Source organism: Dermacentor andersoni, chromosome 8, assembly GCF_023375885.2.
Source record: "Dermacentor andersoni chromosome 8, qqDerAnde1_hic_scaffold, whole genome shotgun sequence".
NCBI classification, from domain to species: domain Eukaryota; kingdom Metazoa; phylum Arthropoda; class Arachnida; order Ixodida; family Ixodidae; genus Dermacentor; species Dermacentor andersoni.
In genome coordinates, this window is record NC_092821.1 from 143,766,029 (window position 1) to 143,910,207 (window position 144,179).

Consider the following 144,179-nt stretch of genomic DNA (forward strand, 5'->3'; position numbering starts at 1 on the left):
TTTTATTGTTTAAAAGAATTTTCGTGGAATCGTCGGAGCCCCTTTAGTTCAGCGCCCCGCTGGTCACGGCCGCCCGCTTGACCTGTTTTATGAAGGGCTGTTGTCCCGCCAGGTCAGCTGGTTAGCTGTGCCTTTCGTTGCTCCATTGTGTGGCGGGTTTTATCAAGCGGGTGCGATTCACAATGCCGTGCATTGCGTTGTAGTGTGGGTATGCCGCCGCACCACTAGCAGTCGGGCTTGTAGCGAGTAGGGAACGTAGCATTTTGTAAGTTAAGTTGAAGGAATACCTCGGTCTGAATTTCGTGCCAGCTGACGACTTCAAATGAGTTGTGGGTAAGTAAGAGGGTATGTTTTTTTTCTTTTGGTTGTACGCCTTATGCGTTTTCCTCGGACTCCTCCAGCGAATGTCCGAGTGATTCTCGCTCATCAAAGGAGTCCGAAGAAGAAACATAAGGTAGCGGAGTAGGCAATGACGTTCGAAATGTCAGGATCGCCAGGGGGCGCCGAGAAGTGCGGACGCGCAAACATCGGCTCCCGTTTCCTCAAATGTTTTCGGTGGTACAGTCCGCGAAAACGCTTGAACATTGTGCATCATTCGACGCAGTTTGTGGCGGGGATCAAGCCGATACCAGATTTATATCAGTAGGTGCTTTTCTCGAACATTTAAACGACCTTGAACTTTTCGCGACGCCGGGCGGTTCTAACCCTAACGGGTTAACGCTGGTGAGGAGTACGGGCTAGGCCTTGGCCTAACTCCGGCTGGTGGGGCATCATGCCCGAAGTCAAGATGGTGGAGGGGGTAGAAATCACCCCCGAAGAAGCAAGGTGCCCCGGCTGGACCACGGCAATGGGCAAGACTAAGAAGGCTAGGCAAGAAACTTCCAAGTCGACGCCGAGCCCGGTAAAGCAGGGAGGCGGCAGGGGCGGCCGCCGCACGGCAGCCCCGCGGAACGCGCTGAAGAAGCTGGCCGCAGCCTCAAGGCTCCCGAGACTGCCACGGGACCATATTCGAGTCATCGTTAGGCCAAGGGGTGGCCTCGACGTGAAGAAGATCAGCACTATTAGGGTGGCACAAGCGCTGGCTATGGCGGCGGCGCTTTCACCCGACGAGGTTGGCGAAGACATCGTCTGCCCAAATAATGTGCAAAACATCTACGTCGTCTCAACACCAGAAGAAAGGAACGCGCGTGCTTACGCGATGGTTCGACAGATCCACCTGCGTGAAGGGGTCTTTGAAGTGGCCGCGTACATGGCCGCCTCGGACAATACATGCAAGGGTGTTGTGAGGGGAGTCGACATCGAGTTCAACGACGCTCAGCTCCGCGCAATGATCGTACACCAGCGGAACCCCACCGCGTTGGAGGTGCGTCGCATCAAGACCACCACCACGGTTATCGTCCTATTCGACGGACTGAGGGTGCCGAACTTTGTCATGTGTGGAGCGGGCATGCTGCCCTGCTCACTATACAGAAGGCAAGTTGATGTGTGCTACGGTTGTGGGGGAACTGGGCCACAGGGCCGATGTATGTCCGACCCCGAGTGTGAAGAAGTGCAGGGGATGCGGAGCCGCGTCCCCCACTGAAGACCACCAGTGTGAGGCGAAATGCGGCATATGCGGAGGCCCTCACCCAACAGCTGATCGTAAGTGCGAGCAACGCTTCCAAACGCCGTATGTCGTCAGGCAGAGACGCCGAAGGCGCCGGCGTAAGAAAACTGGCGACGCCAAGAAGGGCGCCAACGCGGCACGTGAGGTGAGCCAGGCACTGACGTCAGCGCTACGGAAGAGGAGTTCTTCGAGGGGGCGTTCCCGCTCGCGCAGTCTTTCCCGCTCTAGAACGCGCTCCCGCTCACGTGGGCGCTCCGTGCAACGAGGGCGCTCTCAATCTAGGGGCCGCTCCAAGTCCAAGGTGCGCATCGCAGGAGGTCCCACCTGGGCCGACAAAGTGAAACGGACAAATCAGACGGGCCGGACGCAACACGCCACCGCACAGGAGAGCGAGCGGGCGCACGATCCCAGGATCGCGCAGTTGATGAGCGAAAACGCCAGTCTCAAGGAGGAAATTGAGAGAATGAAGGCCGATTTTGAGGCCTTCCGAAACGCCAGCGCCGTCCAAGCGGCCGCGGCAAGACAAACGTCTACGGAAGAAGGGGCCACAGCAAGGGCGGTCAAGCGCAGAGCCACCTCCTCCCAGGGTACGGTTGAGGATGTGAGCACGGCGGAGGCTGCCATACAGAGGTCCTTGGACCGCATGCAAAAATCCTTTGCCGAGCTGGTACAGAGTAACCAGACCCTTCTACTCAGAGTGCAACTGCTTGAGAACGAGCTTGCCAAGCGATGTGACCTACACTACGGCGAAGCCGCCAGGCCGGAGGCGGTGTCCAGTGAAATGCTACAGGACAGTCAGCAGTCGTGGGCTGACGAGCAAGATGGCACCCCAGCCCACCTCCGGTCCAACATGCCCAACCATGGCCAGACCGGATAGTAAGCTCATCGTGTGGCAGTGGAACTGCGCCAGCTTCCGGAGGCGCAGGCCTCAACTGGTGCAGTTCATCAAGGCCTGGGAGCCGCAAGAGAGGCCCCACGTCATTTTGCTACAGGAAACAGGAATGGAAACTTTCCCTCCAGGGATACCGAGCTGTCTCCTCGTTAGCGGAGAACGGGCTCGGCATCGCTATACTTATTGCAAAGAAGTGCGCCTTCCAGGAGCACGATCTCCGTCTTGGCAACACCAAACTGGAAGCGTTGCTTGTCGAGATCATACCCAACAGTTGGCTGAAGAACAGCGTCTACGTTACCAATGTGTACTGCTCTCCTAGGGACAACCGGCAGACCTTCTACAGCCTAACAACCAAGGCATCGTCCAAGGCGAGGGAGACGCCGCTTGTTATGGCTGGAGATTTCAACGCGCCGCACGAAGCCTGGGGCTATGTGAGAAGCATTCCCAAAGGCTGCAGACTCCTGCAGGCAGCGACTGACAGCTCCCTGGAACTGATAACCGACCCCCATTACCCCACGCGCATGGGAAACTCTGTCTCGAGAGACACCACCCCTGACCTGGCCTTCGTCAAGAACGCGCCGGGAGCGGAGTGGCACAACTTACAAGAGAACCTGGGCAGTGACCACTACATCGTGGAAATCTCCCTACCGGTCAGCGCGGCCCCGCAGAGGGCTTTCGAAATAGTCGACTGGGACGCCTTCCGAAAGAGAAGGAAGGACGACCACGAGAAATACGAGTCGTTTGCGGACCTCGTGGCACAGCTCAAGAAGGACGTAGCTGCGGTCACCAGGACCGTTGAAACGGACCTCAAGGTCGACCGCATGGACGCTCGATTGGCGCACCTGCTCGAAGCCGAAAATTCCCTCACGGCTAGATGGAAGACGCAGAAGCTGAATCGCAACCTTCGGAGGAGGATCGCGGCCCTCAACCGCGATATCGAATCGCACTGCAAAGAGCTCGGCCAGCAGCAGTGGAACGAAGTTTGCGCGTCGGTCGACGGCCAGATGCGTGCGGGAGGCAAGTGGAACCTCCTCAAGCAGTTATTGGACGACACGCAGTCCAAGAGAAACCACACTCTCGCCATCGATAGGCTGGTCCACAAGCTGAATAGCGAAGGCGCATCTAAGAACGAAGTGATGGACGAAGTCGCACGTCGCTACCTCCCCATCGGACAGTCCGGACCAGAAGATTACCCGGCCTATGGCGGCAAGGTGGACGAGGAGCTCGACTCCCCCTTCTCCGTCTCGGAGGTCAGAGCGGCCCTTCAAGGCCTCAACGGAAGATCGGCGCCCGGGCCGGATGGAATCTCGAACAGACTCCTTCGAAATCTGGACGACGGCTCGATCGAACTGCTCACTAAAGAAATCAACGATGTCTGGGAGGCTGGCATCGTACCGGATGCCTGGAAGGAAGCCACGGTGATCCTAATTCCGAAGCCGGGCAAGACACCAGCCATAGACAGTCTGCGACCCATTTCGCTCACGTCTTGCGTGGGCAAGGTGGCGGAGCATGTCATCCACAACATAATATCGAGACATGTCGAGGAACGACACCTCCTCCCGCCGAATATGGTCGGCTTCAGACCCTCGCTGTCCACTCAAGAGGTCATGCTGCTGATCAAGAGGCAGATAGTCGACGTGGTCACGAGAGATGTCCGAGGCATCTTGGCGCTGGACATCGCCAAGGCCTTCGACACGGTCAAACACAAGCACCTCCTTGACTCTGTGACGAGCCTGAACCTTGGCGAACGCTTTCACGCGTACGTGAGCTCTTTCCTAAGAGATCGCAAGGCCACGATCAAGCTGGGCCAGATCAAGTCGGACGGATACGCGCTGGGAGCCTGCGGCACGCCGCAGGGTGCGGTGTTATCTCCACTGCTCTTCAACATCGCCATGAGAGACCTATCAGTCCGACTCGACCGAATCGGGGCCGCCAATCTCAATCACGCTCTCTACGCGGACGACATCACCGTCTGGTGCGGCGGTGGGTCGGACGCAGCGGTGGAGCGGGCACTGCAAGAGGCCTTGCACGTCACGGAAGAATTCCTCGAGGGCACGGGACTGGTCCTCTCGCCGACCAAGTCGGAACTCTTGCTGTATCGGCCCGACAGAAAAGGCCGTAAGTTCGACACGACGCTGGACCAAGTACCGATCGAACTCAGAACGAAGACGGGTCAGCGCATCCAGAGGGTGGATTCTCTCAGGGTGCTGGGACTGGTCCTCAATGCAAAGGGCAGCAACGCGCAAACGATCGCGCGCCTGAGCGCGAAGACGGAGAACATGCTCAGACTCGTTTCGCGAGTGACGAGCAGGAAGGGGGGCATCAGCGAAGCCAACCTCCTAAGGATCTACCACGCCTTCCTCATGAGCCATATCAACTACGTGGCTTCTGCGCTAAGCTGGTCGCGGTCGGAGGAGAACAAGATCGACGCACTCATGAGGAAGAGCATTAAACGAGTCCTCGGCATCCCCATGGCGACCAGCACGGAGAAGTTGATGCAACTCGGGGTCCACAACACCCTGAGCGAAGTCGTCGAAGCGCAGAAAACGGCACAGATCGTTCGCCTCTCTACCACCAAGGCCGGCCGCCGAATACTCGAGATGGCGGGTCTGGCAGCCATGGCCGAGGAGTCGTTCGCCGTCCCGCTTTGCCAGAGTGAAAGGGAAACCTTTCGAGTCTCCCCCTTCCCGAGGAATGTCCATCCACAACACAACGAGGCCCGGCGCACAGCCAGAGCCCGAGCACTCATCAAGACTGCCCTGCAAACCCCAGAGCTCGCGTCCTTTGTCGACGCGGCGCGGTATGCCGGATCAAACTCGTACGTGGCCACGGTGGTTGACCCCCAGGGCAAGATCCTGAATGCGGCGTCTATACAACGCTCGACGGCGTCCGTCGCAGAGCAAGTCGCAGTGGCGCTGGCTCTGTGCGAACCCGGGCGCACGCATATCTTCACGGACTCCAGGTCGGCGGCGATGGCCTTTCTCGCCGGCTCTGTCTCGGCCGAGTCTGCGGCAGTGCTGAGGACCCGCAAGACAGGCACGGCCCGTCATGTCATCACTTGGTTCCCGGCTCACATGGGCCGGAACGTCTCCCCCGGCTCCATCAACCCGAATGAGCTGGCCCACGACCAGGCGCGAGGTCTCATCAACCGCGCCGGTCCGAGGGGCCCGGCTTCGCAGGGGATCGACCGAACCACGGACCCGCTGTTAACTTTCCACGAGATAACTGCACTACCAGCTGGGACGCAGGCAGTTTCCGGCTCCTCACCCGAAGCTAGGCAGACCCCAGGCCTCGGTGCTGAGAATGCTGCAGACGGGCTCCTTTCCGTCTCGCTCAAGGCTGAGCCACTACACTCCGGGTGTGGATCCCCGCTGCCCAGACTGCGGCGAGGCACGATCCACTTTGAACCACATGCTGTGGGACTGTTCTGTGTTGCGCCACTCGCCTTTCAACAGGCAAGAAGATTGGGATGAAGCCGTCAAGAGCGACAACCTTCAAGTCCAACTTCGGGCTGTCCAAAGGGCCTGCGCCAGGGCTGAAGATCACGGTCTTCCGCCCCCGGCGCGGGTGCGGCCCGCGACTACGACAACGTAGTCCCTTAGGACCAATTAAAGTTTCTTGTCTGTCTGTCTGTCTGTTCGAAATGTCATAACTTGATTTTTTGTAAATGATATAATTTCCTTTATTGGTTTTAGATGATGCACTCGTTCTTTTGTATCATCCACAAAGTAACGAAGACGACCTCAAGAACAATTATTAAATTCAATAACAACAAAGAGAACGAGAGATAAAGCAACGACAATGCCAGCAGCAACAGCAGCAAACAAGACAACGGCTCTCTTGTTACGCATGTGTTGCTGAGGATCAATTCAGGCAAACATTTCTTGCCTACCCCACTTCTCTTATGCAGCAAAAAACAAAGGAATGAATGAGAACACCAAACAACGACAACGAGGGTATGAATAACTGACTATAATACTAGAGAATTTGCACGTCCATTCGCACATGTCGGTTGTCAGTGTGAAGCGAAGCTTTGTAAAGCGCTCGAATAAATGCTTTACAACCAAACGTGATGCATTCAATTTAGCTTACTTCCAACGTGTGCAACGTGCACTATCTTGGAACGTTTGTTTCATCACTGCAAAGGTTTCAACTTTATGGCCACGCAATTTATGCTTTGCAAAGGACAAACAGAGCGTGGCACAAAAATGATCTATCGTTTAATCGGTGTGACACAGACAAAACAAGATGAAGTGTTAGCTGTTTTGCGCTATAAAAAGTGGGGGAAAACGAACAACAAACATCAAATTGCTAGTCCAGCGTCCGTCGTTGTCTTTTTCTATCCTTGTCGGTGGGTCCTGTGGGAAACTACTTGCGAAATAATTTCCCCCCCATGCTTTCCTCGTCTCATTGTTTATTGGCTTCTGATCATCTAATAAAAAACGCGCCCTTTGGTTTCCCTTCCTCTCGTCGTTCATATGTACATACGTCTTGTGATAAAACGCCCGTGGACGAATTTTTATTAAACCGGAGAGACTGCGAAGCGCCCCAGGCAAAGTACACACTGACATTGGGCCCACAGGCGCGATGAAAAACTATGACACGTATGAGGATGATAATTATACAGATGAGGAAGAAGTGCATAATAAGTACGCACAATAATTCTACCCGCTAGAGAGCGGCCGTTTCAGCAGAGGTCTACCGCTGAAAACTTGCTCGACTGCGAGTAGCGTCTTATGTCCTCTCATGTTATCGAGAACTTAAAGCTTCCTGGTACCATTTGAACTTGGAGTGATGTGTACACTGATGTATCAAAAATATTAGTACCTGGCACATACAAAATTCTTTGCATCGTTTCAGTGGCCTTAAAGTAGTTTTGCTCACAAAGTGGTGCTACACTCAACGGCTGTGTGTAATATATAAATTTTGTCTGCTTCAGATGTGCTTTATATGAAGTGTACATATATATAATATCACTATTTATTACGCAGTGACCGAGCTGAAAACTGGGTAGTTTTTTTTTTACATTTTCAGTAATGTTAGCGAAAAAGCGGAGCTTTCAATAAGAAACAAAAATATTGCCGATTTAGCTCAAAGGGAAAATCATTGAATTTTACGGCAGGGTTAAGCGTTGCGCTCAAACAATTTGGATAGTGTTCAACCATGCGCGATTGCGACATTTGGGCACGCGAGGCAAATACTGTTTTGCAAACTTATTGGTGTCCCCCCGCCCCACCTACATAGCCAACCTATATAGATATTATCACAACGTTGGCGAGACCAGGGGTGCACGAGATGAAGCCCGCGCGGTCGGTAACGTTAGTGGGTAGCGAACAGTGAAATTTCAGGTAACGCTATGGCTTGGCCTTTGCTTTCCGTTCCGATAATAGCAGCGCATTCATGCGGCAGCACGTGCTGGAATCCTGCAGTGTGCTTCAAGTACGCCCGCGGGCACACAGCGTTCGTGCCAGCATGCCAGGCCAGCAAAAACGCCAAACTTTCTCCACCGCTCAGCTGAATGAATGGAGTGCTAGCGGTGCGTTCAGCTAGCTGGCTTAGTCGTTCTTGCAGCCAAACCCTCTCCGTGTGTCTGGAGGCTCTCTAACCTTTCGCACGCGAGGAAAGCCAAAGCAAGCAAAACCGCGCTATCGCTCGGTAAACTTCGTTTAACCGCGCTTATCTGCTGTCTATAAAATAGTTTGTACTTTTGTTTAAATATGGCGGCAAAAAAAATTTGAATGTATAGTATGCATATTCAGGTGTTGCTTCGCATCCGCACTTATCCATTAACGCCAATAGCTTAATAAAGCCCCTGAACCACCTGCACTCTCTTGGGTTACATAAACATAAAACATTTAAGCGATTACACTAGTGCTAAATCATGCAGTGCAAGCATGAAAACAAGTGCACCGATGTCGAGTTTTTTGGATGAGACGACCATCGGTATACTGTCGCTGCAGTGGTTGCCGAGAAAACAGATTTCACCAATTTGACGTATTTGAAGACGGGAGCTTTTACAGCTCGAACGCCTCTTTGGAGAGAGCTCTACCTCACAAAAATTAAGCAAATACACGTTTGTGCCGTTTTATAAAAAGGCCGACGTAACTTATACGAAAAATTTTATGTATTAGTCTCGAGGCGTAATGTGTACGTCCTTTATATGAAAACTTAGAGGTAGACTTTGCGCACAGTGAAACAACCTAAAAATGCGCTTGTTTTCAGGCGCAGTAAACTGATAAGGCCCGTGACCGGAACTTTACTGGGGCCGCATCCGCGCTGCTGTGATCGCGCGAGCGAAACCGTTTATACAAGTGGCGTTATGACTGCAACGTGTTCAGGCAAAGTTTATTTCAACAAAAGACGATACGAACACTCAAACACAATGAAGGCTAAATTCCAGCTGGACGATAAGATATACAAAGGTGTTTAGGAAAAGTCCATTTCAACATAAGACGATACCAACACTGCGTCAAACAGCGGTGGACAGATATGCAGTTTCCAACGGAGCCGAAACTATAAGTGCACTCATAAACCTAAATCTCGCAGAACCACGTGATTTGCCCTAAGTATTCATGGATTTCTGCATTAATATTCAGTGAAATAATAAAAATAGCTTGAATTTCCCCTACAATGGCAGAGTATATCAAGCCCAGTTCATATCTTTTAACTCAAAGCACCTGGATCTGTAATATTTATAGTATGTGTCAAACAATGCCGTTGAAAATTTTGTCGCTAAAGGGTGCGAACACGGAGTCGTGTGTGATGTGCCTAAATTGAACTTAGCCCTAAGTAATGCTTAGTCTTCGTCTCACGGGCTTTAGTATTGAGAAATTGCGGGATATAAATTTTAATTGTCCTGTATTGAGAAAGACGAGCCAAACCGCGTCGTACTGACGTAACCGCTCCAATAGCTACTGCAATAATAGAAGCGTAATTCTTCAACTTTCTTTGAACGAATTCAGGCACGAAGGTCCAAACTTAACCTCAGATTTGCCATTCTCAATAGCGCATAAATGTTCCGTGTATCAAAGCCCGCATGAGGACAGCAGACGGCAAAATTGAGCGTATTCGCCGAAGCTACGCTGCATTAGTTTACGATCGCTGGTGGTGAAAAATACAAAGGGCCTTTGCGGTCATTTCCGATCGAATGAAAATCTTTTCTTTTTGTGTCTCCAAATATGCACATTTTGTACGCTTCTGATATGGTCCGGGACAACCGCCTTTCTGGAGCAGCCGCTCTATCATCTGAGCTAAGCAGGCGGCTAGCAGATGGCAGGGCGAAGTCGATCCGGGTTTGAGTCCCGGACCAGGACGATTTCTTCTTCAGCTGCGAGGCTTTTTTTTTCGAGGAACCCGTATAGGTTTCCTTTGTAGCATTTGCTACGAACGGGTGGATGTCTGATTTTCCCTTCATTACTTCTCTCCACCTTGCTGGTTTCCGAGGAACTATTACGTCATATATCCAACATAATACAGAAAGTAGCCATGATGACACGAAGCATTATGAATTATTTCATACGGAGTTGGCATCTTCTAACCTACAACATTTCCATATATAAAACAATTATGCGTCAACCAACGCTATTCAAACATTTGTCGCTAGAGCCTGTTGGTAGGGAGTCGTAGGTTTGTGGTCTGACCCATGCCGGTATCGAAACGCTAAACGCCGCGTGTTCGCTGGACATGAGTGAACATTTTGCAACATTGTGTCTTAAAAAGGAATCGGTTACATTAAACTACACCCATACGTCAAACGAGAAATTTGATACCGCAGGAATTTATCACGTCATCTGCTACAAAGCAGGGAAACACGGTTACAATAGTTCCATGCACATTGAAGGTCAGTCGATTTCTATGCTGTTGGCAAACGACTAGCTAGAGCATGAAAAAAGTGCAGGCGCCAGACCCATCCAGTGCGCAAATGTTGAGCCCACGTCAGCCAATCACGGCAACTGTTGGCATGGTCACGATCTCCAAGACCAATGTCCTCCACTGCTGTAGGAAGGACAAATGAGCTGACAAGTAGGATCCTGGACGATCAGCCTGTTGGTCGTGAGTTCAAATTCTCACGGCACAGTGAGAATCTTGGTATCTTTGTAATTTCCTGGCAACAGCCTTTGAAGGTGGCACTACACCTGTAATGGGACTCGAGCTTGGAACTACGGCACATTCTCGCTCCATGTCAAAGCACCACCTGTGGGTTACTCACCACGGAAGCGATTCTGATGTTCTTGCGGGTCACAAGCCTTAACGAAACTGTGTAACTATCACTATATAGTGCGTGTGTGCGTGTGTGCATGTGTGCGTGTGTGCGTGTGTGTGTGTGTGCGTGCGTGCGTGTGTGTGTGTGTGCGTGTGCGTGTGTGTGTGTACAGGCTGTTTAAGTGTTTATCAATTTGTATATCACAATCATCACCCAGCACAGGGAATATCATGCCAGACGATCAACCAGGCCAACATATCCAAGATATTATTAAGGCTTCTCTCTCTTTCTCTCTCTCCAGTAATATCAAACACTAAGGAAGAGTGATGGTATGTTTGACTTGGAACGACGAGCACTTTACCCCGCAAAGAATGCGGTGAGAATTTTGAGAAACTGATTAACACACGCCATCGTGCAAGATGGCGAGGAAATGAATAATTGTAGTGGGAGAATTAGTTGTTATGTCTGCGAGAAGATACGGCTGGGAACCCTGTTTAAGCCATCCAGAATTTAAAGGAGTAGGTAGCGCCTCCGTTGCGCCTTACATGATGCGATAAAACAAATAATAAACTTTGGGGTTTTAGGTGCGAGAGAGAGAGAGAGAGAGAGAATAAAAAGGAAAGAGGGAGGTTAACCAGATATGAGTCTCCGGTTTGCTACCATACACTGGGGATGGGGGATAGGGGTTAGAAAGATGACAGAGAGAAAAACGAAAAAAAAATAAGAAAAAAATAAAATAAAAAAAAGAGGAACGGGCACACATGGAGACACACACACAAAAGGCGTTCCAGTTAAAGTCGTTCACACAGGCCGGTAGATCGCAAGAAGCGCAAAAGCACTTGCACGGCCTTCTTCTGTGAAGGTAGGTCCTTTCGATGTATTAGAATTATTTTTTCGGATAGCGGTTGGTCGTCCAGTTGGTCAAGTTCGTGGCTAAGGCATGCCCTCTGTGTACTGTGCTGCGGGCAGGCGCACAAAATATGGCCAATTGATTCTTCATGGCCGCAGTGAAAACGACGATATGATTATGGGGCACGCTGTAGTGGGGTAGTCCAGATTTTTTCGGCTACCTGGAAGAATAAAGCAATGTTCTAAGGCTGCGATGAAAAGCAATATGAAATTGCTCGTCTGGAATATTTGCTCAAATAATATAAATTAAACTCAGCGCTGTTAGAATTATTTTTGTGCCTTATACCACGAAGCCAATATTGTTATATTGTATTGTAGGCGTCACAGGAAGGCAAATATGATAATTTGTCCACCAGTTGTGCACAGCGAGAATTATAATGCGTTCATTCATGCGAGTCTGAGTATCGGTGCTTGTCTCCTCGGTGAGTGCGCGTATTTAGATCCTATAACCAGACCGCTAGTATCTGGAGAAACGGCTAAAGGAAGCATTTTTTTAGGTATTTCCTTGATGCGTTTCAGAGCTAAGACTTCGGAATCGCATTTGTAGGTGCCGTAAGTTTTCCCCGAGACAGCTGAGCGTCACTGAAGAATGGTCAGTATTTTGTAGATATAAGAGATCTTCTGTAAATGTTTATATTTTCTTTTACATTTACAATGTTTCAACGTTCACGGCTGAAGTGATCTGTCAGTTTAGGGGAACCGGTAAGGTCTTCTCTTTACTGGTAGAGTGGTTTAGTGAAACATTTTAGTGAGAAAGTTGCTCGCTGAAAGTTGATGGCTTTACAGACGGCCTAACTCTTGAAGCGCGTTTCGTTTCACTTCTCTTGGGTGAACATCTGCCTCAGGTCTCATTCATTGCCCTCTGGCGCCATATTTTATTCAGATAATGGTAATATGTATGTTTTGTACTTATGTGCTTAACGAACAACCAATTTGGGCTCCCTAGTCACAGCGAGGTGACGAGGTACAAAATGTAGTTTGGACCAGCGTTGTTCCTCTGGAAGTGGATTCAGGCCGCGAGGATGCCGTCTTCACTCACATTGCGTTAGCCTTTTAGGGCCTTCTCGCTACTACCCGAACCGCTACTGACCACACCAACAGTTGGGATATTCAAGTAACAGGAACTTCAATGGACTTGCTGTAAGCATTGATTATGTGTGTAAGCGCTTATCACTTGCTTGCTACCGTCATGATCTCTGACCCTAGCAAAAGTTCGGGTAGCGAATTAAGCGAAACTGATTATAGCATACAGTAGGAAATTAGAAGCCGATAGTAGGAAATGTACGCATACTGTAAGAAATGTTCGTTTTATACAAGCTCTTGTTCACGAGGGTTGCAATGTGGGCTTGTTGGTAATGCATCTTCAAGGGGCGTACGGCTATAGCGCGAATAAAAGACGGGACAAAAGAAGACACACAGGGACACAAACAGCGCTGTGTGTGTCCGTGTGTGTCTTCTTTTGTCCCGTCTTTTAATCGCGCTACCGTACACCCCTTGAAAAATCTTATCTGTTCAATAGGTTTATAACGAAGTCAACTAAATTTCATACACATATGGACAAGATCTCGAAAGGGAACCTCGTTGTGGTTAAATGACAACTTTCATGCAGCAAAGCCTCTTCGTTTTGATTGCTCATACTCATTATTGTATCTAGGTAAATAAAATTTTGTTTTTCTTAACACTATCATATGATTCTTATTCCCAATGTTTCAGTTGGTTTGCTCGTGTTCGTAGAATAAATCTTCGATGATTATCCCCCCAAAGAAATTTTATTGCGAAGGATTCTTTGCCTCATTTTTGACACTTTGGGGTAGGAATTAGGTAGGTTGGTACATTCTCAGAAAAATTGCATCCTTAGGGGCGATTACTCTGTCTAGAACTCATCCCCTTACACCCATAGAAGAGACGGTTTAGTCGAAGTGACATACCGATTTTCAGGGGTGATCTTACGGAATTGCACCATTTGGGTGCAATATAGGTAGGTTGCTGTCTCGCCTTAATAAAAAGACAATAATCTGTGACAGATAGTGGAATCGAACCTCTGCGGTCGAGCAGAGTAGCCGAGCACCATAGCCATTAGGCCCCGATGAGTTCCTTTTTTGTCTTTATTACAATGTTCACAGTTACACAGTACATCATACAGAAATAAAAAAATATGTAGAGTAATAGGCCAGAGCAAGCTCAGGCTGACCTCCCTGCCTTGTAAATAAGTTTATCTTTCTCTCTCTCAAAGCGTTATCCCTCTTTAGGTAGTGTTACCGCAGAAGACTAAACTTTTCTCGAGTATACTAGCATGTCCTAAATTGCCACTCAGTTTTGTTCCTGTTCGTCTCTATTTCTTTCTGTCTCCGCCTTCCACTCACTTTCTCTTTTAATCCCCCTTAACCCTTCCCCCCGTGCAGGGTAGTCAATCCGAACTACCTCTGGTTAACCTCTCTGGCTTGCTATGCATCCTTTTTTCTCTCTCTCTCCACTCAGATTCGGCATGCATACTTCTCGCGTTCCAAAGCCCGCCGGTTCTTTGAAACAGAGCGTGCGCCTCGTGCAACTTTCTCGTCGTCTATCCTTGTGACAGCTCGCGCTTTCAGGCGGTGTGTGAGACTGCGCTGTCTCTGGGATGTCGCACTTGAATGCATGAATGAATGAACTTTTATTTCTATAGAAAAGGAGGGATGCCGCACTATTCCCAGTACTTTCCTCGTACTGCAACGTACTGCTGACGCCCACCGGCTCCTTCCTCTTCACTGGTGACTTCAATGTGCATCACCAGCTGTGGGGAAACACCAAGATTAACTCCATACAGCAGAACGACGGCAGCCTAACGTATCGGTGGAGCACTTGCTTTGACCTGACTGATTTCAAGGCGCTTTGCTGCGTGCGCACACAGCGTTCCCTCTATCCCGCTTTCCTTTTTCTGTTCCCCCTTTTTTCCTTTCGCCAGTGTAGGGTTGCAAACCGGACGCGCGTCTGGGTGACCTCCCTGTCTTTCCTCTCTTTGCTATCTTTCTCTCTCTCGTCGTAGCAGCTTACGCAGCGTAATAACTGTCCGACGTTGTACGGACTTCACGATCACCCAAGTTAATCATGTTTCTTTAACATCTCTCTTCGCCGGAATACAAATGCCCATTGCCCGCGTCAACTTACACCGCGTCACACAGCCACATTTGCGCACGACTTGCCTGACACGTCGTGGCCGATGACGCCACAATCCGTATTTATCACGCTGGCGTTCGTCCAATACCTATGTTGTGTGCAACGTTCGCCGAGACGTAAGCTCCCGTCGGACGGCCCCCGTAGAAATCGGGCCGTTGCTGCCATGCGATTATCTGAAACGAGGTCGTGGTCATGCCGTCGTCGACACAAACACGCACGCTACCTACGCACGTGCAACTACTCAATTTACGCAAGCCCGTTGGTTCTCCTGATATCGCATTGCGATACCGCAAGCAACGCATGGTAGCCCGGTACCAGCAAAATGATTCATTCACATCGATTCCCACAGCGCGTAGGGTCTGAGCAATATTTTTTTTATAAAGCTTGTTCTCTGCATTTACGCTGTGTACAATCCTATAGCTCAAGGTTTACACCAAGATGGGCAATTCGCTTCTATAGACAAGATTGGCTTGAAGTTCAAAGGCCTCGGGTTCCGAAGTGCGCGTTCTATTAGACTCAGTATTAACGCGAGAAAGCGCTTAGGCTATATATTCAGAACAAACACCCTCCATGTACGCGCGTACATAGCTGGAACTCGAAAACTGCATTTTCGAGGCCTCAGTGTGTGATTCTGCTCACCTGCATTTTCTCTTTGCTCGGTCATGCAAGTGCTTTCCAACTATCAAGCAATACACAAACAAAATATTTCTTGTTGTATACCAAGAAACTTTGGGCAACTAAATACAGCGGGGAAAAGAAAGGTAAAAACATGAACACTTGACTAAGATTCCTACTTTACGCAATGTTTGGGTCTGAGTTAAACCCTAATTAGGCCGATTCGCAGTGTCACGCTTGCCCTACTAGCGCGTCGAGGAGCTTCCTCTCCTGTAGGATGCAGTGGGGCTCTCGGTCCCGCTGCATGTGGCCGTGAATGCGTATACATAAACCGTATAAAGCGGGGATGCGTATAAACCGGCGAGCCCGACGCACGAATCACCCGCGAAACGTCCCCTTCTTTTCCTCGACGAAAACATTCAGTTTAAGGTGTACGCTGGGCGCACGCCTCTATTTGCTCAGAAAGCGCGACAAGTAGTTGGGTGCGAACGAACTGTTGAACCACGGCCACACTAGCTTGTAAAATGGTCTCACCCGCACGTGGGCTTGTTCTGAATAAAGGAGCGCTTGACTTGAGCGCCTTAGCTGCGAGAGAGGTTTTAACTAAAGTGCGCCGAGCCGATTCAGGACATTCTCCGAGCTTTCCGTTCCGACTCTTTGCACTCACTTAGCCGCACAATATACAACTGGCGCTAAGCACAGCACTTCGTAAAGCCTACTGCACATTTATTATTAGATAATCTCAGTTGTTTCGGGATGCGCGATGCGTTACCGTGATACGTGATGCGTTCGGCCCTCTGCTCATGCACCACCTCTCCATGAAACCGCGGATGGCCCTTCCGAGAGATCAACGTTTAGCAAGTCGTAACGGCGTGTACCATGCTGGAGAGTACATTCACATTACTGATACAGGGAAGAATGACGCTATTAGAGCACTCCTTGTGGCGGAAGCATTACGAACAGTAGTTCCGTCTCGTCATCTATGGGCTAGATGGAAATAAAATCGCTTTTCACAGCCAGCGGTGCCGTCTCTCTAGTTCTATCAATGTCAGAGCAGGCAGCTGATCTCAATTATAGCAACAAACATGCCTAATTGGTTGTCCTCAGCATTAGACGTGATTAAACAATGCACGAATTGGTTGCCGTCGTTACGTATAAAGGAGAAGAAAGAGTTGCGATTGTAGAGAGCAGTCCGGACTGCTGCGGCGCCTTCATGTTATTACGCAATCGTGATAATTTGCGCACTAATCAGCGGTATAAGACTAACATGTGCTGTTGAGCTAACGCATCGCGCATCACACAAACCTAAATCTCGCCTACGATGGCGCGAGCACCGACAACACGACGTGTGCAACGGCGGGTATGCGGCGAGATCGGCTAAGGAATGCGCCGACGAACCGGTTAATCTCCAGTGCGACCATCGTGTGCGTCAACAGGCCGAAATCGTCTCATGACTCTGACGTCATCGCCTACTGGTAATTCCTGACCGATGCTCTTGCTCCCTCTTACAGCTTTTTTGATGGCAAGGTGTTTCTTCGCGACTTCACACGGGTTTCGCGTAAGTAGGATGTGGGGCTTCTATCGGGCCACTTAATAAAGCAACCAAGGCGCCCGCCAAGTCTTGGTCGGCCGTGGGAAGTAGTGTCATAGCACAGTGGGTGGATCCAAGAGGTAGTGCACGCCGCATTCTGCCACAGCAACGGAAATCTAAGAATTACCACAACAGATGGATAATAAAGGGGCCTTTCTTGTCTGTTCAGTAATGCGGTATGCCGCTACATTACGCGAGAGCGATTGAAACATCAAAGTGACCATGCAGAATGTAAGGAAGGGTGCCTTTTACAACACGGTGTGTCACTGCAATGCTTCAATGCTAATCGCATTAACGTTGACAGTTATCTCGAGATGAATTATCTCAAAAGCTTGCGGTGTCACCGCCGTTAAAATCCATCGAGTTTCTATGGTTTAAATTTTGATGCAAGGTAAAATATCATTCCTTTCCTTTTCTATTATAGGTGCCCTCACTAAACATGTAAAACCATCAAGCAGTAGCCCCGTGGAATGCTTAGGGCTTCACTGTTGGCTAGCTTCTGGTGAATGTTGCTGAAAAAAAAAAAATGTCGAGGCCCTTGGCTCACCTAACAATTTTGCTTTAGGCAAACTCGTTGACATGCCAAGAAAAGGTGCCTGTCATAACCACATTGCCCGTTTTTTTTATCTAACATGTGGCACCAGTTCTCCCTGTTTGCGCAGCTTCCTTACATAACTTTGTTGCCCGAGTTCAGAGTGGGAAATCTGTTTGCTTCCCAACGATTCAGGGATGCCTGGCAGCGCTTCTCAAAGGTGATTTTTCTCTCACTATTGTTTTCTTCTTCCTACAAAGAAGAGAAAACAATAGTTTGTACTACGTTCGTTTCCTCTGCTTTTTCCATTGGTTATATTAGGAAGTGTAATGAGGAGGGAAGATAACCGATGGTCATTAAGGGTTATGGATTGGATTCCAAAGGTAGGGAAGTGTAGCAGGGGACGGCAGAAAGTTAGGTGGGCGGATGAGATTAAGAAGTTTGCAGGGACAACATGGACACAATTAGTAAATGACCGGGGTAGTTGAAGAAGTATGGGAGAGGCCTTTCCCCTGCAGTGGGCGTAACCAGACTGATGATGATGATGATGATGATATTAGGAACTTATGTCAGCCGCTTTCCATTTGTTCTTTCTGTGTCCTCTTGCCCTTCCAACAATACAAGACAGGAAACCGTATGTTCCTCTTCCTGTTAACCTTCCTGCGTTTCCATTATTACCTCTCTCTGTCCCTTTCTCTAGTCACTGCAGCGTTTGTAAAGAAAAAGAAAACTCAAGTTGATAGTCCTACACCATTGTTCTTTTTTACTTTCCTGCCTTTCGTGCCTACTCTTTTCTCGTTTCAGAGTGTGTTCAGTTCACCTTGCGCGAAAGAAAAACAATAATCTATTCTGTCCGATAAATTAATTATAGGCGACCGAAGGCATTTCTCTGCATTCTGCGACCATTTTCCCGCTAAGAGGAGGGAAGGACACCTAACATGTGTACTTAACATGGGCACCTATATTCGCACCTAACATTAGGCACACGTGAACGAACTCCACGCTATAAAAGAGATGAATGACACCCTCCCACTACAGCGTGTCTCATAATATCAGGCATTTAACACGTGAAAGCTCAAAACTCTTTGATGTATATGTGTGCATTAAAATGACGTTTTGACGCTATGTATATACTGTGAAGTTTATTTCTTTTAAATGAATCGACTGTGCCACTCCTGAGTTCCTTCATGTGTGTGTTTTTGTTTGTTTGTTTTGCATTTTTCTTTAAGCTCCCTCTCTTTCTGTGTGTGTGCATTGTTCTTTATCTTTCTATCTCCCCTTACCCCTTCCCCAGTACAGGGTAGCAAACTGCATATCTATCTTCCGGTTAACCTCCTTGCCTTTCGTACCTCATTTGTTTCTCTTAAATGGCTCGGTATAGCCATTTTTGCGTATGACTTTACACGGGCAAGACTCCTGAAACGTTAAACTGACAATATACTTCGATGTGTGACAATTGTCCTTATTGTTGGCCATCATGGGAACGAAGCGATGTCAGATGCACGAGATTCAAATTACGGAGATTCACGGAAATGGGAACTACATCACAATGTTCGGTACTCGGTCAAGGTTTCGCGCAAAATTTGAGCGAAAAACTTGATAACAGACTTAAGGAGATATTGACATAGGGGTGACGGTATGCCTAAATGCGCTTTTCAGAGCGAACGCCTAATTATGCAGCGGATGAGGCATAAGTAGTGAAACGAACTAAGAATTTTTTTGTTGAGGACTACAGCTCAGGCGTAATCACTATAGATGTGGGTGCGGCAGAACACTTTCCTTAAAGATTAAAATCTCTGTTTTGTGCAATAAAAGAGGCCCGCTGTTTAAAGGTGCGCGCCTTCTATCACATATCTCTAGATTCTATTCTATATAAAGAAATTATGCATCTTTATCTATCCTCTGAACCCGTTTATTTATCTGTTTTTTTCTGGATGAGATACTTGCTCCTGCGGAAGCTTATTATATGAGCCAACAGCAGTGCGCTCCTTAATGATTTGCTCGATTAGTCAGCACAGGCTGAGGGCTCAAGTAAACAGGTTTGCAAACACAAGCCTGAGTAATTGTGTGGTTATGGCGCTAGCTAAGTGGTACCGTATATATAAGTGAAGCAAGCTCAGTACAATACGAACTCTTAACCTAACTGAAAATTTACAATGCGTATTAAAAAGTCATGAGCCATTCCACTCTGTGAAGGTGGTTGACCAGCGAAGCTGTTTAGCAGACGACACGAAGGGGACAAATACCTTTAAACAACAGTACGAACTCATTTACTGTCTTGGTGTGTGGTCATCGTAACGAAAGCTACGCACACCCATTTAATGTCTGGATCGGTGGTCATTATTTTTCTCGCACTGCAATCACATTCTTTGATAATGTCAAATCGATGCACGTATGCCACTGAGTGGTCGCTTGGGCCGGATCGGTGTGGCATCGCAAGCGATATGTCTGCAACACGGAACGCGTAAACCACTCCCTTTCCGGTGCCGCCACATCCACAATGATGTGACCGGCAACAATAACAGGGATAGTGTCATCGCAGCTAATTCACGCAAACTGAGTATCCATGGTCCTTACTGGAGTATGATTCATCGCATATTTTGCTTGCTTACGTAGGTATGAGCCATTGCTTACGGGGGTATGAGCCATTGTTTACGGGGGTATGAACCATTGATTACGGGGGTATGAGCCATCGAATACGGGGAAATGAGGCATTGCTCACTGGGTTATTAGCATTTGCTCACGGGGTGGTATGATCGATTGGTGATGGGGGTATAAGGCATTGCTCGCGGGGGTATGAGTCATTGACGAGGACAGTTTCCGGCATGCTGTTCTGTACGTTGTATGCGTGTTACAAAGAATTTAAGCATAGTTTAATTCGCTTTGTTGAGGGCTTGGAGTCTCTGCTTTACGCGTCTATGAGCCATCGCATTTTTTGCTTGCTTACGGGAGCATGAATGCTTGCGGGGTATGATCCATTGAAGATGTTAGTTTTTTTCACGGAGAGCAAATTACATGGAACCCTATCCATATACAGCTCCACTGTAAAAGCGACATGCCTTAATACATAGAGCGCTAGTTAAGAATCAGACAAAAGCATTGAAACAGAAGAACACCTGGGCGCAGTTGTTCTTCGTTATTGTCTTTTCGGAAGTGTTGATTTATGGCGTCGTTCGGTTTTATGTTACCTTCACAGCAAGCTTACTATGCAACTGTAATTTTCTGTTCACCTTTTTCTTTCAGTCTTCGAGAATTTTTCTTCGCCTGTTACCTCCTAATAAATATTAAAACATGAATCTGAAATGATGATGATAATACGACTACCACGTGACTGTGACGTAATGAGAACAATGGTATGACGACTAGTGCAGGACAACGACGATGACAATGCGCAGACTGTATAACAATGACTGTATGACAACGTCTGCATCACGACGACAGCATGAAGATGATGGTATGATGAGGAAACGATGAAGACGATGGAGGGGCGTCAAGATATAGAAATCCTAAGACAGAAGAGGACAGAGAGATAATCTATTTGAATACAGCACTGAATTTGGTTTAAATCTACCTGCCTTAGCCTATCACACTGCATTGGTATAAGAAAAGGGGAAAGCTAAATAAATTACAACAAATTGGCTCAAGTTTGTTGTTCACGCGTTGGTCGATTTTTATTCTTCATTTCATCGTGGTAGCGAAGATTAAAGAGCATGAATTGAAGTCAAGGACATGATCTGAAACTAGTAAAGACGACACAACTCGCTTTAACCAAACACATGTAAATCAGCTTACTCAACAGCAAGTAATCCTGCGCCATCATAATCCTGACTCCTCCACCCTACAGCAAAGCGATTCCTGACATTCTGAATAGCACTCCAAGGTGGCACAGAAAGCAGTAGCAAAGCGTATCAACGAATTGGCCACCGCAAATGCCATCACCAGTTCTGCGTGCGTTCCCGGCAGTAGTAATGATCTGCCAGCACTCCTGTTCTTGAGCCCCATACCCCGTCATATGTGAGCTACGTAAGCCAGCTGCGAAGTTGGGCCGAGCTAGCACTGGGAGAAATTTCGCTGCCCTCAGATGTGGCTGCTTGCGTTCTTTTCCCGTCTCTTGCTTCGCGGTCGTAAACGGGGAAAAAGAACTGGCTCTCACTTCGCCGTGTATCTTCAACGTGGCCAATTCAGGCTCGGCTTCTTGGTGCAGAACGGAAAGAGGTCAACAGCTGCCTCATCGAGCCGGATCTCGGCGCATATTTCACCTTTGTGGCACATGCGAGCAGATTCCCTTCTGATCACTTCTCCATTTGCAGCCAGCCACCAGCTGCGTTCCTCCAAGCTGCGACCAAAGTCAGGGAGTAGAAGCCCCAACAATTCAGTTCCCCCGATTCCATCTTCTTCATCTAAAGCCATTTTCGTCCCAACATATTGCTGGATATTGTTTTGCTAAAGGAACAATTCTCATCTTTTCTTTTCTTCTTTTGGGATATTTGTGAGTTCCTTTTTCTTGCAACTTTCTCCATAACCTACAAGAAACATTAATTTCCTGCTTCCTCTATCTTACAGATTGCTTTTTTTCTTCCTTTCGAGCCCTCTCAGAGAATAGTTACTGCTGACCTGTCATATAAAGCAGTGCTGGGATGATATGATAGAGTGATTATATTGCAATACTATTCCTTTCCGCGCTTTGTCGGTTGTCCGTGTGACGCTCCGCCTACGTTATCACCGGCCTTGTACGGCGGATGATAAGAGAGAAATAAATCTGAGTGAAAGAAATCTATGCTAATGGCAGCCCTGGGCCTCGTATTCACAAAGCGAAATTCGTACGCTACAGTTGTACGTAAGAGAAAGTGCCAACCCATCATGATACTGGACGCATTACAGCGAACCTGTTTACCTCTAGCCCCTATATGCATCCTCCGCATGCGTATCCAGGTGGGGTACCCTGGGCGGCTTACGTCCGTATTGGGTACATGGCGCGTGGACAAGAATGGAGACGGGTAGGGGACAAGGGAAAAATGTGGCGAAAGCGCTTGCACACGTGACCTGTGCTCCTGTCGTCACACGCGTCGGAGGTGCCGTCGGGGCTGCGGCAGCGGTTGCGGCATATGTGCATGGTGAGGTGCGCTGACCTTGGCGGCGGTTGGGTCGGCGTAGTGTTGTGCCGTATGAAAAAAAATGTATGATTTCCTAATGTATGTTGCCCCTGTATTCAGCCTAAATAGCTTCACTGGTAATCTGTTCCCATGTGAATATTGCGGCCTGCCAAATTTTATCCAAGGCGATAAGCCAATGGCTGCGAGCGCTTGCGAAATTCAAGCTATATGAATTCGGCCTCCTTTTCCCATCGTCGGCTTCTATTAAAGTGAATAATCTACTTTGCCTCGTTCGCCCGGGTTCCTGATCGAGGATTTGCGGGCGGTGGTCAGGTTTGCGATACAAAGGCGCCGATGCCAAGGGCATCGTAAAAGGTTCGCATGAGTTCGTAAAAAATTGAGAATTTCATGTAAGAGCAAAATTTTGAAATTTAGTTGAAAGCCGGCCATGCGAAGATCACGATCAGGTGGAACAATTTCACGGCGACGTGATAGCCGATGCAAGCGAAATAAAGAGCACGGAATTTGTGGCTTCAACTAAGCCTTTGTGTCTTCACGATGAGGAAGTTTCTTCTTCATTGTTTGTTTTTCATTCTGTATGTTTTCTTTTTCAAAGTGGAAACCATTGCAAAAAAAAAAAAAAGAAAGCACTTTCATGCACTACCTGCCGCCCTTGGTGGCATATTTATTTTTTTTCTCGCTATTCATCTAGAAACACAAACACAGACTTAATAAAGTTAGAAAAATTTCAGCATCGGACACAGCCAGTAATTGTCGAGTCCCTAATACACTTCCCCAAGCGCAAGTGACACGGTAAAGGTGCTTTGCGAAATAGTAGGAGCGATATTTCAGGAAAGCGGAAAAGCAGAATCAGAAGTCGCACTTGTGGTGACGTCCGTAGTGTGGTAAACGGATGCAGTAGCGAATGGGCCATCATTGTAGTCGTCAGTATCCGGTTTGCTACCCTACAGTGGGGGAAGGGAGTTAAGAGGAGCAAATAGATGAATTGCGTAAAAGGGTGACAGGCACTAGCAGTGCGGAAACGTGAGGTTTCCCAGCACACCTGTAGCATCCGCCGTTCAGGCATGTGGTCACTGCTTCGGTTGTGTTCGAGTTGAGTAAGTTACGTAGCTTACTAGAGTAATAGAGTGGGCTTCCCAGGAAGTGTAATGTATTCAGAGAATGCAGATGATTTGAAGGGTTACGGACTTTACGAGAGAGAGAGAGAGAGAGACAGAGAAAGCAAGAGAGAGAGAAGGAAAAGTCAAACACAAGGAGGCTATTCGGGGCGTAACACGCTTCGCTCCCTGCAACGGATTCGCCCCCTAACCCTGCAATGGGAGAAGGGGAAGAGAGAGGGGAAATAATTATGTGTAGGACAGAAAGTACAGGGCTATAGTGATGATCTGAAACCAATGTGATGCCGTCTGAGCAAAAACCTGCACACATTACTTGGAATTAGATAGTTATCGCAGATTGTGTGGAACCATCTGAGTGAAAACAGTGTTTAATTTTGTATAGAAAAAAAACTGTGGGATGAGTTCCTGTGAATTTTCTACTTACCTACTTAATCCTATGCATTAATCACGGGCAACACTAATTGCTGGCAATATAAGAAAAGCTGGAAAGGCAACTGAAGGATTTTTTTAGTCAACGTATTCCATACATTCCATTTCTCGTTATACGAAGGTGTTATGAATTTTGGGTTTTTAGTGCCAGGTTTTCTTCTTTATTTTTCTGGTAGCTTCGATGTGTGTAAATAAGGAAAGATGCAATGTAGGTAGCACAGATCTCTGCCGTGCCGCTCTTCTGCAGCTCTCTTTTTTTTTTGTCTGTGCCCCTGGCATCATGTGACATGATGACAAATAGAAATGAATTGGATTGAAAAATTAAAGATTGCTGAGAGAGATTTTGGACTTCTCCTCGACAAAAATTAGAATTTCTTGTTACAGTTACGTCAAGGATGACTATTTTATTCTGTACGTTCTTATCACCGAACACAAACCACGGTACTTCACATTTACTCCCATAAAACGTGTGTCTTCGGTAATTTCTCCCATTAAAGCACTGACTCCACTGCGTTTTGATGATAACGGCCACCGGCACTAGCGGTTGCCTGATTCTGCATTTCTGCTATTGAGGAATATTTCTTATATGCTAATTCCGAAGTGGCTATCCCTTGTCGTGTGCCGTTTTGGGAACGTACATTAGTGGCTGAGTAATGGTTAGCTCCGCAGAACACTGAATAATTTACCAGTATTTTAAATCTGAATTTGCTAACTACTTCAGCAGCAAACCAAAAGATAACGCAATAATTATGGCCGACAGTGCGCCAAGGAGTCGTACCTCTTTCACGAAAGCTTTCACCCTGAAAAATCGACAACACATAAAACTGGCGACGAAACAAAAAAAAGTTTGTTATCGTGAGGACATCAGAGACTTCGTTTGCGTGACAAACTTTGAGCTCGTTTCTGACTGGTGTTTTTGGTTCTGGCATTGTCGTCCATAGGTTTCGCCTTATCGCGATTGCCACATTGTCGGCTTTCAATTCTGGGCACGTGATAAAAATAAAAGAAAAGCGGTAGCTCGATTCTCTTCGGTGATATCTCCGCTGTATGCCTTATTGCTACCTAGTTGCCGATAATGCAGCTGTGTTTTGATAGGAAAACTTTTTATAAGGGTATTGTGAATACAATAAGTGCAGAATCCATTAGAAACAGCACAGAAAAAAACGAAAGAAGTTAATGAAATGCTTTTCATTAGTGTCAGTTTGGTGCAGTCTTTGCGCCATGACAGATCAGACTCGCAATATGTTTTTAAAGATCTTGCTGCAGATTTTCATTCCTTGTCCTTTGAAAGTAGTTCGAAATATAAATATTTTAGTTAAATTTTTTAGTAATGCATGACGTAAGTTTTGCAGTAACGTCATTCAACTTAGGACAAAAATTAAAAAAAAAAGGCAAATTAGCGCTAACTTTAAAATTAATAATAATAAGAGCAACTATTTCGCAAATTGCATTGGAAGCCAGCAATATAAACCTAAGGTCAACATTGAAAGCCATCACTTTGCCTCTGATGACCGGGTATTTGATCTTATAGTGCCCCCTCAGAAACGCGCGATATAAAAGAGGATGCGAAATAACAATGTAAGAGGAATGTCACAGCGAAAGGACATTAAAATTCCTCCCTGTGCATGTTGCGGTCAGGTGAACTGATCTATGTTAGCGAAATATAAAAACATAGGATATCCAGAACAGGTCAAGGCGGGCGCTTCCCTTTTCCGGTTTATATGCCTGGTCTATCGCATTTGGCAAACGTATATCAAGTTAGATAACAGGCACGCGGAACTTGGGGTGGGGGCCTAAAGTAGACTACAATAAGTTCGCTGGAATAGCCATCCAGTTGCTCGGACAACAAAAACTTGGGCAGACATGGGAAAGGAAGCCACATTGCCGTATAGCGGGTAAGCAGTAGGTCTTAGAAGAGGTAATATAAGAGAACAATGGCTGAAATACAATAAACAGCAGTCCACAGCTTCTGATGGATGATCGAGAAAAATAAAAATACTGACTACAAATATTTGGGAAAACAACAAAAATGATTACGATTGTTGCTCTAGCCGAAAAGCTATCGAACATTGCGTCGGGAAGGAACCGGGGTAAGATGGAGAAAATGCGATTCGGGAGCCGAATTGTCGCGATCCTTCTTCCTACCTCTTCTTCACCGCTTGGGGGAAACACAGCTTGTTTGCGGCTGCAAGTAGAAAGGCGATGAGAGTGAATCTGCATGCGTCGGCTGCAATAGTAAATTACTGCCGGAGCTCAGGCTCGATAAGGAGTCTCGTGATTTCTTTCAGGATTGAGGTCGAGTTGGCCGCGTTGAGATATACGGAAGGGCGAGAGCCTCTTTTTTACCGTTAACGACCGCGAAGGTAAACGACAAGAAAAAATAAGAATGTAAGCAGCCCCATATGAGGGCAGTAGTATTCCTCTCAATGCTTGCTAGGCACTTCTAGGCCATTAGCTTTCATTGCAAACGTACTATATGGTACAGGAGGGAAGAGTAGTAGCGTGCTGGCCATCTATTGTGACTGCCGGGAAGGCGCGGGAAAATGGCGCTGACATTTACGGTGCCCATTTGGTTCATGGGGGAGGGGGGGTCATCCCCTTTTTCTCCAGCTTGAAATGTTTATGAGAACGTTGGGGCTTTACTTGTAAAGAAATTGCGCTGTGGTCGGATGGGAAGGAAAATTGGTACGTAAGATTGCTTGTTGTGGGGCTACCGGATTTAGTTGGCTTGGGTTATGATGAGCTGGGTCGCGTTTACTCGCTTCAGCCTGTGACCTCGTTTTCCAATTTGCACGGCTTAATCTTGGTTGCTCCGCATGACAATGACGAAGAAAAAATGAAGGAAGGATTTAAGACTGGCGAACATCAGTGCGCCATTCCATTTTGCCTCCTTTTTAGAGCTGCTCTCTTCTTGAATAATATAGCAGGGTGACCGGCTAAGGCAGGCTGGCTTGAACAAAATAATTTCCTTTAATCCGAAAAACCTATGTCTCTTTCTTTCAACTACGAATACTACGACCACGGTGGTGAATACAATAGAACTAAGCGTATGCTTTCTTATTCGATGAAAGACGTGCCTGCATGCCTTTGTTTATTCTTCTGTATTGAATGTGAGAATTGGGAATTATGGTCATAGGTTGAGCCGGCTTTTCGAAATTTCTGGTTAAAGAAAACAAGAAAAACAGCAAAGATAGTGTGAATAGAAAGCGCTGTTCAAAGTGTTCAAAAAGAAAAACAAAAGAGTATTACAAAACTCCAACGCCACAAATATTCAGGTCGCGGAAAAAAATAATGGTCATTTGACAGCAAGAATAACACAAGTATGTACACGTAATGTATGCACTGAGGAAAATAAAAAAAATTCGCATTATTTACCATTCAGGAGAAATTTATCAATTGTTTTCTGCCAGAAAATTTCTTACAACGGTGATGGTGTTGGTGGTAGTATTGCAACAGAAGGGCTTAGCCAGACATGTTCGGCCGGTAATTTTGCCAGCTGACCAGTAACTCGCTGTGTGGAAAGGGTTGATACTAGAGGTCGATAAACTCCGTGTCTTGAAGTGAGAGGAACATACGTAAGATTGCCTCTATGATAACTGCAGACCCCTACTGAAACATTGTTCTTAAAGGTCGTGTAAGGAACACTTCAGTAGGTTGTGAAGCAATGCATATTTGCCCGCATCAAACTGTAGACATTACCGCACGATGTGTTTTTACCTCGGCGATCTTGCTACATAGAGAACGAAGTGGTGAAGTGGCTATCATCCAGTCATAAATGTTTTCGAACGGATAGGTCTCGTAAACCTACCGGCTTACAATTGGTAGATCTCAGTAAAGGTCGCACAGTAACTATTGAATAACTAAATTAGCGAACTTATGCTAATTAGTCGAAAAAAATGTGTTCTGATTTCTCGTTCTAGTAGTGATCGGCATCTTCGAATAATACGCTTCACCGACAAGAACTATGCTGTCTGCCACAGGCGATCTAAAAAACAAAATTCCGTAATACTTCAAATGATCACCCTGGATATGTTTAGCTTGATGTTTACTGTCCATGCCACAACGTCCAGTCTTGAGCGCACGTCCGGGGTCAAGGGTGCGTGCTCCAGACTGACCGATGTTCGGCCGGTTCGGCTAGGACCACTTTAAACGCCAGGGTAAGGTATGCACACATCAGCTCGTGCAGTAGCGCTGCCTAATGTGTGTCCACACAACGCCCACGCGAGCAGCCAAAGCCACAAAACACTCCCCTGTCTCCGGCCAACGCTTGCGCCGAGCATAAGCCTGCGGCTCACATGGGTTTCGTCTCTTTGGCAGCCAAACTCGCTCCGCGTCTCGATACCCTCGATGGCCTTGGATGTTGCAACGCTTTCCGTATACACTTCCGGAGACCAGATATCCGGTGCATCTGTCTCCAAACAAATGAAGGGATCGTTAGCTAGCTCCTCAAGGTGCGGTTGTCTTGAGCAAGTAACCTCGTTATCGCGGCAATGCTAGGCCAAATATTTTGATAGCGCACACTTTCTTGCGGCCCAAAAAAGAAAAAGAAGGACGATGCAAAATACTGAAATTTCTCGCGTAACCGGTTCCTGCTTCATGCCACTGCAAGGTGTACGAACGCCGTGCTTTGCATTAATGCGAAAAGTCGTCTCGCAATAAGGGATAATAAGAACCAAGTAACTTCAATATACTGGCAACCACAAACACGTCTCGACACCCAAGCGCTTCATCGATGACTTCGCGTTGCCATAACAAGAGCCACTTCTTACTTGAAGTGGGCACTGCTTGCGCTTCAAGGACACCCTTCGGCAATTCTTCAATCTGCGTCGTGTCTACAGATCTGTAGTACCTTTAGAGATCCGCGGTCACTCGACGGTCACTTTATTTCACATGGTTGCCATACGGACGTCCACGCATGCGCATACTTAGATGTCGGCGACATTGCTCTCGGTAGATATCAAGGCAGTGCTGCGCGCGACACGGCCCGAGCATGTTCTAGCTCGAAATTTAGCGATAATATTTAGAAACAAAATGACCGCGAATAACGTAAGGATCTTAGAAGCGAGAAAAGAAAAAGCGACTGCCTGTGATCTGCCGTTTGTTAGAGGCTTGTATATTCTGACGTTGCATTCTCACAAGTTCTACAGCTTCATGGTTAATGTTTCGATCCTATAGCCTAATTTGTTGGAGCATTCGACGAGCCATAATAGGAGTAGCAGAAACTGCGAAAGGTGTTATAGAAAACCTGCTTCTCTTTCTTCTGAAGGAAAAAAGAAAAGCGGTGGGGAAGGAATGAACCCGACTGAAACACGTACGTAATTTATAGGGCTTTTTCGGACATGGCGGCTTCTGACGTTTCATTTGTCGCGTAAGGAGTTTCCTACTAAATTAAAGTGGCTTCTTTACCGTCGACAATTTCACAATTGCAGCACCTGAAGTCAACAAAATATATTAACAGTTAATAAAACACTGTCAATCGCACAAGCGAGTATTCTTAATTGCTATGCACAAAATATCAGCCTGATGTAAGTGCGTACTTACTGAGGTAAAATTAGGCGAGAAACTACAGAGGACTCAAGTAAAAAAATAAAATGTCCGACGATTGCGGTGCTTCCTAATGCGACATTTGAGCGCAGCTTGATACGTGTTTTCCTGTCGGGATATATTGAAGCGAAAAGTTCGAGGCCTAAATAACCAGCCCGGCTGGGAGTAGGCCAGTGCCGCCAGCACCTTCACAGAAGGGAGGGGCAGTATGGCAACGCCGGCATAATCAGCGGTGTCGGAGTCAGCTGTGGAAGAAGACGATGACGAAGGAGCGAGCACTGGCACGAGCCGTATGTTCGCGTGGTTACGCCCACGCCGACGCCCACGCTCAAACCAGGAACGGGCGCCTAAGAGCTGATCTCTAAGAAAGTTATGTAGTAGACCGATTATAGAAAATAGATGTAGGCAGAGTGGCGGCAGTGCTATTTCAACGCAAAAGCCTTTTTCTTTTATTATGTACAGCGAAGTGCACCAATATTACTTGCTCAGTCACGAGAAAACGTTCCTCATGCGTTCAGGCATGTCTGATTCGTGTCCAAGTAACAAGGATGATCAACTTACAATCACACGCACCCAATCTTTCGAGAGCACTTATGAGTCCCACAGCAGAAGTAAAGGAATGTCAGCCGAAGTGGTGCTAGTCGTGCAGGTAATTTGCGAAACGTCTTCACTGCGAGGCGCATGAGTGCTTTTTATTGCGCTGGAAATCCCAAGCTGATTTTTGCGAAGGAAAAGAGAATGAATGTCGTGCGAATCCAATCCATTCGACGCGAAGCAAGAGACAATGTGCAAAAGTTCCGGCAAAATGCACGCGTGGCCACAATTTCGCAATGACCTCACGTTCCCGCCTGCATGTCCTTGTTAGAGTCGGTATGTCTGTTGATGCCAAAGCAGACCGTTGATCAAAGGTTATCTACTACCAGCGGCAGCTCGTTGGATGTGTCATGGCGCTCCTCTCTAAAGTCACGAGGGCAGACTGCGATTGCCTGTTTAGAAGATTGTCTCGGTACTCAGTTGAGTAACAAAAAGTAGTAGGAAAGAGAATCTGGCGAATAGAGTACTTTTGATTATGATACTTAAAGAAAAAAAGAAAGTGTTATGCAAGAGGGCTCTGCCGCATCACGTACCAGTTCTACAGTAAGAGCACGCTCTACAGGCACGAAAAGGCATTTGAAAGTGACAGGATTGAGTGGCATTGTTAAGCTGACAATTTTTCTTGCTAATGCGCCACATTGCGACCTCGTGTAGTAAGACTGAGTATTTTAGGAAGCAAGACATGTAGGCAACGTCCACCTCCCAGAAGCGGTGATATTATAAACGGATGCAACTATAAACTGCTAAGCAGTCGAGATAACGTATTTCGAACTTGACATTTTAGCGATAATGTACCAACAGGCCAACTCAACGATTCCCTTCACTACGGTTTTCTTGGCACTGTAAAATCTCACGAGTTTCGCTTCACTAGAAGAAGCCGCATAGGCAGTTCTAGCTTACAGATTGTTAGGACTAGTACAACGACAGGTACCATATCGCGCAGACGATGCGTGTCGTTGAGGCAACTTCCTTTGAGATCTACGCTGATCGCAGTGAAGTGGTTACCTCGTTGGTAATAGGCTATATACATCGTCCAGCGGGTTCCGCGTGGTCGATACTGCAGCCACCAGCAACGATGATCGGCTTTGGGAATCCCATTTCGAGGCAGCGTTGCAACGACTGTTTCGCTAGAGCAACTCGGATTGCGGGGCTTACTCGAGCCCTGTGTAGCGTTTTGGAATCACCGTGATTAAGATCTTCCACGAGAAACGTAGTGACGCAGACATGTCTAGATACTACATACTTGCATACATATACGCTGCTGTTGTTGAAGGCCATCGCGAATAGCGCTCGCTTTTGCAACGTCTCGGTGTCGTTGCACTTGTAAAAAAAAAGTATATTCCGGGCGTGACAGCATGAACTGTATTTGGCTTGGACGAGATTGTCGTAAAATGGTTCATGTCAGCTCTCTAATCTTGATTGAAAACAACCTAGGCTAGTTGTAACGCTCTGCTCCCTCGTAAACTGGTTAGAATGTTTTTCTTTTATAGACGATGTCGAGAATATCTGGAGGCTGCACGTTGAAGGAAAAGCTTTCGGGTCGGTGCTTCCAGGACGTCGGTGCTCACAAATGACATTAAAAAGAAGTAAGATTCCGTAAGGCAAAGGAAAAGCCGCTCCGCAGTTTGCATTCAAGAGGTCCTATTTGGTTAAGAAATATGCAGTTTATTACAGTGCGTAAACCTGAACATCAGCACTCATCTCGGAAGGTCGCATAGTGCGCATTTTATTGTCATTTTCCAATTCACAAAAGCAGAGAGATGACGTTGCTTCAAAGTGGATTCGGCGTTTCATTTCATTTCGCACAAGTATCCACCGGCGGGCCCGCTTTTGTCACGTGACTTGATTGCGCGAAAGGTCCTCGTTAGAAGGGATCGATTGTAGTTTTCGTTCCCTTCTGATATATGTACTTTTCTTCAGAAATACGCTTTGACGCCGTCAATGGGAAGTCGTCCGAGTAGGGCATATACGAGTAGCTTTCACTGGAAACGTGTTATTTGTAGATATGTTTTACCGGCATACACGAAATGTTTGCTGCGTGAGAGCTGTGCAAGTCATCCACATGTTTTCAATACACAGAACAAGAACAACGAATGCCTGCTGGAATACCACCGAGGGTCAATGTTTCGTGCTGCTAAAATTTTATTGCTAGCTTCTAGTTCATTTCACGACCAAGTTGCACGTTGTTAGAAGTTATAGCTGCGGCTTACTGCCGTAGGTGGCTAATGGCTGCCAAGTTCCAACCCAGCAACACAGCGCAGGTAATGTGGCGCGCAGCCATTTCGCATCAGCGACTTTCATAAATGTCTTAGAAATATGTACCGCGTGCTTTATTTTCATGTTAGTATAACTTTATATATCACATGCGACATCTGAAACAGATCTATTTAGTGAACTGGGATACGGGAAGAGGTATACATTAATTCCACAGGAAATCAATGCGCATAATTTACATAATAACAAAACTTCACTAATCAAATTTTCAACTAATAATTGTAGCGCACATATTGCAATACACGAATTGAAGAGAGTGGTTTTACAAGGCACATCGAACGACTTTTGAAACTAGCGCCAGTTTCGAGATAAGCGCAATAAAGCTTGCCTCGAAAATGCACTGTTGCTCTGTTTAATTTTTCTTTAACAAAATGTATTTTTATGCATTGAAGCTCCAAAGCTATTGAAACGACAATGCACTTTCTAGCAAACATCCGGAACGCATGTTTCAAAACTGGTGCCATACTCGGAGTTCGTTCTAAGTGAATGTGACTCTAAGAGTCACCGTCTACAATTTGAAAATTGCAACATGTGACGTAAAGTAATTAGTTTAAAGGTTAATTAGCGAGAACTTGCTAATTAGTGGAATGTTCAGTTTAATATCTTTTTCTGTAAATAATGTCTGCCACTGAGAGTAAACTTGCTCAAGAAGTAGAATCGTGCTACATGCCACGGCTAATTTAAAGGCAAGGCAAGGGAAAGCAAGTCAAGTTAAGATATGCAAGCTTGCATGCTATCAGGCGGGTCAGCAGGAAAGGCTTTCCAGTGGTTGCTTTTGTGCGTATTCGCGAACTTGTCTGGCCATGCACAATTTGTTGCAGTGATGAGGCAAAATAGGCTCCATTTCTTTAAAAAAGTAGGTCAATTACGGAGCTTTTACGAAGTCGCTTGCAAGTGGTGATACATGACCGCCCACTCAAGAAAACTGTTTAAGCACTGAAGGGAAGCCCATAGAGAAGCGCCAGCGCGCTTTGTGTGTCTTGCAAGGATAATTAATTTCCTCGTGAAGCTGGGCAGACAAGGCTTGCTTGCTCCCATTTCGCGCGTGGCCAGTTATCGGGGCCATGTATCGTTTCAAAGATGCAAATTAAGTTATCATCTCGGAGATGTCTGTTTTATGCAGGAGCGTAAAATGCGAGCAGATGGTCTCGAGCGCACAGCTGTGCGACGAAGTGGCACAAACTGGCTTTGGATGTGCACTGGACTAAGGTAGTCAGATTAAGAAGGTCAGGGGAGCAAGCCAAGCCTGGACTGGCAGAGATGCAGCGCGAGGCGTTGTGTTTTAAATTTGTTTCAGTTCACCACGATAACCGATAAGTAGAGGCTTAATAATCATATAAGCGCAACAGTTTTTCGGCGAAGCTTATGAGGAACGTGACGAAACAAAAACAAAAATTTCATTGGATAAGAGAGGAATTGGTGACGTCACTCATAAGTATCGTGTCCTTGTCTCGGGTGCGGGAAGCAGTTAGTACGAAATATAGAAGACGGGAAATGCAGAATTGGCAAGCGGGACAATGAATCAATCTGCAACGATGTAATGGTCGCTCAGCATTATGGTTTCAGTATTGAAAATATAAGGCGAATGTGAGAGGGCAGCGTTTTTCACTCTGCATTCCGGCGCTAGCGTAAAAATGCGCTATTTTTTTGCGCAGTCAAATAAAAGGAAAACGTGTGTCACGTTATCAGGAACAGGAACAATTGACGTATTCGCAACGTAGATATTTCAGGGTTTTGATTATCTTTATAAAGCAATGCGACAGGTTACTAATTGGGGCCAACTATACAGCATTAGTATATGGCAGAAGTTACTTGCTTCTTGTTATAGAAGTATTAAAAGTTGTTCTTTATTTATATGAGGTCATAACGTGCACATTGCGCTTGTGTGTATCTTTCTTTTTTTTGTTTGATAAGGAGACATCTGTTTGAGGTTTGAAAGTTCATGTTCGAGCGTCCACGCATCCGCCTGCAAAACGTGCTTAACGGCACTTGTACGTGTCCTAAGCAAAATTAGTTTCAAGGACAGCATGAAATATGAACGTAGGTATAAGTAGGGTTCAGCTCAGTGTGTTGGAAACAGAACGCAGAGGGCTTCTTCATCCTACATATATGGAAAATATAATTTACTGAAAAAATAAAACTAATGAATACATTCTAAGAAAATCGTTTGCAAGTTCATTCAACAGTCCATTGCAATTTTTTTTATTTTGCGGAACACTGACCAAGAGTGAAGAAGCCCACATTAGGCAGCCGTTTTTACTGACATACGCCGACAATACCATTAGGAAGGTCATCTAGGCTTCGGCTATAAACAGGGCAGGGATATTGAAATGCTTTTGTGAATCGACCAGTCATGTGGTAGAATGAACAAACGTCAATCGCCGCGCACCACGTCTAACATTCAACTCCGTTCTTACGCAAATGCGCATACTTCAAGGGGCGCTTGAATGGGTCTCGTGTGGGAGTACCAGCTCAGTGGGGCGCCGTCTGCTCTCATTTCAAGAGATAGGTTTTTTTCATCACACAAATCTAGCTGCTGTCAGAGCTCTTACGTATTGTTTTGACGGTATGAAATGGAGTGCATGGTAAAACGGAAGAGGGCACACGTGACTGACAAGCGAGTGCGGCGTATACACTGCGCTTCCGTATAGCGTGTTGGCCAAGCCAGGCTCGGGGTTGAACTTTCCAACTGTTTAGTGTGGTCCAGCAGTATAACTTATTTCAGAAACGTTTTGGGCTTTTTTATTCTGTGCCTCGAGAGAACGTACACCTGCTGCATCATGACTGCGCTTGTATTCCTGTTTCTTCATTCCTTTATGCACGTGCCCCTAGTGTCGTTCCTATAATGCATAAAATAACGCTGCACGCGTGCCCCCTCACAATGCGTATCGGTAGCACCAATGCCGCCATGTTTCGGGTGCATTACTCTAATTAGATCGTTCGTGTGAAACTTGCGTAATCAAGTTACTCCCTAACTTAAACAAGAGGCCTGCTACGCCTACTGCATCTTCGCTCGTGGGACTCACGCGTATTCGAAATGTTTCTCAGTGGCCTCTGAACGACAATAATTTAGTGGCACTCTCGAGGCACCGTGCGTCGGCATGGGAATAAGCGAGTGATTTCATTAGCCGAAGATGGCGCTCTCCGGAGGCCCAGGCAGATTGCTACTCCCGTTAGGCTCAATTACGAAGGTGCCGATGGCGGGAACAAATTCTCACTGCAGAGGTTGGAGGCGGTGGGCGTTTTTATGGTAAAGCAACCCTCCTTGACATTCTATCCCCAATGCATCACTGCAACCCTTTTCCATACGCGTTACGCCGGGAACTTCCGGAAGGAGAATCGATTGCGACTTGAATCCAATTTGGAAATATGTGAAGCAGTCGAACGTACGAGTCGTCTTGGGGCATGATCCCATTGAAGCCTTGTTAAGTATTCAACCTCGTTAGGCTAGTCGCGAATGCATTGCGGATATTGCGTGTTTCTTTTTAAACACATTAACGAACTAGATTCATAGCGTAAGACGTCGATGAAAATACTGTAGTTAACGAATAGCTCAGCATAGCATTGGCAGCTGCAAGCTAACGACAACAATGACAAAGAAGGCTTTGTTTATTTGAGCAACCAGGAGTTAGAGCGAAGACTGCAACTCCTTTCTTGTCACACGCACTTTCAGTATCGCGATGCTCTTGGTCATACACGCGTCTTAGTACTTTTAGACCAAGATCAATCTCGCGAAATATATTTTAAAATTTCACGCAAGCAGGCTTCTTTGCATTAATGCGATCACCGTGGAGAAGACAGATTCGACGAAAGTCTCCGAGTCTCGTTTCTGTCGTGCTATCAGACCCCTTCTTATGGTTCCCAAATTTTCGATGCAACTCAAAAAAGGTTGCTCAAGTATACTCGTGCCGACTGCTATGCATAGCTTGACTGTCAAAGCGAAACAAATGGTATATTGAGTATGGCTTAACAGCGCAAGCAATGGGACCAGTGAAAGCGGACAGGAGAGGGTGCTGTAATTTCCGTTTTCGACCACCCTGCCGTCTGCGCTCTTTCGTCATAACGTACCTTAGAACAAGTTGCCCTGCTCAAAATATACCTTGCGGGTATATTGATAACACCGATGAATCAGCGAAATTTCATAATCTCGTCAATGGAAGACGGATAATTTGTTTGGCGACATCCTCTTCATTTTTGTAAGTGGGCTTCGCGGCACGACGTTTCGTGTTACACTCCTGTGATCACGTCAGGAGCAACAGTTAAAAAAGAAAGAGCTGATTGATACTTATGAAAACACGCGAAGTTGCAAATTTTTGAGGACGAGAGAAAGAGTGGAGGCGCTGGTGAAAACTGTGTTACGTTCCATCGGGTGGTGCAGAAGAAACAGCCGATGACACAATAAACTAACTAACGGCATCAAGGTCTTCCGTTGCAGCAAAATTGGATTTCCACTACGAGCGCCGAAATTCACGCGCCCCCATTATGTAACCGAAGGTGAGACGATAAGGTGAGTTGTCTTTCTTCTCAACATGCGATTCAGCGTTTCTATACTGTTGGCTTCTTTGCAGCCTGCCCCACTTTCTTGATTTATCTCTTCGTGAAATCGTGTTTCCGTACGCTACAGTGTGTGTTCCATTCGCTCGTCTTCAATCCGTTTACGCCACTGAATCCCGTGAAAGCGTTACGAAACTCTTGGTGTCGGTATTCAGCTTTACGCCGCGACAGTGAACGATGTAGTGGTGCTATGGTATCACATGGTGTTCTCAGCGCAGACGCTGCCGACAGGGGCCCCATGTTTTGTAACAACGACACCTTGTGCCCCGCTCTTCTCTCCTTGTGATACGCGGCAAGGAGCAGCCGGTCTCAGTAATGGGGTCATCGCTGTATAGTGGCTCTATCAATGACGGGAAGGCGGACAGAATGGGTACAGGAATAGGTCGAACGTTAATAGACAAAATTTACAACGTGGCGTGGTGAGATGATTATGCAGTAAAGATTTGGGGTTCGAGGATCGCTGAGTACTACTGGCAGTCATATCTGTAGTAGAAAGTTAACGCAGAAGACGAGAATGAGCTATGAACCGCGCAACGAACAATGGGACGAGGACCTGTTCGTGTTACTTTTAGAGGCAAGAAGTAAGCGGTGTGGATTGTAAAGCAAACTGGGTCAGCTGATATTCTAGATAAGAGGAAGAAGTGGAGTTTGGCAGGCCGTGTAATGCGTTGAGCAGACAACTGGTTATTCATTACATTTAGAGAATGGGCACCAAGAGAAGGAAAGCGCGCTCAGGTACTGCAAATGAGATTAGGCAATTTTCTGGCATATGGTGGAGTCAGCTGTCGCAAGACAGGGACAATCACAGGTGGCTGAGAGATGTGTTAGACCTGCAATTCACACAAATGAGACAATTGATTGAGATTATGATCTGGTAATGAATGACGGTTGAGGCACAGCCTAGAACTCGAAGATGATCTACTGAGGTTTACAATGTTCTACGAAATTCAGCGTTTCACTGGAGCAGTATTCGCCCTTGTTTACGTTGGGCGCGACAAGGGAATAAATCCCTATAAAAAGTCAGGGCAGCTGTCCCCGTTTGAGGATTTAAAAACTCAATATTCCTCTTTGTGTTGGGAGGGACTGATCTTGAGCAGCCTCTCGTAGGCATTGCATTAGGGGGGGGGGGGGGGGCATTCATGACAACCTGCCATGTAATAACTTCAGAGGCTATATATATCGGCACTCTCGAATTACGAAATAGCGGCTTGTGGTGTAATCACTGTTCATTTGCTGTTCACTCAGCAATAAACTTCGTTTTCACCAAAGTCAGTCTTTATTGTTGGGATTAAACGTCTTTCTTCCTAGGCAAATTCAAGGAGGCCCAACACTTCCTCATGTCTGAACGATTGGTGAAATATCAACAGCCTGCTGTGAAATTTTGTAGGTTTGCTCGCTCGCGAAGGTGAAGAACTTAGTTTAAAGGTCTTGTGTTTTGTTTGCTCATTGCAATGCACAAGGATATCTTTCGCGATCGGCATCGGTGTCTCACGTCAGTGCTCCGTGGTTTCAGTTAGGCAAGGAGAATGGTCGGACGCCAAACACAAAGCTTTCGTAAGAGCTCCACCGAGCGCTGTCTTGTCAGTTATTGTACGCTTTAGATAAGAAATACTGTCACCCTCGACGTGTTTTCGGTGAGAAAGCATCCCCTACATTTGCATTCAATGCAGAGTTCGAATTATGAGGTTTAATCTTCCATAACAATTCACGGGCTGTAAGATAGGTGAATTAAAACAAATCAAATAATTCCCCATTCACACTGCCCGATTCAATTTGGCTACATCGTCGTTCTTAATTTGTGAAATGTAGTTTGGACTTTCTGAAAGCACCTACCTTTATTAGGTTCCACACTTGTTATTGCAATCTAACTAATCCTATCATGATTCTAGAGTTCTAAGGATAACCATACTTGCTATCAAAGAGCTCGCCTTCACTCCTGCGTATAACCCTAAATGACGAGTCCAAACCAACTGTGCTCTCTACGGACAGAGCCGTTCTTCCCTGAACAGCGCTAGGCCACGTCGCAGTTGAATGTTGACACTAAGTTCATTGTTAGCGTCTTCGAAAACGATAACGCTGACTTTCACCATGGTTTGCAGTCTGCTCCTCTTCGAATTGTTTGAAAAAGAAAACCCACACAGTGAATTCTTTTCACGACCTTCGGCGTTAGAAACGGACGGCAGCCTTCAGTGATCTTATCCGCTCAAACTCGTTTACTGCGGCAGCAGCCATCGTCTCACAGTTGAGACCACCATCTTATATTCGGTCAGTTGGTTTTTTGTGGTTGTGCTTATCGATGCCGTCAGGCTCACCGCACCCTGCTTACTTTCCTCCAAGAGATTGAATTGCTTTCCCATGTGCAGAGCGTATTTCTTGTTGGTGAGGAACGAAGCCGTTTTGCTGTCATTTTGTTTTGTATTTTTTCGCATTCTTTTGTAGTTAGTGCGACCTGTACGCTTATTTATTTGATGTTCCTACGTGTCTATTATGTTCTTACTGGCTTCTTCTATTATTTTTCGTTGTTTTATTTCGTTATTTGTGGCCGCCCATCTTGCTGTATCTTTTCCCTTTACTTCCCATCTCCCTAACTTCCACCTCTTTTCCATTCTCTCCGTCCTAAACTCTAGGCAGGCATTGTGCCGCTTTCGATCACAGTTGCCAGCCGGATGTCTGCCTGTTTCCCTCGCTATTCGTTGTATATGTTTGGTTTCATATAGAACAATAATAATAATAACCTTACTCAAATGATTTTATTTACCACTATGGATTACTGGACATGAACAAAGCGGTTTTATGGCTGTTAACTAGGGTGGAGGCCTGTGGTGAAACAGGTGGTAGTTCGGTAGAGTCATAAGCATTACTCGACATGTTTATTTCGATAAGCATCAGGCCCGTCGCCAAGTTAGAGGTAATTTTTTTTCTTCCAGTGGCGGGCTCTCAAAGAAGAGAAGAAAGAACTTGAGGAGCCTTTGAACTCCTCGCTGAAGCGAGAACGCGCGAACAATATGGGGCGAACACGGTTGTTGCAAACCGTATCACAAAGGTACTAAACTTTGCGCGAGAACCAGGAAGCTGGCGAACTTCACTATCACACCCTATCACTGATTCGCAAGGCAGTAACAAGTAAAACTACTGCTGGATTCCGTTGAGAGTCCTTAGGGGTTATTGCTGTCTGTTCCCTAACCTAGGTTTGATTTATTGCTGCGGCAGAAATACGCTAGTTGGGGTGGCATTTAAGAATGTCATTGTAATTCAAGTTACCGTGCCCATCAATTAGCTTTTGGCGGTCAGAATCAAGTCTCTTTCTTTACACTAGTGCCTCCCCAAGCGTCATTCTTGCTTAGGAGAGTTAAACGCCACGAATGAAAAATATAATTATTAATACATAATTATGCATCAGTAAATGATTCCTGGCATGCAAGCAGCGGATTTTTAACATATAAAGCATGTTTAAAATAAATTGCTGGCTTTAGAGTCCTGGAACAGCGAGGTGGGTTGTGACGTCATGGTCGAGGGCACCGGAATATTGTAGCGCTCCCTGATAATCGTAAGCGTGAATTTGAAGCAAAAGCGGACGAGCATTACCGCGTGCCAACTTCAGAAGAAAGCGGCCGCTGCTTCTGTGAATTGAACCCACCACGTGGTGTCGAGCGTCAGAACGCCATATATTTTGACACGACGCCGCGAATCTGAAGCGCGTTTAACACACTGAAGACAAGGATTACGGCCTCAGAGATCTTCAGTCCGAACACGCTGTCCGATCTCGAAGACCGTGCGCACGCCGCTGGTGTCGCAGTGTCCAGTAGCGAAAAACATCTAGTTATTTATTTATTGTACCTTCAAGGCTCGAAGATGTTACATAAGGGAGTGGAACGAAATACAGAGCATGTACAAATGGTAGGGTATAATAAAAAAATAATTAAAAAGTGCGTATTAACAAAGGTATTATGCAATAGTAGTTCCAAAAGTGGATGTATCGGTTATGTTAACAATTGATGCAGGCAGATGATTTCATTCATTTGTAGATTTAGGAATAAATGAATAAAAGAATGTGTTCGTGCGACGATGCGGAACGCTCAATTTAGGGTGGTCGTCAGTGAGAGATTATATGTATGCAGGTTCGGACAAAAGTTCACTTTTTAATTCCGGATTGCAGTAATAAATTTTGTGCAGCAGTGATAAGCGCACTAACTTCCTACGGCATGAGAGGAGAGGGAGGTTTAAAGTAGTCTTCATAGATGTTACGCTTGATGTCCGAGAATAGTTAGTAAGAATGCAACGTGCGCTATGATTTTGCATAGATTCTATTGCATTTGTTAAGTAATCAAAGCCAGGGTCCCAGACAGAAGAGGCATATTCAAGCTTAGGACGTATTAGCGCTTCGCACAGAAGCAGCTTTAAGTTCATCAATTGAGTACGTGCTTTCCTGTTCGTGGGTTCTCGTGCGGTGAACTTCCACTTCCTTCTGAAAGGAATATTCTATACACGTGTAAAAGCTCCCAGAACCAATTTTCTTGAAAATGAGGCCCCCACACGCGATCGCTTTCGCTGAAACAGCAATGTTGTGCTTTGACACCCTTTAATTTATATTCGGCGCTAAGGAAGGCTGCACACAGACTTGCCTATGCTGTAAGGTATTTTTTCAAATGAATTATCAAATGATCCCTTCCAGTAGATTGCACAATGTGACACATAGTCGTTCTTTTGCAGACCCAAGATAGGCCCAAAGGAGCCTAGGAACTTCAAATTACTGATGTTTATATGAAAACCTTGACCAAGCATTTATTTGAGGTGCTTCTCTTTCTTCGATTTTTTTTTCTCCGCAAATACGCACGTGTATCTGCGGCGTGCTAGCGTGTTAGCGTGAAATGGCAAAGCGCATGCTGTATTTTCTTGTGTATCGTAAGACGTAAAATGTCAGCCCCAACCTTGCTTCCAGAGTTCGTAAATTGTTCGCTCGACAAGTGTTAATTGCACGTAGATGTATATCTTCCTTATACGAGTTGTACGCCACATCGGACGTTTACTGTAGCGCTTTTTAAGGTTACCTCGGTCGCGATTACGTGTCAATGAATAGACCAGTCCTCCACACGCATACATGCCCGCGTACATGTTTGCCTCTGGATTTACAAAAAGACTACTGGTTTTTTACTGTAACAAATCTAAGAAAACAGTTACTTTGTCCACGTACATATATGCAGATGGTTTCAGCGCCTCCCTGTTGCTTTAAAAAATGAGTTTATCACGCTCGTAATTCCCCAGGGCGTGCTGAAAACTGATTTAAAGTATATGTCCCTAAGCTACTACATTCTGGTCTCAAGGAAACACAGAAATTTATGATCACCCATACGACTAATATTGTCATATGGCTCACAACACGCGGTTTATGCGGCTGAGTAAACAATCCCATTAAATTAAAAGTATGGTATAGCCTCCCAAATGAGTGGCATCGCCATTGGAAAGTGCTGATTTGAAGTCATTGAAACAATGACCGGCCCAGTGTGTACTTCAAAAATGCCGCGAAGAGTCGTTTGAACAACCTTGCTCGAGAGGTTGACACAATTATTTCCTTATGCGAGAGTTCTTTTCTCACGTCCTACAAACACCAAAGAAGCAGAATACTCTGGGAACATGGCAGATGCCCCAAGAATTCTGTTCTTGGTATACATGTGACACATCTCATTCATTCATTCATTCATTCATTCATTCATTCATTCATTCATTCATCGAGTTTAACATTTTAAACCAACGTGGTGGCTATCAAACACCCCTAAGTGGAGGGTTTGGAATTAACTGACTGGTTTATTTAACCTGCAACCAAAAGCTCGGTACACGACTCTCTCTTCTTGCCGTCCTCCCTAATCAGTTGGGAATCAAAGCCGCAATTGCCTGCTCAGCAAAAGCGCTCCATACGCACTGCGCCTCCTCGACGGCTTCTCACAAGCAGTGCTCAGGCTTAGAAGAAAACGTGACGCACTTCAACAATGAAAGCGGCCAGAATTGTACAATTATACGCCTAGTTGTAACATTGGAGACATCAGCGTGTGAAATTGTGAAGACACGACGCTGTGAATAAAACACGTCTCCCATTGACTGCAGTTTCATCCCCCTAACCAAAGGAACCGTCGATGCATCTCGAGCTACAGTCGGCAGCCCGCACGGATACGTCTGTGCGGATGACACTGCTTCCCAGACGTGATATACGTCGCGGGGTACAGAAGCAAGACATGGCAGGGGACACTTGGCTTCTCGGCTTTGCCTGCTGTATTGAGGAAATTGTGTTTCGCTGCAAGGGAAACATTACTTTTACTGCGCAGATTGTTGTCCGTCGGCCCAGCGGAAAAGAAGAAGAAAACATTGCCTGTGAACTGCTCGTTTGGCAAGTGTCCTAATATTCCCTGTGAGCTGGGTTCCTGGTGATGTCACGTTGGAACCACACCAAACTCGATCGATGCTGTCGAAATGTTATCCGCAACCGCATTGGAAGAGACGTGACGATGAACAGCAATGCCATAGCTGCGCAAACAAGGTCAGAACGTCGAACTCAGAACATAATGGCGAAAGCGACAGAACTGCTCCAGGCAACAGTGTCTAGTGCCTCGTACATCGAGTGGGGAAGCAATATTTTTAAACTCCAAGCAACACAGGCAAGCAACAGCAAGCAACAACAAGCAACAACACACAACACGCTGCAGCAACATGCAACCGGCGTTGCATGTTGTTGCGTTACGTGCAACTTGCATGCTAATTTTGCACGCATTCATGTTTATGTTTGATAGGCAACAAAAAGCCGTGGATTGAGTAGTTATTTATTTCTTGGTCGAGACTCGTTCTTCTGCCTGTAATATGTGTTTTATCTTTCTTATATGCCGGTTCTTGGTTATGCGTTCATGCACCTAATTTGAAATAGTACACTGCCGTACTTTTCTGTTTATTACCATGTGAAAATAAAAAGAAAATAATATTGATCCGTCAAGCGCTTTCTATCGAATTTGTTATCGGTGCCCCTGCCACCATCTCACATGATACCTACCAATTAATTAATTAGTCCATGCTTATCACACTTCCCGGGCGATTTCGCCCGCCGCGAGGAAATTACGTTAAAAAGGATGCGCATGGGTGCTGCTTTGACGCTCACTGCAACCTGTCTATGGGATCCCGACCGGCGGCCAGCCTTTGATTCTTCACTGCTACGTTCCCCCAGGTCATCTCGTAGAAGTGCCGCATCTTATGTGGAGTTATCCCTGACTTGGCTCATCGAGACTACACTACCTGCCGAAAGGACAGCTACACCCAAGCCATCCTCCTGACCACAAAATGTGGATCCAGTGCAAAACAAAGAACTCTGCTGGACGTTTTTCAAGATCAGAAAAAATATATGCCGCCCATATAACATGTTCCATAAGTTTTACGCCGCAGGCCGTACTTGCGTAATAAATAAACACGAAACACCACGCAGCTAAAATAGCCCATAACGGAAGACCCGTACTCTGCAGCCCCGAATAAATGACTGCGGTAACCGACTCCTATGATGGCAACCAAATAACGACCGAAAGTAAACAATATCTCAAGATGTGGTTTAATGACGGAGGTTCCACAATTTATCAAAGCCTGCTCGCAAATAACACCACAGATTTGATATTAGGTCTGAAGGTGTAAGAAGATTGCAAGTGAAAATGAAACTTAAAATGACTCGAGAGCAGTCGCAAATATTGTTCGAAAAGTGGCAAATTTGTGATGACAACTAAGCGTGACCCGGAAATATTGCAGACTAAAACACAATACGCCTGAAATACAATATACAGATGAAACAAACACCAGAAAGAATGCAGGGGCAGCGCACAGAATATATATGCGATGATTACTGGTGCCTATGTCAATGAAAATGGGTAAACGATCGACTAACTCGAGGGGGAGATGTGGGAACGCATACTGAGGGCGGAAAGCAAAATAAAAGCCTGCTAAATGATGCGGAAAAAGTGCGTGTTTCAGCAGGAATTGCGCGGATATGCTAAAATAATCTCTCTGCCACTTTCTTGTCTGCGAAAGTGTGCTATTGTGTTTGAGGAAAAGAGACGTTGCGGTGTGCAGCTGGTTATGTAAGATCTCTTGTTATTACTTCAACAGTTTTAGGAGAATTACGCAGCTGCATTCACTAGCGTTGTTGTTGTGGTGAACCTCTCAAGTTGTAGCTCACACTCACTATGCGGGAACGAGGCTTGGGCGGATAAAGCTAATCATTATAGAAATTAAACTTCGATTGCCAATTAGTAAAAAAAAAAGCTTTAAGCGCAATTGTGCCGATGAAAGAAAATAAACGACCTAGCCTGAATTGAAATACGCTAAGAAATAAGTTGAATGGTCTCTCGACGTTTGTTCTCGCCGACTTCCTCTTCCTTTTCTTCGTAAACATTACTTTCTTGTCGGGCCGCTTGCGACCAGTATTGCATTCTTCACGGAATTTTGTTTAAAAGAAGACGATGGTAAGCAGGCGATCTTCTTTGCACCTCTTGGAATAATAACTGATGCCACTGCATAATTCGGAGCATTCAGTTCTCCTTTGACTTGGCCGTGAGCAGTGTTTGCTGACACTCTCAGAAGTAATATTGTACATGTACACAAATGCCCAATAAAGTGGACAGAGGGATCGCCGCCACGGTAGCCTATTTGGTAAATCAACCTTGCTTACTGATGTTCCACCCAGCGCCAAGCTATGTTTTCGACAACTTTTTCTTTAACCTTAATTTTTCGAAAGGATTTTTTACTGCGCCCTTTCTGGCTTCGTTGTCCGTTTCTTTGTATGGTTGTGACTGACAGGTGATCTAGCACTTCGGATATCTTGAATCTTCACCAGCGATTCTCCGGAGGTCTTTAATTGTGCCTCTACGCATTCACCGATAAAACAAAATATTGCTCGACACGCTTTTTTTTTCGTCAATCAACGTTTATTTAGCAGCGTCCAAGCTGGGATGTGTCGCCTTCCCCAGTGCTGCAGAAGCTGCTGGCTTAGTCCAGCATTGCGTTCGAATCACGTAAACGCAGCAAATCCTGGGCGACGGTACATCGCCTCTCTAATCGACCTCGCTGGCATCGACGTGCAGTGGGACGATCATGAAAGGGACGAACATCTCGGGATGTTCATCAATTACAGAGACGTGCATGGCTATGAATGGAAGCAGCAGTTGCGTTCCTGCGATGGGCGAGGTCGTCTTCCCTCTGTACGACACTAGGGTCCGTCCAAGGTTGACTCTCGCTGGAACGGCACGAAGAGTCCAGCGTGCCGCCCCGTTCGTCAATGGAAGTTGCGTACGGGAGTCGTCGGACCGGGCAGCTCGCTGGACTGTGTGCAGGCCACGGACAGTGGTGGCAGAAGGGCGCTGCCACTGCTGACGCTGGTTCCGCAGCTGTAGTCGCGAACGACGGCCAGCGGTGTTGGTGTTTACGAAGCAGCTCGCGTCCGGGTGGCTTCCCGTGTTCGGTGCGTCGACGTCGAGTCCGCCGGCGACGCCCTCGCGGCAAGCGTCCAGCAGGATGGCCTTTGGTGATGATCTTGCACTCGAACGTCGTCCCCCTGCGTTCCTGACGCGTTTCCATTCCTTCGAGTGACCGGCGCCGTTCCGCGTAGCCGCCGGAGCCCTTTGGAACACAGACGCGGCTGAATATCGTGTTGACGTCCATTCCTTGCGAGAGACACGCGCTGCTCTTCTTCGCCTTTCAATTTGTGTATGCACGTGAATTGCACTAGGTGGGCGATCGGTCGGAAAATCGATGAACTCATTGCACATAAATATGGTTTAATATATATTTGGAATACGGCTAACAGAGTACGGCGACGCGTACTTGCGAGGCAATTATTTTACCTGCTGCTTTTGAGTTGACTCACTTTCCGATGCAAAAAAGATAAAGTTTTTCGCCGTTATACAAAAGATGGCGCCACGTACAAGTCACAATTTTTTACGGAATGCACTACTTCACCCAAACGCTATAAAAAAGAAACACTGAAACAAAAGAAAAGAAAAAGACAAAGCGAACCACATATATTCTGTCTTCTTTTAAGTTTAGTTGTCGCGTACCTTCTGTTAGATCTTACAAAGCAGACGTACGTGTCGTCTGGAATCCAGAAAAAAGTGTCGTCACCTGCAGTATAAGCAGTTGCGTTAGGAACGCTTGCACGTATTGTGCCACAATGACCATATATACTCGCATCTGTACGTGGAGTGCTACTCAGGACGTAGCCAAATTCTGTCACATTGTCATAGTTGCCATCTAATCAGCTATAGCAGGTTGGCGGGCTGGTTGGTTGGTACTCATGGAAACACAGTGCACCGCGACTGTACGAGGACAGAAGAATTTGACATACAGGGCGCTATGGGTCTGTCAAAGTGTTTTTATGCCCTCGTCCAGTCACACGGCACACTGTTTTCATTATTACCCATCATTGGTCGAGAGAGCAGCTACGTATCACTCTCTGATTGGCTCCATACGGAAAACATGGCTGAATATGACAGCGTACATTTTTCTAGAGCCTCGTTTTTGTCGCTTTGAGTGCCCCGTCTACCTCTTGTTTTGAGCCGCCTTCCAGAGAGTTTGCCTTTGGCATTTTTTTAAAAACTACTCATAAATAAATTAGCATCAAGTCTCTATACGAATCAGCCGTTTTTGAAACATTTGAAGTTTCAAATTTTGGGGTGGGCCAACTGAAATCTGGGGGTATGCTTACGAATAGTTATTTGAAACATTTGAAGTTTCAAATTTGGGGGTGGGCCAACTGAAATCTGGGGGTATGCTTACGAATAGTTATACAACTCCTGTGGAGTTTCTGCGGACTTTTTATTAACAGTTGCCTTTTCTTGTTGCTTAGCGTGCGAGCTCGTTAAACTGTATCCTGGAAGTCATTTACCCTTCGTCTTACGTAAACAACTATTTTTTCACAGAACTCGATTGAATGTGGGGTGTCCTTCTCTCGTGGGCTCGCAACCGCACTCCACACCCACAAGCGCGCAATAGACTTCAAATTCCAACCACATTTGTTTGGCTGCGAAGCGCCGTGCTTCAAACTTTAATCCGCTCGCGCTACAGCTGCCCGATAAAGCGTACATACCCATCCTTCGATAGATATATAGGTATACCGCACTAATTAATTGAATGACAATGGTTTTCGGCGCACAAAAAAATTTAGCGAGCTTCCATTGCGTCTTGTGCACGCTTACCTGGGCTCCTTGCTGTGACATCTAGGGAGAGGGTAATTCACGCGAGAAGGCTTCAGGTAATCCAATATGTCTAATGAAGGAAACACCACCGCCTCTTTCTTCCTTCCTTTTATTCATTTATTCATTTTATAGCGACATCATTATATACCCCATGCAGCGGGAAATTTGACGTCCATTTTTGTCATTCGATTGTACCAAAACCCACGTGACCAAGTGTTGACGTCAGGTTGCCCGCGCTGGACCTTCTGCGGGTCTCACAGCGAAGTCCCACGGTGAACTGCCACGGCGTCGGACGGACGCCTTGGCCCACTCCCAAAATTGGATTAAGGTGAATTAAAGTAGATTAAGGGTGGCATAAGTTAGACCAAGGTGGATTAAGGTAGAGTTTTCATTCAAGGAATGCTTTCGCATTCAAATCTCGCAAGGATACTTAAGCAACTGTCTGTTTATTTTACTTCCTTCCTTTGTTTTACTTCTGCTTCGGTCTTTCCGTCCTTTCGTCTACCCTTCCGTTCAAACATTGCTATCTTTCTTTCATTCTTTCTTCTTTCTTTTAATTTATTCGTTTATTCTTGTCTCCTTGCTTCCTTTTTCGTTCGTTCCTTTTTCTCGTATCGTCATGACCGATGGACGGGTTTATGCTACCGCCGAAGTAAGTTGCTACTTCGTGAGAGATTAATGAAAGTTTTGTCTTGCTCAACCTGGACAACGTGTTCTCAGTTACGGTGATTTGATTAAGAGAGATGGTGGACTGTGACCGAAGCACACGGTGATGGGGCTACACGTGCTTACGTCCAAAGTTACTTTCCTCTTGCATTTATTTTTCTCCTAACGTATGCCATGATCACGCATTGACTGCTGTTCGCTGACCTTTGCGGAAGAATTTGCTACCCATTTCACAGCGTTACATTTCCGAGCACTGTGAAGAGTATGCCACTGTGTTTTCAGTTGAAATTTTCTCTTTGCGTATTCCCAATTTACAGAAAAGGCTCACACGCGTTTTCTCAACTGGAAGTTTCTGTAATTTGTTTTTTTTTTTTATTGATAAGGCGCTTTTACAGCGAAGGAAACTGCAGAATTGCCACGAAGAAAGCTTTACTGCATCGTACGTTTACTTTTTCTGCTGGGTGAATACGAGTAAAATATCTAGAAACGGTTGCTAAAACGCTACAAAATCCAATCGCCACAAGGTACACATGCACGCGCAAACGCGTAGACAAAATTACGCCTCGTAGTTATACGCACAAAACTGATTGCGCACGACAGTACCATCTTCCCTATCGGCAAACAAGTAATCGGAATAACATCTCTGTTAGGTGAGATAATGCACTTTTGTCGCTGGACAGACACAATGACACTGTGTTACACCGCTACGAAGACGGATAACCTTCAAAGGCTTCCCGAAGTTGGTGATTGAGAAGCGCGCCTAGAATAACCATTATCGTTCCTATGGGTGACTTCGTCAACCCATCTTTGCCATGGGGTTTCATCTCGAGATGAGTACATATTCCGCTGAAGTTTGTGGCTTTTTTTTTTTTTCGTGCGCATTGCCGAGGACGCATCTTACGGGATCACCAGTGTTACGTTCTTTGATCAGTGTCGATCAGAGTCGATCAGTGTCGGGTCGATCTGTGTTACGTTCTTCTGCAGCAACGACGATCTCTCGGCAAGCGTTCGCAGCAGTGAGTTTAAAGGTAGCGATAGACTGACTCTGTACATTCGGGTGACTCAAGTCTCTTAAGGACAAACTTGCCGGACGAAAAAAAAAACCTTCCCAGACATGCGAAGAAAGTCGCACAAAAAAAGAAAATCGATGCATTCTGAAGGAAAGCGTAGCCGGCATAGTGTAACGATTCGAATACAACGCTATTGCTCTTCGCGCTTCGCACACGTGGTTCGAGTGGCGCTGCATTCCCGATCTCACAGTCACAATCAGTAGTACTCGTCATGATCAACCATTCGTGAACTGTGGATGAAAAAAGAAAGGAATAGATTTGAGTGAAATTAATTTTTACGTTTTACCGGCCTAACGTTCGCTGCTTGATAACAGCTCCTTTCGACTGATGGGCTCAAACGACTTTTCGCATTTCTGTCTTTTTCTGTCTTGACTGGTCCAGCCGATTGCTTTGAACTGCCTAAATGCATCTTCTGGTATGCGTGTCTTTACCAGATAAAAGCCTGCAGCGCATTTTCGCCTAAATTTCGCACAAATATGCCAATTTTTAAGTGGGATTAATCTAACAGCTCGTTTGCTGACATTACTCGCCCCTTCTGTTACAATAAAGCCCAAGTGCGCGTAACTTACCGTTCGACGCAGCTCAAAACATGCTGATATTGCTGCAGAAGATTGGTGGCGACCTCTTTCGCCGCATGATCTAAAAAGCGTTTCAACATACGTACAAGACACGTCGCCACCGTTAAGCTGCAGTAAAATCAACTTTCTTTCTCTTTTAGTTGCTTACCCGCGGACTGCATGCGCTTGGCTGTAATTCTGAACAAGACATGCAGGTTATGGCCACAAACGTAGCATTGAGCTGAACAACGTTTTTCTCTCTGAGAAACTTAATTGGATATCACCAAGTCTTTAGTCGGGAGTGTGATGAGTTTCTGCCTCTCTTTTCTTAGTCAGTGCACATAGGCAAGCGAATCTGCGCCCGTGTCTATTGTGCCGCGTTGGACGAGGAATTGTTCGACGAATTAAAAGGTGCGTGGCAGTTCTACCTCACTGCCGAGCAATGCGGGCGCACGTACCACGAGCAAATCGATCCGGCAATAACCTTGCGCAAATAAGGGCAGCTCAAATATCCCTACCATTAGGAAAAAAAGACTGTATCATCGTCTGGTACCAACTCTATCGTTATCCTTTAAGCAGCCGCAGAGATTAGCCAGTTGTTCTCTACAGCATGATATTGGGCAGCTATGAAATGTGTGTTACCGTGTATTGTTTACACTTAACATGATAAAGGCGCTTAAAAGAAAACGTTCACAGCCTGTGGTCGTTCAATTCGTTTGCCTGTAGGGCCGAGAAACCTCAGAGTACTTTCTTTTTTCTTTTTTTACTGCACTAGGCCCGAGTGACAGTCTCTATAGCTGTGTTCTGCACTTTCTCGTCATGCGCGCGCAGTTTTCATTCTTGGTATTGCTTTTTTTTCTCGCCAACCCCCTTTTCCAATATGGCGCAGTAGAACGAACGTAGAAGCGCAACGGACGCTTGTGTGGTTAACCTTCTAGCTTTTATATATTCCTCTGTCTCCCAGAAGGTGCAAAATAAAACATTCCTTTCTTCGCATCCGCAAAAACGCAGACTGAAACAATTACTATACTTCGTTCTAAGCCAACTTTCATCGCGTCAGCAAAACAAGCTTTGGTGCAGTTTGTCACTTCCGCTGTCACGCTCCCGCTACCGCACTTATCTCACAATATACGCGGAAATGCGGTCCGTGTTCGTGTTCTGCTTGAATAACAGCAAAAGCTCATATGCGCAAGCACTCGCCACCTACTCGCGGTTACTGGTTTGCTGTCGCGTAACAACTGGCAACATTGTATTTTTTTTTCTTCTCTGAACCCTACGGATCTTCACAAGGGGCGTACCACAAAAAGCCTCGCACTTTTACGCGAATTATCTGTTAACGAAGAATATAAGTAGCGGGAACTTCATGTCTGGTAAGGACAGAATGCGAATCAGTGGGCGACAAGCAGACGACGAGCAGACGACGGTGACAGCGTGTCACGCCGTGTAGGCTTTGTTCTGACAGAAGGCAGGCGCCGTATTAATTTTATGCTAAAAATCGCAGCGAGCGTTGAGTTCTCGCTCACGTCGTTTGCTTCCTCTTTCACGACTGTTCATTCCCGTCCGGCCCAAGAGTGCGTAAAAAAAGCATCGCGGAATCTGCACGCTTTCAGGAAAGAGCATTCGTTGTTACCACATTGCAAAAGGTACAGCAAGTGCCAGGAATGCGGGCAGGCGAAAATGGAAATCTCTCGCGTTTCCGGTGACATATATAAGCGAAAATTTGTTAGATGTGTGAAAAACTGGAAAACGGGGAAAGAGTACAAAATTTCGCAAAAAGTTTGCAAGAAACGTTTCATTGAGATTCTTGTGTAGCATCATATTTGGATGGCAGTCTAGCAGCATGCAGTGAGATGTCGGTTACGAGGACACATTTGTCCGGCAGGCTAGACACGTTCGGTTACACATTCAACAATGAAACATACAGAAATGGTACACGTCATACAAACGCGATTACCCTTTCGTGCCGCAAAACTAAAAATAAAGAACAAAACAAACGACACTTACGCACACGACAAAACGAACAAAGTAACTTATACGGCAGTCTTTTTACTATAGGATAGATTGTCGTCTATAGAAACGGTACAAGGACCGCAACGAATGTGTGTTGTTTGCTCATTAAATTAGCTTTCTTCATATCATGAATATCTTACTCAGTTATTATTTTATTATTTTTGCTCAGTGCTACCGAACGCTGTTCCACTTATCAATATTTTGGTGTTGCACCGAATAACAAATTTATTACTTACTGCACAGCCCGATGTCTATATATGGAAAAAAAATGATCACGGACAACATCTACACGTACGAAAATATTTAACACCGGCTAGAGATTTTCGTAATTTGTGCAGTTTCTTTAAGTAGATGCTAATGAATGTTAAATGAATATCATCAATGTACATGCCTGTTCTTCCGAGCGAGTGATCATATGGCGGCCGTCCCTTTGTCATCTTCTTCGCTTAGCTGCACTTTGGGGCTGAGACTAAACAGTAAAAGCCCGCTCCTTTGACAGCATAACTTTTTATTAGTATGTTTGGCTAACAGTATCCGCTAGCGAGTGCTATGCAATATTTGTTGGGTTTACAGTGACTCCAGCAGACGTCAAATAAACGGCGCCGCATTACTATTGGCTTTCATTGCACTGTTTATTGACTCTGCATAACCCCCGGTAACTTAAGAAGGGCGCCCGAAATGTTTCGGATGGGTCTGTGGCTGTGCATGGGGTTAAACACATGAGAAATAATTATAATAATAGCCACCTTTACTGCCTGTGTACGAGCAAAATACAGTTTCGGACTTGACGAGTCAACAATAGATTTAGGGTGCAGTGCCGGGCAGGTGCGAGCCACAACATGTAAAAATAAAACAGAGATAAAACATAGGAAGGTAGTTCACCCAGTGAACATAAGAAAAGAACGAATGATAATCATATATTTATTTCACATTATCAATTGTGCTACCTACCAGCTACCTATCGCACTTGCTGAAGATATTACCATTGCACAATCAATCAATCAATCAATCAATGTCATCAGCACAGCTCGTCCAAACTTCCTTTGAAGGGCATGCGAATCGCGGATTGTTTAGCATTTCTACCGGTAAAAAACAATGATTTTTGTTGCCACTTATTACCGCGTTACACGAAACCATGGTTTTTGTATGTTATTAGTGAACATGAGATTTAGAGACACGAACGTTACAATATTGTACAACTAAGAGATAAATTACCGTGCAGAAGTTCAAACAGTAGCACAAACAATTCGTCTTGAAAAGCCAGCTTAAGACGGTTCTCCGTTGATTCAGAGTGCAATGCTTCTACAGCGAAGCTGTATGTGACTAGCCGATTCGTCCGTTCGTCCGTCCTTTCGTCTGTCGGTCGCCTGTACGCCGGAAACTCCTCCGGCGTAACCCTATGCGCATGTGCGAAAAAAGAAAGAAAGAGAGGCGCACGATTAGCCAACACCACCTTGACAACACGAGGCCTGTTTACCCCGATCCATGACGTCTGGCTACCTGGCCCGAAATTTAAATTGACGAGGCTGGATTGATGAAAGCGATGACGTCAAGATCACTGTTGCCTACACGGGAGCATCAGCATTAGATTCTATGGCAGTAGCGCTAGGTAGCATGACGTCATGAATCGGAGTGAAACGGCCTTGTGCTCTTCGTCACAGTCGAGCGCGCGCGCAGCAGTTTCTCTCCGGCTCCGAAATTGGTAGGCCACGCGTCATATGTACTCCTTAGGAGCAGGCAGATCTCGATCAGCAACGCCGCAAGAAGAACCGAGAACGAGCTCGTCTACGCCGTGCCGATGCTCCTGCCTGGGCACGAGAACAGACTCATGCGGCCGATTGCAAGCAGCAACTGTGTACCGAGGATCAGGCAGCCTACCAGGCCATGGTTTACTGAACCGTCGGGATTAATCTAGCGATAAACACCGGGGCTACACGCTTCAGCTTTGCTGGTTAACCATCTGTATGGAGTGCTTGGGCGGTGATTTTTCTGAGTGAGTGGCTCTGGAGCAACGCGCTCTTCTGACTTAGCTTGAGAACTATGATCACACACCAAAAGAAATTTCTCCGTGTCGTAGGCTGTGACACCCTTTCATTCGTAAGTGATGGTTGGCTATTTAGTACCTTAGTCCTTGTCTAACATACCGCACCGACAAAATGGTTATATTCAGCACCACCAAGTTGCAGCCAATAGAACATTATTTACTGCCCCGTCTTTAAATCGTTCAGGTGCATCGCAAAAACAACAAGACAGAAACTCTCTCTAGCTTTCGCAGATAAACTTGTGATTCTCTGAACAGTCTGCCGGACCGCGAAAACCCGAGAAAAGTAACTAAGGCATGGATGCCTAATTAGTATTTCAACACGGAGACGTACATCTGTGTTCACTACGAAACAAGAAGCTAAGGATACATCACATATGAAATGAAAAGCGCCCACGTAAACCAATGCAAATCCGCCTCTTTCTCGTCCCGGCGGTTTTCCACGTCAGCTCGCAGTTGCAAAACGAGATGGACGTTGACGGAATCTGACTTACTTATTTTGAAAGAGAGTAAAAGTAGTCAAGCTCCACTGCAGAGCCTTCGTAAATATTTCTCTAGTAAAATAGTTTCTATTTTCTTTCGTTCGCCTGTTGCTGTCGGACGCCTTGACGTTTGTTTTTCTATTTTCTTTCCTTATTTCCTTTTTCGTATTCAAACAATGTATGCGAACCGAAAATTCCGTCAGCCCACCAAAGCAATAATGATTTTGAATGCGACTGCGCAGTTCATTGTTCTGAGTGACAGTTTTATGTTCTACGAACAGAAGAAACAATAGGGAAGATAGGCACAACATAGTTGTTTTTGAGGTGAATTTACCCTAATGGAACCGGTAGTTTGACAACGCATATTAGACCCCTGCCTGGTGCGCAGTCTTCAGCGCGTATCACGTCTAAAGCAAATCGAGTTAGGCGCACTCTGGCTACAAAAAATAATTTGGATTTAAATTCTGCTTCGGCCAGCCACCTAGCACGTTCTTTTTTTATTTTTTGTTATTTTGTTGTTTTTAAGTTTGGTTGCGGCACATTTTCGTGTGGGTAGAATGGGAAAGATTGGTCTGGATTCGGGAATCTTCCGGACCAGTTGGGAGAATCGGCAGGTATGGTATCAGAATAAAAGAATGGGCGAAACATGAAGAAAAAATGGGAGCGAGAGGTTTACGTTAGAAAACCGGGGCATATTCAGTGCATTTGTGGCGCAGCCTGGCAATGGGTCCGGTTGGTTTCCTTGAGGAACACTTGCGACGTGGGCTCGATTCCGCTCAGCATCGAAGCAATTTAAGGGACCACATTCGTTACTTCAGAGCGGCACATTATCACTGGCATGTGCCTAGTTACCCAAGTGGACGTCAAAGTCATTTCGTGGACATTCATTCATAAAGCTCTAAGCGCATAGAGTTTCAGCACAGAGGCACCGAAACGGTTACGACACAGGGGAGGAGTTGCATAGATCTCGTCTTCCATAAATTGCTAATCTCGTCGGAGTCATCAAGTCCGTGACCAATTACTATACAGACCACAAAAACGGCCTTTACGCAAGTCTGTAATTCTCCTCCTCCTCATGTTGCCACCAAGTAACCCTGTTGTAGATTATGCAACCCAGTGGGCGTGCCTATGCGTATCACGTGTGCAATAAAACATCAGCTTAACAACCACATCGCGACGGCAAAGGATTAAATTAGCTACCGGTCAAACAACTGCCTAACAATGACTAACTTTGTGTTACGAAATGGATGATTTCGTCGAGGAAAATGTGCTTTCGCACGATATTCCTTGGTCGGCGCATCGAAACCGTCTGCTATTTCTTTTCTACGTTGTGAATGGCCTCCCTCGGAGAGAAGGAGAGTAAGGCAATAGCTTTATTAAAATTACAGAGATGGGATACGATGCCTTTCACTTACTTTTAGCACCTGAAGGCTGAAGTAAATCTTTAGAGAGAGGGAGAGTGCAGGGTTCAATGCTAGACGCATTACCGTCGATAGACTTTGTAAGATGGATTCTGTCAAAATTTTTTAGAAATGCTGCTGCTGGTGCTACTGTCAAAATACTCTGTACGCACGAGTTCCGTGCGTTTGAATGACTTGACACTATGCGCATGTGACACCAATTCATCATTTGATATGAATGAGAGCTAAGGATGCGAAAAAGGATGCAGAAGGCGTGGTATGACTAAGGAGACTATATATAAGAGTCTACAAGACTGCATGCCTTGTGGCACCATCTCCATGAGTTTGGAGAGCGGGGCGTTTTCAAGTCAGTGTTAACCTGCTCAGTCAATAGTTGTACAGATTTCACATACTTCTAAAATGCAGGATATGGCTAAGAAAGGTTTTCATTTGACGCTCACCAGCCGGCTTTTGCTCTGCAGTAGCGCGCATCTGCATTGAAGCCATTGCACGACTCCTTGTAGTAAACGTTGGTCTGCAGACAGAAAGGCGCCATGGGTATTGGGCTTCAATGTTCAGATGAGAAAAAGCAAACAGGCACAAACTTGGCTGACAATAACAGTCCCAGTATACACGTAATCAAAATAAGACAAACACGCGCTACACAAAAAATGCAGTCAACCAACAGCAAAGCTCAGCAAACAAGAAACAGATACGCATAGTCCCTACACCAACACACAAACACACACAAATAAGTGCAAGACTACGCCTGTCAAGCTATAATAGAAGGTACAGTAAAGCCAGATAATGATTTGTAAAGATGGAAGATTGTCATTACATTATTGATTGCCTAGTACAACATGCGACCACGTGAGCGGCTCTTTCGACCTCTTTATTGCTTCATTCTTGGGCAACCCTATAGAGTGAGTTATACGTCGAGACACGAGCACAGTATCATACGCAGTGTTGCAAGCGAACCGGGCGTAGACGGCTCGACGCGTAAATATGGTCCTCTGGGTTCTCCATTACGAGGCCGTTGACTCTGGTGCGTCTCATGTTATTGTTGTCTCTGTTCGTGTCTTGCCCCACAGGCGCGAAAGAAAGAAAGACCAGAACGCATCACGATTTCTTGGGCAGAAGCATCATGCGCTACTATCGTGGTAGTTTTTGGATATTTGTGTACGCTGAGCACCGAAAATTTATGCACGCTGGAATATATGGAAGATTTGTTGCTCGAGCGAGGTCATTTGTTAGGAAAAGTGCTTGAATTGTGGTAATAGTGGAGGAAAAGTGGGTGATAAAGCGGTATCTCACTGTTCTCAGATAGTGACACGCGCAAGAGAGAAAGAGAATCTGGCTGGCAATTGTCTCCTGAAAGGGACACCACGCACACCTGCTTGAAGAAGAGAAAAAAAAAAGACTGAAATAAATAAAGATAGATTGAAGAGAAAGAAAGACAGAAAGAAAGAAAGAAAGAAAGAAAGAAAGAAAGAAAGAAAGAAAGAAAGAAAGAAAGAAAGAAAGAAAGAAAGGAAGAAAGAAAGGGAAGGTCACAGCACAAGACACCCCATCACATCTAATCATAAAAAGTGGCCGAACAATGCATGTCTCAAGCCGGAGCCAGTGTTTCGACATGGCGATTTGTCGCTGTCAGAGCGAGAACAAGTCCCGACATCGAAACATTGGCTCCTGCTTGAGACATGTATTGCCAAACCATTCCCGATCACGTCAAGTCTTCACCTTCCAGAGAAAGAGAGAGAGAGAGAGAGAGAGAGAGAGAGAGAGAGAGAGAGGCAAAGTAAAGACAGGGAGCTTAACCAGAGATTATCTCCGGTTCTCTACCCTGTACTGGGGGAAGGGCAAAGTGATGCGACAGGTGAAAGAGAGAGAAAAGGATAAATAAAAAATGAAAAAAAAAACACGCACACATGATAAACACGTACTGTTTCGGTGGGCGCTGTCACGCAGTCTGCGAAGGCATACTGCGTGACAGCGCCCACCGAAACAGTACGTGTTTATCATGTGTGCGTGTTTTTTTTTTCATTTTTTATTTATCCTTTTCTCTCTCTTTCACCTGTCGCTCTTCAGTGTCTGATGTCCCCTTTCAACCATGGACCAAATGAGCAACTAGTCGCAGACATCCGACTACTCCACCATCACGCAATCAACAAGGGACACAACATCATCTACCAGTGGATACCGGGTCACTGTGGAATTTCAGGAAATGACAGTGCGGATGACGCTGCCCGGTCGGCTCATGATGGTGCCCAGATTACACCCATACCGCTGTCAAGAACAGATGCAGCCACAAGTCTTCGCTCCCTCGCCCGCGAGCTTACACAGAATCTGTGGAACACCAGTGAATTCACGAACGCACGTCTCCACAAATTGGATCCACGTCTGCAACTCCGCCTACCACCAGGGTTGCCACGAGCGGAAGCAACACTTCTGTGCCGCCTGTGGCTCGGCGTGGCATTCACAAACTCCTATTCATTCCGCATTGGAATGGCCGACAGCCCTACTTGTGACACCTGCGGCTGCGAGGAGACGATTGAACACCTCCTTTGTGACTGTCCCCGTTACGCAGTGCGAAGAAAAGTGCTCGTGACCGCTCTCGCAAAACTGGACAATCGCCCCTTTACTGAGGAAAAAGCTCTAGGACACTGGTCCAGACGGGCTTCGGCACTCAAGGCCTTAAGGGCTTTGTTGAAGTTTTCAAGGACATGTGAATTGTGCGACCGCCTCTGAACGTTGTAGCGCGTAGTTTCGCGTTACTGTGTCAATTTTCTTTTTTCTTTTTTTCCTCTTCTTCTTCTTTCTCCTCTTATTCCCTTTACCCCTTTCCCCAGCACAGGGTAGCCAGCCGGTACCTACACTGGCTAACCTCCCTGTCTTTCCTCTCCTTTGTCTCCTCCTCTCCTGCGAAGGCATTCCTAGTGTTACGCAGTGTCACCGTCCAATCCTGGGTAAGCCTATCCATTGTTAACACAAAACAGACAGTCAGAAGTTGGGTAATGGAGACGAAAGTTGGCTGGTTGCGAATAAAATAATTTTGAGAACGTCAAGATTATGTAGCGTAGGAGCGCTACCTTCACCACTCATGCGGTAAAAAAGACGAAGCTTGGATCACTTAACATTTTGCACAGCTTTTAACTTCAAAAAGTGAGGCGAATAAAGATAAAGTGGTTGCTAAAAATTGAGTTCCCGTGGGGGGCAGAAGAGAACCCAACGCACACCCTTGGGGGCTAACTCGACCCGCCTGTGAAACAACAGCGGACGGGTTTTATGTTGGCGAGAAAGCAAAATAGAAAAGGGCCGGTTCGCGGGGGGGAGGGGGGGGGGGGCGCTCACTAGAGACCGAGTTTTCTTAACCGAAACTCTTCTTTGAATGGAAATTGGCGCACTCAGTTGAGATGCCGCGCTTTTGTCAGACGCAGTTGCGCGCACCTCTGTGTTTTAACGTAACCTCGGAAGCTGGCTATTTTTAACGAGCCCAGGGAATTATTCCGAAATTTGAAGAGCCTTTAGGACCTGAGCTGCAAACTTTTTTTTAATAAAAAAAGGGAAATCAAGATTCGGATAAGTGCGTCACACTCGTGACAGGATTTTTGTTTGAGCTGAGACTCCAGAAGCGCGTTGATGAGCGCCGCAGGATGTGTCCCGTGGATAGCTTGATGCTAGTTACCATGAAGGCTAGCGACGAACTTTGTAGTTGTTTTTACAGCTTTCTTTTCTGCGATGCCCACTCGAGCAGTGCCCTTACAGAGCTTCACATAAAGGACCCTTTGATCGCGCAAGGAATTCGCGGATTACTATACCGACATTTTGAGAAACTTAAAATGGCCTTTTTCTTATCTGTTACACATTGCGTGAAGGAGACTACCGAGTATAGCTGCTAATCAAAGCAACGCAGCTAGGCATCAGTGAACGGGAATTGTTCCTTGAAAAGCTAATTTCTCGCTTGAAGGAAAACAATTGTGGTCGTTCTCACACTCTATTATTCAAGGTATTGATGTAAAATGTCTTTTTATTTTTCGTCCGCTTTCGCATTAATCCGACATGGCGTATCGCGTATCTTGGCGCATCAGGATATACGATGTGCGATGGCGTTTCCTTGCTGTGTAGCCCGTTCCTCTCGATACAAGTTGGACCCTGTACCCCTTGAATGTGTTTCAGCGGAGAGTAGGCAGGAGCACAAACTGGTAGCCATTTCCATTTTCCTGATTCTCCCTCCCTCGATGCGATACGCCAGCGTTTACGTGATTGCTTTAGTCGGATTACCCGTGTCGAAAAACCAAGCATATTACGATGCTTCAAAGCGATTATCCTTTCTAGCGCATTTACCACCAATTTTATGCGCTAGAAATTGCGATGCGGTGCGCCACTGTCGCGTCAACGCAAACGCGGTTTTAGATCGATAGCTTGTGACTCAAAAAAAGAAAAATCTGCCATGGAACTTTAATTCTTCGAGACCTTTGCGAATGCTCAGGTTGCCTTCTAACGCAACCACTTAAGGATGTGTGCTGAGTGCCGCTTTTTGACGTTGCATTAATTGAAGGGCAAACGTACTGTCCAATGCGACCGAATGATGGATTGAACAATTTGTGCTCTCGGAATCACATCCCTGAAGGCTGCCTCCAAGAGCGGCCCCGCCCGCCAGTCCCTAAGAGCACGTCGCGATTGTCGATGTTCCAACGAGTGTTTCAAGGATTTGTGGCGCAACTTTTGAACAACAGTAATAAACTGGTAAAGTGTCTAGCCCTCGTGTGTTTATCGAATCATAGCGGGTGCAACTAAAATCTACCGGGAATCGCACCTGGTGACGAGAGAAAAAAGAAAGCGCGCTTATCTCACATCGTTTGGCATGAGCTCTAATGATTTTCGCACGGGTTGTCATCTACTATTGAAGTGCACGTAAATGTAATTTAGTATTTAGGACGCATTGGAGATGCTATTTTGTTTCAACGACGTTCGACTACTAGCGTTCGCCGGAGGGCTTTTACACCATGTGTGCCGCACCCCTGGCGTCAAAGGTTGTCACACGGCGTGTCAAAGCTCCAGCCCCACCGTTATCGTTCCAAGAACACGCCGGAAATTCCTGTACTTTTCGCGACCCATTCAGTCGATCATTCTTAGCCCGGAGGAAGTGAAACAAACGTTCTCTCATATAGATAAAGCGAAGCCTGCACTGTTTACCAAGATTCACGTGATATAATTACAAATTTGTTTCTTAATAAAATAAAAACGAGCAAAATTTTTTTTGTGATGGTTTTGTGCCTTCTTAGCGAAAGCTTGGAGCAGCAGATGCGCCAGTTCATAGTCGACGTGACTAGTGCTCTATATCTTGGCGGCAGGCACGCACCAAATCGCTTTCATATTTCTTTCGTAAGCTTCATCTATTGCAGGAACAAAGTTCATGAAATCGAAAGCTACGCGCTCAATGATCCTTCTCTTGTCACTTTGGGATATTTTAAATCTCTCGTAGTACAGGAACTCGAGACTTCAAATTACCAATTTTCTTGACTCATGCATGAAAGGAAGCAGCTGCGAAACACAGGCAAACGAGCCGACAGCTTCGAAATACAAAGCATCTTTCCCAAGAAAACTGGGAAAACCTTAAGGGTATAAGGAACGGCTTCAACTTGTCGAAATCGGCGATTTAAAGCATCGATCACCGGTGATCGATTTGAATAGGCATGGTAACGAAAGAGGTTAAAGTAGACACAACGTTAACGGGCAGTGAGCACAATCGCACAGTTACACCGTAGGGCCCCTGCTAGCTGTGTCATAAGTTATGATAAGCGATGTTTTGCGATAAGCGATGTTTTTTTGATAAGCGATGTTTACTGCTCGCAACCATGAACCAATAAACCCAAATGCGTACGCTTCTGCAGTGTTAGAAGGACTGTTGCACTCTGGCCAACGAAGGCAATTCAATGCTGGGCCTTTCGCTGTTTTTATTTTCTTCCTCTTGGTTGAACGACACTGGTGGCAACGAAAAGAGCAGCACATTTGGGGTCGTTGATATTCCGTTCTCGTTGCAGAGGTGCTTCAAAGGTGCAGAAGTGCATCCTAGCAACGGGACAACAAAAAGCAAACGCGAGCCCTCTTGTCGTCCCCGCTTTCCTGCTTCGCAATGCAAAACACCGCAACAAGATTGACTCCACGGTTTACTCGCAGAAGGTACGCGGTCGCCACGAAAAAGAGGAGCTTTACGTATCCGATTTGTTAGGCAACAAATAAGCTGCGTTCGGCTCAAGTCCCCTCTGCGTCAACCCTGCCCCCCCCCCCCCCTCCCTTATTTTTGGTCCGCCAGTGTCTCGCCAAAGTAACTGTTGTCCCGACGGCCACAGGCCAGAAAATATGCTGATCAATGCTTGCATCGGCCCCTCTAACACTCTGAAACTAGCTGGCACACAAAAAACAATAAACAATTCAAACGTTCTTTTTTGATATCGTAGCATTTCTGGCACGTGTCGTCCAGAGAAGCCACACACTCTCGTTTCGCGCTATGCGAGGCTTCGTTCAGCGAAGATGCCGTCGAAGTGTTGTTATGCACCGAAGGTGGAGGTCACGTAGAACTCGCGTAAGCGAACGGTGAGGGTGAGTGGACAAGTAAAGGTAAACAGTAAGTATAGCGCAGTAGCTGAGGCGAGCTGTTGCCGAGCGAGATTCAAGACTGCTGAAAGCGCACGTGGCAACTTATTGAAAGGAAACGGATTAGCTCGGTCATAAGCGCGTCCGAGGTAAGCGGAAAATACCAGCTGGAATTTTGGGCCCTGTTTATTGACGCACTTCAAGAGCAATAACGAAGCGTAACAACCAGAGCCCCCCCCCCCCCCCTCCTCCTCCCACCTCTTTTGTTTTCTTTCGCGGCCAGCGAGATGCGCATGTGTACCCAGGCTATTGCGTTTACGGCCACTCGCTTCTTTCATTATCTTTTTTTTTGTTTGCAGCCGGAGTGGTGCAGAAGAGAGTGAGGTTTTACAGCAGTAACAACAGGCAAAATATCGCAGAAGGTGTCCTAGATGAAATGAACTATTTATGAAAAAAAAAAACAAGAAACTATGCCTGTCGAGCCAATGGAACAAACTGTATGTCGTAAGCAAGCTGCTCTTCTTGTTGTGCTTAGTGAGCCCTCGTAATGTCGTGCATCATACCCTTATCATTCGCGAAATTCTCGAATACTAGCTTTAAGACCTGAATGCAGGTGTCAAGTTACCAGCGAACACCGAAATAGATTTCAAGTCGCACAGATCTGCGAAGGAGTTGTCACAAGCGGCTGTCTTAGCTACTAGGCCACCTTACAGAGTTGCCCTGGTCTGCGCCCTCTTGGTGTGCACGTCTCAATATTTACTGAACGGCAAGCAATCTCGAAGGCCATGTTTCGCCGAACGACAGATGCCGGAAGCAAGCCGCTTATGCTACAGCCGCGACGTTTGGTACATCACGGCCAAGGGCACAAACAAACACAACAATGCATTTTGCCCCTTGGCAAATCGAACAAGTTACAAAGCGAATTCTGATATTAAACAATCTGGACCACAAAATGAAATGTTGCTGCGATATTCGAGCACGAACAAAAGCGACTGTTACCACAATTCGTATTTTTAATGCGAAAGCCTTAAGATGAAGCTTTAGCTCCGGCCCAACTCCGACGCGGCGTATTCGAAGACATGAAAAACGCAGAAACCCTTTTCTGACATAGACCATGAACCAATTTTCATGAAATTTGTTGCATTTGAAAGAGAAAGGTAAACTCTAGTGACAGATGCAAGCGGAATTTTCATTTAGAGCCAGAATTTTGTTGAAAACGTTCTCAAAACATTTGAGCAGGAAGTTTACAAATTAATACCTGGGCATCAAGAGCAGACATCGCGGTTCTGTAAACGGCATCCACTAGATCTTTCAAAGTGGACAAATATGATATGTCAACTTATATCTTACCTGAATTGGTTACGTTGTGTACAAGTGTTTTTCTAAAGTTGTATTTTCATAACACTTAATTTTGGGAAATCATGCGTAACGTTTCAGTTTTGGTCCGCTTTAGATGTACTATCATAAGCAATTCATACAATGCGGGTATCATTTTTCATTGCTGAGTTAGAGTTGTAAACTAGATAGCTTCGTTTTCAGAAATACGGGATTTTTGCCAATTTGTAATAAAACATTCCTAACCTAAATCAAAAATTACAAACCAACACTCACGAGATCTTAAGTTTTTTTTTTTTTTTTCTAAATGCGACGAGCTTCGTCAAATTTGGTGCAGTGGTTGCCGAAATAAACGAGTTCTCCTTTTACATGTATTGGGATAGGAGCACCCGCGCTAAAGCTTAAGCGGCTCGTTGCGACGGCTCATACGCGAAAAAAAAGCGATGTCTAGTCGAGTGATGCAAAAAATCACTGAGGCAAGAAACGTCATCAGCAATTGCTCACACCACCGTAAGCATGCAAGCAATGATGCAATGGCTGATTCTGAAAGAAAAAGCGAAAGAAAGAAAGAAAGAAAGAAAGGAAGCAGAGACGAAACGAAGAATGCAAGAACGAAATAAGAAAGAAAGAAGAGAAAGAAAGAAAGAAAGAAAGAAAGAGAGAAAGAAAGAAAGAAAGAAAGAAAGAAAGAAAGAACCTTTAGGTAGAACATTATGTTTCTCGCATGTGACGTTGAGGAAGTTGAGCTACAGCGCCATGCGTTTACTTCCCACGATGGCTCGTTATGGTGTTCAAGAAGTCTGACCCATCCAATCCTATAACTTAATGCATAACCACGTGTGCAGCAGGCTTTCGTTTTCCCGTGGTATAGTAGCGTAACATGCTGCCGAATATTCTTTAGTTGTTCAAGAAAAAAACGTCGGTCGCTGTATTGCATCGATCATTCATTTGCGGCCTTACCGCCACACTTTCAGCTCTCGTAGATATCGCAACACTCCCCTCTTGTAAATTATCTAGGAAACTATACGAAATTCTGCGGTTGGACTATGGCCTCGGAAATTGTTGCTACTCGATGTCGGAGGCTGGACCGTCTAACGCAGCCAATCGGCAGCTTTTCAACGTGATTACACCGTACCTAACTTCCAGGCTTTAAACAGTGCAAAAGCGAACGAGGCTATGCAAATTCTGCTCGTGTTTCTCATCTTCATAGACACTGAAGTAGATAACCTTCACATGTATTCTCAGTAACAACGCTGCTTATGCATCAGCTTTCTAACCGGTTGATTTCATTCCTTATTACAGCTCATGATTACAGTCCAGTGGCTCCAGGCTACACGAAGCAATTAAACCCGAATAGTACTTCGATTTCTTTCCTTGTGCATAGCATATCAAGTTATGAGGCGGCAGCAGTATTTGATGACGCTGCTGATACACTCGCAAAACTAGTTTCGGAAACAATATTAAAGCTGGACGCGATATCCCCAACTATAAACGAGTGTGCTTGTACTTTTCGAGGAACCGCACCGCAAGCAACAACACCACCCTCCGCGCCCATCGGAGAAAAAGTAAACATTCCTCTATGAATGCATCATGTTTATGCTAAACGTGTTACTACACGTCCTATAACACTGTGCTATTGGTGGTAAAAAATTGAAAATCTAAGACTTGAGCAACAACGCTATATTTCAGCAGTTTGATACGAATCTACCGTTTGCTTGCACTCGCAAATAAACTTTATCGCGCCAGCAATTATAGGGAAAATCCAGATGAACATCCGCCGTCGCCGTCGCCATGATGCTCCGTATGTAGTTCAAGTGCTATAATATCCTATAGCCTTCAACTGCGTCGTAGGCTGTAAGTGAAAAGGCAAGCGTGAGAGCCTTGAGGGATTGTCACATGATGAACGCCGTCTGCCCGCTCGCGCTGAGGCAGGAAAGGTTGGGTGCGCGTCTCCTCTTCTAGCGGGGCCGGTGCTGCACGTGGCACTGCACATGGTACCAAGATGGGGCCCTGCGCGTCCTATCTTGGTGGCAACATGCCGGTACACAATTCTAGCGAACAAGATGGCATATCGGTTTCGTGCGCGCTGTATTCTCGTGTGACTCATGTTAGAGATAGCGCAATCTCAAAATTTTGGAGGCGGAGATAGAGGCAGCACGTGGCACTCGCTTGCCACTGCGGACTCTATTCAAAAATGAAGCGTTCTTACAGCGAGCGTCCACGGTCATCGAGTGAGACCTGTTTATATTTAAGTGCGAGTGGATGACACCGTGTTTTTTTTTTTTTTACGTAATTGGTAAGATAATGTTTTACTGCGACTTACGCGACCAAAAAAAACAACAAAACGAGAAAAGCTCGACCCTAACTTTATGTAGTTTTCTAATTATTTGCTATTGCAATCAATGCTTCATCTTTAGTGCGGAACTGCGAATTATTTTCTCCTTGAATTGGATGTGTGATAATATGATATGGGAATTAACTACAATGTGAGACACAACGGTAAAGAAGCCGTAGGGATTTAAATTGTTGACATCAAAATATGCCAAAGGAGAATTTAACAAAGCCTGAATCAAGTGCAAGAATATTCTCCGGCATACTTATTGATGAACTCTACACAGACGCTACTTATTGCAGCTTAATTTCGCTGTTTAATTTTCAAATCACTCTTCACTAAAATACTGAAGCGTAAACCTAAGTTCCCTTCATCTGGATCAACAAGGTTGTATTTTCTACACGTCGATTGTTACGTGTCCATGCCTAGCCAGCTTTGCAGTTGAGTAACGTTTTGAAACTTTCTAAGAGTATACCCAGCGCAACCAAAACTACCCGCCTGGCAAGAAATTCAAGGACGACTCAATCTTCCTTTTCTTGGTTGTGTTTACCTCCTTGGCGTAAGTTGTGTTCTAGAGGGCGCTGCGCCCAGACTTTTCGAGACACACGAGACGAATTGTTCTTCCGCCTCCCTCTGCAAGCAAAGCGAAGAACAATGGGCCCAAATGAATGGATCCGAGAATAAAAAGCGTACCTTTCCAGACTTTCTTAATCCATACAGTTTGCAAGGCCAAGTTTCTTTTCTGGTTGCTTATTTTGTCCTGCTTATCCCAGTTCCCTTAGCGTCCTCCTCTGAGATAGCGTACGGAGCACAACGGCTGCCCTTTGCTCAGCCGGCGGCCACCAAACTCACCCTCACCCCCCCCCCCCCCCCCCCCCCCGCACATTTCTTATCTCCTCAGCGTCCATCTATTCTTTTTCCTTCCGAGGTGCTCCAAGTCTCATTTGTTTCGACAGATAGATGCGCGGCCCTCTGAAAGGTGTTGGAGAAGACATACGGTGTGATTGCTGCCCGAGCCGGAAGTTTTTATGAGCACATTCGCAATGGCCCCGCACGTGATAGATATCGTTTCGTGACCTTGATCTATTGACGCCATGTGTTTTCGTTCCCTATAGTCACGATTTTATCACTCTCAAGAATTTTCTTTTTGTACTAAACGCTCAAGAGAATGGTCGTGTGGATTGTTCGGCTTGCGGAAAAGAACCCAAAGACTTGCAGCTATCGTTTTCAAACTCAACTCCCTTTACAATCAACTTCAGTATAGTGGCTAGCCGGGCTTGTTGGCACGAACACACACCTTAGCAAACAGCGCAAATAACGGGACAAAGAAAAGGGGCACATGACACAGGCGCTGTTTTCAGTTATCGCTGTTATCAATTATAGCTTTAGAGTGAGATGAAAGTAACCCTCAATGATTCCGTAGGAACTTCGTGAAAATGTTGTCAGGATACTGTATTTACTAGGAGGTGCTTACCCGATACAGGTGACACTAATCAATTTGCTTCATGCGTCGAGTTGCTACGTGATTTATGATAGACCAATACCCTTGGCTTACACTTTGTCTTGACCACTAAACTCGTCCGGCGTTGGCACCAGATGACAAAGACGACGATGGCATGTATACCAAAACAAAAATTTCTCATAGTTTTAACCATGCTACATATTTAGCGGTAAACTGCCCCAGCTATCATCCGCCTGCCTTAAAGCGTCCGCAAGACAATTTTAGCCGTCCATGTGTATAATCTTTTTGATATTGCGTTGGGGCAGTACTTCTTCAATCATAAATTTCTTTTGTTCATTTGCCTAATTAATGACACCCAAACAGTAATTGCTTGATTCCGTGGGACGCTGAGCCGTTTTAGTCATTACAGTTAATTATTCATGTCTTTACGGAGACGGTCTGTATGCAATGTGCAACTGGACAGAATCGCCGATGATTTGCTTTGTGAAATGCAATGAACGTTAAAAATTATGATAGTTTTCTGGCCAAGGATGCCTCCTTTATATTTACATCTTTGTTATTACAACATTGTGGTATACAGAGTGCTTAATAACGATATGGCATCATTACATTACGCAAGTCCATTTTTTTTATTCGTCACAAAAATCTTTCAAAGACGCAACTCGCGATATTTGACCTACGTGACGTAGGTCGCAATAAGGCAAGCGTATAATCCTAAGAAAAACGAACACCGTCATGGTCAAGATAAGCTGTTTTGAAAGGGTAATAACGATGTGATGTTCTCCTGCCTTTTTGTTTTTACTTTTGTCGTCAGTGGCCTTTTCTTTTACACAATTTCTCCGGCAGTTGGTCCCTTGTCCAAGCAAAGGCTAGACAACAGCTTTGTAACTGCAGTACTTCTGTGTAGAATAGACACGACTTGAAAAATGGCAGCAGCTTTGGCTTCAATTTCATTAATTACAAGTCATATTGCGCAAGAAACGGAACAATAGAGTCAGTGAAGTATTTTGTGGGTAAAATTGTCAAAGTAAGCCACACATTCAACGAAGTATTTCTTCTTCTCATCGTGTCATTATTACAGTCAGAAATGTTTCATAATGAAAAGCATCTGACAGAATATAACGAAAAAAGAACAAAAACAGTAGTGGCAGCGCACAATTCCCGAATGTCTGCGCTCAAAAGTCAAATGTCTTCTGCAGGCGACCTCAGCTGTGCAATAAACTGCAATGTCCACTATCACCAATGCAGGTCTACCCAATCTTTATTAGCAACGATATATGTGAGCGAGTTGCCTGGCGTCATCATCAACATCATCATCATCAGCAGCAGCAGCAGCAGCCGCAGTAGCTTTTTTGATGCCCACTGGAAGACAAAGCTCTCTTCCCAGCGACTTCCAATTAACGCTGCCTTGCGTTACCTGATTCCAACTTACACTACAAGTTTCCTAATTTCATCACCTTACCTAATTCTGCCATCCTGGACTGCATTTCCCTTCTCTTGGTACCCATTTTAATGCGAAAGCATTATGTGGCCCATGAAGCGGGAAGTCCGGCGTTCGTTGTTATTATCCGATGGTACAAGAACACACGTGACCAAGTGATGATACCACGTTTCCGGCGTTAGAAATGCTGCGGCTCGCACTGCGAAATTTCACGGTGAAAAGTCGTGGCGTCGGACCTGGCACACTCCCAAAATTGAAATAAGGTGGGTTAAAGTCTCTTAGGGTGAATTAAAGTGGACGAAGGTGGATAAAGGTGCATTTAGGTGAATAAAAGTGTGTTAAAGTAGCAAGGGGAACTGACGATCGCGGCTCAATGTCGCGTGCGAAACGGAGGAAAGTGGGGAGGCAGTGGGTGAGCGGCAGAGGAGGGGGGGGGGGAGGGTTGGCTTTTAATCCGCCAGCAGTTGTGCGTGCTCTGGAGAGTACGATCTGGAGCGATCTGGAGCTATTTGGAGAAAGCTATCTGGTCTGGAGACGGCTTATACCTTTGTGCGTGTTGTTTTCTCGCTTCGTTTTCTCGTTTGTGTTTTCTCGTTTATCGCGTCAACGCTGTTTTGCGTTGACGCGATAGGCAGCACGAAGGTAACTAAGCTCCCTGCTACTGCTGTGTTTGCTCACGCCATCGTTTTGACAGCGAGTGTCCGCGGTCATCCAGTGTGATGTGCTCATCTTAGCCTGTGCGTGCTGACGCTATGCCTGATAATTCAGTTAGTACGCGAATGTTTCCAAGCTTATCCGGTCTGTAAAACTATTATGCTTACTTCGTATAACTGTCCACTAATTGGCTATCGCAATGGATGCTTCGCCTTTCGAGCGAAACTGCGACTTTTTTTTTTTTTTTCATCGCTCTTTGCGAGGTCCCCAGCTTGTTCCGCATCTTCGTTATCCTCCATGTTTAGGGCCCTTAGGTTAGCACCGGTACAGTACAATAACTGCACACTTCTAATTTCCACGACAGTGGTAAGCTTCCAGTCAGGATTTGGTAATGCCTGCTTTAAGCACTCCAACCCATTTTGATTCTTCTGTGAGTTTCCTTCTGATGATCAGGGCCCCCTGTATGTAATTGACTTGGTTAACTGTAATCCTGCACAGCCTTTAGAGGTTGGCTGGCAACGACGAATTCTTGTTCGCTTGCCCGGAGCTTTGTCTTCTTTGTCTTTGTCTTCTGCATACTAATCTTCCACCCTCCTGCTGCACTTTCTCGGTTAAGGCCCTCAATCGTGTTTTGCACTTAATTCCCAGTGTTGCTGAACGTGACAATGTGACCGGTAGACCGAAGGTCGTTGAGATATTGCCCATTAATCCTGACTTCCAAGGCTTCCCAACCTAATAGCTTTGCCAAATGAGGTGACCCTCTTTAAACAAATATAGAATTAGGGGCCTTTCAGCCGTCTGGCTGTACTGAAAGAGCAACGGGGACGCTAAAGTGAAGCGTAGTACACAAGGGTTTTCTTTCGCAGAAACGCTCCCTCTGTCGCCTACAGCTTCGCCTAATTGTTCTTATGTCTCCGTCATCGCGATTGGCCTGTATGCGACATCACGAACTTTTCTAGTGTGAGACACTCTCGTGAATGCGAAGCCTGTATTACTCGTGAAAGAAGAATGTATACATTGAGGAACTTCAGCAGCCCTTTCTTCCGAGTAAATTCATACTTGCGTGTGCGCGTGCATTTGGTTCTCTAAGGCCCGTTTCGACACGGATATGTAATAAGAACGCATCTAAATCTACATGCGTAAGCTCGTCATCGTAAAAATATTCTCTCAGGAGACGCGTGCGGCAATGAACAACACTAAAATACATCGCAAGAGTGGCGCCGTAGGAACCGTTTCTTCCACGCGAGGATTTACTCGGCTCACAATTCACCACATGTTTCTTTTTTTTTTTCGTCACGTGGCAGACTCATACAACACATAGTACGACCTCCGTTAAAACCGCTTATTGTTCGCAGACATCAGCGTCAGAACGACATACAGCACGCTGGTCCGTTGCGCCGGGAAAGCTTTTTTATGCCCCTCATAAGGAAGAGTCGTAAAAAGACACTTCACCACCATGAAACGACCGCGACATGTACCTCACTTTCTGTAATAATTTCGGCCGCAGATAAGGTTTGCCGCGCGTGTGGGGGGTTAAGTGGCGCCAGTACAGCGGTGACTGCGTCCACTTTGAAGCTTCAGCTATGCATGCGCATGACAAAGTATCAAATAACAGCGTTTAGCACGGCTGCTAAGGTCAACATTGTGGCATTGCTTTTAGATTTGCAGCTATCTTCGCGGGCTGCAAGAAAACTTTCTATGCGAATTTCGAACACAAGCAAGACAAGTGTACAATACTCGAACACGGAACTTAGTCTCTTCCAGTCACAATACTGTAGCGAAATAAGTTGAGAAATGAACCGGGGACAACATGGTACCGGTGAAATGCAGTTGAACACCCGACACAGCGAAGTCCCAGGGATAGAGTCACAGAAGTAATCGGTGATTAATCTATCTGTTTCAGAATCTATTGAGTGCTGAATGAGCGGTGCTATTGAAATTAAACAAAGTGTTGTGCATTGCGGATTCAGCAACATACTGCTGGTTCCCGTGTGAAGAAAAAGAGGAGAGCATCCAAACATGTGATTCTTCTAGATGAAACAGCACTTTGATGCTTGCTTTCGGTGGAACGTCGCGGAGGAATTGAAGGTGTAGATCTTATGTTAGAAATTTCGAAAGCGGATATTGAAGTTTCTTTCACCTGACCTGTACGCACAACAAATGAACTCTGGTTTGAAAGTTCAATGAAATTGCAGGCTAAAGCAGGAACTAGAGCTGAGATTCACGGAAGTTATCAAAAGTATTCTCTGCACACGGCGCCTCATGTTCAACAGACAATGGAACGGATATGCGCGACAAGGTGACGTTTGGTGGCCTCATCGTGGAGTCACAGTGCAACCTTAAAGAAAAGAGGTGGCGTGGTGAAGGGAACAAAGTAAGCATAATGCAGTATTTTCGCAGGGAATAATGGGGAGTGAGTAACTTGTGTCGGTGCCCCTTCAGCTAACAAGAGAAGCGCCTAACTGTTCAACTGCAGGCGCTGCAGCCGACGTTATTGTAGTCGAACGTCCTATTTATTTAGTGTCATTATAAGAGATAAAATGACTAAGATGAAAAACTAGCTACACGCAAACGCCAATAAGGCAATGTAGCGCCCTACAGATTTCATACGTTCAGAAATCGTATGCCTGGAAAACGAGAGATGGTTTGATTTCTCGTGCAGAATTAGTCCCTTTGCTTTTACAGTAAAATGAAAGTTCACTTTGCGAACATTTGCGTAGTTCTCAGGGGGATTCACGTAAGGGTAAACACGTGTTAAACGTAGCGTAAAACCAAAGCACCAAACTATTCAGCCTGGCAGAAAAACTGAGAGAAGGAAAGAAGAAGTTAGGCGCCTGCCCATCGTACATGTTCCTCTTGTAGTCCGCGTCTTTGTAGCACTCTTTTCTTTTCTTCAAGGATATATACGTAATAAAATGTGGATCAATGGTGCAAGTAACATAAGCCCATCTCACACACATGCGTTGCATTTGAAAAGCAATATTCAGATAGGCACAATATAGTTACATATAAGCAGCACTATTCACACATTTGGATGGACACATAGAAATACATTTCAGTGCAATACAAAAAAGAAATACATACCTGGAGATGGAAGACCTTGCTATAAGTTTAGCAAGCATATATACACAAGCCGCATGTTTTAAGCAAGAGGAAACTTATCTTGAAATTACCTCTCTTCTTCGTGGTTAGTGAAGCAATTATCTTTGCTAGGTAACTTGCGGCAATTTCGGCCGTATCATTCCTAAACCTCACCGTATTAAAAACATAACTCACACATTCTGAGTATACAAATTTTTTTTCCACCCCGTGTAGGAATTCGAAGGTAGGGCTAAACGTCGTAAAACCCTGCTCTGCAATTGATATTGATCCAGCCAGGGCAACGTCGACGAGGAAATGCTTCGTTTACTTGTCTCTTAGCTTGTTTACTAGTGCAGGGTGTAATGGCACGAGAACGTTTGGCATACTGTGGAACCTCTGCGCAAGAAAATGTTCCCACGTAGGAACGTGCGAAGCCTCATCGCTTGCTTCCGCCTTGACGAGGCGTGCAAAATTATGCGCGTAATGTTGGCCCTTCCTTCGAAGTTGATGGGCTTCAGGAAAAAGACAACCGATGCCGTGGCACCAGACGCAAAATAAGATATTTAGACAGCTATTCCTACGTATCGCACGCATGTCGCGTCTTCCCAAGCCCTCCAAGCGAAAGCCAGATGCAAATGCATTCCGAGGTGTCATGAGGAAGTGGGTGAGGGCACCAGACGGTCCCTCTTTTCCTTGAAGTGTATAAGAGGAGAAAGCTGTGACTGGAGCGAAGAGAGAGGCCGTTTGGAGACATTATTACGCAGTTTTTTTTTTGCCACGACTTGCAAAAAGTGCAAACACAAACGGCCGTAATGACGAGCGAGTATCTATATGCAACTACCGCGAAAAAGGGCAAAAACGCGTGCCGAAAATAGCGCGGCACATATTCATTCAGTTTTTTTTGTTGTTGTTGTTGTTGCTAATTGTGTAATCACGCGAAATACCCACCCACATAATGATGAGCTGTGATAGGCAAGGTCGGATGGATTTTTTTTTTATCAGTCGGGCATATAAAATCTAGGGAAACAGCAGCAGTCATAATATAGAGAGACTGTGTGGGCGTTTCGTTTCCCTAAATGGGAGAATATGGGATAGTTTCACGGACGCACCTTCAATATAGGGTATATAAGTAAATTACCAGCAGTTTTTCTGCTTCATTAGGGCATGCTGCTAGAAAGCTCCTCTCCCCACATGACGCAGCTCATGCATTTTTAATGCATCCAAATACACTGTTATGTCACTTGTAGCATCGGCACAAGCGCAATACGCGTACTATGTGCGTGCTCTGATTCCTTTAGAATCAGTGACACCAACACTCGATTTACCTGTGTGTTTCGCGGGAGCAGGGGGGTGCTAATCTGAATTTGCGCATTCACGAAGGAATTCAATGACTTTGACTGGGAAATTACTGCGTAGCTGAGGACGTTTCGCGCTGTTAAGCATGCAGAAGAAATCATCGAAAGCGAACTTCAACTTTCTTCTCCACAACGCTTCCTCATATATCCAACAAGACCCTTGTCCCCCCCCCCCCCTCCCCCATGACCTTCCATTTAAGCAAGGAAAGAATTTCAATCAATAAATGTTTGTACCTTTCTTGCTTGTGCCAGAAAACGTGTGCCGAACGTTGCCACTCATACAGAAGCTCACCGACTGCAGCATGAGACCTGCTATGTTGTTGCATAATTATATTATTGATGCTTCGCGACATCGAGCTCTTGCGTTTCACAAATAACTCGAGAACAAGTTGCGCTGGTAACCCTACAGTGCCAGATCCACAGTGCACATGTGGTTTTTTTTTTTTCATTTGCCTGCACGTTTTGCCCTAGTTTACTGTGAAGTTCCAAGCTCGTGCACCTCTAGTTCAGAAGTGCGCCCATAGCGTAATACTAGGGCCTTCCATAAACGAATGCAACGGTGCGGCTGCGGTGTAGGCCTTCTGCTTCTCCGTCTGCATCTCGCGCCTTTTTGTTGCTGGGGTTGTCCCGAGTGTGCTCTGATTGCATCGCAAATGCCCCCCCCCCCTTTTTTTTTTGTCAGATTCTAGCGTGCTGTGCCCTGAGAAAAATAATCAACAGCGACTTTGTTTGCTGGCACTCCGGTAGCGAAATTCAGCCGCATATTCGTACAGTGGCAAAGCCGATGCGTAAGCTGATGAGACAGAAAAAAAAAAGAGTCGGGTACCTCGATGGTGTTAAAAAGTTGTAACAAAGTACTCTGAATTCCAATTGAAGCGCATGTTTCGCTTGTATCTGGGGCCACGTTCGAGGGCCGCTTACAAGTACACTTGCTTGTCTCGTGAACATGGGCGTCGTCGTTGTTAATAAAGGGCGCAATTGTCTGTAAGTACGCCATTGAGCAACGTGGCAATACTTCTTGTCGTCGTCTGCTCTTTCGTCGCTGCACCGTATCGGCACTGAAAGCTCAAGCGGTCCAGATAGCGGTACGCGAATTTGCCTGCACTTCTTGTAAGGACACACGCGCCGTGCAGAGCAATTAAGTGCAGCACTAGCCTCAACTAGTTCATCCAGTGCAGGCGAATCGAAGAGACATTAACACCAATACCCCCGAGTGAACGGCAGGAGAACTGCCGCCATTGGTAAATCGGCAGAGCAACGAAAGCGTAATGGAAGGAAATGGGTACGGCTTTCATGGCCGGCAAGTTGTCCTTTCGTCTGTTTTAATTTTCATTTTCAGCATCGTTTCTGCATTTCGCATAGAAACAACAGTAAGTTCCCCGTATACTCACCTGGTTACATGTTTCTTTTTTATTGGCGCATTAGAAAAAGATGATGGCACGCAAATGCGGCGCCAGCTACTTCATGACTCTTTAACAAGTGGTACATCACATCACTTTATTTTCCTTAAAGACCTCTTTTAGGGTGTTACGTGGGGTTTACAAAATGAAGGCGTTAACAGCGGTCGAAAATGTTGATGGGCAAGTTATGGCAGCGACGCGATGGGGAAGGCCGTTCCAGTCAGTTACGGTTGGTTACGTTTACAGATATGTGCAGTTTTTCTTATTGGTTTGAGCAGAAAGAGCAGAAAAACAAATGGTGACCACAACGCTTCATTTACGGCTTTATTCTCAGTTCAGAATTACTAAAAATCGGGAACCTCGGTTCCTCTTCTCCTAGTTCACTTCTAAGAAAAGTTCCACATTGATAGCTAATGTTGGGGAGAGGCGGAGAGGGAAATCTAATGCTAAAAATGCACAGGTTGAGGGAACGACAGGAATTGCATTCTTTGATCAGAGGTACGACACTCGATAGATGCACATGATTTATAGATTGATTGAAGTATTTTTGCTGCGTTTTGTTCACCTCAACTTAAAAAAAAACTAATTATGTTAGCTGTTGCTACAACAACAACGACAACAACAACGACGACGACGACAAACCTGGTGCCACAGCAACTTTGTGCTACCATGTCATCCCTGTCGCGTGAGAAATGCCTCCGCTAAGGCAAATGTCCATTGCAGGCCAAAATGTTGGGCAGAACGTGGTTACGAGCCGACGGACCATACGCTTGTTGGCCAATATACCTATTGCGCAAATGCAAAGTGAAGCGCTGTTTGTCTCAACGTGACGTTCTCGCTTCCATCTGAACTGGGCCAACTTCGAGGACAGCACGGAACACACTACTCGGGACAGCTAGAAGCAATAAGCACGCGCTTCGATGATTTTTTTTTCTTCTTTTTTGTATTTTTTTTTAGCGAAATGGGAAAGTAAATATCAGGGGTGCAAATAACGGGACCTTATGTTCGTATGTGCGCTTCTCCATTTGATTTATGGCATCGCTAATATGTTCAGCGTCCGGATTGGCCGGAATTTTCTCCAGTTAACAATTGTAGTGCAAGATCATTTTTGTCAACGTGCAGCCCACGCTGGCGCAGCTTTTAATTTCGTTAGTGTAGCTTGCCATAGGTCAGCCGCTTTACTAATATAAAATAATTAAAAACGTGATTACCTTAAGAAAGATATTTATTCTTTAAATAATCTAGGCATTTAGGTTTCTCGTAGAAGTCATGGCTGCTTCATCGATCAATTTAGAGGAAGGACAAAATTGTGCTATCTCCGACAGGAAATATATAAAAATTGGGGGCAGGCAAAAAGAGCGCCCTATAGAGTGCTTTGCACTGTTGTCCTGTAGTGAAACTTAGGGAACATGTTCGCGTGCTTTAACTTTACTTCTACCCTTTCCGTAAACGTATAGTTACGCAAAATCCGCATTGCACTGACTGCCTTCGAGAAAACAAGTTCTGCAAGGCATCTAGGGCTCCCCGGAAGGGCCCCATGCATAATATCTACTGCATGAAAGCGAGCAAGGTAAAATAAGAGGTTCAGGAGAATTTAAATCCTGTGGGCCGAAATCACTGTTGTTTCTCTTTTTTTTTAACAGTGACAAGAAAATGAAGGCAGTAACTTCTAGATCTCTGGCAGGGACAAAAGGCAGCGCTTGAGCTGGTTTGCTCTTTTGCAACGGTTTGCACTAAATTATTACTTTCTTCTTATTATTTTTTCTTTCTTTCTCACTGCTCTTTTCCCGTTATTTTTTTTCTGTTCATTCTTAAACAGAAAGCAAGAAGAGACTGTTGGCGGTCCTCCTAGCCACAGTCGCGGTAAAGGTAATTGAAACAACCAGGTGGGTGTTTTGACAGCAAGCGTCCCTTAAGTACGCTATTCCTCGGCAACGCTAAAAGTTAGAGCGCCAGCAAAGCCGACGCCGTAGCGCTAGCTTTCACGACGTAATGCCTCCCTGATTTGCTGCTTTAATTTTCTCAAAGTCGTAACCCTCAGTGAAGTGAACATCTTGTAGAGCGTGAACTTTAGTCAGGAAAGCGAAATCTGCTCCGTTTTTCTAACTACCGGCATGACGTCCTGCTAAGTGACAGAGAAAAGCTCCCGATCAATGACAAGCTGATCTTTCTAACTAACGCACTTGCAATTTTGATTGTATCTTTAACGCGCCCGATCATTTACCTGCAAGTACATGGGTTATGATTTTGACGGGAGCCCCGAAAGGACTGGCCAGGCTTCATTGGAAGCACATTGTTAGATATTACACATGTCGTAGGCAGCAGGGGATCAGATGAAACCAGGCGTGTTCAGGCATGAATATTCAAGTGGTTTAACTCTTAGTTCACGTGTATGTTGCTTGATAAATGATATTTTTACGTATGTACCAAATGTCGGGGAACAACTAACGGGAAAAAAGTCCTCGTAGTAATCCAAATCATTCCAGTTTCCCTTTATTCTTGCTTCGAGTAACAAGTTAAGTTTCACACTGAAATAACAAATAAATAGAGGAGCTGTTGCCCTTCACTGGTGATGGCTGCCCTTTTTGACTAAGTCTAACAAGGCGATCCTTAACACGATGCTTCCTTTATACGTGTGTTTTATGCGATGATAATGCAATATTTGTAAAAAATATTGCCTTGAGCAGACGGCACAACTTAAGTTGGCTTGATCGAAGATGCAGACGTTATTTCACGTGAAATCTAAATGCATAACCACCATTTAAGAATGTTTACTTGATCAGTTCTACCTAATTTATTTATGGCATATATTGCAATTTACAAGTTGCAATCCGTGACATTGAATTGCACAGCTACATAGAAAAAATTCTGCGCCAGAACTCAGTTTTGACGTATGCGTTCCGAACTGCATTGATGTTCCACTTAAATTTGCGCTGCGATACATATAAAAATGTTTTGTTAAAAAGTACGAAGACCAAAAGGACGTTTTAGTGCAAATAAAATGGCGCTCATCTCAAAACAGGTGATACTTTCGAAATTCGTTCCAAATATATCTACCTTAATAAGTGACTGGCTTCCATTGTTATATTGCGACGTTCGCCGTGAACCAACGTTTATTTAAAAAGCTTTAGTCGCGAAATGTTGGTGTTAGTCCGTTACGCAGCTTGGTTTCCTGTGCAAGTAATCCAGCTCAAGGATTAGAATTTCGGGATCCGCTGCAGGCAGTGCTAGAATATTCCAGTAATTGCAATAATAAACACTAGTTATAGTTTTGTGTGTTAGGAAAATACAAATTCAGGATTGCACTCGCTCCGCCCATACCCTGTCTTTCTGTGTGCCCGTATTTCTTGCCAAATCCAACAGCGCGTTCTCTTTTCGGAATGACCTTCAGCATGACGTCCAGCGTTAGCTGATTTCCTGCATGACCTGATCTTGAGCTCACGCTGAAGAAAACAGAGACAAAACATGCAATGAAACGGCATTTAAAACGTACAGGCGACAATGACTCGCCTGGCGCATCTGCTTGTCTTTACGTTCCTCTCTCTCTCTCTCTCTCTCTGGAGAGAGAGAAAGAGAGATCAGTACACAACATAACGGCTTTCGGCGTTCGTGCCTGCCTAATGGGGTTCAGGGGACGTGAACCAAGCTGCTTTGTATACGTACCGGGTACTTTGACAAAAGTTTCTCTGAAACACGCTGTGCATAATGGCACGCTTGAACCCCCCCCCCCCCCCCCCCATAATAATAAAAAAGACAAAGGGATTAACTGCATTTACAAGCGGCTCTTTGAGCTGTGGCCGCTGGTACCGCGTAGGATTTTGATTCTTTCCCGCTGGGAAACTTTCGGTCTCTGCTGATATGCGCGCTGGCAGTTAGACACTGCAAACAAAAGCGACTCGGCTGAAGCTTCGAAATAAGGCAACAATTAACAAGAGTAACTTTTGTGCATGGTGTTGGAAAAACAGTGCTTTCAACTCACCTGCCTTGGAGTCAAAATAGTCTGTTTCAGTAACACTTTGCCCCCAAAAGTACTTCAACGCGTTCTGCGGAAGCAGAGTTATTGGCAATCAAAAACAGCCTCCGCTGTGCTCCCGTTCCTTCTTCGATGCCTTGCACTGCGAAGGCTGCGGCAGAGTGGGGCGCGCCCACAACCTTCTAAATGTCACAGTGGCACGCAGTTCAAATTTCATTTCACACTTTAACGCAGGTGTCACGACTTTCGATTTTGGTGCCTAAGACGTGCTAAACGTGAGCCAAACGCGGTTGTTCTCAGCGAGCCGCAGTGCGCTGAGCCCGTGGACACGTGGCGGCAACCCGCGGCGGCCGCTGCATCTACGCTACGTAGCCGACCGCAGCTACCAATAGCAGCCGCTTATGGGAATCCGCTTTATTACGAAATAAAGCATCCAGAAGAGAATGAGGAGCAGGCTTTCTGTTCAAAAATACAGCGTTTGAGAGAAAGATGACGTCACGCTCCACTCGCGAGCTGAACGCGCGGCGTACGACAGCAACACTTGGCCGAGATGTTCACAGCAGTGTATGCTACCCGCGGACTATGTTATTTCATCAAGCCCGAGAGTGGTCCAGCGGCCCTTTACGAACCTTATCCTGTTGCGCGGATGTTATCGAAGAAGGTAAAAAGAAAGGGAAATTGACCTAAACGGTAATGACTGTCTCTGCCATCGCGTTTGCGTTAACGGGTATTGAGAACACGTACGTCTGAAATGTAGGTTCCTTGCGCCCTGGCTTATGTCAGTGCCACAAAGTGGCGCCACCAGCAAAGCTATTTCCTGTGTTTCCATACTTCCTAAAGTGCGATACGAGAGACAAAAGTAAGTTTACAACTAGTGTTCGCAAACACTTCACAGAGTAAAGACTATAAAACATCGTAAAATGCATAAAACAACGTAGAGTACCTTTACGCCTACGCTGAAACTCCTAACCTTTACAGAACAGCGCATTAGTTCTGATTCTTTCCTTGCCACACAACGGTCGTTTGTACCATTTGTACGACACAAACGGCTTCGCGTGAATGGTTGATACCGCAAGGATTGTTTGGTTCAGTCGTGAACGACAACTTCCCCCGTTGCGATGTTTCAAGGCAGGAAGTAAACGATTCCAGAAACGGAACGGCTAGACAGGGTCGTTTGTTCTGACCAAACTCGACACGAGTCAGTTTATCAACACTGATAAAAAGAGAGAGAAGGCAGGAAAAGCTCATGGTTGATTGACTGCAGTGCCAGTCGTGGAGATACGAAGCCATTGGGATTGAGCCCAAAGAATATATTGCTGTGTCGGTTAGAATTATATTACAGGGCTACGTGGTGGCGAAAGACTCTCAAGTGCAATATTTGTTTCCTGAAAAGACCTTGCAGACGATCCACCAAGTCTTACTGGTTTCCGTGCAACCGTGACAGCTGACTTCCGCAGCACAGATTGAGAAATATCACTTTTTTGGTCACACGATGTTTTCCTTCAGGGAAGCTTAGCCCGATGAGTTCCCTTTTTCCCTAGTTTTTGAGCCAGAACATTACGAGACGTATCGTAGGAAAGCTGTCGAGCAGTAGGGTGTATACAGTGTTGATTCAACTATCACGCACCAACATTTCAAAATACGCAAATGCCACGTAGCTGGAAGGGACCAAGGTAATGTTATTTGCCGTCGCTTGGAGATACTAATATTACTTGTGCATTCCACCTAATTACAAAATTAGCATTATATATTTAATTAAGTTGTCAAATAATAAAATTAGATTAACACTTTCAATGAGAAAACTGTAGAGCAACATGAGAAACTACCGATACAGGTTTCTATTGCTCAATACATGCTACACAAGTGAAAGAAGCCCGCGAATACATGCAAGTGCCTCGAGCGGCCAGTTCCGCGGCCATTCCGAACTGGAGAAAATGTCTGTGTTATGCAACAGTTTAAAATATATTGGTATTATGGGCATTACGCTTCCGCAAAATGCTCGCAAGCCTTGTAACACCCGGCCTGGTTGCTTAGTGGCTATGGTGTTGGGCTGCTAAGCACGAGGTCGCGGGATCGAATACCGTCCACGGCGGCCGCACTTCGAATGGGCGAAATGCAAAAACACCCCTGTACTTATATTTAGGTGCACGTTACAGAACCACAAGTGGTCCAAATTTCCCGAGTCCCCCACTACGGCGTGCCTCATAATCAGATCGTGGTTTTGGCACGTAAAATCCCATAATTAGTTTTTTTTAACATTAAGTCTTGTAAGAACTTCACGCAAGGTTTGCCTTTATATATACCACACTTATCCATTTAAGATGGTCGTTACAGGTAGAGTTTAGAAAACTGCCATATCTGTTTTGGAACAAATGTTAGCGAATTGCGAACTGCGTGCTTTGACTACGTTTTCTGTGCACTGGCTTTTGGCAATTTAGGAGAAATAAATTGTGACATAATATGTGGGCTTGTTAAAGTTGCTTTCTCTTTCAAACGAAGCGAATTTGTTGAAAATTGGTCAAGTATTTGTCTTATGAAACCATTTCTACGTTTTGCGTGTATTTGTAATGGGAAATCAGTTTTTGCCCCGAGCTAAAGCTTTCTCAGTTGTATTTTTATATTTTATACCCATTCTTTTTCTTTCTTTTCGGCTAAGCTTCTCATTTGGCTACTCGTGGCTTTGGAACAAAGGCACAAATCCACAGGAGGTAAGCACGTCGCCAGTATGACTTCTTCACGCCAGCGATTTCGTCGCCCTAAAATCTTGCTCTTGTATAATTTTAAATGATCAGCTTGCTGCTAAAAAAAATGACTAGAGAGAACTTTGGCGCTTCAATTGTTCACCTGCAATCGGAATGACAGGTGGTACACAGACTTGTCTAACCTTCGAACTTGCCGCTTCAGACATGCGTCTGGTCTTATTTATTACGCTTTACCATTTAGAACTTCTGAGCAAGCAGAGCTTTAAACGTAGTTATATCAATATGTTGTTTCGCACTATGCATATTATTTGCGAGCTCTTGAACATACAACCGAACATTTTGTCGAATTACACCAATTTGCAAAATCAGAAAGCCGTTTGAAGCCATAGCAATGACGCGTAAGTGAATTCCTCTACTATCCGTAATTACCATGCTGGTCTAGCTGTCGCACTTACAGCTCCCGTAGACACTACCACCGGAGTTTGTCCCCTAGTAATTTTTGTATGAAATTTCGACCTTTCCGTCTTCGAGCAGCCACTCCAGTGGAGTATGGGTCCTTCTGATGTTTGCCATATCCACCCGCATTGCATACTGGTATTGCGCTATCAACTACCTGCCTAGGCGTGAGATCATCGAACTGTTCATTAGGACCGTGAACGCATTCTCGTTCAGTACACTTAGTTTTCTCTTTTCTGGCCTAAGCAGCTGCCCATTTTTTTCTCCGGTAGGAAGGCTGAGAAGGAAAACCTGAGTGTCTGGCTTCCGTATTCTGTCTTCACGCTGTGCGGTGTCTCGGACCTTCTTTGGTCCCATAACATTGCTTCACAAGCCTTTGGTTCAACAAGCGACCACCCTGCATCTTTCGGAATGTTTCTTCCAACACTTTCTCAGCCTACGACGGGTGCCCAGCATTGATTAGCTGCCTGCCCTCACTTGGTGTTCCTCTTGCGCTTTTTTTATATAAGCTTCTATTGCACCACCTACCGTTATTGCCTCATTACGTACAGCCCCTCAAATTTCTTTTTCGTCTCAACCCCCGTCCAATGCTTCCAACGATTTCTTTTTGTTTTGTTTTTTTTCCCGTGAGTAGCAGCACTCAAATTATTTCGCTCCCTTTTTTCGTCTTGCGCTTTTTTTTTACTGTCATCGTAATCTGTAACTGTAATACTGTTGTTGTTATTACTACTCGCGCGTCTGCACCTGGATATGGTTCTTTCTAAACCCACTTCCATTCTCTCGTGCGCTTCTTATGAATTCGGGCGTCTACTTCGCTCAAAAAACGTTCTTATTTCCTTGAAAGACCCGCTCAGGTAACAAGAACAAAATGATAGCTACAGCGGCGTGAAGTACATTGCCACTTCTCCTACCCCCTCCTCCCATCCGGTCAATAACGTGGCCATTGACCACTCATCTTACAGTTCTCTGTCGTCTGTGTCAAGCTTAGGGTTTTTTTCCGTTGCGCTATAGGGAGTGTGTCTGCATAAATGTGTTCTCTTTGCTGTTGAATGATCGCGGCAAGTCCTCAACTCTCCGTCAACCTAGCCGTTGATGCGTAACGCTTAGTTGCCTAACGTCTGCTTTTATCTAGTTTACATCGCTCTTTTCGCACCCTCCACTGCTTTCCATTAACGACCGGTAGGACGGACTGATAAGGGCTTTACGTTTTGATCTTCTCACGAGGAATTTTTGTAAGCAACATATCACAGAAAGGTGTTCCATAAGTCTTCACACCCTATTTTATTAAACCTCATACTATACACATGTAATGACAGTGGCCATGTTTTGTATCCTTATGTTACGTAGATTATTTTGGTTTTGTCAAATTAGTGACTAAATGCCAAAGTGGAAAAAACTACATAACGTTTGGCGCTCTTTTTTTCTGTATGTTGACACTTTATATAAAAAAACAATTCGGGAAGTGCTTCAATCACAGAACCCCCTAATGTCACTTCATGTCGTCATCCTTTACTTACTGGACAATTAATTGTTCGGGGAAAAGCCGGCGATGTGTAAGCGGCGGTCGGTTCATTTCTCATCTGAATAAGGCACAGCAACAATCTGCAGCTTTGCCCACTTGAGACGTGTATAGATCACCCAGCGATCAATATTATATTGCATCGAAGACATGTGCGGACTATACAGGTGTGAGTTTATTAAACTATCGACCGTAGTCGTAGGTGGATTCTTCCCATACGTATCGTACCAGGACGTTGCTGTTTATATACCGTGAGCAATTGTCGTTGCTCACACACATCAACATCTTACTAAGGTCCATTAAGATCAAGACGCAAATGACACCTGCAAAAAAGTGGTTTCAATTATACAAGCAGCATACACCAATAGTGCGAGAACCGCTGGCGTATCTTCATGACTTTTCCTTAATTATTTCTTTGATCTTTCGCAAATTATTAGATAAACGGTAATAGTTCCGGTAGTTACCGAGGGTGGCAATAGCACTTCCTTAGTGCGATGTCTTTTCTGAATAATTATCACCTGAAATTTATTGTACTCACAGTTATGTTTATTGAGACCATTAATAAGAAGCAGATGCAACGTTTTAAACAGATTTAGTGAAGAGGTGCACTTTAGTGATCATAAACTTTTACAAGCATCGAACTATAGAAGGCTGGTGAAGAGGGCGAATTATAAGTATACTCTAATGTAAGAAGCGTGCAAAACAGACGTTCTAAAACGTCTGTAATAGCCCGACTAGTAACTGGTGCGGTGTCCTTTCGAGCTCGTCATCGTTCGTTTATGCGGGTGGCTCCCACTGGCTTACCAGAATAGAGGCTTAACAACACAGGCAGACTGGTTACATTAGCAGACCAAGTTTTTGTAGGGGTAACTGAGCACTGCAGTTCATGAGAACGTTCACATTGCCGCGAGAATTATTTATTGTGTCACTTTTGTTGCCCCGATCGGAAATCCTTTGAACCGAATGCCATCGCAGTCGCGATCCATATTTTCGTAAAGGCATTTAGGGAGATGTCGGTGCCTTCTATAGTGGCGCCCATTATACTCACCTGCGTCGTTGCGTGACAATATTCGAAGAAACAAAACACTGGGTGAAAGAACCAAATCAGAATGGTTCATACAAAGAGCCTGCTAACGAAGAATTCTTATACAAAGAGCTCCCGAGCTCGCGACAGTCGTTATTTCTTTACTGCGAAGTTACAGTGCGTTAACCGTGTCCTCGCAACACTAAGCCGAACTCCCTTATTGAACAGTTCTATCACGTGACTGCCATGGGCGTCTTTATTTGCGCCGATGACCGGCTTTGGATGAGGGCGCGTATTTCTGCCACGGCCAAAGCAATGCGCGGCCCAAAAACTATGAGGTATGATAAAATAAATTACAAGGTTTTACGACGACAACTGCGGTCGGAGTACTAGGCACGCTACAGTGGGGCACTCAGGATAGTTTAGAACCACCGAGGTACTCTGACATATGCTATGTCTAAGTTCACGAGAGGTTTTACATTCCGTCCCCATCGGAACGCCACTGCCGGGGCTTGGTTCGAACCCTCGACCTCGTGCTCATCCACGCAATGGCACAGCCGCTGAGCTATACCACAGCATGTATATGCGAAAGATGAAGGCGTTTCAACAGCACGCACTGCCCGCTCAACTATTTCCGATTAAAATTCTGCCATTCGGCCGCTACTCCTTCCTACGGCATATGTGAAACTAACTGCTTCCCGGGAAACGCTGTTCGCTGCTGCTAGCTTACTGTGTCGACTTTTCAACATATGCACAGCTTTGACACCGTGATTAAGCAATAAACACGACAGTGTGATTTAGCGTTGCCCAGTATAAAAATCCAAGCACAAACGATCGAAACTGTAGCTCAATGATGAAACGTTATTGATTTGTACGGTGCGCTCAGTGCACAGCTTTCTTAGTATTTGGCTATTTAAGTGTAAAGTGGTAAATCTCACGCCATAAATTAACAGTGGTTTTCAGCATCTGTTGAACCTCTCGGTCCGAGAAGAAGAAGAAAACGAGCGAGATAGGAAAAAAACTAGAAAAAAAAAAAACTGTGGGCTCACTGTTACACAGGGCGTGAAATAATCTGTAAGGATGTAAAAAAATGTATCGAATGAAGCACTACAGAATCGACTGATTAAGTTATGCAAGCGTTCGACTGTTCAAAGTATTACCCGTTACGGCAGGGACACGACAAAATGAGAAGGTGCATATATCAACAAGTGCGTTTTATTGAGGATGTAATTATGGACTCGTTGCATATGAATAAGTTGCGAATGTATATATATACATATATATATATATATATACATATATATATATATATATATATATATATATATATATATATATATATATATATATATATATATATATATATATATATATATATAGATATATAATCAGAGAAGCATGCAGCCGAAGAGTGCCAGAGGAGCCCTGAAGTTTATATATATATATATATATATATAAACTTCAGGGCTCCTCTGGCACTCTTCGGCTGCATGCTTCTCTGATTGCACCATCGTCAAACTTGAGCACGTGAGAGCGTTGGGATCATTCTATGTGGCACGAACTCTTGTAACTACAGCTCAGATCCACAAGACGACCTGCGGTTAGACGGCACTATACCCTTGCAACATCCAATGGGCAACCGTCACGCTTGGAATTCGTGATGCAAATGAGGCTTTTCGGGCCTCTTATGGGGGAATAATGGCAGCAGTAACGTGCTCTGTTAGGCAACTCTTTTTCTAATCACCGGAACCGGTCTTGAGAAACAGATATGCTCCGATAAGAGCTTCGGATGCTACACTGCATTAGACAGGGTATCTCTGTACACGGTTCCTTAAGCTTAGCGCTTGGCACTTGCTGCGGAAAGTATTGGCATGATAGAGCGATCTGGGGGGGTCTAAAGAGAAGCTCTCATTAACTACATACAATCATGGAGGCTGTGTGTTATACTGATAAATCAGCAAGAAATCGTGCTATGCCTGCCTTGTTGCGCACGGGTTGTTCGTGGACTGAGAAATTATCTGGAGAGTTATAGGCGAAGGCAGAGTGTGGGGCCATGCCCGGAAGAGTGCTCCTCTGCACGCCTGTGTTGCAACAAAAAAGTAGCGCGGGCCGCGCTAAGCGATTGTTTTCCGGATAGTAACACCGTTTCACCGTAATGCTAACCAGAGCTGTATTCGTAAGCTTTGCGCTAAACATCGCGCCATACTTTCTCTTCAGTGCCGCCCAAGTTTTTGATTCCTTTGTTTTGTACACTAACCGCGCAGACCAACTTTGTTCTGTCTGTCAGCTACCTCTCACACGGAGGGACACACCTGCGGGATGTCACGTGATTGATTCTGGTGAAGCATTTATCCTTCGGTGGTTATCGCTGGTAAATATTATTACGAGCACTTATATACGATGTCGCCATTTTATTTATTTGATGCGGTGTCCTCTTGCAGTTGCCACGTCATGTGGTCTGTCAGTCATCGCCTTCACTAATCTTGAGCTGCTTTTGGCGAACTTGATTTTAGGAGGGCGGAGGGGTTGCTTTGGGCTGAGACATAATTTTTGAAAGTTACGGGATTACTTTCTTCGTGTACAGTGTCGCCTCTCTCATTGAAGGAAAGACTACACGTAAGAATCGCTTTTGTTCTAGTTTACCCCTTCTGGTTACGAGATCCAGTACTGCAGTTAATATGATAAATTGAATATTTTTTAGTGAAGCACTTGCACTGAAAATCTAGTCAATGCGAAGAGTAAATGAATGCAAGAACTACCGTAAAAGCAAACTGGAAATGTTTAAAGTCTTTTAAATCAGCGCGCTTACCGGTGTTAATCGCCATTGCCATTTTCAATATGCTTGTGCGAATTCAAAATTGCTGCAATGCCTCTGCTTTTTGTTAAGTTTCTTTTTTGCTGACCGAGCTTTCGAAAATACAGGTTTGAGACAAACAACATAGAATATTTTTTCGTTTATATGATTTCGGGAACAATGACACAAAACAAATTAGATAACGCATATCTCGCATTCTTCTATTACATTCACTGACACGACTCTTGATCACATCTGTTCACTGTTACACTTTAGTTTTGAACGTTCTGCAGCAGTGTTCGTTGATGACAGCGTCCAGCGATGGACTCCTTATTTAATTTTATTCTGCGCTTCATTCGTTCTATTGTTTCCGTTCTTCGTAAACAAATTGTTGTGTTGTCTTAAAACTCCACGTCTTTCTTTATTTTGTTCAATTTTTTTATGATTCAGGTATTTACAATAACCATCTTATCTATTCACCAAGCTACTTCCTACCCCCTCTTCATTACTTTTTGTGCCCGCTTCCTCGCTGAATTTCAAGAGCAGGCATCGCTCTGCAAAAGAGTGAAACTTTAAAGAGCGCCGTACGATGTTCTCGTGGAGACTACCACGCAAAAATATTCATGCTTGAAATCGCTCGGACCAAAGCAGGTCGACGTCAGTCGAATGCTTCGTCTCATGTCGTCCCTTTATCTTTCTATTTTTCTTGGCTATTTTTTTATTCCTTGTGCGTAACCCATTGTTCTGCCACGCGATGTCCACCCCGATTTATTGTAACGAAGAAGCTTTCATTCAGAGCGAAACAATCAGAGCTCCTGCTAAGGGGAAGAAAAGTTGTTGCTGTTTTTTACGCTGGTATAATTCTGGTTTAGTCGCAAATTATCTTTGTTTCTCTGCACAATTTAGCATTTTGTTCATGAAAAAGCAAGCTTGTTACCTTTTATATTGTACTACAGCAGCTTTCTCTTGCCGCTTCCAAGAAGCGTTGCAAGTTTTTGAACGCTTGGACTACCGAGCATAGGGTATGAGGGTAGTTGGGGTCGTCTGGTTGGTGAACAGTCACCTATGTGGGAGTTTAATTAGTTTAGCAATGTGGGCGTGCATAATTACACCCCTCCCTATACACATGCGCACGCACACGCGCACCAACATCCTCATTATTATCGAACTCGCATTCTGCGGGCTCTGTCTGCGAGTAGCCGAATAACAACGTAGCTTCGGCCTCTGTAGTACCAGTTGCGATCCTCGTAGACGACTGAAAAAAATACGAAAAGGAAAAGGAAGGAAGGAAAAAGTGGAGAAGGAAGGCAGGGAGGTTAAAAAAATACGAAAAAAAACAAAAAAATACGAAAAAAAACACACGCTTATATGCTCTGAACAGCCTGATGAGAAGAATGGTGCTGACGCAGCACAAGGACGCTGTACGCGGAGTGTTGAATCAAAAAAGAAAAAGAAAACTTTCACTGTTGCAAAAAAGAACCAGAACAATGCAAAAAGATAAAAAACGCATATTCCACACAGGTGGGATCATCTATATTATGTGAAGCTTTAGTGAAGAGCGTAATTAAATGCTTAACAACGAACTGCGATACGTGCGATATTGTTTTTTCTTTCACTCTACGCAACCTGTAATCTCGCGCATTGTTTTTATTTATCACACAAAAAAGGTCGTAACCTTATTATCCTAGAATATTTATCTTTACATATCCGCCGAGATTCTCGCCAATGCAGCGTACCCAACGAACCTGGGAGAGTGGGGAAAGAAAGCTTTGCTCCAAAACGGCTAGGCCATGAGACAATGTGTCTTTCTGTTAGTAATTATTAAAGAAGTGCTTATCCGCAAGACGGTCTGTCATTCCTTGTAAGTCTTCGTTTCTAGCTCCTAATTGTATTTTCTCATGATCCTTCGCTTGTCCGCAAGATGGTCTGTCATTCCTTGTAAGTCTTGGTTTCTAGCTCCTAATTGTACTTTCTCATGATCCTTCGCTTGTGGCTCGCTCGATGGTGCACTAAAGAGTCACGGCTGAGAAAGAAGAAAAAAGAAGATAGTTATTCGGTTGATCGTTAATATCTCACAACACTACACGCTTCTGCCAGCATGTAGTGCAACTCTCGTGAACGGACCGACCTAGGAGAGTAACCGCCATTGCAATGTCGTGTCAGGCGTGCGTTATTGCGATTCCACTGTCCACTTCGGAAGCTCACGGGTCGTTGCACTTAACTGCGTGAGAGGCGAGGGCGTGTAGAGCAGTGATCACCAGCGCGATTCTCGCCCCCTCCCCCCCCCCCCCATTCATAAGTGCAACTTAGCTGGAATCCCATGCTCGACTTGATCTAAACGACGCCTGACGCGAACTTGCTCATGACGCTCTTTGCATTTTCTTCGGCGTGTTAGCTACTCGCGTCAACTGCACCTAATCAAGAATGGGCTTCAAGTAAACATGCATTTCGGAATATGGGGCTTATTATAAGTTTGTGCCATCATCCGCTACAGCCGGGAAGGGGGGCCTGCACTTAAGGTGCAGACGAAAATTCCGCGCGAGAGAAAAAGAAAAAACCATCCAGGCATGATGGAGCCGGCTACGAGACACGGAGAAAAATGGCCAACGTGAGCCAAGTCGTGCCCGTCGGTCTAGAAAATTGCGTGCGAAGAGCTAGCAGGGGAGGGGGGGGGGGGGCGTGGAGTCTAGCAAATGGAGTGGATCGAGGGTGGCTGCATAATGCGAGTAGGTTTGGAAAAAACACTTCGTTGGGTATCGGCGGTTTCTTGTCTTAGCATTTCGCCCTTAGGCTTCTCGGCGATGATGTCCTCGCGCTGCTGCTAGTAAGAAGTCTATTTGCGCAGAACTCAGAAATGGTCACTGGGGAGTTTGGGAACATTAACATCCGTCTACGTGCCATAATTTGCTAGGACTAGCGCTCTTTGTGTCATGCAAGACTGCCTAACTTGGCGGAAGTGCGCTCTTTGCCGAAACTGTGCTAGATGTGCGGCTGTATTTCAAGCGTACTGGACGCCTATAACATTGGATGTTATGCAGTTCGCTGAAAATTTTAAGTTGCTACCGGCGCAATGCAAAAGAAAAAAAACAATGTCCTTTTTACTAATAATTTCCATAGCTCAAGAAGATTGCAGTCCTTTGGAACAAAAACAAACTTAAATGAAAAATCTGTTGACCCGAAGGAGGAGGTGGAAGAGTTCTAAGAAGTCGTTGGCTGCAGGCTGATCTAGCCTAGCAAAGCATGCCGGCGGTTGCTCCGCCCGAATGCCTCATTACAGGAGAGTTTGTTGCCATTCTCGATAGGAATAATTAAACACGGTCTCCAAAAGTTTGAGCTGAAGCAAAGTCTGCGGATGGTATAAGGTATACGCATTTAATTGTTTGAGACGTGCGAATGACGCACTTGAAATCAAACAATGTGCGATGGAGTCAATAATCTGCACGTATGCCAGCGTCTTCGATGAAGCATCGAATTACTTTCTTTGCTTTGTGATGCAAGTTTGATGGATATGTGGTTACAACATTGACAGTACAAAAGCCCCATGTGAGTCGAGTAAACAAAGTTGTTCCACGCGCCGTTAATGTGTTCACTGTGTACTCAAAACCAGACCAACCCCCATGCTAAAGATAAAAAATATTTCCAAAGCTTAAAGTGACATTTAGACCTTCATTTTCACTCATAACCAGTCCGTGACCGAGAAATCAGCAAAAGTAAAGTTCTTCATGAATATAGCGCATCAATATAAGCTGACACCTTTTCTTTCTTTAGTGACTCTGTAAGAAAGTGCAGAGATTTCTCTCGAATAGACTTTACATCGCTGGGACAATGAGTGTTCATAATCCATTTACGAGTCGAGAAAAGCGATGAATTGGAGATCCTTTGGCGCTGATTACTCGACCAGGTCCCTCACTGCCCTGTGCCTAATCGCTTGAGCAAGACTAGCTACGTCGCAATCAGAGCATACTCGGGCGAAGTTTTCCGAGGTTTCGCAAGGTACAGCCTAGGGCGTAAACACACATTGCCCTGCAGACCGCCATGGCAGGAGTGACGTTACCAAGCGGCCTCACTGACAGCCCTTAGTGATAGCCACCTGATTTACTGACGGGGGAGCTAATTTCCAAGGGCGGAGACTTGTGTTCTGTGCCGACAGGAACTGATTATTCGAAGATTAGTTTCCGACTGTGTGCTGACGATAGGCAAATGTTGTCGTAGAGTCCCTCTTTCGTGCTTGAGAGCATGGAGGGTGGCAATATTAAGTTGCCCCGAAAGCAATTCCCCGATACCTCGGTACGAGGAAACCATATTTCATTGAGAGAGTGACGGTTTGGGCGTGTTTGTCCCCTGCATTCTCGCAAAGCAGCACAGAACGACGTCAGGTCAATAAAGAGATGAACAGGGCAGTGCCAGCGTCTATCGTTTGACTGTCCTTGTATTATTGTGGGCTGCTCTGCAAGAACACAATTCCTTGCACCACTATGCGCTGTCAATTGAAGGTGGTGATGATTATCGTCATCAGCAACAGAAGCAGTCCCACTAGTCTATTTTATGTCCGTTGCAGGAAGAAATCCTCTTTCACCGACCTCTTAAATATATCTGTATTATTGCGCTAGATGACACCGTCCTTATACCGACACGTCTCCTCATTTCATCACACCACTTAGCTATCTGCCGTCCTTGACTGCACTTCTTTCTTTTTGTGCCCATTCTTCTTTCGGTCTTTACTTTCCCTTCCCCTTCCCAGAGGGCAGGGTAGCAAACTGGAGGCTTAGCTCCGGTTAATCTCCCTGCCTTTCTCTCATTTACACCTCTCTCTCTCTCTCTCTTGACTGTACTCCGCTTCTCTTGGCACCCGTTCGGTAGTTCAAATACATCATCGGTTGTCCCTAAACCGTCAGTAATAGACCAAGCAATCGGCGGTGAAAGTTTAATAATGATTGCGAACGTAATTGCTTGAACGAAATCGAAGGCATCGTAGATTACTTTTAGAGATGTCAGCATTCTCCAAATGTCGACACCGATGTAGGTTGCTTATCCTCTTTTGTGGCCAACTTATTTCGCTATAGTACTACCCTGCAGTGAAGTCATATGGAAACAGTCGTTTACAGGTTGAAGTTAGGGGCCCTAAATTGTCATCAATGAAAACCTAGATGGCGTGGTTTTCGTTAGGAAGCAATTTTTTCGTTAGGAAGCAAAGCCATACGCCTCTGTGACAAAAATAAAAATAAGGACGCGTGCAAAATTTGAGAGATGAACATCCACGCCCGTAAGGCATAACACGCGGCCTGACTTGAGCATTGAGCATTGCCACTTAAGCGTTCATTTAATGTTTCCGAAATAACTGTGCTATATATGGCTTTCTGTTTTGCCATTGCTAAGGACGTCACGTGGTATGCGCTTTAAAGGTAGACATAGATGTGTACCTACCCTTTGGTCTAGGACAAAATATGCTTCCTTATTACAGACACCTTGATGTGCAAGTGTACAGGACCCGTTAACGCGAGCTGCTTTTCTAAATACGAGATTTTCTACATGCTGCGATTCCGTCTAATCGGGTCGTCTGGAAGACGCGAACAGTATCTCAATGATAAATCAGTTTTCAGGTAGAAATTTGAAAATGTTCATGAAATTAAACTTTAAAGAATTACCTAAGAGCGCATGGTGAAACTGCATAAGGGAAGCCTTTTTTTAGAGTACAGTCATATTCTATTAGCAGAAAATGTAAGACAAGCACCAGATTGGAGACATGCGTCCGAAAAATCTGCTGAAACGTGCGTAGATAATGCAGTTAATATGGTTCTAACCTTCTTGAACGAGGATTTTTGGAAACAGGTAACCTTAACGCTAATGTATGTTGTAATCCATATTATGGATGGAAATCCCAAAACATGTTTTAATGTTAAGATTTCTGCCAAGTGGATACTTTAGCACTTCACGGCTTGAGTTAGTCAATAATTAGTTGATAATTGAAGCTTCCAAAATACCTTAATACACAGTGAGATGCGGCGGGCGACATTTAATGCCCGCAGTTTCAGCCCTCAAATAGGTGACATGGTTTATGTGAAATATAAATTGGGCTCGACGTAGTAGTTCTGCGGAAACCCGCAAGGTGGAGAGAAGTAATGAATAAAGGGAAAATCAGACATCCACCCGTTTGTAGCACTTGCTACGAAGGAAACCCATACGGGTTCCTCGAAAGAAAGGCCTCATATTTGAAGAAAAATTTGTCCTGATCCGGGACTCGAGCCCGGGACCACCGCATTTCCGGGGCAGCCGCTCTACCATCTGAGCTAACCAGGCGGCTAGCAAATGGCAGGGCGAAATCGAATTTGTCGCCTTTGCTTCTTGTTGTCGACAAATTCGACTTCGCCCTGCCATCTGCTAGCCGCCTGGTCAGCCCAGATGGTAGAGCGGCTGCCCCGGAAAGGCGGTGGTCACGGGTTCGAGTCCCCGAACAGGACGAACTTTTCTTAACTATGAGGCTTTTCTTTCTAGGAACCCGTATGGGTTTCCTTTGTAGCAATTGCTACGAACGTGTGGATGTCTGATGTTCCCTTTATTCATAAATTGGGCTGATTTGTTTATGTTCAGCAGAACGAATATCGCATGAGAGAGGTCACCTGAGACTCACAAGGCAGCGCATCTATTCTCACTGTTTCGCATGTTTTTGTATGATATCCGCTAAGCTACTTTAGAAGCTAAAAATACACACTGTAGAACATGCTTTAAGAACAACCTGTTCTTGCAGCAGATTTGTCTGTCTTATTTAAATGAATTGCCCCAAACCGTAATAAATTTCTGCCTAAGTCCCTATATAAGCTCTTTGCGTCTGAAAAGCAATTTTTTCAGTGAATTAGTTCTTTGCACACTTGTAATTTGCTGCGAAAAAAAAAAAAACACAGCGCAGCCAAACAGGCAAGAAAGACTGAGCACTCCAGTAGTTATCTCTTACTGCCTCTCCACGAACAGCTCACTGGGGAATCGGAAACTATGCATAGTTTGTCGCCCCCCTATTATTATTTTTTTGCGACGTGCAACGTGCAGCGCATCGCCGTAAGCACCATGTCGTTCTTCTTGAGCAAACTACTCCACGAAAAGGTTCTGTAAAGAAAAAAAACTGATAGGCGATTGCGTGGTAGACTGCTGTTTTGACACAAGGGCACAGCAGCGCCCTTGTGTCACTCATTGTTCAACCTGCGTGCGTTTTTACTAGTTTGTGCGCTCTTGGTGCGACGTTTCTAACTGGCCCAGGTCCCTATTCTTTGGAATAATTCTAGAATTCGTGAGACTTCGGTCAGTTTGATACGTCAAGATAAATGATCTGTTCATAGATAAATGTGATTGCGTGTTTCGTATGATGCAGTTAGAAGTCTCGCTTACAGCTTCTCCCTTGTGATCCTTCATGGGAACGAACTAAACACTCAATAATATATGGGGAACCGGTTAACAGCTACGCGTTAACCAAAGACACTAGGAACAACACAAGTATGGCACCTCCTAGTGGGCACTGCAGTCTCATAAAAAAGAGGTGACCGTAACCGCTTCACCAAGCGTCAACATATCGTGACCTCGTGATTCTGGAAACTCTATAAAAATTCTGGGCGATAGAAGCACGGCTTTGTTACGGTTGACTTTCACCGGTGAAAATTACGGGCCACGGAAAGTGAGATGTTGCGGTCAAGCTTCCCTACAAGGAAACAAATTCAAATCGAAAGCCTATATTGCAAGCATTCTCGGTGGCTTCGTATGTTTGCGGAGGTGGCAGTTTGGTCTTGCAAGCCATGGGGCATGAATCTAATAGCCTGAGCTTCACTTTTATGGCAGTGTAGACAGGCAAGCATCGCAGATGTTCGTGCCGAGGAACAGTGCGTAATGGTTGTGTCCACACACGTGTTAAGTGACGAAAGTGTCCGTGAACGTGTTGCAAAGTGGAACTAAAAAAAAAAGAAAAAGAAGAAAAGCAAGCGTTGCCATTCTGAGAGCTACCTCAACTGAAGGTAACTCATGATGCTTGCTAAACTGGCAACGTGAAAGCATAATTATTTGCGTGTTAGAATAGATTTGTGAATTATTCCCAAGCCAGAAGCTAGAGAACTTTATGAAACAGTCTGGCCAAGCTTATAGCCTAAACGGAAAGTAATGGTAGCCAGTACATTGAAAAACTGAAGTTTAGCTTATTCTATATCTTTCTCGTGTGCCGCGTTTATTAGGTAATATTCACGTGCCACGAACATTAGTTAAATAAAGAGGTAAGAAGAGAGATAATAAAGCACTGCAGAGAGCATTCAAACAAACACAGATATACATTTAAGCATAAAATACCTTGAGATTCAAGGCTGGCTCGTGCGAAAACGTTCTTCAGGATCCTATACACCGTAGCAAACAGTCTATTGACGAGAGTGAAAAGGAACGATTGCATAGGCATAAACTCATAATGCAACGCTGAAGAAAGGAGCAAATCCTTCGTCAGGCGAGATAGAGAGAGTGAGAAAGGAAGAAAGAGAGAAAATGCAGAGAGGTCAACTGGACGAACGTCTCGTTTGCTACTCTACACTGGTAACAAAAGAAAGAGAGACTAGAATGCGTATGAACAATAAATATTGGATACTAAAGAAAAAGCAGTTCCGCGTCCGCAGTTACGACGCACAATAATTAGGACTGTTCATAAACAGCAGGGAACACGCCAGATGTCGTAATATATAGAAAAGTTAATTCGACGACGCGTAGTTGGAAGATTGAATAAGAATGATCTTTCCTTCGTCAAGCCGAACTAGGGGAGGCAGGATGACAATAAATGTAGCGGCTGTCTCCCCGTTCATGTGTAACCGGGCCCCATTGAGGGTCTAAATATACAAACATAAGGGATAGAGCTTTCCCGCTGAGGCGCAAGTGACAAAGAGGGAACTCAAATGTGAACTGTTTCCCACAACAACCTGCACCCGAAAGAACGACGTTATAATGGTCAAGGTTAAAGCCTCATGTTAGGTTTCAGTACAATGTATACGCAAGATCTGGGCAAATACTCAAAGAGAAAAGAAAATAACAAACACAGAACCCGCACAGGTGCTGCGATCATCTGTGTAGCATATATATCGACGCACTGATTTCGTATCTACGATAAGCAGGCGCCACAGGATATGGGTGGTCAATGACGATTATCGTTTACGGCGGCTATACACGGAACCACTTGCACAAGTGCATGTCCGAAGAAACGAGCGTTTTCTTTGCATCACCACACAATCTCGTGCTGGAGCGCTTTACCCTGCCTCTCCCGCACGCTCTCCCATTGCCCTTTTCTCTGCCACCCTCTCCCAATAGAGTGTATGAAGTTTGGCAATCGTCCAAACTCGGTCACGTGACCTCGATCTGGAACCACTTGTTAGCCGGGGCCAACGACTCTCGAAGGGGTCGCGCCTATTTCCTCTGCGACTCGGCCTTCTTGGCTTCCGTCACATTCAAAGAGCCAGCAGCGCTACGGGAAAGCGCTTCCGGTCCAAGCGATTTCCGTCCATCGAGCCCCATGCGAGCTTTGTGAGGCCGCGGTCACCACCAAATACAACGGTTAATGTACGCCTGTATCATTTTATTTTCATTCGTCTTGCACGTTTTGCAACATTTAGTTATTTGCTCGTCTGCGAATGTAGCAAAAAAGACGAAACTTCAATGTGTAGGTGCAGTGCTGCTGTCCGTTTAATATTTCTCTTCGCAATGACCTGAACGACGTCCATCACTACGGAGCTGAGAGCCTGGTCGTCACACGCAGGCTGCAGCCACGGCGTGCACTATTGACCTGCTCGCGAAGCATGGTGCTACCGGAAGCTATGCTAAAGAATGGGGCAGTGAAGGTCGCATGCAAAAAAAAAAAAAAAGCGGGCAGATCCCACACTAAGTGGCAATCGATGTTATGCGAAGCAGTGTGCCTACCAAGTTAACGAAACGACCATGAAAGCACCAAGACTTAGGCGGCTGTTTCATGGCCTACATGACACGCACATCACGACATTCATGTCATAACCTATCATTTATGTTATCGCGTATGGGGGACAGCACTTGGGACCCACAGTGCTCGAATTTGAGCCCAGCAATGATAAAAATCTCGCACGTTTCTACCATGCACTTTCAAAGCAAGTTGCATGCCGACCTCTGCTACAACAGATAAATACCTCACCGTCGTAGAAGTATTTTGTTGTAACGTAAAGTTCCTGTAAATTGTACTCGCATGCGTAGGTGCGCATTGTACGCGCAGTTTTGTTTTAGTTTTATTAAACACTGTATTTGAATATATTGGATTTGATTATTCTGGTACTTGTAGTTGCATCAATTGTGTTAACAGTTTCTTTTCAATATTTATCTTATGTATTCAGTGAGGGCTGTTGCGTAATATTCTAATACTCATGTAATGCTGTACGAATAACGAAAGGGCTGTCCTCTGACTCAGCCTGTAATGGCCGATAGGCCGAAAGTAGGAGTAAGCAAAAAAAAGCGCCCAAAGTGTGTAATATTTGCTGTAGAATAAAAACCGAGCGACATTTGTAGGTGCTGGTAGACTTGATGTTGGAACAAAATGATGCCTTTTCTCAATGTTCGCACCACTGAAGGACGCATTTGTCCCGTACAACATACTCTTAGAGATTGAAAAACGATTGGCTTTTGTTCGTGAATAACATCAGAAAGCCTTAGTAAAGAATTGATATCGTCTTACAGCTCGCCCTAGAGAAATGTTACTGCACGTCTTCTTCAGCGCCTAGATACACATGAGGAACATTGGAGGGAGATTTATCTCTTGTTTGTATATAATCAACAGGTGTTCGAGTTTCCTTCAGGTCACCGTTACCTTTTCGCGCTATTCGTCTGCTTACATACTAACAGTCCTGTTTCCTCAAGTTGCTTCCCCTTTGAGAAACATGTTTCACTTCTTACGAATGTGGAATTACATTTTCACTTTCATTTTATTGCTGTCTCATAAATTTATGCATTTTCATTTAACGCGCTTTAATTTAAGGGTCAAGCACGTGGATTGAAAAGAGTAGGGCAAAAGAAAATAAAAGAAAACGGACAAGTAAAGAGGCATAGCGGCTGCGAAAAATAACCACCACCCCCGTCTTGTTTAGCATGCAGTGAGCCTGCCCTGATTCAAGCTATCTTTCTTTTTTAATTTGCCGTTGTATTTCTCCTAGGCTTATCTCTCATCATTCAACGCCACAAATTCTTGCTTCCTTCCTCGGGGAGAGAGAGTGATGACGGATGCGCTCCGCCAGCCCTGTCATGCTTCGTTAATCACGGAGTGAAAAACTACACACGCATTAAGCGGGCTTCCCTTAGCATGCGGTCAGTAAAAGGGTAGGTAAGTAAAAATTAAGACAACCATTCCGTCTCCACAGAGGGGTATCGTTTCTTTCTTTCTTTTTTTTTTTTTTTTTTTTTGCTTGGCGAGTCTGGCGTCTTTGCTCGTCTGGAGGTGCCCGGGCTCGCGATTGTCGTTTTCGTTCAGCATCGCGGGAATGCTCTTCGCCGGTGGTCGTTTCGCGCCGGCGCCGTTTACATTCTCATTGCCGTTCCCCTTGGCGCTCCTCGTACGCATGTTGTTCTTCGGGTCTACGAACTATACGTGTCCGCCTCATCGATAATTCCGCAGTGTTTAGCGCCGATAGCTCTCCTGATTATATACTGCGATAACATTGACGTCACGCTATCGTTCACGGCGAGCGTTCTAATCTGTTCCGCGTTTTGGCACCTGCGCCACCGCACTGCACACGTATGGGTTTGCACACGTATTTCTGTTGCCGGACGCCGAAAAAACTACGGAAGGTTAGTCATATACGTCGTTCGCTGTAACAGTGTGGAAAAGAACTTGCTTGCCAGGAAGGGTCGTGATACAGCGTGATCATTTTGTTGTTATCATTTTCAGCAAGCACGACATTTGATGTAGTGAAACATGATCTGGGGGGGGGGGGGAATTTTGTAAGATTCCGCCTAGTAGACTGTCCATTTCGGCCGCTGCTGACTGGATGCAGTTGCATGAGCGAGGAGCAGACGAGCGGCCCTAGCCAATCAGCAGCGGCTGAAATTAACAGTACCCTAGGCGCACGCTTACAGAATACACCCGCACCCCCCCTCCCCCCCTGGCTCAAGCATATGCGGCCGTCGTCTTCAGACCACATTTAGATTCACGTTTATTTTTTGAGACTGGATCTTGCGAAAGAACATGTGCTATGTGCTGAATGAACAGTTTCACTAGAAGCATAAACCCTTATAAGGCAGCTGCGTGCAAACAGACATGAACGTGCGGATTGAAAAAACACCGTGCACTTTATAAACAAACAAGTTAATCGTTAAACAGGCAAGCAATAGAATAAATATGCGAGAAATAATGCTTACGCAGGGCGTACAGCAGAAGCTAGGAAAGTAATATTTCAACAATGCAAACATTCAACACGGGACAACAGTTCGGAAAAAAGAAACATTTATCTAATTAAACTAACGAAGTTACGAAAAAATACAATTCCGTCTGACACCACAAATATTAGCGAGAATACAGCTACAAATATCGCCCTTGCGCCAGAAACACTACATATCATCATCATCACTGATACGAATCATATCATATAACGTTAAGTACTGATACAACACAGAACATCATTAAAAAAGCGAGCGAGAAATCGAAAAATATTTGAAACATAGGAAGTAGTTTTGAATTCCTTAGAAAATGCAATTACATGTGCATTCGCCCTTTTTTCAATATGGCCGGGATAGCATGTTGGGGAGACTGCAATTTGAGGTCACCACAAGTTAAACAGGCTTGCCTGGAGCTAGCGCGATTAGCGGTTGCTCAGTGGCTGCGTTGTCATGCTGCCAAGAACATGGCCACAGCAGTATTGAGACTTGGGCAAGATTGAGGAAGTTCATATTTCACAAGCAATGGGGCTAAAAAGTTGACGATGAAGAGCAATACAGGCACCCGACTCTCAACTAAACGCTGACTCTCAACGAAACGTTGAGAGTCGGCGCCTCGTCCTCGTCTTTTAAGTGCTGTTGCTTCGCAAATACGACGGCACGTACTGAATTTTTCAGCAGAAGCCACCGAAATGCGATGTTGGCACAGTACAAGAAACGCTCACATACCGTACTTCAAATAAAAAGCTTTGAAAAAACTACAAGTGCCAGAAATTGTTCAGGAGTCCCCGGCAATAAGCTTGTGCGCAACATTGGAAGTGGAAACCTCGACACGTATTTATAACTTTAAATAAAGCAGGCTCGATGTGAAATGTCTTGCTTTTTTTAAGAGACTTTGTTGTCATATCCTGGCACTCGAATAAAGAACTGACATTGACAACGAATTGAACTGACAAGAATTTTGAATTAAGCTTAACGCTTTTGAGCAATCCTAGTTCCATCATTCCTCTATAGGGATCGACACGTTTTACTGGAAATAACTGACGCAGCGCATTGCAAAGAGGCGAAACCTTATGCGAGAACTGACACTTTCAGTGACTAATCACATGATTCACGCAAACTTGGTCGCGCAGATTATCGACTCCATACGAACACAATATGTGACGAGTTGCTGCTTCATGTATAAACAAGGCATCTGCGCTGCCTTGGTAAATTTGCTCTCTCTGCTTCGAGGTGCTTGCAATAGTGTTTGACCATGCAATGCAACCTTTCTATTGTGACTTGTAGTGTAGTGAGATTTCCTTCTGATCTTTCCTCTTTCCTTCCTGGTTGGAATGCATCAAATCTAAATTAATTATTATCTGTAAAAGAATGCTCCAGTCATGAAGTGTTAACTTAAAATATTGAGTGTCTGACTGAGCTTGATGTAGCGCAGTTATGAAGGCACGAAGAATCATATGCGTAGCATGACTGCACGGTCAGAGCGCTCGAAAGATACGCGCTGAATTTTTGGACACTCTGACGCAACCGAATAGCAAGCTACGGACAGAAACATTCAATCTTGAACTACAGCATGGCAAGCCGAGTCGAAGTTACGGACAGGTCACAAACTACGCCTGTCGTATGCAATCTTGCTCAGCGCGCTTAATTATAGGCAGCATAGATGGAATAATGAGTTGTATAAGGTGCTAGAACTTTGTTCTATTATGCAGCCTCACTTATAGCAACATGCATGCGTGAGTGTGAGAGAAACGCAATAAAACACCATCCTCGAGTGCCCAGACGTACGCCAGCCATTTACTTATGAGTTTCGCGCGAAACGCGTTTCACTGGCAATGCAAGGCGCAGCAAATTAGGCATTCTTGCGCGGCCGCTGCTTATTCTCAGCTTCCTTTAACGGCCCCGACGCCTTTTGTGGGTGAGCGTGTGGCTTGGCACGATAAGCTGGCGGCTTCGTGACGACTTTCTTGAGTAGCTGGCCAGCTCTTGGAACTAAATAGATGTTTTGCGAATACAAGCAGAAAAATATTTAACGACGCTGGCGCTAGTCTGTCCACATATGGGTTGATTGCCAGAGCTTGGGTGGATGTGCGCACCTAACTAACTTAGCAGCAGTACCCTAGCCCTTACTAACTTATTTAGCTTACTAATAATTAACTTACTAATATTACTTAATCCCCGTGCATCAATGCAAATCTACTTTAGGCTTGGTTCGCGTGTTTTCGTAAAGTTCTTTTAATAACTTAAAAGTTAATTTTCGTAACGTTCTTTTAACAACCCATAGAGCCACCGGCACTAGGTAACAATAAAAATCTAGCTGCAGCAGGGCAGCTTGTTACTTGGGGAAGCACTGTAGGGAAAAATAGAGTAGTAAATATGCTTAGCGAGAGTGCTACTTACGCTAAGATGCGTTCTCTAACTAAATAACCCGTTGATATTCGCTACTATACAGGAACTAAGCTCGACTGCTCCAGACAAGTTACTAGGTGCGCATAATTTTCATTCGCTTCGCTTGCTTCTGTGCATGGCACGCCTGTGAATATTCTAGTCAGCACTTTATTCTAAGTGCACGCATCCCAGCTTTGTACTTAAATGCAAGCATTATTTTCAGAAAAAAACTTATTATGCTTCCAGACGTAGGACCTTAGCAAAGTCCTACGTCTAAAGAGACAAGAAACAAAGCAAAAGTGACTAAGAGCATCATCATCATCATCACCGTAACCGTATAGCTCTGCTATGAAGAGACGGAAGTGCACATTTTCTCTCAAAAACAATTTAGTGATTGCGGGGCTTTCTTTAACGGAAGCTTTAGCTCGGGTGCTTCTATCTAAAAACATGTGAAAGGAGAATTAATTTTTCTCGGCAACCGCTGTAGTAAAGTTGACGAGGTTTCTTACAATTCAGTTAAAAACTCAAAATCTATTGACTGTTGGTCTTGAATTGTTTATTTAGATCGTCAATTTTGTATCGAAAATTGGCCAAACCACAAATTTTCAGAAAACGAGACTATCAAGTTTACAACTCTCTAACTCAGCAAGGAAAAATGATATCACAATTCTGGGAATTGCATCTTATAGTACATCAGTAGGGGACAACGTTGGTATTTTACACATGAATATAAAAAAATTCGTAATAACTACGGAATTTTGTAAGTAAAGGCAATACAAGACGTGCAATAAAAATGGTCATTGATGTGGGCTACAAAAGGCGCTGTTCGGGTTTTTGACCGTCAGGCAATACGTGCGTATAAAGCGTATTGCCGAAGCCACGCTGCAAGATCGCTTGTGGGATTCACACGGGAATCACAAGCATGTGCAGATCGACTCGCAGAAGAGGGAGCACGAAAGAGAGGTGAGAATATCCTGTATGAGGAGGAGGGAAATCATGCGCCTCTGCGAGAGGAAGGTGCGAGGAACACCAGTCTATAGAGAGCGTAAGATATCCCGTAAATCAAGTCCTGTGGTCCAGAATCTACCGATTTCACTGTTCCTGGAGGAGTCTCTCTAGTAACATTCCTAAATTACTCAAGAGCTTAATTTTGGAAAGATTTCGCTGCAAGGCGTATGCAGTATGTGCAATTAAAAAGTAAATGTTTCAAATAAATGGACGAAGTTCTGTCTCATACGAGTACTGCAGCAATGAATTTGTGCACTTGTAGTCCGTTATTGGATGGGTATACTCGCCCTCAACATTGCGCTTGAGTTTTACCTCCTTAAGCATCACGTACACAATATCCCGAGGTCCATGGCACAACCACATCACGTGATGACTGCCCGCCATACGCGCAGGCGTGGATCACATAGGACACGTTCAGATGTTTTCAATTCTATACTCACCGTCTTCACTTACTGGATCGGGGTTCAGAAATACTGGAACAACGACATGATTGCCAGTGCTTGCGGCATAAGAAGGAATAATCTTCGTCTCAACACGCGAAGGCTTCATGAAGTTTCCCGTGTGCCTCTAGATAAATTTTCTCACTGGGCAACAAATTTATCTTTTGAGCTTGCATTTGTTAACACGAACAAATGAGTCTTCATCTTCATATTCCTCATTGGTGAACTTGAGAGCTGTGCATCTTGAAGGTTGACCCCGATGGGATTCAACAGCTCTCTCGTGCCAAGGAACAAACACGTGCTCAGTCATTGTCATTATTTTTTCTTATTTCTTCTAACCTCCATAAGCCAGCTACTTTTACCGAATAAAGAAAGAAAGTATCTGGGAATCGAATCCGGAGAAAGGAGCCCCCAAATTTTATCCTAACTCTCGCTTTCCTGAGGCCTGTATCCCTGGAGACTCTGCACAAGATCTTTCCACTCAACTCGGGATCGCCTGGCATCCTTTTCCCCCTGCGCTTGCGATCAATCTTTCTCTACATACCGATCGTTTATGACTAGCATTGATCGTTCATCTTCCCTACTTAGGTGTCCGCCTACTCTAGGCTGCTCTTGTTGTCTGCTGCCTACATCAGACTTAAGATTCTTCTCCACCCCTTAAGAGCAATATCTATGCTATATCGCGCTGTTTTTACAGCTGGTGATTCCAGTCTTTTGAGTGGATACCCCAGCTTCTTTGATCTTGCCTAGGTCATCCCACCATCTGTGTGCGTCTCTCCGCCCATTTCTTGTTGTCTTTCATATGGTTTTTCGCCTCATCAGTCATGTTTGCAGGCAGCGCTTGTTTATCACATCCATGGCAGCTTCCTCACACTAGCCTTTTTTTCTTCTTTTAAGCTCATGTTCATCGCGAAGTATGTTTGTCCTAACTTTTTAATAGTTGTTCTTCTTGAATAAAGGAAGTAATATATTTCTGAAGCCACGGAGGAAAAAATTTGGAGGATGCTTAAGCTTTGCCTTTAAGAGGAAGCTTTAGCTCTGGGGGCCCAACTCGGACGTGGCCTATTCAAATACATTTAATACGCAAAAACGTATTTTAGAGATATACCCTTGACCGATTTTAATGAAATTTGCTGCATTTGAGAGAAAAAGTTGAATTCTAGTGGCTCTTGGAAGCGGAATTCCCATTAAGGGCCTAAATTGTGTTAGGAAATTCGAAACGTTGAAAAAAATAGAAGTACGAAGTTTACAAATAAATAGCTCGCCATCGAAAAAAGATATCGCAATTCTGTAAAGGGTGTCTGTTAGATCATCGAAAGCGGACGAATTAGATATGTCATTTTAGATCTTACGCGAATTTGTTACGTTGTTTACAAGTGTTTTGCAAAAGCTCTATTGCCATAATGCTGAGTTCTTGACATTCATGTATCACATATCAATTTTTTCCGCTTTAGATGTGCTATTAGAGCTACTGAATTAGATACGTGCTATTAGGACCTACTGAATTGGATGTCTGCACTTTATTTCCCTTATAGTTTTGTTCGTTTAATTTCGCACTTACCCTAGGAGCTGCAGAGTAAGACATGAATATAGGGTTGCGTGACTATGTCGCACTGGCAGTTGTGTTCGAAAGCAGTCCAGCGATGTTTTTATGCCGACGGGCAACAATTCGTGAGCAGCGCCTAGAAATCTCTCTCTGGACAAGATACTATCGACACATAAGCGTCGATGTGCAATTCCGGCGCAAAAAAGCGTAAAAGAAACAAACAGACACGCGTATACCTCAATGGTAAATCTACACAGTACTGTGCAACATTCTAGGTCATGCTTGCTGTATGGTGGTGTAGTTCTCTCTTGTAATGCTGCGCGTTGATATCCCCGATTTTCCATGTCAAAGGATGATTGCTATTGCCACATTGATAGACTTGGTTATTCTGGGCGCTAACTACGAACGACGACCACGTTGGAAAAAAGAATTCGGAATGAGCCTGGCCTCAGCCCTGCAGAGTGTGAGAACTTGTGACGGAAGAAGGTTAGGGTTCCGGAAATGTGACCTAAATGGTTTGACCACAATGTCAGAACCAATAACGAACGGGAACAAATAATCATATAGAAAACAAACGTACTGCTCTCTCGATGCTAAGAAATGTTCGTTAGAAGCTGGCGTTATTGTTCGGATTTTTTTTTTACTGATCATTCGGCTGAATATTGTCCAGGGGGAGAATTCACGGTGAAGTGGTGTCGCGGCCATGCTTGTTTTGGGGTCAAAAATAGTTCTTGTGCAAGTTCGCTGATAGTTGGAAAAGCCATAGTAGCGCAATTGCAAAACAAACACAATATACAAAGGCCTGGACACTACGAGGGGTGCGTTAAAAATTGGAGTCTCCAAGCAGAGCCAAAACAAAAGACGCATCAAATAATGAGCATGCGTACCGGTTCGACGCTAGAGGTGAGAAAAAGAAAACGAACAACCGAATCCCGCGACCAAGCAGGCAGATCCGCGTGTCGCTGATGGAACGCGGGCCTCTCTTTAAGTGAGACCTTCTGTGCGAACTCTCCCTGATTTTTCCAAACACAGCTGGTGGGATTCTTTAATCAAGTTGCCTGATGGGGTAGGCATCGAGCCTCGGTCACCCAGCTCACCATGGCGATGCTGCAAACATTAGGCAAAGTCGCACACGTACTTCTGTGGCACATGTACTAGCTCTTTGAGATGATTGCCGTGTGTGTCGCATTGCGTAGCATGTGGGCTCGAGATCACGTGGGCACGAGAGCACGTGGGCGCGAGAGCTTCTGGGCGCGTTCAAAGATGGAGGAATGAAATTTGAGAAAAAAAATATAGCATTTGATTACTGGCTTCACAAGAGTTTCAGTTCACATAGATTCCAAGATGTGGGTTCAAATTGCATAACGTTTTTTTTTGTTTCTTTATGTGGAAAGCCTCCTGAAATTCTCCTCCAGTGGTTTCCTTGCTTCTCATCATCATCATCATCATCATCAGCCTGATTACGCCCACTGCAGGGCAAAGGCCTCTCCCATACTTCTCCAACTACCCCGGTCATGTACTAATTGTGGCCATGTTGACCCTCCAAACTTCCTAATCTCATCTGCCCACCTAACTTTCTGTCGCCCCCTGCTACGCTTCCCTTCCCTCGGAATCCAGTCCGTAACCCTTAATGACCATCGGTTATCTTCCCTCCTCATTACATGTCCTGCCCATGCCCATTTCTTTTTCTTGATTTCAACTAAGATGTCATTAACGCGCGTTTGTTCCCTCACCCAATCTGCTCTTTTCTTATCCCTTAACGTTACACCTATCATTTTTCTTTCCATAGCTCGTTGCGTCGTCCTCAATTTAAGTAGAACCCTTTTCCTAAGCCTCCAGGTTTCTGCCCCGTACGTGAGTACTGGTAAGACACAGCTGTTATACACTTTTCTCTTGAGGGATAATGGCAACCTGCTGTTCATGATCTGCGAATGCCTGCCAAACGCACCCCAGCCCATTCTTATTCTTCTGATTATTTCACTCTCATGATCTGGATCAGCAGTCACTACCTGTCCTAAGTAGATGTATTCTCTTACCACTTCCAGTGCCTCGCTACCTATCGTAAACTGCTGTTCCCTTCCGAGACTGTTAAACATTACTTTAGTTTTCTGCAGATTCATTTTTAGTCCCACCCTTCTGCTCTGCCTCTCCAGATCAGTGAGCATGCATTGCAGTTGGTCCCCTGAGTTACTAAGCAAGGCAATATCATCAGCGAAGCGCAAGTTACTAAGGTATTCTCCATTTACTCTTATCCCCAATTCTTCCCAATCCAGGTCTCTGAATACCTCCTGTAAACACGCTGTGAATAGCATTGGAGAGATCGTATCTCCCTGCCTGACGCCTTTCTTTATTGGGATTTTGTTGCTTTCTTTATGGAGGAGTACAGTGGCTGTGGAGCCGCTATAGATATCTTTCAGTATTTTTACATACGGCTCGTCTACACCCTGATTCCGCAATGCCTCCATGACTGCTGAGGTTTCGACTGAATCAAACGCTTTCTCGTAATCAATGAAAGCTATATATAATGGTTGGTTATATTCCGCACATTTCTCTATCACCTGATTGATAGTGTGAATATGATCTATTGTTGAGTAGCCTTTACGGAATCCTGCCTGGTCCTTTGGTTGACGGAAGTCTAAGGTGTTCCGGATTCTATTTGCAATTACCTTAGTAAATACTTTGTAGGCAACGGACAGTAAGCTGATCGGTCTATAATTTTTCAAGTCTTTGGCGTCGCCTTTCTTATGGATTAGGATTATGTTAGCGTTCTTCCAAGATTCCGGTACGCTCGAGGTCTTGAGGCATTGCGTATAGAGGCTGGCCAGTTTTTCTAGAACAATCTGCCCACCATCCTTCAGCAAATCTGCTGTTACCTGATCCTCCCCAGCTGCCTTCCCCCTTTGCATAGCTCCCAAGGCTTTCTTTACTTCTTCCGGCGTTACTTCTGGGATATCGAATTCCTCTAGATTATTCTCTCTTCCATTATCATCGTGGGTGCCACTCGTACTGTATAAATCTCTATAGAACTCCTCAGCCACTTGAACTATCTCATCCATATTAGTAATGATATTGCCGGCTTTGTCTCTTAGCGCATACATCTGATTCTTGCCAATTCCTAGTTTCTTCTTCACTGCTTTTAGGCTTCCTCCGTTCCTGAGAGCTTGTTCAATTCTATCCATGTTATGCTTCCTTATGTCAGCTGTCTTACGCTTGTTGATTAACTTCGAAAGTTCTGCCAGTTCTATTCTAGCTGTAGGGTTAGAGGCTTTCATACATTGGCGTTTCTTGATCAGATCTTTCGTTTCCTGCGATAGCTTACTGGTATCCTGTCTAACGGAGTTACCACCGACTTCTATTGCACACTCCTTAATGATGCCCACAAGATTGTCGTTCATTGCTTCAACACTAAGATCCTCTTCGTGGCTTAAAGCCGAATACCTGTTCTGTAGCTTGATCTGGAATTCCTCTATTTTCCCTCTTAGCGCTAACTCCAGAATGTTACTCTCGTGAAATATCAACCTTCGTCTCGCTTGTTTATTTGTTTTTGGGTTTTCAGGCCATTCTAGTATTTCTCAGACGTTCAGGTATTTCGTCTGCTGCAGAGTGACCTAGAAAATTTGAGTAACCATGATTATCCACCAAAGACAAAAATTGTCTAAACATACAAATAAGTCGTTGGAGAAGAAGAGCAAAGAATGTTTGAAGGTGACTAGAATACGCTGGCAATGACTGGTCGGGAGAAGTTGGACGGTAAAAAGTGTGTTTGTTAGCCTTCGTTTTCCTGCAACCCAGCATGCCGAGGGCGACTGACGACTGACGTGGCTCATTTGGCTGCGTTTTGGCGGCACGTCTTACTTTTAATTGCTTCGCGCGTTGTTTTCAGCTTCATTTATTAATTTACTTTAGCTCTTGAGTAGGATTTTGTTGTGGCTAATGTTTCCGCAAAATTTTGCTGGTGCAGATAAGAAATAAACTTTCGTGTCCTTCTTTTTCACCACATTTCCTCTCCTTTTCTTTTTTTTTCTCTTTGCAAACATGCCGGAGTATATAAATACTAGTAAGCCATGTGAGACGAAGTTTACCATATCTGTTGATTAGTTTTATGCTCTGCCAAGGTCATTGATGCGTGCGATACTCCTATTTCTGGAATTAACTGTGTCATCCTGTACACGAGTTCTATTTCAGGGTTAAAACTTTTAAAAATACATTGCCCCTAAGCAGCATGTCGCCCAAATCAGCTCATTGAGCTATAACACTAGAGGAGGCGGTCATTATTTGCTGAAGAAATGAAAATGCATAACTAACAAATAACATTTAGACGCGACTTAGCGGTAAATTCGGTATAAATGTGTTAGCGTATTACACCGCACCTCTTTGAAGTCCCAGATCCATGATTTAAACCGCGGTTCAGCACAATTCAAAGTGTTGTCCAGGAGCTCACTCGACAAACGTTCTGCCTCTTGAAAGGAGCGAAGTGCAAATGACGGTTCTCCGGCGTAGCCCATCGTCAGCCGCACTCCCTCCCTCCCCCCCTCTCTCTCTCTTTCACATGTGGCCAACTTCTTGCACTTTCCCTATATTGCACTTTGAGAATTGAAGTCAGTCCTTTCTCGAGGCGCCTCCCCTTGGAATGAATTTTAATAGTGTCACCAGTCTCGAGGTGGAAACCGACGAACTTGGGGTAAAAATGCACAGTTTCACCTACTTTTCTTAAGAAAGCGCTTTTGAGGCAGTTAAGAAAAAAAAAAGAGACTGGAACTGGACTGCATTTCCTCACAAAATTTCAGAGTGCACGCCTCGAAACTGCTGGCGTCATCCGATAGATATCGCTACACGCAGTGGTACTTCTCGATTTCGTCGGATTCAACTTGTAAATAACAGTATGTGCCGCAAAGCAGTTTGTTTATTAGTTCATTAGCAAAATTTTGCTAAATATTTGATTATGCATTTTGATTGGCCATAAAATTAGATCTTGAGCTTTTGCGTACGAAAACCGCGATTTGATTATGAGGTACGCCACGGTGGGGCACTCCGGAATAATCTTGACCACCTGGCGTTCTTTCATCATGCGATTAATATTGGGCTCTTTAGACAAGCCAAGGAATATCTATATGCTACGTGCCACAGGGTGCTTCTGAAATGTCCGTTAATTCTTAAAATACTGAATTAAATCAATTTGCAAGCACTGCTTCAGTATTTATTGTTTATTAATATTTAATTGAATATGTTTAATGCCTGATCAACTGACGTTTTCAATACAACAAAATCTATTCTTTTTAATATCACGTGTTACATCAAGCTTCGCTCTCTGCCTTACTAGTTAAAAAAGCTGATGGTGCTTAGGATATAAACAATGGTTATACCTATTTCACACGGTAATATTCATAATATTTCAAATAACAGTTTATATATGAGGCTAAGATGGGTGTCTATGTCGTTTTCACGGCTTCACCAACCGTTTCTTGATAGTCGTATCTTTCCGGGGGGTATAGCGCACACATTACGCGGTCGCATTACGTCCCCTGACAGTTGGGCTTTTGATTTTGCTTAGTGGCGCGTTCTGGCCAGCATTGAGACCGCGGACGGAGCGGCATTCGTCGACGCTTACCCCTAACTTACCCCTAAATTACCCCTAAATTACCCCTAAATTACCCCTAACTTACCCCTAACACTTGCTACACCGTTGGGCAACGTCGAAGCCACACGCGTCTGACGGCTCGTTCCAGCCCGCCATGTTTACAGATAATCACACCAAGTAAAGATAGAGCAAACAAAGATTAAGCCGAAAGAAAGCGTGCAGCGATGAATCCGTGAAATTCCTACCAATGAACAGCTTTGCATGTAGCCCTTCATAAAAAGCAAAAGTGAGAAGCTGTCGGCAGGGGCCATCCGCACACGCTCTTCTGATGCGGAAAGGGCATTACGGTTTTTGTTTCCGCACCGCCTCTGGGAATGACGAAAGTGGTGTCCGTGTGGGCCGTGCGTGAAATCTTCCTGCGTACGATGCCCCGATTGCGTGGGTAACAGAGTAGCGCAGATATACCAGCTGTACACGCAGGGACACCACACGCCTGAGGATAATGTGTGTAGGGATAGTGTTTAGGGATAGTAGGGATAGTGTATCTCCGAGCTTCAGAATGCCTCATAAATATTTATTTGAAACGCGCGTTTTTAAAGTATTTTGTCCTAGTTGTCGTGCTTTCCAGGGTAGCCAGGCATGCAGGGATTTCTACTACTTAAAAAGTCTGTAATTATACGTCAGAACTTCACGGATTACATGAAACCCTGTCTCCAGTCTGTGGTCTAAAAAAAGGATGCTAAATGTCAATGCTCCGAGAAAGAAGAAACATTTAGTGTTTTAAGAAACGTAAAATAGACCAACTCATTTATCTGAAAGCTGTTTATTACTGAAAGCAGTTTTTTCTAGAAACGCGCACATACCTATTTGTCCACGGTAGTAGTGATGAATACGTTTCGTGGCCTTCCTTATAAACAACAAAATTACTGCATTCGTCCACGCTCTAATAATTCTGTACTTGAGTTTCGTATTAAATATTATAATACGATATTGCGTAAAGCAGAAGACCGGTATTTGAGGATATTTATTCTTCAAATACTTATTGTACTAATTGTGTCCGTTACTTTTTTAAACGAGCATCAGGTTTCTGTAGATCTATAATGTAATCAAAGGACTGCACCACATAAGTTTCATATGCTCCAGGAAAGTTTCGAAGTCACTTTTTTCCATTATTTTCATTTGTAGGATCGTCACCTATGCGGACACTTATTGGTGTAAGACTTCTAGGGATGATCTGGCTTGAAGTCTCGGAGAAGAAAGGCAAAGTCAACATAAAGCCTACAAATTTAATTGAAATTTTAACCTCACGACTCTACAGCCAGGAGCTATACAACTATTCCACAAATGCATTTCGTTTGTGGCAAAAAAAAAATTACGTTATAGATTATAGAGGTCTAGTCTCCTCGTCCACAAAATGGTTCTTACAGGTCACGATACAGATGCCAACTGTAGGTCTACAATTACTTCTATCGTTGTCGAAATTAGGCCTCGGAAGTACCCACGTACCAAGCGCACAACGAATAACTCCTCTTCGCCGTCGCCTACGCCCAGGCTTTGCTGTCCCTGTATGACAGTAAATCGCGGTATTCACGTTTGTTCAGTGCGCGCTCGCGCGTGGAGAGAGAGAGAGAGAGGATATAAGGAAAGCAGGGACGTTAACCAGTCAAGAGTGGTTGGCGACCCTACGCTGGGGGAAGGGAGAAGAGGAAGAGAGGGAAGGGAGAGAGATAGGGTGTAGAGACGTGCCCAGACAGACATTGAGTCAAAGCCGCTCGTGCGAACCAGACGTTCTCATTCACCGCCTTCTGAGTCGATGGTCGGTGCTCTAGTGCTGTCTGTTCACCCAGAGGACGATAATCTAGTTTCCTCAATCTGTTGGACGAAAGCTATAGAAGAAGTCCATGGACGCGAGATGCGCAGCTCATGAGACGTATTGTCGGAGCACGATCACATTAAGCAATAATATCGCTTTCGCGTGACGTATAGTGCCCAACCGGCCAATCAGATCATCCGGTTCTGCGCTACCAGCCAATCAGCGTGCGCCTGATGGCCGAGGATGGCACGGCCGTTGTGCGCACATGCACTATCATCCCTACTGTGCAGCCTGTGTGCATACCACACCGCTATGCGTGCAGTGGTCATAGCGGAAGAGCGGAAGAGACTGTACAGCTGAAACCAAAAAAAAAAAATGCCGACTGTTTTTCTGCGATATTGTCTCGTGCACCACCGCTGGACGACGCCTGCAACGGCGGTGGCATGGTATCATCATGCGAGCGTTGCGAGACGCCTGATAGGTGGCGGCCATGGGCAGGGAAGGGAGCGGCTGTTTCGGCTGCTCAGTTGCCTCACGTGATGCGTTGCGCTAACATGCGCCCCCCCCCCCCCCCCCCCCTCACCCCCACTCGTATTCTCCGAGGAGCGTCAGCGCAACGCTGAAGGTAGCCATCGCTTTCGACAGTTTGCCCCCTTTCTGGCAAAACTGCCTAACTTTTTTTATTCGCCACATGGCGTGGATTAATCGGGAACATCGTAACGTTGAGCCGTCTGAACCCGAGCGCATGCGCCCTTTAGTCTCGTACCAAGACGTCACAGAACACTACAAGCTAACCCGCAGAACATATGCCCCCCCGCACAAGTCACTACCTAGAAAGCAGAAGTGATTCCTCCGAGCTCTACAGGGTAATACCTTCCCCCACCCAACGAGAAATCACTTCATAGCCCCTACACAGTTATCTGCGCAATGCCACTTCTGCGCAGAGCCAGGGTCCCTCAGCCACATAGTAGGGAGTTGCAGAGCGGCACCATTAAATCCTCCAAATCCTTACCACACGAACGAGCTTTGGGAGAGAGCCTAGGCCAGATCCGACCTCGAGGATCAGCAACGGCTGATTACCAGGGCCCGGGACGCGGCCCGAGCTCAAGGCATTCTGGAATGAGGACGCCTCTCCAAGCGTGCATTCGCCCAATAAAAATGTTTATTCTCTCTCTCTTTCTCTCTCTTAACTCAACCACTACATGATGACGACAACGATTTCCCCCGTACTCACTTACGTCGAGGAAGTGATGCATAAGCACACCAGAATGATAATCCAGTTTAAAGTTTTTAACTAATGCCGCATTTGTAAAAAAAATATCTTGGCAATAGCATAAGAGCTGAAATTTCAGGACTTTCAAGTGAAATAACGTTAGGTTTAATCTCAGTTAAAACCTCCAATATGTTTTAATACTATTATTCGCTGTTCTTTCTATGGTTTCATGTCTGTACCGAATCATAACACGTAAAGAGGCGAAGAGGATCTCCCGTTTCTTGCTCCAGATTGCTGTTCGCCGTATAAGAGACTTGTTCGGTGCAATCAATTCCTGAAGCCCGGCTCTTATTGTCTGAGGACACACGCGGATGCCACTAAAGGCTGCCATTCCTCTGTTCGCGCTGCATTGAAACTCTAGAATAATGCACTGATAGCATCGTGTAGCATTCCGAGTAGTGCGGCTTTCTATGGAACCTGAAAGTCTTTGTGGCACCGTACTCTCTTTCTTGAGCGATCGCATAGATGAGTGCCCATGTTCACTGCTGCTCGAACGAAGGCCACCAAGAATGCTATTCACTGAAACTATAGGAGGGAGGTAGGAAAAAAAGGCTTCCATTATTGCCATCGGCAGAGACTAAAACGATCTAAGACAAATAGCATTTATCCCGCTTCTCCACGAAGCGGCTAAACTTATGGGTTCCAAGTGGGTCCATCGACTCTTATAAGTGTGGCGTGCTTATTTACACAATGAAGTGTCGGGCTTCTTGTTTCCAAGCACCCTCTGGCGTTATGTCGGATAGGCTCTGAAACAAAGGGGGACTTCCAGCGCAACCTATGCTGCTTGTTCTTGGTACTTGAACTGAACAAATATATAGCCGCAGGATGCAGTCACCGCTTTGAGTTCTATTGTTTCCTTGGGAAGTTGTGCCGATCTGTGGCTCGATGGACAAACTTCTGCGTGCAATAATGGCTCCAAGCTATGGCGTGAAAGCTCTCCTTAAATAAAAGGCCCGTTGTTCGCACTTGCTGGTACGAGTGCACATTGTTAATAACGATATACAGGGTGTTCAAAATTAGGCTTTATGGTTTTCTTAAATTTGGGCACTGCGAAGCACGCGAAGACCACCTGTGCAGATAAGTTATGTGGCCAGGGGGACCCAAAGGCAGATGATAATTATCGCTGTCAGCAGCCCAATTGACTAAAGTTCAAAAGATTAACTTCTTGTTGACTGCAGTAAGTGGGTATGTTTGTAATTAAAAGTTAGAGGCAGTCATGTTTTTACACAGTATCAGTAGGAAGAATTCTTCTAGCGTGTCTGTGCTCCGAGATATGCGACTCCACATTTTAATTCTCATTCGCATGATTACGCATGCAACAGAAATAGGATCAGTGCAAAGCTCCTTCCTGATGAAACGCGGCTGTTGCGTGCGGCGTTTAATTTCACAACGGGGCGGATGCATTGGCAAAGATGATAACTACCCCCCCTTCCCCTCTCGGCTGGCGACATAAAAAATCGAAGAACGCGTAACCACTGTCGTAACACGTGACCGCGCAGCCTGTAACGATGGCGGCAGCTGCCATGCTGAGATAATGGCGCGAGCGGAGAAGCCGGAGGGCAGTGCGCGTGTGCAATTGTGTCTAGACGAGTGGGCGTGGTCTTGCCTGGACTACGCAAATGAAGTGACTGCTGATTTCCACGTACTGTTAGGTTTATCGAAATCAAAAGCAGCAACTGCATGGCACACCGCACTGTCATATCTTGATTTCGCCAGCCGAGAGGGGAAGGGGAAAAGTTATCTTTGCCAATGCCTCCGCCCCGTTGTCAGACTGAACGTCGTACGCAATAGCCGCTTCACATGAGGGAGGAGCTTTGCGCCTTCCTCACTCTCTTGCATGCGTAATCATGTGAACGAAAACTAAAATTTGGAGACGGATATCTCGGAGCACAGACATGCTAGAAAAATTCTTCCAAGTCAAACTGTGCATAAACACGACTGCTTCTAACTTTTCAATGTACCCACTTACTGAAGTCAATAAAAAGTTAATTATTTCATTTTCTTTAATTATCATCATCTCACTTTGTGTCCCCCTGGCCACATAACTTACCTGCACAGGTAGTGTTCGCGTGCCTCCCAGTGTCTCATTTTAAGAAAACCATAAAGTTCAATTTTGAAAACCGGGTATATCAGATGAGCTTTCTTTAGTGTAAGCGGACCCATTGTAAAACGTCTGTTGATCATTTCGCAATTGCTATCTCGCATCAGCGTGTCCAGTTCAAGAGGCGCAGACTACTTAAATGCTAATATCGCACAACCAATGGAAGCGCGATATTAGCAAAAAAAGTAAAGTACACTAATTAACGTTACAGTTATTCACCCTAATGCGCATTGAGAGAAACCACACCCATTTCGTAGAAACTCTGCACGTAGCACAAGTTCTGAGAAATTCTTCCTTAAATTTCGCGGCCCTATTGCAATGATGATTCAACTAATACATGTCAGCAGTGTTGGAAAATGACCGGCACACTGGTACACAAACTAGAGCATCAACACATTTCGCTCTAAGTATTAGTCGAGGAAACTTGATTATTCAACGTTCACTTGATTTACATGCAGCTTGGGCTAAAGGAAGATAGATGTAGTGCAATTAGTGCAAGTTACATTGAAAGCAAGAAGAGAACAGATTGGGTGAGGGAACAAACGCAAGTTAATGACATCTTAGTTAAAACCAAGAAAAAGAAATGAGCATTGGCAAGGCATGTAAGGAGGAGAGAGGATAACCTATGGTCATTAAGAGTTGACTGGATTCCAAGAGAAGGAAAACGTAGCAGGGGGCGGCAGAAAGTTTGGTGGGCGGATGAGATTAAGATGTTTGCAGGGACAACATGGCCACAATTAGCGCATGACCGGGGTAGTTGGAGTAGCATGGGAGAGGCCTTTGCCCTTTAGGGGGTGTAGCCAGGCTGATGATGACATTGAAAAAATTCACGGGCTGTAATATTTTATCGCTAAGATTACTTCAAGGCGAAAGCTCCAGTGACGATGCTGTAAAGGCGGGTGCATGACGTGCATATCCCCCATAATTCGCTTAGTCTACTTTGCTTAGTCATCTCTCTTGATTCGCTGAGCCGTCCTCTTAGTTCGCTTACTCATCTTTTTAATTCGCCGAATCATTTTCTCAATTCTCTTACTCATGCTCTTAATTCACTTACTGATCCTCTTAATTTGTGTAGTCTAATTCGCTTAATCATCCTCTTAATTAGCTTTGTTATGCTAATAATTTGCTTAGTCATCCACTTAATTTGCTTTATTATGCATCTTAATTTGCTTTATCATCCATCATTATCATCCATCTTTCGTGCTTACGGGGGTAGGAATGCTTACGTGGCATGAGCCATTGATGATGATAGTTTTTGTACCTTTCCTGCCAGCGAAGGGTTTTACGGGTGTATGATCACTGAGAACTGAATGATGAGACATATAAGGCTTTAACCTTAATAACACGCCGCACTAAACCGATGCCTTACCTTTTGATACAGTGCTTTGCCATAAGCGTGTTACATTCCGCTTGCTAGAAGTGCAGTTGGAGAAGATAATCGAATTTGATGCTCTACATATTCCAAACCTAAGTGATCAGCAACGAGAAGTGATCAGTGACGAGACCAGCAAGCGTCAGAGAGATCGGCAAGATATCAAGTCCTTGCTGGCCCCTTCGCCTAACACCGTTAGGCGGTACTCACTGACTGACTATTCAACGTTCGTGCGGTACTGTTAAAGAATCGGTCGACTATACATTATAGCCCAAATGGCATGCACCCGTTCTGTCTTCCCCTTCTCCTTTCCTCCAACGTAGGGTAGCCAACCAGACTGGCTAACATCCCTGCCTTCCTTATATCCCTCTCTCCCTCGCACTGGCTATGTGGGTTCGCTTGTGACAAACAAGGACGAAATTGATGCATGTCCGCGAGTCGTGATAGCCTGTATCCTTCTGGCAGTCATGGCAATGATGAGTGCTCTTGGCAGGTCATTTGTGGGAGCAGATGCAAAGAGGGCAGCGGGGTCAACTGAAAAGATCCTCGCTGCTAGGGATGTCGGCGTTTCACTGAAGCAACCGCTTCCCTATGCGACAGAGCTCATACTTAACACTTGTTGCGCCTTCTGAAAATGAAAGGAGTGAAGAATAATAAACCTAAAGTATACAGCCAACAAAGAAACATGTGTGAGGAATCGCTGTCGAACACTCCTGAGGCGCCACATTTATTACTTCAGAAGCGATCTCGCTACTTCTGTTTAAAAACTAAGTGACTGTTCGGGTGAATATCATTCACTCTGGTCTGTTTTATAGTTGCGGAAAGGCTGCAAGAAGCTGCAAGCAAACAATGAAAAACGCATGTTTATTAGACAACAGGCAGAGACACGTCGTGATTTTCTTTTACTTCTAGAATGCTCACTCCAAATATTCGAAAAGCACTACAAGAAATCGTTTTTTTTATTCATTTAGCTGGGCGAGAGAAATTTCAATCAGATTGCATTGTTTTATGCAGTGAGTCTGCGCTTTGGCAGAGTTTTCGCCGAAGCAGTCACATCGCAGGAAGTACCTTACACTTACAAGACCTTGCTGTTGAAATAACCACGCGAACAATAGAACTGACTGTTTACTTTCGGCACACGAGAGTGATTGCTCACAGAACGAGAAACTGTCTTCTTGCAGAACCGAAAGTCTTTCAAGTTCGATAAGAGTTTTTCTTTTTCTTTATAATCGATGAAGGGAAAGGTACGTCATACTGTTCGGCACGCCGTGACCTTTGACGTTCAGTTGAAAGAAATTCTTCGATGGAATTGGGGCTTATGCAAAAGCTTTATTTTTGTTCTTGAAATCGTGTACCTTGAAACAAAAGTAGGAGAAAAAAGGTATATGAATTATTCACGCTGTGCATCGGATCCATTAGGCTAATGGTAATCATAGGAATGCAGGGTCATCAGATTTCGTCGCATGCAGATATTTGGTTCCTGCTCACAGAGGATTAGAGTTCCCTACGTATATTGCGAGAAAAAAGAGAACTTCCCGTCGAGCATTACGTTTACGATGGATGCTGTGAGTTGGCACATCTTTTGATAAGCAAAATGTAGCACCTGATATAAAAGCACTTGCAAGGGTACGGAGCATTATATAGATTGAAGTGAGGGCTACGCGCTTCAGGGACTGCATTTGCAATGCTTTTTATTCCTAATTGTCCTCTGTCAATGTCTACACGTGCTCACGAATAATAAGTACGTCCGACACTGCGATTGGCTCACATCTGCTCTTACGAACAAAGGCAAGTGCCGTGTTGTGAGCAGCGTCCTAGTTCTCGTTAGGAGTAACAACCAGAAGAGTAATGGAGAGCTGTGAAGTCGCGCATTGGTCCGCTAGAGAGCGCCAGCCTTTGCTGGGTCGTCTGCGTATACTGTGGCACGTACTATGGAGAACGGAAAAGTCGTGAACAATACATTTCTTTTTGTTGCAGTGCTGAGTTCAATACTGCCTGGTTAGCGAAAATGTGAAAGTTCGCCCTCCGGGCTCACTTTGGTAAATTTACAAGTTCTTTATTCAGAACAACTTAAATATTCAGAGGAATATCAATTTTTATTTATTGTATAGTAAGAAGCATTGTTGCAGAAACCATTGATGATGATTGTCCAAGTAAGCGAGCAGCATACGCTAAGCGAAGAAACTAAATGTACACACTCGCAATTATTTCCTGCACTTACTGTTGACGTCCGTAACGGTGTTTGATGACGGCGACGGAAATTACCACCGACATTGTATGGCCGACGTCACAAGAGCGTTGCAGCGGTGGCGCGATGAAGATGGAATGAAAAACGATGAAAAGGACGACGGTGCGACGATGTCGGTAGCGGGACCGAGACGGCACGACCGCGGAATCACCACAGCCGAACGACAAAGGAATGACGACAGCCCGATGGCAACCGTACGACTACGGCTTCGCACATGCGTTTTCTTCTTTGCCCGTTTACGCCACGGAGGCCCGACACTCATCCGTCTGACTCTAGATACCTTAACATTATGCCAGATCTCAAGAAAATTGGGAATCCGTCTAAGCGAAACTGGGGGGAGCCAGCGGTATACAAAACGGTGGATCTTGACGAGAGGTGCGCAGCTATAGAGTTCCCCACTATATTACCTAGAAGGAAATCTTGTGCTGCTGGGCTGTGGTGTGCATGGGAATTCCGGTATATTGTGACTTCAGATTGGCATCGTTCTGAGAGAGCCAGCCAATTAAGCACCGTTCCCTCTGTCAAAATGAACACATTTCTATTAAAACAGCACGTAAAAAGCTGTTTTAGCTTTAATATTACACAAAAACATGTTTTGCTTAGCCATGAGAACTTGTTGTTGCATGTACAATTATATGAAACGTAAAAATTATCAGCGGGCCGCTGAAGTTGGAGGACAGACGACAAGATTCGCGCTCGCTTTGGAACAGTTTGTTGTCTGTTCTTGATTTTCTTCGCTTGGTTCAGCCTTGTAGGTGAGTGAACTTCACTGGAAGAATCAATATGAGTGAATGGAAACATTTTATGAAGATTTTTCTTTAAGAACGCGTTATTTGTGCTGCCATGGCCATGTTTTAGACGAAGCATCTTACAACACCAGCCAACACAAGCTTCGCAGACACATATACCGTCATTCTCATGACAGCTCAGTGCCCCTTCGGCAGCTCTCATGCAAGGTTGGCGCCAAATTTCCCTCTAGGTGTTATAGTGAGAAACTCAATGTGCACGGTGGACTTGGGAGACGAACGCGCCTCGCAGCCGTCAGACGTGGCAGTGCATGGATGAATGGATGCTACAAGCGTCCCCATCAAAATGGGGTGGTAGGTGGCGCCATCAAGAAAAGCATGACACTGCCGTCTGCAGCGGTGACAGCATCAACACCTAGAGGCGCAACAAAGCTTTCGCGCGACAGCACGCATGCCTCAAAGAACTAATATAGTTAACATTGCGTACGCAACGCACCCCGTGAGTCAGCGGCGCGAAAGCACGTGACCTTCGCATTGCCGCCCTATAAGCACTGGTGAAGGAAGTCTCGCCATGAACCGCCACAAAAATTCGCGAAAGATACTAGAACAAAGGATATTATTTTTAAGAAGACGCTTTTTCTTGGATCCCGAAACCGTTGCCGCCAATTCGAATACTTGTAGGACAGAGAAATGTTTTTCTGAGATAGCGCCTGGAGCAATTCTATTTAATTTTTTTTTGCATTTGAGAGAGAAAGTTAGATTGTAGTGACTGTTAGAGGCGGAATTTTGATTTAGGAATTACAAATTTCTTGAAAAATTACCGGAAATCAGTAACCATAACAAAATAGAAGCACGAAGTTCTCAAATCCATAACTGTGCACAAAAAACAAATAGAAAAGATATGGCAGTTTTGTAAACCGCATCCGTTAGAGTACATAAGTGGACAAATTCGATATTATTATTTAGAGCTTGCGTGAATATGTTACAATGTTTAAAAAGGCTTTGCAAAAGTCCTGTTCAGAAATTAGCAGCACAGTTCACAAGGTGTAAATTATATCAGTGTTGTCTCCTTTAGTTGAATTATGAGAGACAATTGACAGAATTTGGATACCGTTTTTGTAGCAGAGCTACGGAATTGTAAACTTGATAATTAATTTTTAAGTCTTGCTATCTTCAAGAATTCTTTCCTTTTTGAAACTGAAAACCATACAAGATGGAATAAAGATTTGTGTTTACCATTATACAAGAAGAATTGATCAGGCGATGAAGATCGAACATGACCGGGTGAATGTCTCAAACAGGAAAGTTCTCGCATTTTCGAAATGAGTGAACAAAAATCCAAATCTCTGAAATGCATTATAACCGTCAGAACAAATCTTTCTGAAATACAAAATTTGTTTTCGGATGTTTGCTTCATGGAAGTTAAAACATCGAAAAGAAAAAGGAAAAGCTAGCTGAGGCTTCTTTTAACGCATATATGTAGCTCAATGCGCAGTAACCAGGTAGCACAAACAGGTTCTTATACTCATTTATTCCGCACAGAACTAATGACAGGAACCACTTTCTTGCAGATAGTGTTTCAATCGAAGAGTACATTTTTCCGATAAACATTGTATTTAAGATATATACAGAGCACATAGGTTCAAAACTTCTTCACTGTATTCGTGGGTAAATTTATTTACACTTTTTTTATCTTTCATTCGCCTGTGTCTTTTTCTTTATTTTATGACAGTCTTGCTTTGGGCAGGTATGTTGAGTGCGAATGTCTCTAGTGATCTATCAATCAGGGTAAGAATTTTTTTTTGTTGATGTACGAGCGTACCCCCTTCTTCCTACAGTGCCCAGGCGCTTGAGTATATGTACAGTAAGTAAACAGGCGAACAAATAAATAAGTAGACGGAAACGAGAGAGAGACAGGAGGGCTTCCTTGACTCGCAAGACTTGCATCAAGGCTAAGACTTGTTCCTAATAACGAAAACCTGTCTCGCTTCCGGACACACACACACAAAGTAAATATCAGGAAAGCTCACCAAGAAACCAGCGCTTTAAGCGACAAAATTTTAAAATATGTGGGGAGGAGCAAGTTCTTCAGGACCGATGATTTCATTTCAGAACACCAGTTAACAAAGTTACGCTGTGTTCAGTCGATTACCACGCAGCGAAAACAGCGCTTCCTCAAAAAAAAAAAAAAAAAAAAAAAAAAAAAAATAGAAACCTTTAATCTGGCGCCGATCGATCAGTACTGAAGCTATGCTGTGTAGTAGACCGATATTGAGAGTGAGCCGAGCACAAATACAAAACAGTACGGCCTGTTTCGTACTTGTACTCTTTCTGTAGTGAAGTCTTCCCTCAATTTTTTTTATCTCTAGCAAAAAAGAAAGAAGAAAAAATATTATCTGCCTCCTATTTTTTTTTCAGAAAGTTTGCTGCACTAGCTGTGAGCTGAAGACGCGATTTTTCTTGGGTCACTCTACATGTCCTCACGAGTTGATCATGGTCTTGAAGCGGTCATACACATGGGTATTGGTGAAAAATCTCTGAGAAACTTATTTATTCCAGCTGCTGTCAATGGACATGACAACCGCCGTAGCTGCCATCGCTCATCCATTAATTTGAAGGAATCTATCCCCAGTTACCGTCACTCGTCTCTCTCATTCCTTCTGGGCTTGAGAGTGTACAAAGTGAAGCAATAAATTAATAAAGAAGGAGCAATTGACTCGCCTTTAACTGTTATCAGCCTAAAATTAACGCAATGCAATTGGCAGAAAATGCCGATCACACTGAGTGTGCTACATTACCGCCACCTATACCAAAACTCTTGAGAAAAATTAAAATGTGATTGAGTAATTGGCTGACATTGGAAGCATTCCGATCATTTAAATGCAAGAGCGATGCGACGTTCATTAGATGTGAATATTTAGCTAACAGCAATTTTGTTATTTAAAGATCGACTCTGAAGTTGGTTTAGGCACCTTTCGAAAAACAAAATTATTGAGAAGCTGCTACGATTAAACTATTCTGAAACTGGGACGCCGAGCGCTTGTTTCACTCAAGCATAGTGTAGCTGCCACTCTGGAAAGTTAACGTTCGTAGAAAACAAGGTGGAGCGCAAACAACAAATCGTGTGTAGAAATGTTCCGGGTAGGACGATCGGCTGGAACTGGAAGTATGCGCTCGCTTGATTGATCGCCCCGTGTCGTTCTTGCGGAGACTGAACCATCGATATCGATACGGCGAGCACATAGAGTTACACGCGAACAGCGCACCGTTGCCAACTGCGCCGAAACGAACGTGAATAACATTTGTTGTTTCCCATGAGGACACCGGCAGACGATTCTTGGCTTGACAAGCCGGGACCCAGTATCGTTATGCGTGGCAGCCAAGTAGACAGACTATTTTTATTTTTCCTCAGCCACGACTCTGTCTCCAGGTCTTAGGAAACCCTTACTTCTATGTGATTGGGTTTGCCGAGTGCTTCGTCGTTGGTTCTGTACTGCTTCGTAAAAGATGCAACGTTTAAACGGCATCCGAGGACGATCGAAAGTTCTCCCTGCGGATGTCGGATGCAGACTGGAGAGAAATTGTCTCGAGTCAAGAAGCCGTGCAAAGTGCACGCATCGTAACCGAAGTTGAGAGTCGCTCTACGCGAGATTGTTTCCCCCGCTGAAATGTTTTCGCGACGACTGCAGCGCTAACAGCACCAACTCTCCGGTTCACTAGCGATGGAACGCCTGACGCGTTTGCGTCTAGAGTATCGTTTCGAGCACGCAGACCGTGTATTCTTTTTATGTCTGGCTTCGTGTGCTACACGGAATACAATGGAGAACATGGTGGCTTCGTTGTTATTGTATTTCCAAAGTTGGTAGGAAGATACGGAGGTTCTTTGAGAAGCTGTCCGAGTTTCCGTTCGAGATGAAATTAGACTTACAGAAAGTCAACCGATGTCCAGTAGTCCTCGATTTCGGATTGCGCAAAATTTTGACGGGACATACAGAAGAGAAACACATACAATCGAACGCTACTTGCTAAAATCGATTTATTCCCTTCGCAGTGGAATAAATGGAAGAAGACACCCAAAGGCGAAGAGAAAAAATACGAAAAAAATATTTTCAAGAAGGACCATCCACCAATACCAAGATAGTTTTGTCAAATCATCATTTGACTGCGCTCGTCATCGCAAGGAAGAGGAACAATGAGGGTACAAAATTTCTTTCCGAATAATGCGCGAGGAAAGCAGTTTCTTTTGCACTAAGCGAAATAGCTGGCACGCTTCCGCACATAATGCCCATGCTCGCAGTCTCAGCGGCTTCGATAATATCTCGCGTCATTTGGCTGCCATCTTTGCTCACAAATCGTGAAGTTCTCGAAGATTGGCCGACATCCGCATTCTCTGAAATGAATCGCAAAGTGAACCGACGACTTCTCTTGAAACATTAGAGTCGAGATCTTCTTCAATCTCTTCTTCAATATTTCGTTCAGATCGTGCCCAGCCTTTCCAAAATACTTTTTTTTGCCACACGAAAGTGGAACAGAATGTACGGCTCCCTCAGTAAACCCGACGAACTTGTTTCTGTTTTTCACAGCTTCGTTTCTGCATGGCCACTGGATTTACCTTCGCCCGCATGCTCAGCAATTGTTTGGGTGCCGAAAAGAAAACCAGTTTTAGATTGCACCGTTTACCGCACGGGTGATTTTTTATTGCGATGTCGTGCTCAGCCCAAAATGATGATTTGGAAAGGCTGGCTTGGTGTTGGTGGATGGTCTTTTTTATAACATTTGTTATTTGTATTCTTGTAGTGCTACCGCTTTGAGTAACTTCTGGCATTTATTCTGCTGACGAGGGAATAAATTGATAGTTGCAAGTAGAGCTCCGTTATCTGTGCATCTGCTTTGTGTCCCGTCAAAACGTTGCGCTATCCAACATCTAGTACGCTATACTCCCACGAGCAGTCTTTAACCTTGGCAAGTCCAGTGATCCATTGGTTCGATAAAAGCAGCATCTCTTATATCGCGCGCTTTGTGTGCGGTTATTGGCAAACCTACTTTAGTTTGTTGAGCTAAAGTACAAAGTCGTAACGACGTGAAAGGTGGGGAAATGATGCACAGGACGGAGGTTTTTTTTTTTTGCTTGTTTCCCAACGCTAATATCAGGACCCAGAGCTGCTTCGCCGTTCCGCCTGCTACGTACAGATTGTAGGTTTAAAGTCGCTCTGTGTAACAAGTTTCTCACTGCCTATCTTCTTTTCTTCTTGGCGTATTGCTCCAGCAATCAAGAACGCGTTGCAGTCCGATACGTAAGAATGTACTGCACCAATGAATGATAGCCAACGTGTTGATAATGAAGGTGCTGGTTTAAATATGATTTCCTTGGACGGGCCAATACGTTCGTTAATTAGGTTAACGTTCAATAGCTTGTCTTCAGAAGTGCAGGAAGAGTACGTCGGATGAATTTGAAAGTTTCTCCGCAGAGACGTTCACAACATTGCCGCAGTTCTTCTATATCTTGCTAATGCGTCATATTTTTTGTGGCAGCCGCTGTGGTAGCTGAGTGGCTACGACGCTGCCAAGGTCGCGGGTTCAATACCTACCGCAGTGGCTAAATTCCGGTGGGGCTGCCATTGAAAATCGCTCGTGTACCATGCATTCGCTATAGTTAAAAAGAAACCGGGTGGTCAAAATTATAGCGGAGCCCTGCAATTCAGCGCGTCTCGTATCAGATCATGATTTTAACACTTAAGACCCTATAATAAAGAGAAGTGCTTACGTGGTCAAGCTATGTATTACTCTTGCGGTTTTCTTGGTATACAATTACACCGCCCAAGCGCACTGTAGAATCTGCCTATGAATAAATTTGATTCAGAGGAGAGGTTTCTAGTGGGAGAAATTTAGCTCATGGTTCGTACTAAAGACAGTCAAATATTTTGCGTGTTCTTGGCTAGAACCTTCCTTTTATACCTTGGGCAGAAAAAAATCTATTGCAAGAGCGATAAATGAAAGTAACGATTTGCTTCCCAACAATTAGTCACTTCGTCACTCCAAATTTTTACGTGCGTGCGTTAGGGTGAAGCCAAGTATTTCAAAGCATCTCGTACTTGAGGTTGCTTTAGGGACATAACATTTCTCGAACATTCATAGGGTATTTCTGCTGTGGTTTGTTTAAAATATAATGCAAGATTTATGCATCAGTATGCATTCCCAATTATATATGCCCGTGAATTGGAGAACAGAGAAATTTCGAGAAGCTAAGCATTGCTCAAAGGACACTGAAACGGAAAAAAAAAATCGACAACATTTTACACGCTTGTAACACGCGAAGTCAAAAGCCAGCTGCACGCGTCATAATGAATTAAGTAGATCTGATTGAAGGGGTGTGACTTCTTGCAAGACATAACGAGCTTCAGTGTAAACATATTATGCTGTAGGTCGATTTTTTCAATGAAAAATGCGAGCGCCTAATGCACTACCTAAAGATTATTTCGTTCTTTCTTTTATTCGCATTTTCTTTCCTTCTTTCGTATTTCCCTCTTTCTTTTCTTTTCTTTCTTTCCTTCTTTAGATCGTTAGTTCATTCCTTTTTCGTTCTCCCATTTTTTCCTTTCTAGTTGCATATTCAGCAATTGCATTTTTGCTTGCTTACGGGGGTATGAACCATTCCTGATGTCGATGTTTTCTTTCTTCCTTTATTTCTTGCCCTCTTTCTTCCTTTCTTTCTTTCTTTCTTTCTTTCTTTCTTTCACTCTTTGTTCCCTTCTTTCTTTCGCTCTTTTTTTTTCTTTCGTATCTTCGTTCATATTCAGCCATTGCATCTTTGCTGGCTTAAGGGGGTATGAGCCCGTTCAGATTATGTTATATTTTTCCGGTATGAGCCATTGCTGATGATGATCTACCTCTTTTTGCACCACTCGTCCACTTTACTTTAACCACTCGATTTGACTAGGATATTTTTGCAACCACACGACTAGGCGCCGCTTTTCTTTTTTCGGGTATGAGCCATTTCAACGAGCCACTTGAGGGTCTGGCCTTAGAAATGGCAACTTTGCCCAAAGGTGAAGCACTGAAATTTGTAGCGTGGCGCTGCAGGGCGTCTGAGAATGCTGGCGCAATGAGGAACGCCACCAGGTGGCGTTGCAGACGGCGTCGCTCGTCGACGTTGCGTGAGATGAGACCGAAGGGATACCGTCGGCGGTTTGCAGCGCCCCAAGATTAGAAAGATTTTAGCTCGTCGTTTGCTGTTCGTTCCGCTCGGACTAGTATATGGCACACCGACTTGGTACGCACGCGGGTTCTTCAGATGTGTTCTAATTCTGCCCATCATCGGAGTCAGTTAACGTCGCCAGCTAAGGAGACAGCCTAGACAGCTTCGAGGCCAAGTCATGGAACGCGTTTCGAGCCGTCTGGAAGACGCTCCTGCGACGAAACGCAACCTCCCGGCGACAAGAAAAAAATATGTCGAGAAAAGCACACATTATTTCTGTCTTTTGAGTCTTTTTGCCTGCGGACCTTTGAAAAACACGATGTGACTTCTATTAAGGGCATATCAAATCGTATTTACGCTTTCTTGTGCGTGGACGACCTTCCCGTTAAGTTTCCAAGCATCCTGCTCAGCTCTCTCCCCCGGCGTAGGGTAGCCAAATGGATGTTATTCTTGTTAACCTCCCGGCCTTCTTCTTTTCTCTTTCCCTCCATTTTTTGCTCTGCTCTCCTCTTGATTGGACAGAAATGTAGCCCGCATCGTTTTTGACTTCTATGCTGTCTTCGTGAAGCTGTCTACTTTGACGTCTTCGAGAGAACTGTAACGAGACTTAAGATGGCCGCTGTCTACTTTGCCGTCTACGGCGAGTATTTTAACACTGCCTAAGATTAAAAAGCTTTTAATTCATTTCACACCATTGAGGTCAACGCTAAGCTGTGTTAGCAGTAAAAGAAGAACACTATGGTAGACAGTGTCAAATGCTCTTTGGAAGTCGCGAAATATAGAGTCAATAAAAAAGGCTCGGGTCCTTAGCAGATACGAATCGTTAGTAAAGACCAGGAGTAGTGTGTTGTACGAATAGAATTTCGCAAATCGTAATAGTCTTCCGAAGATATCGTATATAATTGTAATAATTACATATCACTGTAAAAAAATAAGCGCCGTATAAGCCTGTGCGCGGTTAACAGACATTCAAGTGCACTCAGAAATACACAAAAAAAAAACGCAATGGACGTATTCTGAGGTGCACGAAAGATAATATTTCACCGTCTGGGAAAACGAAAACGATTCGAAAATGGGCGAGCAGCAATAACAGAAATATAACGTATCTGATTATGCCGCAGGAACGCGAACTTTGCCAATATTGACGTCCGGCTTAGCCAAACATCATTTTACTTGTGCTTCGGTTCGCTAAACTTTCATGAACGTGGCGAAAGTTCTGCATTACTAAATTGGTTCTGACGTTGAAAGCAACCACTCAGTAAATTCTCTTTTCCACTGGACGTTTTGAGCAAGCGAAATGCGAATAATAGTATACTCTGGTGCTTACGTGGAAATAATACACGCACACACAAATAAAGGCAATTCACCCTTTAGTCTACTACGTCGAAAATAGGCGTAAAAATTCCAGTACCAGAGCTTCCGGGGAAATGACAGCTGAAATAGCCTTCGCAGTTAATGCGGTTCTAGGGCGATGGACTGTATAGGCATGAAGAGCAAGACATATCTTGGACAGCATTATGCGATTGCTCGGAAAGTTGTTTTTACGTCCTCAGGACGAAGGGCTGTCACCCAGCGGTGGGCTTCTTGCCATTCGCGGAACTCTCCACTTCAATATTGTAAATTGAGAATTCGTGCCATCGGACCTACGCAGCGCAGGTTTAGAGCATGCAATTCAGGAGCCACTGAGTACTGGTCACTTAGCAAGCTTCAAGACACATCTCAAGCCCACTCCAAGACGCAGGTTTCAAGACCATTTCGGAATGTGCAAGGAGTCGCTCTAGATGCAACTCTTTGTCTTTATTTTCTTCTTCTAATAAATGATGCTGTACGTTAGAATAAACTCAGCAAACCAATTTCCGCTAATCACTTTCGTGAGTAGATTTATATAGCATAGCTTAGCGGGAGATGCTGTCCTTAGATGGTAGGAATAAAGGAGAAAAAGGCTTTGCGAAGTGATGTTCGTATATCAATATATTTTATAGAAAGCAGCGCCATTTTTAACAGTTGACGATAAATGACTGCATCCACAGTCCCCGCTGTACCTTAATACGTTTGATAGTATCATCTTCTGATGTCTCAACGGTAGCTGTACTGGGTGCTGCGGCAGAATTATTCGGTATTCAACTGCAGTGCTTTGTGTCACGTTTTTATCTCAAACTGTTCTCTTCTTGTGGTACAACAGTTACCTTTTCTATCTCAATATAAGATTTATTCGATATGCTCAGTTATCTGCGGTTGACCAAGTGAATAGCTCACCGTACCACTTCAATCCACGAAGCTTTAATTTATTATTGCCATCTCCATGGATTTCATAAGCTGTAAATTGCTTGGGAAACTGCATTGACGCGTACAAACGAGTGCTTTTCACTGCTCATTATTTTCTTGACGTTTCCGTGCGTGAATCTTTATTGCGCGTGCTCCTGGCAGTAGGAGGCGATTGCCGTAACACATACAGCAAGAGTCTGCTTTGTTTCATATATCGTCTTCATATACCCTTGTCCATAATGTACGCAACTTGGCAGCAATGCGTTAGCGCCCACCCAACGAAATGCGCAACATCTCATCGGGTCCCTCACAAGGAGCCAAGCAAAACGGCTCTTCTTATAAGCACGACATTACGCAGGGACAAGTCGGCCGCCCTGTCTCGACGGTACAGCTGTTGATTAATTTTCTTTATCATGTATTTAGTATACACCATGCTGTATCAGCAAGCATCTACACCGTGGCCAATCATGCAGCAGCAGCGGCACTTCGAGGTGATAAACACGCTCCTGCTTCGCGCTTCCAGATGCGGTGATAGTCCGTTCACAAAAGTTCCAGGCAGTGCTGTGGAAGCGTGGTTTCACTGTATCGCGGACGAAGGCCGCATAGGTTCTCCAGAGAAGGAATGTTATGGCGTAGTGATCTTGCAACGTAGACGCCGCAGTCAATAAAATTATAGCAGGAATCGCTTTGTGCTGCTCTCTTAGAGTGTGAAGTAATTGCAGGAAAACTACTCGATAGGCATGGCTTGCTGCTGTGGATATTCACTTCGCGAGCGTTACTCAAGCGCACGCGGACGTTAAAAACGAACTAAATGCAAACTAAATATATAAATATTACTTTGGTGACTTTTGAAAGCGTTGGTATTCTTAGGGTACTTCAAGCACTTTCCGAGGGCTATGTATGTATTTGTGTGTGTGTGTGTGTGTGTGTGTGTGTGTGTGTGTGTGTGTGTGTGTGTGTGTGCGTGTGCGTGTGCGTGTGTGTGTGTGTGTCAATTAATCACAGGGAACCCTGATCATGCGAAGGAAATTCACAGAAGAATAAAAATGAGTTGGATCACACATGGCAGACATTGCCAGCTTCTGACTGGAAGCTTACCACTATCATTGAAAAGGAAGGTGTACAATCAGTGCATTTTATCAGTGCCGACATATGGGGCATGGACTTGGAGACTGACAAAGAAGTTTCAGAACAAGTTAAGGACCGCGCAAAGAGCGATGGAACAAAAACTGCTTGGCGTAACGTTAAGAGACAGAAAGAGAGCTGTTTGGATCAGAGAGCGAACGGGTATAGATGGTATCCTAATTGACATCAAGAGAAAAAAAATGGAGCTGGCAGGTCATATAATGGGCCGGTTAGATAACCGTTGGACCATTAGTATTACAGAATAGGTACGAAGAGAAGGAAAACGCAATCGAGAACGACAGAAGACTAGGTGGAGCGATGAAAGTAGGAAATTCGCGGGTGCTAGTTGGAATCGATTGGCGCAGGACAGGGGTAAATGGAGATCGCCGGGAGAGGCCTTAGTCCTGCAGTGGGCATAAACAGGCTGATCACGATGATGATGATTATGATGATGATCTGTATGTATGTATGTGTGTATGTGTGTATGTATGTATGTATGTATGTATGTATGTATGTATGTATGTATGTATGTATGTATGTATGTATGTATGTATGTATGTATGTATGTATGTAATCGTTTTCCCACCTACCTTGGTCACTTCGTAGCCCGTGTTCGAATGGGTAGTGCATCGGGCAGTTGTGCTCAGGGAACAGGGCTCGAAACCATCTGTTGGCCAGCGTAGGTCGCTGGTTGTAATGCCACTGATTACGTGCCACTCTAAAATGACGAAGAGGATTCCCTTAAATTTCTCCGATTCCAAGCGGAATGGAAGCCACGTCACAAGATTTCCTCAAGGACAGCGACCCAAGGCTTTATCGAGCTGCGCCACGAACGCACTGGGTATCTGCCGTCCTTCAACGAACGTCCTCTCAACAACTTGGGTCGCTGAGTAGGTGCCACTGGGTGTTTGTCAAGAGCGGGAACGAATCTCAGCGTTCGCAAGCGTCGGTTTGCCGCGCTTCTCGTCTCGGAGTCCGCATGCGGACTTCTCGGCAGCGCCACTAGGTGGAGCAGTAGATCCAGAAAGGAGTGAGAGAAAGGAGCCCGGTTGCAGCATGACGCGTTTCTAATCCATCGCACGCACCGGCGCTCTGTGCATTTCGGGGGACACGTGCGGGCTTCGCGGCAAAGTTGCTATAGATGGTGTTCAGCGTTCTTAGGGAAGCGAGAGAGAGAAATCTCGCTGCACTACGCGTCTCATGCATGTTTAGACGATGGCAATATGTTGTGTCACTATGCTGATTCAATGTTAAACGCGTTACAGTCGGCAGCCATGCTTAGATGGGCTCCACCCAATTAAAAAAAAATATTCTTGCGCGTACAACGTCCCACTCCTGTCTTGCCTGTGTTCCATGTTGTTGGCATCAGAAATACGGCACTTGCGTCGCATAATTGTAGTAGCGACCTAAATTGGTGTTTATTCTCGCAAATGTAATAGAAGGAGGTGAAATAAAAGTCAACGAAAAGACAACATTGAACGCGGAGTACAGTGGCCGATTACAGAGTTTCCACCTGACACGTGCAGTCCTCTGCCTTTTGAGCGATATAGACGAACAGAGACGGCTTTGTGCTTTTCAATTCCAAGGCCTTGATATAAGGCTGCGTGCAACCTGACATCTGGTGCGTTAGCCAGCTCTGCTCACCGCCATTCCGACAAAAGTGGAGCGTCACGTGAAATGTGTGCAGCTGGGGCATTGAAGCATTGGTCATAGATATTTGTCCAGCTATTTCGTTACACGCTGTTAGTCTCAGTTACGCAAGAATATTGACAAGTATGCTGTAATCTACTACACTCCCTGTACCCTTACAAGGGAAGGAAGAAAGCTAAGTTCTAACGAGGCAGTGCTCATTAGTTTTGTAACACCTGCATTCATTATTATCATCCTGTACAAAAGGGCGAGTTTCCTGAATAAATCGGGTTCAACCCCATGATGAGAAATTTTGGTCGGGGTGCAAGAATCGAGTATTATTGTGTTTTACCCGAAAACGAAGGACGCCATATATAGGCCTGACGATCATGAACAAGCGTTTGGCTGAGCAAGTGTCAGCAGTAAAAAGAAATTATGGCAGCACTCGTCGCACAATGAGTGTCGACGGTAATGCGAATACCAATCGAGCAATGCCGCGGCACAGCAATGTTCCTGAAGTCCCATTAATTGAACATGTGTAGTGGTAATCCTGGGGCTATCGTGGATTCGGCCGTATGCCACATAGTCCGACCTAACCCGACTTTGCTATGGGACTCGCTTGCCAAGGTTACTCATGCGAATGCAGACACGACGACAACTGTTTGACGCTGACGCATCCACGATTGAATAAGGGAGATGGAGTGATATTGATGGCGACATGACGACAATCAGATGTAGATTCTTGAAATATGGTGACGATTCAACGACGACAACGTAGCAAAGGCCACGTGAGGACAATAAGGTGACGATGGTGTGACGACAATGGTATGGCTACTGATGCCTTGTATCGTCTGTGTGACGATGATGCAATGACGAAGAAGGCACGAGAACCAAGGCCTAATCACGATGGAATGACGTCAGCATGATTACGATAGAGTTGCGAACAAGGAATTACGTCGATGGATCGGTGAAAGTCGTATGACGACAATGGGATGGCGATACTGAAATGATGCCGATGGTTAAGCGACTTCGTGGTGACGATGGCATGACGAAGAAAGCATGACGACTGTACCACAACGATGGCAATACAAAGGTATGAAGACAATGAGAAGGCAACAATTACGTGACGATCACTGTATCAAGAAACCTGTATAGCCATCATGACTCAGCATTTTCCTAACAGGTGAGAAGACAAGAGCGACGATTCCCTCCACACTGTGAAGAAATCTGCGGTGTAAATATTTGCCGCGGTAACTTCTGGAGAGGGAACATCTGCAGAATGAGCGTACGGAATTGCATCACCTTTCGCACTAGCTTGCGCAAGTCTTTGGCGAAAGCACACTAATGAACGCTGTCTATACCGACAACTTCGAAGACTCATGCCTTGTTTGAAGAAAGCCGCTAACAAGCTTGAAAGGATAATTTGTACGCACGCTTTCCCGTTGTTTGCGTAAGATCCTTAACTTTGCCTCGATCTTCATCCCCTAAGTGCATTTAAGGAAACATGCTGAAGCAAACGCCGTTTTCTCGGCAAACTACGTCTGCAGACATCCCGCGCACTTCTCCTACATATGTTTTTTATCCAAGAACCAAAAGTTGTTACGCAATATCTAAGAAGCGTTTGTTGTTGTTCTACGAAGAACAACAATGCCATACACGTATCGTCATCCCCGTCCGCGGGAGTATTGCTTGCACTGGCTTCCCGAAATACGCGAACAGGTGTCACATCTTTCAGAGTCTGTATGTGGAGCAAAAAGCGTTGCAGTAATTGCGCACTGATCTTGACGAGGCAATGAAGAAACAAAAAAAGCCAGAAAAAAAAAGACAGGTGGCATGCGCGGCAAGACCATAACAGCTGCAACAGCATCCGCAAAGTCGGGAGAAGAGGCAAAGAACGCTTCGCTTTAAAACAGACAAATGTTCCACAATAGCGCAGTGGCTACAGAACGTCAAACACCTGCATTCGACACAACACTCCATTAACATGTGTTCTAATCCCAATGGTCGCGTTCGTGGGTAAGCTTCATTTTTATTCGTGCTTAGGCGACGATGAAGCTTGGGAGGTGGAGGTGCAATTAGGGAAAAAAAATTGAATGAGTCATAGACGTAGGCACTGCAGTGACATCGCTAGCCTAGCCCATTGCTCTGGCGTTGCCCCTCGTTACGAGGCACAGAACAAATCAATGGGGACAAGTGGCTCTCCGTTATCAAGAGCCCCGATGCCGGGGCGCAACTAAGGGCTGTCCAGAGGGCCCACGATGCGGCAGTCGGGCATGGCCTGACTGTCCCAACGTGGGAGCGGCCCGCAGCGCGCTGAGTCGCGTACCTCAGGACCTTCATTAAAGTTTTGCATCCATCCATCCATAGACGTAGGCAACGGCCGTCGTCAGCATAACCAGTGGACGTACGGACGGTGCGGACAAGGCAAACCTGATTTAGGGCTCTTAACCGCAGTAGCAGTATACGAGTATTAATTGCATTATGGGATTTTGTAAAAGGAGGTCAACGGCGTATTTCGTGCGTAAAATTCATTCGCAGTCGGGGTATTCATTTTTCGTTTAAGGAGGCTTTTTAAGGTATTTACGGAGAAATCGCTTTATAAAAATTCGCATGCAAAGAAAACGTGTTATTGTGTTCGAGTGCCCTGTATTTTGCTACCGTGCTCTTTCATAACAAGTACCCGGGAGTCGGTTTAGAAAATGCTAAACGCTCGGCCAATTTCTGCTTCATACGGCGGCAACATGACGTCTTGTCAGGGGCAGCGGCATGCATAGTAGCGCCCACTGATGCCGCAACACTGTATATATATATATATATATATATATATATATATATATATCCAAACTACATCTTCTTAGCAGAGCACATGTCGCCGTATTCGTCCTGCTATAGTAATGAAGCAACTACATGAAGCGGTTTCCGTGTTTTTCTGTTCTCGTAAGCGACAACCGACAACTACTTTTTCAACACTGTTCGTAAGCAATTATGTAAGAAGAACAGTCATATGCATGATCAGTGTATGAGAGAGAGAGAGAGAGAAAATGATAAATGAAAGGTAGGGAGGTTAACCAGGACTGAGCCCGGTTGGCTACCCTACACTGGGGAGAGGGAAAGGGGGACGGAAAGATTAAAAGAAAAGAGAAAGTCCACTGGAGATATCAGTCGGTCACTCAGTCCGGATCACAGACGTTGACTCAATCCGGTCGCTTTCAAATATCGCAGCAGCGCTTTTGTGGCCTTTTGTAGCTGTGATATGCGAGGCCATGATCCCAAGATCTTGTTCAAGGTGAACGGCTTTCCATCTAGCTGATTGAGAGCTGTGCAGAGGTCTTGCCTTTCATTTTCATAAGATGGGCAGTAGCACAGTAGGTGTTCTATGGTTTCCTCGACACCGCAGGCATTGCACTCGGCGCTATCAGCCATTCCAATCAGAAATGCATAAGCATTTGTGAATGCGACGCCCAAACGTAAGCGGCACAGCACTGTTTCCTCATTTCGCGGAAGACCTGGTAACAGCCGCAGTTGCATGTAGGGATCGAGGGAAAGCAAGCGATGGTGAGTGAATTCAGATGTGCGCCACGTCTCCAGTGTCAAAGAGTGCGCTAGCTTGCCTAAGTGTTGGGCTGCGTCGGTCCGCGATAAAGGTATTGAAACAAGGGTTGCTCCCTCGTGAGCTTTTCTAGCAGCTTCGTCAGCGAGGTCGTTGCCGGAGATACCGCAATGACCAGGCAGCCACTGAAATACGACGTCGTGTCCTTTCGCGATCATGTGATGGTGCATTTCTCGTATCTCCGACACGAGTTGTTCACATGACCCGCGACGAAGAGATGCCAGAAGACATTGTAAGGCCGCCTTCGAATCGCAGAATATAGCCCACCGATTAGCGGGTTGGTTATTAATATAATCAACGGCACCTCGGAGGGCAACAAGCTCCGAACTAGTCGATGTTGTCAAGTGAGAGATCTTGTATTGGATGCTTAGTGAACGGGATGGTATAACCACTGCGCTGGTGGAGCTGGTCTGAGTGAAAGAGCCATCCGTATATATATGTACTCGATCAAAGTAGAAAGTGTGCAAACAATCCAGAGCTGCTTGCTTCAAGGCCAAGGTAGGCAGGTCGGTCTTTTTTCTTATCCCTGGAATCGTAAGACGCACTTGAGGTTGTTTTAAACACCACAAAGCTGAGGTTGAACGTGCAGAGGGTGTGAAACCCGATGGTAAGGAGGCACGATGGATGTTGACCTTGTTGGAGAAGGACGCCTGTGGTCGTCGTTCTGGCAGGCACGCAAGAAGGCTTGACTGCATCCGTGAAACATGACGAACATGGGTTCTAAGCGTTTCGGTGCTAATATAAGTTGTGATCGGATGGTCTTGAGCGATTATAATGGTTCCAGCTGTCGAGGCGCTGCGCGGAAGGCCTAAGCAAACACGTAGTGCCTGTGCCTGCACGCTCTGAAGTGCTCGAAGATTTGACTTGCAGGTTTTAGCAAGCACGGGGGAGCTATAGCGTAGGAATCCGATGAACAGTGCTCGATATAACTGTAGCATGGAGCCCACTGACGATCCCCATGTTTTGCCGGCGATGAACTTGAAGACGTGAACAATAGATGTGAGCTTCTTCTTTAAGTGGGCAACATGAGGGCTCCAAGTGAGGTCCCGGTCTACAATGACGCCCAAAAACCGGTGATTTCTCTTGTAGGAGATAGGCTGACCATTGATGCATACTGGGTAAGGAGTCATCGTTTTTCGCGTAAAAGCGACTAATGCACATTTTTCTGTTGAGATGGTAAGGCCTTGTGTGTGAAGGTAGTCAGATGCCTGTGTTGCTGCTTTCTGTAGCCGTGCGCGAACCTGCAGGCGAGTGACCGCTGATGTCCAGATGCAGATGTCGTCGGCGTAGATTGAAACACTCACTGTTTCCGGTAGGGATTCGGCCAGCCCAAGAAGCGCGAGGTTGAAAAGAATAGGGCTTAGAACACCGCCCTGGGGAACGCCTCGGCATGTGTAGTGGTCGGTAGTCGGACCATGTTCCGTTCGTACGAACAAGGACCTTTGTGTCAAGTAGTTACTGACCCATCGATATACTCGCCCTCCTAGTTCAATTGTCAGAAGTGCGTCTAGAATGGTTTGATGGGAAACGTTGTCGTAAGCGCCTTTCATGTCAAGAAAGAGCGCTACTGATAATCGCTTCCGAGATTTTTGTTGCTCCACAGATGATACGAGATCGATGACACTGTCAATCGATGAACGACCGCGTCGAAATCCCGCCATAGAGTCAGGGTAAATTTTATGATGTTCAAGGTACCATTCGAGACGCATGAGGATCATACGTTCCATAAGCTTCCCGACGCAGCTGGCAAGAGCTATAGGCCGATAGGATGCCAATTCGAGCGGGGACTTTCCTGCTTTTAGAAGCGGTACCAGGCGGCTGCGTTTCCATTCCTGTGGGACGACACCATCTTGCCATGAAGTATTAAAAAGGCTGAGGAGTTCTCTTCGTGCTTCTCTGCCTAGGTGGCGCAAAGCAGTATATGTTATGCCATCGGGTCCTGGTGAAGACGAACACCTACATAGCGCCATAGCAGCTTCTAACTCTTCCATAGAGAATGGAGCGTCCATACTTGCATCTCGTGGGTCGGGGATGTTGCCTAGAGCCATGTCAGGGACTAAAACTGTGCCGCCGGCGACGTTCGCACAAAATTCCTCTGCGACGTCTATCTCGCGGCGGTTTTGATAGAGAGCAAGGGCGTTGAATGGGTGTCGTTGCTGGGGACTTGAGCAAAGACCCCGTAGGGTACGCCACACACAGGACAATGGCTTGCGGGGGTCTAGTGAGTCGCAAAAAGATTTCCATCTTTGATCCGCTAGCTTATCCATTCGGCGTTTGATCTTCTTTTGCATGCGCCGAGCTTCTCTGAGGTCAAGAATTGACTTCGTGCGCCTGTACCTCCTTTCAGCTCGGCGACGTAGTGCACGAAGCCTTTCCAATTCAATGTCATTCTCTGTACGCTTTGATGGATGTGTGAAGCAGCGTGTGCAATCTTGCATAGCGTCAGCAATTATGTCTTCTAATCTGCGTGCAATATGTGTCTTGCATGTGTCTTCTACGCGATCTTGAAAGACTGACCAGTCGATTTGGCGAGAGACAACCGGTAATGCGGCGTCTAGTCCATCGATTCTCACATAGGTCGGTATATGATCACTGCCATGGGTTTCAACATCAGTGAACCACTGCACGCTCAAAGTCAGGCAACGTGACACCAAAGTCAAGTCAAGGCAGCTACTGTATGTAGTTCCTCGCAGAAATGTCGGGCTTCCGTCATTTAGAAGACACAGGTTGTGGCCTGATGCAAAGGATACTAGTGACCTGCCCCTCGAATTTATCCTGGAGCTTCCCCATATATGGTGGTGAGCGTTGAAGTCCCCTGTTATTATCCAAGGACCGGGAGTATCAGCCATAATATCTTCCAGTCGTTTTCTATCAAACTGACTTGTTGGGGAAAGGTAGACGCCAATAAGAGTAAAAGACAGCTTCTTCTTTTTCACAGTAACACAGACGTATTGGTTACCGTCGTGTGGCGCTACGTGTTGGGAAAAATACGTAAGGTCCTTGCGAATGTAAACCAGAACCTTACTACCACGGACACACGTGTTTGAAAGAAAAGATTCATATCCCGATAGTCTTATGCAGGCTGATAAGTTCGGTTCACAGATGACCAGTATAGGAAAATGGTTTGCAAATACGAACTGTCGGAAATCCGAAATACGAGACCTCAGGCCTCTCGCATTCCATTGGAATATGGAGGCACGTCTCACATCATCCCGGAACGATCTTTGTTGTTGTCGATGAGCCATGGTTCTGCTGTAGAAGTTCTCAAGCACTGGACTTCTGAAGGCTCGCCAGAACCGGACTGATGGCATCCAGCACTTGCAATGCACTTCGAGCTGTTGGTGTCTGTAGCTTGTCCAGTAGAACACGAATAGCACTCACCAGAGAGCTGATCATAACAACAATTTGTTGATCTTGGTCCGCCAATTTATCAGGAACAGACGAAGTGTCCCCTACTGTAGAAGTATCATTTCGCTCAGTAGGGGCAGGTAGCTTTGGGAGTGCAGGCCACGCGTCAGCAGCCGTGCTGTTCGATGTAGCCTTGTCCTTTGAGCTGACTGCGTTTGGCCTGGGCGGAAGAGTGGGTGGTAATATACGTGTGTGGCGTTCTGCAGAGGCTTTGGAGGCTCTTGATCGACGTCGGGGACGTGATCGTCGTCGCTTAATAGATGCTGCTGCTTCTCGGTGAGACGAGTGGTCTCTAACCATTTGCTTCAATATTTGCATTTCCTTTCGAATCAAAGGGCATTCCTTCGAAGATGCATCGTGAGGGCCGCTGCAGTTTGTGCACTTCAGCACACTGGCCTCGCACGTGTTTGTGGTGTGGGGCCCAGTGCAGCGAGAACAGACGGTAGTGTTATTGCACACACTACTCACATGGCCAAGCTTCTTGCAATTCCAGCACTGCAGCGGTTTTGGTATAAAGGGGCGAACTGCGTGTCGGAAGAGGCCCACTTTTACGTGCGATGGGAGGGATTCGCCCTTAAATACGATCTTCACACACCGTGACGTGCCGAGACGAAACGCGTTTGTGATGATGGTGTTTTCCGTAGCTGGCTTGATTAAGATTGACAGATCGGAGTCGACGATGGTCTCGTCAACATCGTAAATTACGCCAGTACGGACTTGTTTGCCGAGCGGAATGTAAGGGCGGACTTTCATCCCGCCAAGTTCCGTGACCTTGCGCAAGGAATCCAACGCAGCCGTGTGTTCTACGTCAATAGCTAGCACGTTCTTACGGGTGTTCACCCTGATGTCTTTGATTTCGTTTGGAACCAGCTCCTCTAGATGAGAAGACACGGCTTGCCTGTTGAGGCGTCTCAGGTTGTCACTGGCGAGAACTGGCGAGAACAGGATGGTGAGCTCCTCGGTATCCCGCGAAGATCTCACGGTGGACTCACTCGAATTCGATGATGCGCTGAGAAATCTTCGCTTTGCTTTGCGACTCCGCACCAGCTCGAAGGTGTCGTCGCAAGAATCTTCACCGCTGACATAGTACTGCATGGTGTCATCGCTGTCAGTGTCGCTCTCGGTGCCGTTGCGCTTCCTGGAGGCAGCCGCCGCGGGCACTGCCGAGCCCGGCGGACGCGCGTGAGGCTCCATCTCCATCGCAGTTAAGTAGGAAATAGCAGTCCACTAGCAAAGTCAAAGAAATTCACAAAATGAGTAGAGCTGGAAGAGCCGGCGTTCTGCCTGAAAGACACTTCGTCTTCTTCCCTCATCAGTGTATGAGAAGGTGGTAGGCAGTGAGTGAGATAAAAGTGAGGAAATCGATATCCATTACGCATGGCGAAAGCATACGGCATGCATAGCTAACCTTTCATTGTCATGGACTGCCACCCAATGGTAAACTTGCGTTTCGCAATCCCTGACGACGCATGTTGTGAAACTCTTGCGTCTGGTCTCAAATTCAGTTAAAGATCGTTACTCATGGAGCCCCAACATAGGGAATGCCGTCAGTTGTAATATGTGAAATACATTCAACACGTACACATGACGGAAAAAGTTCGAACATTGCAGAAAAAAAAGCAATGAAAAAAACACAAGTCGCTGTTTTGTATTCGAGTGCACATTTATTTTCATCAGACAGCTGTTTCGATCTACCTTTTGGCTTGGGCACCCAGCTGGCCTCGCGTCCGTAACCGGATTTGAAAGACAACGTTGGCGGGTGGGAACTTTCCCAACTATTGCAAATAACAAATGTGACGTCTAGAGCGGAGTTGAGTGAGCTGGGAGGTTGGCATTGTCGCAATCAGAGAGCGTGAAGCGAATGAAGTAGGGTAGGTTGCGACAAGAAGGGCGCCGCAGCGTCTGCAGCTGTCTAGAGCACCGGGTCTCACGCACTTTGACCGCGTGGAACTGGCCTATGGCATTGCAGCTGAAGGCGACTGGATCACCTATTCATTGCAAGTTTCGAGCGCAGTGTAGTACATTAGCACTATGAATAACGTTAAGAGGAAGCTTTAGCTCGGGTGCTCCCATCTAAATACATGTAAAAGGAGAATTCGTTTTTCTCGGCAACCACTGCAGCAAATTTGACGAGGTTTGTTGCATTTAAAAGAAAAACTTAAAATGTGGTGACTGTCGGTTTCAGATTTTCGGTTTAGATTGTCAATGTTTTATTAAAGATTGGCGAAAATTGAAAAGTTTCAGAAAACGAAACTATCAAGTTTACAACGCTGTAACTTATATGGAACGTGGAGCTTATATAACGCTTATATGGAAAGAGGAGCTAGTTTCTAAATTTGTTCTAAGTCTATGTACCTTATGAAATCCCTGACTTCAATACATGTATTGATATGTGTGCGCTAAACCAATTGGTTGCAAACCTAATTTGTAAAGTTTGTTAGTTTGTTATTTATGAGTACCGATTTTTAGCCTATGCAGTGTATACCTCTTCAAGTACTTCCACTCAAAAAGCAGAATTGTGCCCAATACCATTAACAGAATTACTTTAGGAATTTTATTAATGTTAAAATAAAACACCTGATATATTTACTATAATGTTTCACATAAGCACGGTAGAATTCAGCTGTAACGAGGGATCGCGGGTGCCGGCCTGCCGAGTCGATCTGTCTCTGTGAGGCTACTAAGCGGTCGCGAGGAGTGTAGGTGTTACTTGGAGCTTCTGAGGAACAATTAGCTGGTATACATCTGAAGCACGAAGTCGCTGTGTAGGTTGCCGATAACAATGGACAGTGAGGGCACTGAAAGACAAATATGCCGTTACAACTGAGTTAAATTTTAGAGGTGTAGCGAAAATTACGCTGGTTGTATCGCATGCTCCGGCAACACGGAAAGCGAAATGTACAACACTTAAGGATATTCGCGTAGTTTTCCTGTACATGAGTAATCAAGTAAAAGCCCCGTCAGATATCAGTTGTAGCATACGACGTACGGAGTAGAATGTCAAACGTATCCCAAGAGATTATACATATTCTCACACAGTATCACGCAGTATAATTTTGGAAGATGATTCCCGGAAGCTACTAACAGATGTATCTGAAATTAAATGCTGGTGTGCTTTGCTCAACAAGAAGTGCATCGGTTGTACCCGAGGCAGTGCACTGTAGGTAAGAGAAATTGCGTCGAAAGGTTTACGCGAGTATTCGCACAATGTTCTATTGCAATAGCAACTATATGGACACCCGAGGCGCATTTTTGCCGCCGTCGTCGTCGTCGTGATGTTCCGTATAAAGTCCAAGTGCGATAACACCGTCGCCGCGCGTCGTGTGCTGTAAGTGCGAGTGAAAGCACGCGACGG